The 144179-nt window shown below is 45.2% G+C and overlaps 1 protein-coding gene and 1 long non-coding RNA gene across 3 annotated transcripts; one reads left to right on the top strand and one right to left on the bottom strand.

Moving 5' to 3' along the window:
- The first annotated feature begins 48992 nt into the window (after window positions 1-48992).
- LOC141937756 (metalloprotease TIKI1-like) lies at window positions 48993-139088 on the top strand. 2 transcript variants are annotated; one of them, XM_074855871.1, is made up of 7 exons: window positions 48993-49626; window positions 57907-58467; window positions 109881-110027; window positions 112199-112373; window positions 126108-126198; window positions 134360-134623; window positions 138085-139088. In XM_074855871.1, the coding sequence occupies exons 1-7, from the start codon at window positions 49522-49524 to the stop codon at window positions 138263-138265; spliced, it is 1524 nt and encodes a 507-aa protein (XP_074711972.1). In that variant the 5' UTR covers window positions 48993-49521; the 3' UTR covers window positions 138266-139088. The 2 variants fall into 2 exon arrangements, with proteins under 2 accessions (XP_074711972.1, XP_074711971.1); XM_074855870.1 differs by having other exon boundaries at window positions 134357-134623.
- Window positions 81286-86395, bottom strand: LOC141937884 (uncharacterized). Its single transcript, XR_012627110.1, has 2 exons — window positions 86021-86395; window positions 81286-81997 (listed from the first exon to the last, which is right to left on the bottom strand). It is a non-coding gene; the product is annotated as an uncharacterized LOC141937884 (long non-coding RNA).
- Window positions 139089-144179: the final 5091 nt, after the last annotated feature.

Below are 144179 nucleotides of genomic sequence, written 5' to 3'. Positions count from 1 at the left end.
CTGTTGCCTCACTGCACTTTCATATGACAAGTCTCTGGTTTCTCTAAGATGACTGCTGCATTCCAGCCACAACGGGATTCTGTAACAAACATCTTTCCCCAATCCAAGAAACAGCTGGGCAGTGGCAGGGAAAATCTGAGTTTCAGTTAACTTGAAAGACCTACCTGACATGGATGAGACAGTTCAAATGATCCTGGCAACATAAGTAAATCTACAGCAACAAGATGATGGAGAAGGCTTCTGGTATAAGTAGAAAGACAGGCCCTTACTTTCCAAAGCAATGTTTTTTATGGCTTGCTGAGATGATGATCTTGTTTAGCTGGCTAAGGCTGTAGAAAATGCCCAGATCATACTGCACAGAACATGAGCTCTCAGTCACCAAGCACCATCCAAAACATCATTTCTCCTAGTAGACATCTGTGACTAACCTACAAATGGTTCAGGACCAGAGGGCATGGAAGAAACAGAGGCTCAGGCCAGATGTCAGCTGTTGCAAAGGTGATCGATCAGTAGACTGCAGGGCTAATAACTAAAGGAAAGCCTTACATCTGGTAAGCCATTCACAGCACACAGACTTTGCTGGTCCTGCAGGACCCAAGGACTGTGCTGCTATGCCTTCTGGAGCTCCACACATCAGGATTATTTAGGTACATGGAAACAATGAGTATTCTTTTAACAATACTGTTTTTCACTGGTCTAGCCACCGAGTGGACTTTCTTGTACTGTAAAGTCATTGGATACAATGGGGCTAAGCATAGTATAAATGCCAAGACAGATTACAACAAAACAGTTTGGAAAGGACTGGACCACAGCCAGGCAATGTGTAGCTGTGCTGGGGAGCAGTGGGGCAAGACCCACAGCTCTTGGCTCTTTCTACACCTGTTAGTGCCGCAGGGTAGGGTGCAACCAGCTAAGTGAATCCCTCCCCAGTGGAATCACTGTGCTTTGCCTTTGTAGTGGTCTTCCACACCAGTGTGCTGGTAGTTTTCCACTGGGACAACACTGCACATAACTCAGTTGATCCTTTCCCTGCGATTCAGCACAGAGCCAAGCATTCAGCCTTGCATCTGCAGAAATCGCCTGGCAGTCAATGCTGGAAGCCAGGCAGCAGCGGAATTTTTCATTCCCATAAGTATTCACACTTTCTTCCCCTGTCTTACTGTTGTTGTTTCTAAACATGTCAGACAATAATCAGAAAACAAAAGCATTTATGTTTTCTCTACAGGGAAAGTAGCACATTCACAACATCAAAGGTGGGCTTTAGCGATCATTAGTGCAATACTGCTCTTCAAGATGATCAAAGCAATCAGTGCCCAGACACAATAAAGAAGATGGAGCTCTGATTCATCTCCTCCATAAAAGGCAACAATAAAGAGATCTGGGGAGAGGGTAAGTATATGAGGTCATGTGGCTGAGATATCCTTTTACATCAAAACCAATTCTCATTTCATATCCAATTATACCTCTGAGCTGTCCAGCCCAACATCACTGTCATCTCTGGTTTTCAGTCGACATTGCAAATTGTTGAATAGAAAAGCTACCATAAAGCACGCCTCAGTTGAAATTCCTCCTGAAGTTGGTCACTGCAGATGGGTAGCTATTTGAGAGCTGGGATACTTGCTCTGACTTTATTGATGTTGCCAGCCAGCCTCATTCACATTTGGGTGAGGGACTTTTTAGCTACTGCCTAGTCAATGAAAATAGCCTTTTTGATTACCGTCTGAGCCAGGATAGAGAGCTCTGAGTGTAGGGACAATGGACTTTGCGCTGTTGGGTGTCCATAGCCAGGGAAATGAATGCCATTGAAGTCAAGCGTAGAGACGTCATTCACCAAGCCACAGTAAGGGACTGATCCTTTTGTCTCTCAGACTTGTGCAGCTCAGGCTACAAAAGTGCACCTAGAAAATCCCATAGGAAGCCCTTGCCTTCTGCCTGAGTGGGAGCACCTCTGAAACACCCAGCTTTGTCTTAAAATCCTTGAGACATACAGGCTCTTCTATATGGCAGGGGCATTGTCCAGTGACTGATTACAGCTGTTATATATTTGTGTGCTGTTCTCTGAATTCAGGTTCAAGCTTATTGATTTGTGGAGTATGTGTGGGAGGCTGGGAGAGCTTATGGTTTGGTGTTTGTGTGTGGGAGGGTCTTTTTGGGAGAGGTTGGATTAACAAGACCTCAGATTCGGGAAGTCTGGTCCCAAAGTACGTAGCCTGCAACTGCAACGGAGTCACTGTCTTCTCTTGTGTAAGCTAAATTGCAAGAGCTTCTTAAGCCTTTTTCTGGAAGATGGATTTTCTACACTCCAAATGGCTTCTAAAGAAGATGTTCTAAAAAGTTTCTCAGGGGGAGAACACAAACAGAAGATCAGACCCAGTAAGAAGAAAGACATTCAGTGATACTTACCAGGGCAGTACACTTGTTTGGAAGCAGCAAAGCATCAAGAAATATTGGCATGTTGTGTAGACAGCAAATTAAATATGGCTTTGTCAACTGCTAAGGGAGTAAGAAAGGGAAGAAACTGAGTCATGTGTCTTGAAGAAAAGGAGTCATGGCAAGTCACAGAGGACACAGGACAAACCAGTAACAGAACAGGGATGTTCCTCAGGGGGAGAAAATTATTTTGCTGTGGTGGTTTAGTCCCTGCTGGGATCTGAGACCACGCGGCCACTGCCCCTCCCCCACAAAGGGAGTGGAACACAAAGCCCCGGGGCTGAGATAAGGAGAGGTTTAATACAACAGTGCAACAGCAACACAACAAACAACAACAATAACAGTAACAGTAAAACAATGAACAGAGCAAAGTATATACTGATGCAGTAGTGAGAGGAACAGCTGCACAAACCCACGTGCTCACTGATTCTTCCCGCGATATCAGCACTGTCCGCATGGTATGTGAATAACCCGGCTAGAGCTTCCCCCCACTGCTGGGGAAACTTAACCTTATCATAGCTAAACCAGGACATTTGCTTAAAAAGATGAGATGGGTAATAAAATTTGAGGCAGAGAGGTGCTCATCTGTGTTGGCAGTGAGTGTAAACTGATACGGTTTCACTAACTCCCACAAAGCTTCAGTATACACAAGCAAGCAATGCAGTGCTTCATCTCTATCATGAAATGGCTTCAGTTGGGTAGCATTCCCATTTTGCTTAATAAATCACACCCCCTCTCTTCTGGGTAACAGAAGCATAAGCTGTTCTACCTACTGGAACCTCTTTAACTTCACCTACCTTCTATGTCAGAAGTAAAATGAGTTTTCTTTCCCAAAATCTCCAAAGTCACACAATGAGGGAGCATAGTGGCCTGTGGCTCTTCAGCACTGAGCCAAACACTCATGTAATTCCTGGAGAGAGCAGGGTATGAAGGTACAGGATCCTTGGGGCCTGGCATGCGGACTGGAAGGTGCAAACCAGCAAACAAAGAACACTGGATAGAATTACACTCTGACCTGAAAGGTACTTGGGCACTTTTTGCTACTCTAATTTTCTGCTGTGAGTCCCGTCCCCCCTGCCAGTACTCTAAGTCCTTCCCTTTGGAAACAGAAAAAAGCAAACAGAAAAAAGCCTGTTTGTGATCTCCAGCCTGATGGGCAAAGCATTCTCTCGAGTGGCCCTGACTTGCACAGAGGAGAAGATGACCATGCTGAACAAGGCACTGCCAGGGGTTTTGGCCTCATCTTCAAATAACAGAGGTGACAAGTTTGGAAAATCATCTCTATCCCTCTCAGGGCTATTGGCACCTGTGCACACCAGCACCTGGCCACCCTGTGCAGTGCTGAGTAACTCAGGTTTATGGCTGTAGCCACTGCCAAGGCCAGTGGGATCTGCATCTGTGTACTCTGGCACCAAAGGCTGGAGGTGAGCATGTGGATCCAGCATGTGTAGCTTTCTGGAACCTCAGCTTCAAGGACTTGGGTGCTCCTGTCATCTTCAAATTGGGATTTTAGCTTTCCAAGTTCCTTGCAAATTCTGAAGAACATAGCCCAGGGTCTTCACTGGAGCAAACTGACACAACTCCTCTCACCCAGTGGGATCCTGGCCAAATACTGTCTTTCTCCATTACTCACTGCTCATCCCCCTTCCTGCTCTGCCCATAGCCAGCTCATCTATTCCGTGTGCTGTTAGAGGAGGGTAGTGGAGCGTTCTGATTTATAAGTGTAAAACACAGAAGTGCAGTTTTAAGTTGTTCTAGCTCTGCATAAAAGACAGTGTCTCCTTTTCACACCTTCCTGTGGAAAAGTACCCATCCCTCAGGATTTCTGCCTGCCAGTATTGGGGAAGTGTGCTGCAGGTCAGGTGGTGTGGCCCTCCAGAAAATATTCTGCTTGTATTATTCACTAGGAATTGTCTGCTCCACTCTGCTCTTCTCTGCAGGAGATATGCAGTTAATATTTTCATATGATCACCTCAGATGGCCCTTCTGCATTTGCAGTATGGTGGGATTGTGCCTAGGACTTCTTTTCTGTGCAAAACAGTAATATGTCCCCACCTTGATCAGCACTGTTGCCTTTTCTGCTCAGATCCTGCATCCAGGCAAAGGCTATTGAGGGAATATTGTTGCCTCTTTGCTGTGAGTGGGGAGGAACAGGTGGAACACTGGCACAGAGAGTGGCTCCTCTTCCTTCACAGCCAGGGTAGCAGAGCCCAAGTGCAGTGATTTTTTGTTGGATAACAATGAAGCAATACAACTAGTGAGAAAAGACCAGCTGTAACCCATTTTCCAGGAGATGGCTGTTTACCTGCTACTGTCTGTTTAGGACTATACCTAAAGCTACCTTCAAATTCAGACTTTCTGTGTAGTCTGATCTGTGCCCAGAGGAAATGCAGAAAGTTTCCCTTTCTGCTTTTTTGTGAATTTAACCTCCATATGAGAAAAGATGGAGTAGCTATGGGACAGCTCATCCTTGCGAGCACCCTCATGGGCAGAGCTGACACTGTGACTCAGCTCTAAGTGCAGAGCTATAAGGCAGAAAAAGGCAGGTCCCATGCCTTCTCATGCTTTTCCATGTGCCTTTCTTTTGTCCAGCAGCTAGAGAAACTCCAATGCCCAAGCACCAGAGAAGGTGTTTGTCTGAAACAGTAGCATGTGCTGTTCGATGACCAAAGAAAAGGTTTGCAGACCTGGGGAGCAGAGGCAACAAGAGAGGATCCACTGAGTGCAATAGTGATGGAGGGTCTGTAGAATGACTTTGTAATTAGGAGCTGGGGAGGTAGGAACGTGGCTGGTCCCACCAGAGAGCTCAACTCTCCTCTCCTCAGAAGAGCCCCACAGGACTGTGCCCTGCCCTCAGAAGCGCCCTGCTCACAGTAAAGGTGACTGCGCACACAGGCTCACAGCTGACACAGAAGTGGTTTGCTCCCCATTTCACAGCACTCTTGGCCTGTCCTCTGGCCACCCTGGCTGCAGACTCATGCACTGGCCCTGGCGGTATGTCTGCCTCTCCTCTGGTGAAGATCTGGAGGGATCTGTCTGACCTTTGTATGCTGAGTTGGAGTATGCAATGTGGTCGTGTGTAATCTCTGGGCGAACAGTGGGGAGAACGTCACAGGGAAGTGCACGGGGGATGCAAAGTGTGCTGATGTGCCAGGCAGCCCCATTGCAAGGTAGAGATGTGCACAAGCAGCACTGGTTCTGCTGGAGAAGGAGAATGCTTTCCCCACAGAAGAAACAGGCCCCAGCTGGAAATTCCTGGGACGCAGATGCACTGCAATGGGAGGGTGACACCACCAACTGCAATTGTGCATTATCCTTCAGAGCACTGGTTTATTTGAAACCTGTTTCCAATTGACCTGACATTCATTTCCAAGGCAACAACAGATGGCAGCAGACAGATGGCTCAGTAATTTCAAAGCCTCTCCAGAGAAAGGAAGTGTCACTATAAGCTTGCACTATCTTGACATTAGGAAAGAAAGGGATCTTAGCATCTGCATTAGCTGAAAACAGTGTTAGGAAGACATGGATTTTTGTAGTTATTCTCATGGTCTCCACTGACATAGCTCCATGATTCTCAAACCTTCTCCTTATCTCAAAATGGTACTTTGAGCCAACGTTTAAATTACTTATTTCATGACTGTAGATGTTTTCTCTGCATTTTCTTGGTCAAACCACATTGTTGCTTGATGCTTCAGTGTCTTGTCCGCAAGACATAGACAAAAATCTTCCGCATGGCTGGAACCTTGCCCCATGCAAGAAACAATTGTTGGACGGCTGTATTCCTTTGTTACCAACTGAAGAGTAAGGGAACTTCAACTTAGACTACTTTTTGTTATCTTTGCCTTGCTTTATTATTTTTTTTTATTTATGCTGGTAAGGGTTTGCTTTTCTTTGCTGCAGTTTTACTGCTGCTTGTCCCCTCCGCAGATTGAATTGACTCTTTTGATGGTTTTTTTTCCATTTCCTCCTTCTTCTGGATATTTTCTTGCTGTAGCTTTTTGAAAGAATTAAGTTTGTCTTCCCCTCTGCATCCTCATCGCATGATAGAAGGCCCATCAAATGCCAGAGACAATAAATAAAACATTTCTTTGCTATACTAGAAGTGACCTCTTCTTACTGAAGCCAGGTTGCATTCATTCTCAGCTCTGACCTGTCCTCCAGAGTACATGTAACTTTCTCCTCTTTCTGACAAGGTAATCAAACATGATCAAAAGGAATCAAAGGACTGTCTCTGTCTTGTCATCTGGTGCATACCCATTAAGCAGAGTCCTGAGAGGGGAAGCCTGGGACACAGCATAAATTCCGTTTGGGGTGAAATGGAGGGGTGAAGTCATGGGCATGGATAAGCATCTTATTTCTCTCACCTGGGGTAAATCACAGCTCAACCCAGTGGAGCTATATGCTTATGAAGTTTGTGTAACTGAAAGTACCATCAGACTGGTCTTCCTTTTTCCAGGAAGCCCCGTCCCTCTGTACCATCATGGATGTACTTCAGGTGTTAGAAAGCAGTTGGCTAACCTGAACTTTCCCTTCTCTGTTACTGAGCGCAAGCTTGGCCACTCAGAGCTGCTGGATTTACAGAGAAGATATGACTTCATCTGGTGGTGATGGGGCTGGGCTGACCTCAGGCCCAGAACTTCATTAGGGTTTCAAAAGTAAGAAGGGTAGGGGGTGATAGTGTGTGGGTACTCTGCAATCAGAGGTAAAAGTATAAAGGTATAGACAAATGGAGGTGAGAATATCCTGATTGTCACTGAGCAGAAAATTACATTGGACACAGAAGGAGAGAGCAAACAGTGTGAGGTTTATTGCCCTGTGGGAAGATGCAAATGGGGTGAGGAAAGAATCAGTCCTCAGTATGAAGTCAGTGAACAGTGACATAACCTGAACAAAGCAAGGGATGAGCTGACAAGCAAAAAACGGCAGTGTCCATTGAAATTAGCATGCAGAAAATGACCATGCTGAACTATAGCAGTTTCCACAGGGCTGTTCACTGATTAGAAAACCCTTGAGTGGATATTGCAATGCAGGCTCCTTGACACAAAAGCTCCCTGGACCACCCTGAAAAGGAGCATGACTATTGTCTGTATGTAAAGATGGGTTTGGGACTGCTGTGACACAAAGGGGCAGAGGTGCACCTGGATGAAAATGACAGACGACTGCAGGCCTCCCATAGTGTGGCAGGGGGTTATATCTGCCTTTTGAGATACACAGGTCTGGAAAAAACTCTGGCTCTGCTTGCCATTGCAGAAGGGATATACAAACTTAGAAGGCAGGAGATGCTGGAGGCAATGCCATTTTGTCCCCAGCTTTTACCAAAGTGTTGTTACTGTCATCCTACCTCTCATCTTTACCCATCTGGGCTCAGCAGTAAGAACTATCCTGTTTACAGAAGGTACCCTAAGATCAAGCAGGATCTGGGGGCTAATGAATGTCATTATGTTCTCCTAGCAGAGAGCTGGGCTCAGGACAACTTTTGTTCATCCAAGTGACAGTTTTGATCCTGGACTAGTAGCTGGATGAGGTGGGCAGGCTTCCACTGAGAGCACTGGTGTCTCCTGTACAATAGAGTCTGCCTTGCCAGTTGAAGGAGGGACCTATATAAAGGTGTATGAGTAACCATTGGAGTTGACACAAGCTACTGTAGATGGAAAAGACACCAGTCCCTGGGTGGAGTTAAATCCAAACCCAGAAGGACAGGGACTGAAAAGCACTGTTTATGGACTGGAAGAAGGGCAAGGAGAAAAAGTACAGCAGCCTGACCTTCTGGGAAACCAGCACTGTGTAAATTGCAGTCTCAGCGCCAGGAAACGTTCAGCTGCCTCCATGCAAGCCATGCAATTAGAGAATTAACTGCTTGATCCATCAGAGAGATTCAGAGTAAAACGGAGACATTCTGCAAATATTCAATAAAACCAAACGCAAGCTGTCAATGCAAATACAGCTTCCATCATCAGAAATAAAGCTGAGGAGCCCAGTAACTGCTCCAAAGACACTGGCAAAAATGATGCAGCTGAAGCCAGGTGTCGCAGATGAGAGTATTAACATGGTGATGATTTAACAGGAAATCCAGATTTATTAATAACTAACAACACTTGATCATTACAAAATAATTCAGAAAACATTATAAAAATAGTGACTTATCTACAGATTCTAAGATGACAAGATTCACACTAACTTGCTTTATGGTATCTTAGATCTATACATATGTACATGTGCATACACAAACACAAAACGTACAAACACACACAGAGACAAAAGTATTCAGATCCAGTAGAATGAAGCATGTATCCACACACACCAGTAAGCAGAGAAAGAGCGGGTGAAAGAGAAGCTAGCTCAAAGTAAAATTTCCCTCCTCTCAAATTTAGAGTAAATACTCACGATGCCTTGGCATTCCTCAACCGGTGATAATTGAGACTCAAGTGGGTTGACTTCTCCCTGGCCTTTGGTCAGCTCTGGCAGCAGACGACACCTTAAGGGTTTGGGTACCTGAGAGATGTCCCAGCTCAGGGGAGATGCTGGTCACAGGCCTGCTGCAATCCAGGAGAGCTCAAAGGGTCTCCCTTGTGGTCGCCATTTATAGGGTCCAAGACTTTTGTCAGATACCTTTTACTCACACCCAGCTCAAAGTATTCTGGTGCCTTCCAGCAGCTGCACAAGAACTTGATGAATGTGCAACTCTGTTATTGTTCCCATTTGACCACACCCCAGGCACAGGTGTGCCAGGCCCTTAGGAGATGATGGGCTGTTATAACCCTTTCAGAACAATCGGGAGGGCAGGAGCCAGGCTTGCTAAAGAGGCACCTTAACGTTCTAATTCACTACCATTAGCAGTCCCTATCTCTACAGATTGGTGTATAGCTTGGGGGAGGTGGGTGGAATCACACCTAGCACCAAGCAGCCCAACAAGGAGGGGTGAGAATTGCACCACCACATCAGGTTATGTTTTCTAACAAATGTTATTGGCTTGTTGTCCCCTGGAAATGAAATCTTTTGCCAGAAGTCTACCTCCAGCCAGGAGCCTTCCATCAGTGTACAAGGGAACAGGTGCTGGTCTCAGAAGGCACCTGGCTGTGAGGGTATTTGAATAGTACAGCAGAACAAGTTTGGGACTCACCAGCACTCTAGGGCTTTAAAATGAGATTAGACAGTTCTTTGAAAAAAATCAGCTGTATTCTAGCCTCTAAGGAAAATTGTATTGCTGGATGAAATTTTTCTGGATGTTTAACAGGCAAGCAAATAGAGCAAACACGTAGTCTCTGCTGCCGAGTGTGGTATTGGTAAGTGTTGACCATGTGATTGGAGGCCTGGTGATCACCACAGGTAGGAAAGGGAATTAATTCATGTCATATGCCACTAATGTTCTCCTATTAAAGCTTCCTTAGAGAAGGCTTTAAAATTTCCAGCAAAATTTTTCCAGAGAAAGTCAGACAAGAGCTGGACTTGATAAGATACTCCTCTGTACTCACAGAAGTTATCAATGGTCCTGCACACCATCATATAAGATGTGAGCTCTTCCCACTTGTGAAAAGGCAAGTAACTCTCTTCGTCCCTAGTTGATGAAGGTGACTCGTTGGTAGAATGTTTTGTGCATATGTCCAGAACTTGGCATCAGCCTCACAAGTTTGCCTTTTATTTCTGATAAGCCAGGATCAGATAACTCACTGGAAGAGGAATTATCATGGTAGATGTTGGGGAATTTTTATGGTACCCCTTGAGATGAATTAAACACATGTTTGTGCTTAAATATAAAAGAAAAATTTAATGAATGATGTATTGGGCAAAGTCCTATGGCAACTAGTGGTTCTACATGGAGTCTGCAAATATGCATCACAAGCAGATTCCTTACATTCCTTATATTCCTTATTCCATGCACCAGCACCAATCCTGAGAGAAGTTGCATGGGGAACCTCAGCCCAGCTGTGGGTCTATCCCCCAGCCCAGCTCTGATGCCCAAAGATGGGCTCTGATGCCCTGATGCTCCCATTCCAGGATGGCTACAAGACAATTCTGAGGCTGTTTCTTATCTCATCACGAAGGGAAACTTCGCTGGTTTGCAAGGAGTCCTTCTCTCTCTGGCACTTCTGCTTCCAGCCAGTTTAACCCCTTGATGCCTTCTTGCCCACAGTGCCACCTCATTCTTTGGTCACAAATTACCACTGCTGAGCAGTTAAAATTAGATTTTTCCCTTCATAGATCAAAATGGCTGATGAAGTCAGACTCTTAAAAAATATTCCTGAGCGGCATTTTAAATAGGAGGACAGAGACTCTGAACTGGGTTTTGTGTCAATACAAGAGAAAATATATGCTTGTTTTGACCAGTACTGTTAAGGAGATGGGCTGCAGCCATTCACAATTTCAGGCCTGCTTTGGAAAAGGGAAGCCGAGGCCAGACTATTGCAATTGTTTGGTTGGCACTAGACACAGCATGTGCAAATCAACACAGACACAGACCAGCTGTGACATGTCATGTACCCCTGCCTCTGACCCCTGTGGTGTAAAATTGCATTGACATAAGCCTCAGAGAGGTTGTCTGCATTTCCCAAAGTCACACAGGATGTATGTCTGAGCTGGAAACGATGCCCTAGTCCTACCTTGGAAAACCACATCTCAACAATACTAGCCTTTCTGCTATGCTTAGCCTGGCTTTTCTCTGCTTAAACACTAGCACACGTTCCCATTACCCATGTAATTAATTAACAATAAATAATGTATTCTCTGAGAGAAAAAACATTTTTCTCAGCCTGCTGTGTGTTTAGACAACTGTTAGTCTCCTGAATAAATTGATACAATGGCTATGTTGAATTTTTAAATCCTTATGGAAAAATAAACATTACAGTTTTCTTTTGTGTATGTGTGTCTATTAACTCAACACCTCCCCAAGGAAGCCGGGAGCTGTTAGCCCTCAATAAGCACTGGACTTCCAGGTGGTGAGAGGAAGGGCTGCTGGTGCCTTGCTGGCATCAAGCATTTTTCTACTGCATTGCAGGGGAGAAAATTCTGCTATGGAGCATGCTGTCTTGCAATGCCCAGGGCCGTAATCTCATTTTCCCATGTGCAGGGGCAATGCAGCCCATGGTGCCCCCAGGCAAGGAACTGATCTGCAAAGAGTGGGTTTGAAGAGCACAGGAGAGAGCCCTGCCCGTGCAGCCATCCCTGTGGTACACAGAGACAGCTGCCCTTACATGCCATTATCTTCTTTATGGCTATGCTGTTTTAAAAGCTGGTGCATCTTCATTCTTTCAAAGGTGTGGTATCCCTATGTTGATCCAGGTTTGCTGTGCTCTCATGACAGTCTCCAGTAAAGACCAATTCTAGGACCACTAAGTTCTTGCTCTGCAGGCACAGTTCCCTGTGAGCTGCTGTCGCACAACCTACAAAAAATTCAGTGAAACGGGTGGTGCCATCTACTGGTAATCGAGATTTTCGCTTCTGTTTGATTGACAGACAAGACCATGGAATCTAATTTAATGCCGTCAGACTTCCTTCAGGCTTTATCTGGCATCTTTGCAGTAAGATGTTTATGGACAGGAGGCAAAAACCATTCGCACTTGCACCATTACAAGTCAGGATCTGAATTCAGTCTGTCTGCATAGAAATTTCTGTGGGGCTCTGGTGTGGCATCTCCCCACTGCAAATTACTGATGGAAGAGCACATGAAAGGACCAGGAAGAACTGCTCTTGACTTTTTGGCCTGGGGGGGAGAAAATATTCATCCTGCTCTGGCAGAGTGGAGATTAAACACCCTGCAGCTGTGACAGACAGATGCAGGGTGTTATGGAGAGCTGATAGCAGGGGAAAGCATTGAGCTTGCAACAGAGCTTTTGGAGAGATTCTTTATTGTGTTTTTATCCAAGGTGTTTTCCAAAAAAGCTTGATAGAACATCTTTATGAAACAGTATAATTTTGTCACTAACCTTTGCCTCAGTGCCTAAAGGATCTGAGGATCAGGAAGTGTCCTGGTTTCAATCAGGATGGAGTTTCCTGAATTTCCATTGGAGTATTTCATACCATGTGATGTCAGGCCCAGGTGGGCTGTCTCAGTCTGGGGCTCACTCTCTTGTACGCAGTCTGCTCATCTGGTGGTATTGTTGCAGTGGGGGGGTGGTTGCCATGCTCGGTAAGGCACTGTTGTGTTTTACCCATTTTCTTTTTAGACTCACTATTGTTACTGTTGTTCTCTTGCTATATTTAGTAAATTCTTTCTTTTTACTCAACCCACGAATTCTCTTCTTTTGTCCCTCCCCTATGTTACCAGAAGGGGGAGGGGGAGGTGAATGGCCGGCCACGTGGCGTCTGGCTGTTGGCTGAGTTCAAACCTCCACAGTTTTTGGCGCCCAACATGGAGCACAGAGACTTTTCTTTTTGTTTGAGTTAAATGTGGATTGCTTGGCTCCTTAAGATCTTATCACCTCATTTGCAATACATGTTTCCCATGCTGTTGCTCACCTTCAGTGAGAGTTGGGTTAAGGTTTTGTTTCTGTTGTACTATGTGATGCTAATCTATGATAGCGTGCAGTCATCGGTCCTGGGGCTATTTACAGCTGTGTTTGAGAAATTTTGGGAGTTCAAATATCTTTGGAATGTTGACAAAAACATGTTTGCTGTGATGTTCGGAGTTAGTGTTTTCCTACATGTGGTTCAGGTTTTGTTTATGGTTAAGCTACTATTTAAGAGTAACCAAGTAGCAGAGACTGCAACCACTACAAGCCCGAGGACGGGAGCTGCAGCTGAACAAGAGAGCAACCCATGACAGTGTCAGTTGCTCCCTTACAGAAGAAGAAATACACAAAAAAATCCCCTCGCAGTGTACAGGGTGATGATGAACAGGCCAATCACAAGAACAGGAGGAGGAGGCAGAACCAGTGATAGTCACCCGGTCCTTATCCCTGAGTGAGTTGCGAAACATGCAAAAAGATTTCAGCTGCCATCCAGGTGAGCAACTCGTTACCTGGCTGCTCTGGTGCTGGGATAGTGGGGCCAGTGGCATGGAACTAGAGGGGGGGAAAGCCAGGCAGCTGGGATCCCTGTCTAGGGAAGTGGGTATTGACAAAGCCATTGGAACGGAGACACAAAATCTCAGTCTCTGGAGGTAACTTCTGTCAAGTGTGAGGGAGAGGTATCCCTTCAAGGATGACTTGACATGTCGACCAAGTAAGTGGACCACTATAGAAAGACGCATTCAATACTTGAGGGAGCTAGCTGTGCAGGAGACAGTTTGCTATGACCCAGATAATGCACAGCTACCCACAGATCCAGATGAAGTCTGATGCACCCAGCACATGTGGAGGACTTTTGTACGGAGCACACTCTCATCATATGCTAAGGCATTAGCACTAATGGACTGGACAGACGAAGAGACGCCGACTACGACAATATGAAGAAAGTGTCTCTTCCCCCATCATCGCAGCTGTGAAACAATTATCTCAAGATGACCAGCAACTTAAGGAGAACATGTCCTTCTCTCCACCTGCACGGACCAGAATCTCAGCTATTAGGAGCATTCGTTTCTCTACTCGCAAGAGCCGGTACACACCACGGGGGAAGCTGTGGCATTGCCTGTGTGACCATGGAGAAGACATGAAGAAATGGGATGGAAAACCTACCTGACTCCTAGAAAAGCGGGTATGTGAGCTAGAAGGAAGAACAAGTACAGAACATCGTCCTTTCAGGAGAAATGCTGCTCCGGTTTCCAGTAATCAAGATGAGGCTGAAACCTGTGCACACCACACTAACCCATTTGTCGTTAACGAGTATTATGATCAACATTAGTGGGGCCCTGCCTCCAGCCAGGTGGAGGACAGGGGCAATCGAGTTTACTGGACCATGTGGATTCAATGGCCTGGCACATCTGACCCCCAGTAGTATAAGGCTCTAGTGGACACTGGTGCACAATGCACCCTAATGCCATCAAATTTTAAAGGAGCAGAACCCATTTGTATTTCAGGAGTGACAGGAGGGTCTCAACAGTTGACTGTATTGGAAGCCGAGGTGAGCCTAAGTGGAAAAGAGTGGGAAAAACATCCCATTGTGACTGGCCCAGACGCTCCATGTACTCTTCGTATAGATTATCTCAGAAGAGGGTATTTTAAGGACCCAAAAGGGTATCGGTGGGCTTTTGGTATAGCTGCCTTGGAAACAGACGGAATTAAACAACTGTGTTACCTGGTCTATCAGAGGATCCTTCTTTTGTGGGATCTCTGAGTGTCGAAGAACAATGGGTGCCAATTGCCACTACAACAGTGCAGCGACGGCAATACTGCACCAGTCGAGACACTGTAATCGCTATCCATAAACTGATTCATCAGCTAGAGAGACAAGGAGTCATCAGCAAGATGTGCTCCCCCTTTAACAGCCCCATATAGCCAGTGCAAAAGTCTAATGGAGAGTGGAGATTGACAGTAGACTATCGTGGCCTGAATGAAGTCACACCACCACTGAGTGCTGCTGTGCCAGACATGCTAGAACTTCCGTATGAACTAGAGTCGAAGGCGGCCAAGTGGTACGCCATGATTGATATTGCCAACGCATTTTTCTCCATCCCTCTGGCAGCAGAATGCAGGCCACAGTTTGCTTTTACCTGGAGGGGTGTCCAAGACACCTGGAATTGACTGCCTCAGGGGTGGAAACACAACCCCACCATTTGCCATGGACTGATCCAGACTGCACTGGAACAAGGTGAAGCCCCAGAATACTTACAGTACATTGATGACATCATTATATGGGGTAATACAGCAGAAGAAGTTTTTGAGAAAGGGGAGAAAATAATCCAAATCCTTCTGAGAGCTGGTTTTGCCATAAAGCATGGTAAAGTCAAGGGACCTGCACAAGAGATCCAGTTTTTAGGAGTAAAATGGCAAGATGGACGTTGTCAGATTGCAATGGAAGTGATTAATAAAATAACAGCTATGTTCTTGGTTGTTGTGGGTTTCTGGAGACTGCACATTCCAAATTACAGTCAGATTGTAAGCCCTCTCTCTCTAGCAAGTGACCCAGAAAAAGAATTATTTTATATGGGATCCTGAGCAACGACAAGCTTTTGAACAAATTAAACAGGAAATAGCTCATGCAGTAGCCCTCGGGCCAGTTCATACAGGACAAGATGTTAAAAATGTGCTCTACACTGCAGCTGGGAAGAATGGCCCTACCTGGAGTCTCTGGCAGAGAGCACCAGGGGAGACTCGGGGTTGACCCTGGGGTTTTGGAGTCGGGGATACAGAGGATCCGAGGACCACTATACTCCAACCAAAAAGGAGATACTGGCAGCATATGAAGGGGTCTGAGCTGCTTCAGAGGTGATCAGGACTGAAGCACAGCTCCTCCTGGCTCCCCAACTTCCAGTGCTGGGCTGGATGTTCAAAGGGAGTGTCCCCTCTACACACCATGCAACTGATGCCACGTGGAGTAAATGGGTCGCATTAATCACACAACGGGCTCGAATAGGGAGCCCCAGCCGTCTAGGAATATTGGAAGTGATCACAAATTGGCCAGAAGGCAAAGATTTTGGTATGGCGCCAGAGGAAGAGGTAGCACATGCTGAAGAGGCCCCGCCATATAATAAACCATTGGATAATGAGAAGCGATATGCCCTGTTTACTGACGGGTCCTGTTGCATTGTGGGAAAATATCAAAGGTGGAAAGCAGCTGTATGGAGCCTCATACGACGAGTTACTGAAGCTGCTGAAGGAGAAGGTGAATCGAGTCAGTTCACAGAGGTGAAAGCCGTCCAGTTGGCCTTGGATATTGCTGAGCGAGAAAAGTGGCTGGTCCTCTACCTCTGTACTGACTCATGGATGGTGGCAGATGCACTGTGGGGGTGGTTACAGCAGTGGAAACAGAGCAACTGGCAGTGCAGAGGCAAACCCATCTGGGCTGCTGAATTATGGCAAGGTATTGCTGCTCGAGTAGAGAACCTGGTTGTGAAAGTACACCATGTAGATGCTCAAGTACCCAAGAACCGGGCCACTGAAGAACATCAGAACAACCAACAGGCACATCAGGCTGACAAGATTAAGGTGTCTCAAGTAGATCTGGACTGGCCACATAAGGGTGAACAATTTATGGCTCGCTGGGCCCATGACTCCTCAGGCCATCAGGGAAGAGATGCAACATATAGATGGGCTCATGACTGAGGGGTGGACTTAACCATGGATGTTATTGCACAGGTAATCCATGAATGTGAGACATGTGCTACGATCAATCAAGCCAAACAGTTAAAGCCCATTTGGTATGGAGGATGATGGTCAAAATAAATATGGGGAGGCCTGGCAGATTGATTATATCATGCTTCCACAAACTCAGCATGGCAAACACTATGTGCTTACAATGGCAGAAGCAGCCACTGGTTGGTTGGAAACTTATGCCGTGTCCCATGCCACTGCCCAGAACACCATTTTAGGCCTTGAGGAGAAAGTCTTATGGCGGCATGGCACGCCAGAAAGAATTGAGTCAGATAATGGGACACATTTCCGAAACAACCTCATAGATGCCTGGGCCAAAGAACATGGCATTGAGTGGATATATCACATTCCCTACCATGCACCAGCCTCTGGGAAAATTAAGCGATACAATGGATTGCTAAAAACTACACTGAGAGCAATGGGTGGTGGAACACTGGGACGCGCATTTAGCAAAGGCCACCTGGTTAGTCAATACCAGAGGATCTGCCAAGCAAGCTGGCCCTGCTCAATGAAACCTCCTACTTACTGTGGATGGAGATAAAGCCCCCGTAGTGCGCATTAGGAATATGCTGGGGAAGACCATCTGGGTTACTCCTGCATTGGGTAAAGGTGAACCCATGGGTGGGATTACTTTTGCCCAAGGACCTGGGTGCACTTGGTGGGTGATGCAGAAGGATGGAGAGGTCCGATGTGTCCCTCAGGTAGATTTGATTTTAGGTGAGAATAGCCAATGAACCGAACTGTCAAATAACCCTGTTATTGCATTTAGTGCCTTGCAACATCCCCGTGCCACATCCAAAGCCTCCTGCTCCACCGACTGAGCCAACTCCACCTCACTCCTCAGCCTTATAGACTGTCATAACAGATGGAACCCGAAGTTATGGACTAAATTAACTCAGCAAACATTGTGGAAGGATGGCCCATAGACTAAGGGAATGATATCTGTGAGACCTGGGAAAAAAGAAGTGGTGATTCCTTAAGATGTATTTGGAACCTGAGCATAACGTCAATGGTATGGAATAAGGGGTAGAGACTGTCCTGGTTTCGACCAGGATGAAGTTAATTTCCATTGGAGTATTTCATACCATGTGATGTCATGCCCAAGTAGGCGGGCTCTCTTGCTTTCTCTCACACGCGCCGTCTGCCGTTGGGCCGTGTTGTTGCAGTGGGGGGGCGGTTGCCATGCTTGGTAAGCCACTGCTGCATTTTACCCGTTTTCTTTTTGAACTTACTGTTGTTACTGTTGTTCTCTTGTTATATTTAGTAAATTCTTTCTTTTTATTCAACCCATGAATTCTGTTCTTTTGTCCCTCCCCTATCTTACCAGAGGGGGACGGGGAGGTGCACGGCCGGCCACGTGGTGCCTGGCCGCTGGCTGAGTTCAAACCTCCACAGGGAGCTCTGGAGCCTGGGGAGAAACCTTTTGGAGTCCCCCCATCCAAACACCTGGGACACGGGATGTGCCCATAGTTTTGGTTATGAAAGAGATTGGTTCAGACTGCTCAGCAGCCCCTGTGTCCTTCTGAGCTGCGATTTCTCTTTGCTGTTCAATAAGATAAATGTTTTTTAGTCCATAATACACATAGCCAAACACTGAGTCAGGCTTTGCTGCAGCACACTGCCATTTTGTCTGATCCTTATGTAGACAGAAACTTTAACAAACCATTTGCTGGTTTTGGCCTCAGTCTGTTCCCATTTAATTCAGTCGGAGTTTCATCTCTGATTTCTGTGGGAGAATTATGATGAATGCCTTAGAAAAAATCCCTTCTGAACTGTAACTTTCTCTCTTAGTAACATTTGGAGCCTCCCTCCCTGCCTCCATGTGTTGTTAACAGCTTTTGTCTCACAAGCAAGAAAGCAATTAATTCCTAATATTTTAAATGCTGTCTCCAGAAGTTATTTTAGATGAGCTATTTGCTGTATTAGAGCTGCATCCCTTTGTTTTGCTCTCTATAAAAAGTTGCAAATAAATCAGGTTGGCCTAGACACAGGAATTCATCAGGGACATATAAATGCTTAAATTCCCTGCCATATAGACCTGAAACATTTTTAGAAACACAGATTAATACATGGTTTAGATCTTGACTGGATCTGCAAGGCAGATGCAGCATGGAGGTATGAAGGTGCACTTCAAACCCTAGTCTAGCAAACTTCTGTTTAAGTGAAATGCAGTCCTTTCATGGAGAGACTTTCCAACATGCTCTTCTGTGAGCTGGGATGTGTGGGCTTCTTGCCACATTCAGTGTCCCTTCACCAGAACAGGACCTTGAAGCTGGATTTCCTCATCGGTGGGCTCTTGTTTAAAGATGGACCATTCACCCTTCTGCTCTCTGTTTTGTGGGGATTGTTAGGCTTTTTTTTTTTTTTTTTTTAATCTAGCTGTCTATCCTTGCTGCTCTTACATGTGACAGAAGTAGGTCTCTGATGTCGAAGAGGGTGTTTTGTCTGTGGGTAGCAAAAAGAAAATTAAAAATAACACTAAATTTCTTTGATTCCAAGAGGATTTTTTTATTTCTCTCTGAGACAAGCTGTGCACATTCAAGAGCCCAGATAACTGAGCAACCTCCTGGTCTGCAAATCTTTCAGTCTTGCGACTTTTTTATGTATAGGTGGGAGCAAAGTCCTTTCAAAATTTCTTATCTTGAAATCCCATCCTGAAATACTACTGTTTCTGGAAGAAGCCAAAAGCATCTGTAGGAAAATTGCTTTTGGATCTCTTTTGCAATTGTTTGATGTAATGGCTGTTTAATGGGAAGAAGGCAATATTGTTCTGATTCCCATGCTGCCAGGCTGTTCTGAGAACTTTAGGACTTTTTATACCTAAGACTGGTTTTCCTCAAAAATGCTGAGACTTGTAGCCAATCTCTTAGGAATGCCCAAGTGCATACTCCCAGTGCATAAACCCCCTTGATGTTCTTCCCAATCTTAATCCTCAACTTTGAGAGTGTTTAAGTGCTCCCTTAAAAGGAAGATCTGGGAAAAATTCTTGATTTGGAGAAGAAATGTAACACTCCCAGCCTTAGGAAGCAGAAATATACTGCTCTTCTGAAAATCATGCATAAGAGGGGGAGGGGACAGGGGCAAGAGGAAGTCAAGGGGGTGAGAAGGCTGGAGAGGCCAAGTGGGGATGTGACACTTAAAATTATTTCCTGCTTAACCATGATGTCAGTCTGTGTGCCACAAAGACTCTTTAGATAGAATTTTAAGTTAAAACATATCTGAATAATTTGTGTGCTTTCTTTCAAGAGGATAAGTAGTCTCAGAAAAAAAAAGTATTTTTTCTGCTAGAAATGGAGTTTTTTTGAACTGTGAGGCCTGATGCCATTCTTGTTTACATAGCTTTCACATTCATGAACATAGTTTCACTGGCTCCAACAAAGTTGCTCTTGATTTGCACCAGTGGCCAGCACCCCACCCATACTCCGAATAAGAAGACTTAGAGGGGAGGAGTGGGAAGGAGCCCAGTGCCAAACAAGAATGTCCTCACAGGCATCAGAGCTGCATCTTAAAGCAATGTAAAGCATATGTCATATCCCTTGCCCTATGAGCCAGTGACCTCAGAAACTCTGGTTTATACACTTTCACCCTTCGTTTGCTAAAAGGAAAGGGAAAAGATCGTCATGGTACATTAACATGAAGGCTGTGTCTGCAAGTGGCTCCAGGAAGATCTGTAACTGTGGAGCTTTCTTTACAAATAGCCCTTGAAATAGTGCTTTGGGAGGGGAGAAGTCAAACTCTCCTCTAGTACCAGATGGAATAAGCAGCTGAGATTTTTTTTTCTCCTCTTTTTGTGATTCAAGGAGAGTAGAGCTGGACTTGACGCCTCACAGAGGCAGTGATAATACTTACCTGCTGACTTACCTGTTTGTTCCTATGTATCCCTGAAGGATTTGCTGGGGGCAGAGGGAATATTGCCTCCTTATTCCCCTCTGTGAGGAAAAACTTTTACTAACTGTTGCTGGAGGGGAGTGGATCAGCTCTGAAAAACATGGTATAGGGTATTAGGAGCAATGGAGACCTGTACTGGTTTCAAGTGCTTTTGGGCCAAAGACCTAATTCAGTCCAGTACAGGCTGAATTTTGCATGCGTGCTGAAGCCCTACCAGTGTGTCAGGCAACAGCGCTTTTCAGCAGCAGTCTGGATATAAGCATGTGCTAACAAAGCCCTTGTGCCCTCAAATGAATGACTAACTCTGTGTCTCTCTGGGCCATGCGGACCATATGCCTTTGCTGGCTAGTGCTGCCTGCTCTGGGTATTCATCTCCCTTACCTATCCTGACTTTGCCTGAGATGTGACTTTTGATGTTGTTTTCATGAAGGCTTTTGCTGAAGGTGGCCTCATGGGAGAGTAAGCTCCTCTCTGCCATGCTTGGGGATCACCAGGAGCTGCTCACACATGCACAGGACAGGCTTTTTGCCATAGAAGCCTTCTCAGCTGGTGACACAAGGGGTATCAAGCAGAGACCTGAGTGAGTGCGTGACTCTCTGTTTCAACACCATGCTTTGTCATGGCAAAGGATGGCACATGTTGCACACATCCTCCCACTGCTGACTTTGGGTGACACCTGTGCCCTCTCTGACAGACAGTGCTTCTCTGGGATTAGATCACTGCTGGCACCACTTTGGGGAAAACATCATGAAGAGGAAGTGCAACAACAACATAAATGCTATATTTGAATCACAGAAAAGGACACACAGAACTTGTGTCATCAAAGAAGCAGTAGGCTGACAGTAATATAATACACTCCTTGGAAGTGTTCCCCCTTCAGCTGGTGAGTAACTCTGCATACTGGATATGCTACCACAGAGGGGATGGGAGGCTGGTGACATCTATCTGTTTTCCTTCCCCAAGTACACTTTTCTAGAACCAGAAACACCACTCAGCAAGCCTACTTGAAGCTGTGTCAGACAAGCAATTCCATGCTGTACCTGTAAATCATGCTGTGCATTCTGGTAACTCTGCAGAGTAATAATTTGCATAATTTAAAGAAAAGTGGGGAGATCCCAGCCTAAAGTCTTGCCTGACCCTTCTTCTCCACATGACACCTTTTGGTGGAGCCCCATGCAGTCCTGCCCATTATCCAGCTGGCTATGCTCCGAGAACCCTGGAGCCCCTGAGATGTGATTTCTGGCAGGGCTGGGTGAGCTGGGCACCTTGGAAATTAAAATTCAGGTTAGCAGCATCACAGGACCAATTTGTAAGTATTGTGTTCCAAGTGGCAAATAAGCCTTGTTTCAAATGCAGTGACTTATGGTCTCCTTTGGCTATGAAGATGCCTGGCTATGAAACTCCACCTTCATGTGAAGACTCTCTTCTTCTACTGAGTGCTTGGTCCTCTCTCCCTGTAGCTCCCCTCATGCACCAGTGTCTCCACCAACTCTCCCATCTCCATGCTCTCCAGTGTTGCTGGAATGAAGGGGGAGCTAGACACAGCTGTAAAGACACAGTAACTCTCCCTCATTACTGCAAAATTACTTCAAGCATCTTTCCAATCCTCCTTCTCCAGTAGTGAGGGCAGCACTACCTATCATTGCACACCCATTGTGTTGCCAGTGTGCTAATGGCACTGATGAGGGCCCAGGCCCCTGACACATCCCATGCTTCCTTCCTGCAGCTGCTACTGTCTAAAGCACCTCTAACTTCTGGGAAAGAGTTTCTCTGTGCACAGTCTGTGTCTTAAACAGGGCAAAACAGCTGCTTGCCCTTGTTCCCTTGGTGGTGTTTTCATCTCCTGCTCTGACATCATAGGTATGTATGGAAACCAGGGGGACTAAGAAATGCCCTCCTGTTTTAAATCCCTTCCTATTTCACTCTGGTCCCATGTGCCTTCATTCCCTCATGTATTTTTTGTTATCTTTATCTCTGTGAGTACATTGTCACAGGATGGACCTGAAAAGGGGCCTCTAAATGGAAAACACTAAGCAGTAATTGCATGAGGACCAAGTGGTGGAGACCTGGTTGCTCATCACCATGCATTGAGTATGCTCCATAAGGAAGGAGTTTGAGTGCTTTAGCTTGTCCTCTGGAACATCTCTGTGATGAACAGGTGAAGTCTGATGGTCAATAAGTGTTCAAATGCTACTGAGCAGTCCAGAAAAAAGAGATCAGATGACTTGTTCCTTGCTAAAGGAGATTATCCAACAGTTCCCTGAAATGGTTTAATTTCTACATGGTAGCATGAATGCAGGTTGTGCGGGGCTGAAGATTTGCTTCGCTTCAGCTGATGGTGGCCTTTGGCTATGCTCGGTTGATTCAGGAAGGGCAGGTTTGTCTTTGAGAGGTATCTGTCTGAAATGGATGTACTGCATGTTTGAAGACGAAAAGGCAAGATGGATCACTTCTCTGAATGACACACTGGCTATTTCAATGAAGACCAATGTTGCCTGGTTTTGACCCCTGAAAGCCAAGAAGGACAAGAATTGAATTTACATCTTTCTGAGTCTTCAATGTGAGTGTTGTGGGTGTGGGAAAGGCCAGCAGCTTACCACTCTGAGAGTGCAAATTGTGTATGAGGCATGGTGTTTGAGGCTCCCGAGACAGTTGCCATCCCTGCAGCTAGTGAGTATCACTGTTTCCTGTCATAGGCAAATAGTTTTGATGAGGTTTTCCAGCCTTCAGAAGTTTTTTGGTGCAGGATTTGATAGCTCCCATGGAGGTAAATAGGACTTTGCACACTTAGTCTACATACTGTCTTCCCAAGCCGAGAGTCACATAGTTCTTGGTGACAACCACAGTTTTCATAAGCAGTCACTAATAACAGCTGTGATCATGAAGAAGAATGTGAAAAGTGGATTCATCAAGTACTCAGGAACATACAAAACAAATTCCACCTCTATTTATTTTTCTATCTGACGTTTTCAGGCCTGTCCCATGATTTTTCAGGAACCAGAACTGATGGTGAAGAAATTGTCAATGATAAGCTAAAGAGTTTAGTGCTTTTAGTACTGTGGCCAGGCTGGTGGTGTGTGTCACCCCAGGTGCAATCCTGAGTGTAGTTGTCCCTTGACTGCACAGCCCCCTTGGACATGCTCTCCAATGAGCTGGCTGAATCTCCCCACTGAATGAAGACGTCAGTTTAGCAGCTGTGACTTTGATTCCCTCAGTGCTGGCAATAGTCAAAGGTGCCTTTTGAACAGTTAAAACAAGGTTCCCAATGCTTCAAAAATGACTTCAGGGATCTTCCTTTCAAAGGAGAAACACCTACAATGCAGCCAACTGCAAAACCCCACCATCCCAGCTGAGAGTCCCACTTTGCTTTTCATGGGAGACTGTTGCTACAGCTGACCAAGAGCAAAAGGTAATAAATTTATTTGCAGTAGATGGAGCAATTTCTTTCTTTTTGCAACATCTGTAAATGATCAGTATCAGGATTCTGTCTGCTGGATAGCTGGCAAACCCAAGCTGAAACATCTGTGCATCAGATATGCATTGCTGCTGATCCATCTGCAAAACACATCAGATGTCAGCTGATTGACTTGCACTTGATTTGGCTGGGTAACCAACCAGTAGGAAAAGAGAAACTACATAGCACAGTGAGAGTTGTTCCCCCTAACCCCTCCTTCTTTTCAGCTCTATGTTTTTGTTCCTCTGTTCATGTTTTTGTAGTTTGTTTTCTTACATGGTGCAGTTACAGTGTTGAATATAGATAGGAGACTGAAAGCCCACATTTCAAAAAGGTGGGAACACAGCTGTCCCTGGCAAAATAATTGTATCTGTGATTACCATCACCAAAAGCATAAATGAAACATGTCATGAAATCTTCCAGAAACTGCTTTTGGATCTCAGCAGGAGTACTGGGGAGGGTTTGGGGTGTGTTTCTGTAACAGAGATTTGAACACCTTTGGCTTTTAAATCACATTGAATCAAACACAGTTGTGATACTAGAGTTTGTTGTTTGAAGCTGAAGTCATATTTTCTGTCTTGCTAATCCCTGATTGCATTTATGCTGGTTACTCCCACTCCTCACTGCTTTCTACTGCCCACTTCTCTGGGTCACATGCACGTGCAGTGTTGGAGTCTTCATCAGAAATACTCCTGCTCTTCTGGCTGCTTCTTTAGTGACATCTGGAAATGCAGACATGGATGATGATGATGAAGAAGACTCTCATTATCTTTTTAATGTGATGTGCAAGGTGACACAGCCTGGCTTATGACTTTGTCTATCTGTCATAGCAACCACTGTACCACTCAATACTAAAGTCAGGCTGGACCTGGGGCTTATCTCTGCCCTTAAAGCAATTAGTGAAGGATTCAGCCATTCTCACTTCAGTAGCAGGTCTCCTAACAGTGCTTGAGAGGACAAAATAAAAATATGTCTCACTCACCTCTACATTGCTTCTGCATCACCATGGGAAGTGCACCACATCTGGAGAGCTAGCAATGAAATCCTCTGCTGAGATCACGCCATGCTCTAGTTCCTTGTGCTGCTCTGAGAGCAATGAGAATGGTGTCTTTCTGCACAGACAGTATTTGTAAAACCCCAACACTTCTGAGACAGAGACAGAGGCTTGCTTTAACAGCCTTGTGGGACTCTGCGGCTATTATAGCTGACAGAGGGGATCTGCCACATAGTTTAAAATCAGAGCCATCACCCCTTTAATGATCTTCCCTCTGGAACTCAAGGATAGCTTGTTAGCACAGTAGTTCAAACTTCCCAGTATGACTGTGATGTCCGGGTAAGTGCTTTTCAGACTGCCTTTTAATCCTGGTAGGAGCAGAGCAGTCATTCAGCAGCTGGCTGGCCTAGCAGATGAATCCCCTCTTCTGTAGGCATCCCCTGCATGAGATCACAAATGCCTACATGGAAAAGGAAATCTCCTCATCAAAGGCTGTGGCCCAGGTAAGTGTGCATGACCTGTTTTATTTTTATCATGTCAGATTCAGGAAGAAATCTCCTTTGAAGGAAAGATATTTCTGCATCAAAAAACCTAACAGAAAAACACAAATGGGGAAAAAAATGTGGATCTCATCAATGTGTATAAATACCTGAATGAAAGGTGCAAATAAATTTGAGCTAGTCTCTTTTCAGTGGTGCCGAGTGACAGGACCAGAAGCAGTGGGCACAAACTGAAACACAGGAGACTCGCTCTGAACTTCAGGAAACATTTTTTCACTGTGAAGGCGATTGAGCAGGTTGCCCAGAGATGTGGTAGATGTCCATCCTTGGAGATATTCAAAAGCCATTTGGACATGGTCCTGGCAACTGGCTCTGAGTGGCTCTGCTGGATGAGGGGGATTGGACCAGATGACCTCCAGAGGTCCTTCCAACCTCAGCCAGTCTGTGATTCCATGACTGAGTGAGGGGATCTCTTCAGATCAGTCTGATGTGAGCATGCTCTTTACCCAGGTACTAGGAGCAGAGTCCACCACAGTGGATCATGGCACTGAAATGCCTTAGCCATGATACTGTGTTAGTAGTGGTGTTTACTCTTTTGCAGCTCCTCTCTTAGAGACATGAAAGCACATTAACAACTACCCACATTTTACAACCATGGAAAAATGAAGCACTGGAAAGTTGACACAGGTTCATCTAGACCTAAGACAGCTTCACAGGCCAATACACTAGCCAATACGACTTCATACATGAGGTGGTTTTGCAGTGCTGTCCTTGGGAACAAAGCAGCAATGCGTTACAGCATTTTCTCCCAGGAAAACTCTAAGACATCTTCCTTTTGCTTCTGCTCTTTATGCCTGGGGACAGTTTGACTGGTACCTAATAAAGGTGAGACTGCTGAAATCATGCCCCACTGGGATCTAACAAACCACGTAAAAGTAGAAGAGGAACAGAACTGGAAATGTCCCCAAACAATCAGCAGTAGTAACAACCTGTTACACTATTAAACTTGAAACACAAGCAAAGATTTGGTCAGTTTTGTTTCAGAACTAAGTAACGCTGCGGTGTAAACCACATGAAAAGCCAGCTTAAGTGTTTCCCTTCCACTATGTGGGGGAAATGTGCTCCAGATGCTTGCGGTCTATTGGTAACAAACAGCGGTGTGATGGATGGGATGGATTTTGAAATGATGCCTCTAACTGATCTAAAAAATAAGTAATGATAAAATGTCCAGCAACTGTCTAGGTGGAAATAACAAATGGAACTTTATAATCCAGGCCTCAGAGATGACTGTGCATCATTTGGGGCAAATTTTTGGAGGCCAGAACCAAAACCAGCCCCTAATGTTGAATGATTCATTCCCTCAATGTACTGATAGACATAGCGGCAATCTTCCAGTGCCTGTCTGGTCTAAATCCTACTCACTGTTTTGAGCACTCAGTAGTGGAAATGAAGAAGAGTAACATTACTGCAGATATAGTTTGCTGCCTGTGGAAGTCAACCTTGGCTCTGTAAGAGCTTTTGGGATGTTCTCCAGCAACAATAATCTACTCTTGAGGAAGAACACAGGCACTGAGAAGAACAGTGTAAAGCATCTAAAGACGTGGAGCTTCTGAAGCTGATCCAAAAGTGAATTTGGCCTCAGAGAACATGTTTCATGAGAAACCAATGCCATTTTGGAGGGGTCTTCTCCCTTCTGATGCCATGACAGAGCTTGTTTGGAATTCCAGTGCCAGGGTCAACCTAGCTGGTGCATAACCAATTGCATGGCAAGACCCTATCTGAGTTTCTGTGTTCTCACTGTTGGTATTTACAGACTACTTTTAAGATAACCATGCCCCAGAGTTAGCAGAGGCTTTATGGCTAGAAGACATGGAGCGGTGTGGTGACTTTGGCTGAAGAAAAGCCCTCTTACTGCTGAGCTGACCACTGTAGTATGGATGTCCCATGTCTCCAGTGGTTTCTGTGATGACTGACCTCTGCTGCACTCATCTGAGTTATTCCTGCTTGTGGAGGTGCAGCGATAGTTTTTAGCAAGGTGAGAAACTTTTTGGTACTATAGCTATCACCTACTGATTTTGCTGTTAAAAAATGTCGGTTCCCCTGGGGGAATGCTGGAAAGACACACTTAGTGACATAAGGCACACACTTAGTGACATAAGGCAAAGTTTGTCTTGCCTAGCGTTTGCCAACTGACAGTCAATCTTCTCACGTGAGCTACTGTTAGCCTCTGGGCTTCTTTGTACACAGCACAGAGATAGTGACAGAAGATGATTCCTCTCAGCCAAAGACTTACTCCTGAAAACAGAGGAATTACTTCTCAGTCCTTGTCCTGGGTATTACTAGCCCCAGTGAAAACTGTGTGAGCTCCAACAGGCCTGCCACCTCCTCTTGCTAGCTAGGTTTGCTTGAAGAACTGCTTAGATTAGGGCAGAGAGTTTTCTCATATAGGTGGGAAGGAAGTTTCAGGCTGTCTCGGGGGCAGGGGGGGTGGGGCACGGAAATAATGGTCTGATTTTGCTGTAAGAATATGTTCTCTGAATTGGGACTAGTGATGGTAAAAGGTTCTCTGCTCAGTAGTGAAATCCAGCTTCAGAGAAAGTGAACATGCAATCTGCAAGCAGCTCTGCACAATGCCTCACCTGAATGAAAAAGCATCCAGAATCCACAATGATTTTTTTAAAACAATTGTCACAGAAAGGGAGGTGGTAGGCAGAGACAAGCAGCCTTCTGCCCTCAAGGACTTTGAAAGCAGCAGTTTTCTTCAGTTCCTTTGGAAAAAGACTCAGGAAAACTGGAGACATGCAGGGATCCACCTGCCTTCCACTACTCCAGTGCACAATGTGCTATGAACAGCTGAGAAAGTGCAATTGCCATTAGATTTCCAATAGCATTGGCCCATCTTCTTGCAGTGTGAAGGATGTGCCTTTAGAGGCAGGAACTAAATCACCTGGCAAACAAGGCATAACACAGTCAGATACCGAATGTAGCAGAATTTCTGTATGAAGGAACAGAAGTGTGTTCAAGACAGACTAAATTGATTTACTTTCCTGGATTTACTCTTGTTTTAAGCCAAGCAAAAACAGCTTTCTAAGACTGAATTGTCCTCATGCTTTTGTGTAATCAGTTTAAGAGGACATCTTAATGTAAGCTGAAGTTAGTCTGTTTGTGAGAAAAACATCAATATAGATTTGGATCAGGCAGTAATTCAGCAAAGATGATTTCAAGTGCAATATTTGCAGACAGAAGTGATCTATCACATCTTCTGAAACAGCTAGGGTAAAAGGCAAATGTTTAGGTGTGTAGGCCTTCGAGGCAGTTAGATGAATAAACATAGCCTGTTTACTGGAACATAAGAGGAAACTAGTACAGAGAGTTTCTGCATATTTCTTACTATCAGCTGTAACCAAAACATTTTCTCTTTTGTTGATATTGCAGTGAGTTTACTGTAGAAATAGTAAGCTATCATATAAACAGAGACAGGTCTTGGATCTAATCCTAAAGCTCCAAGGAAACTTTCCTATTCTTTCTGTCAGACTCCCCAGTTTTGAGGGCAGCTTGTCTCTGTTAGGTCCGTAAGAAAGTCTTAGTCCTAAACTCTTGCTTCTGCTTTCACCAAAACCGAATAATGCTTGTGACAGTGGTGGCTGACATAGATGTATCAGCATTCTTAATTGCAACACTTTACCTTGGGGCACTTTTCATCCTCACTCAGCATGGCTCCATGACCCTGGCCACCAAACCAGAGCATGGATCACAGAAACAGGTCCAGAAGTAGCATAGCTGCTTCAGCACAGTGCCACATGGACACACCACACAACCTGGTCTCTGCATATGCTGCAGTATTGAGCTTTGCAGCACTACCAGCCTTTGAACTAACTTTGTTATCTCAACACAACACTACATGTAATGGAATATTCTTACCACAGTGTATCAAGGACCCTAAACCCCTCTATCTTTCAAGCAAACTTGAACACCAGTGTGTCAAGCTGCATCCCTCAACTTTTCTGAAAACACAAACTGTAAAAATATGTTCTGATTTCTTTCACAGGATGTACTCTGTTGGTTAGAGCAAGGTGACCAGTCCCAAAAGGTGGTTAGACTGGACACATCAGGCAGTTTTCAAATAGTCATTGCATCGGCTTTTCACTACCTGCAATAAGACCTGCCTTTAGAAGCCAGAATAGGTAATAGGTATGTGAGGACAGACAGATGGGCTAAGTTATTGTGAAAATATTTCTGGAGACCAGACCCTGCTCTGGGGTGTGTGCAGGCACTGCCTTACTATTAGGAGACAAGGGGCAAACCCACACTGATTCTCCATCCCTACATTGCAAATTTTCTTGAAGGGGATCAGATGGAGCAGACCCATGGAAATTTACTTGAGTCTGGCAAGAAAATGACCTCAGAATAGGTGCTGGGGAGTGAGAAGGGTGCATTAAATCCAGGAAAACTTGACCCCCCAGGCAGGAAGTGACAAGGGGTAACTGTGTCACCAGGAGTTATGGGGAGAATCCCAGGAAGCGGGGTGTAAAGTATCCGATTTCCTCTGCTAGGGTTTGGCCAAGGATTAACACCTCTCTTTGCTTAGGAGACATCCTGTGGTGCTTTTAATACCTGACAGGGCCCATGCTGCTGCTGTCTCATGCAAATGCTCCGAAAGAGCATTTCTAAGCAAGCAGCATGAATCAACACAGGCCCAGGCTCCACAGGAAAAACAAATAGCCAGCCCTCCAGCCTTTACTAAGGGTGTCTCTGTAATTTATGGGGGCCCAGGGGCACCTTCATGAGGAAGTTTGATCTCCTCCCTGTGTTTAGAGTTACAGCCTGCAGGCCATTTTTAGAACCGGTTGGAAGTTTGTCCTGTGCCAGCACCGGAAGAACATGTCCTGGCAAAACAGCCTCATCGCGGTCTCCATTACAGGAATATTAGCTGCTCCTGATGAATGAGTGGTGATGAGTTTCCCTGCAGGATGGTTTTTAGCACAGCCCTGGAATTGTTACCGCTGAGTTAGCCCTTGTGTTTCTAACATCATCAACTTGCAGATGAATTTATCATGGGGGATGTGGGGGCACACAGTCATCTTTTGCTATTCTGACACACCTAGGACTCACCATCAAAACCAGAGTGGTGGCATCTTCTCTACTCCCCTCCCAAGGCACTGGTCTCACTCTCTGTGCCCTACCTGCCACCCCCCATCAGAGCTCTATCCTTTAAGTGATGATGTTTTTTAAAACTATCTTTTATGGAAAGGTTGACTTGATGTAAGCATATGGTAAGGAAAACCCCTCCCATAAATAACTGATGCTCCAGTATCCACTGTGATTTAGTCAGTCTGCTGCTAAATCCTACCAGTGAGTAGTCACTTCAGGGGGCCCCACACAGCCACCCTGGGACTACAAGTGATTTTTCTGTGTGTGCAAGGCACTGAGCCCAAATTCACAAGTCCTGCCAGGCCTGAGTTGGCATTCTGGCAGTGCTGCCAGGCAGGACGAAGGAGCAAAGGTTGCGAGAAAGAAGTCCTTATTAGCAGAGCATCTTGGGGATGTGTTAAGTGCAAACAGGCAGAAAACTTCTTCTGTGCCAGACAGATCCAGGAAACCAATTGTGGGTGATGCAAAAGATAACAAGGCAAATGCAAAGACTGGCAGCACAGCAGATGCAACAAGGCTGCTGAACTGGTGTGCATAGCAGTCATGGGGTAAAACAAAGTCAAAAAACCCCAAAAAAGATGAACAAAGCCATGTTCTGGTGCCACAGGTTTTGTGACATGCAGAAAAACTCTTGCACCCTAGTCCCAAACTGCAGGATGGGTATGTTGGACTATTGTCCCTTTCCTCATCAGGAACTGAAATTCTGCTAGGGTGCATCCGCCTGCATTCTCATTCAGACAAAAGCTGTACACAGGCTGGAGTAGGGAACCATTCAGGCTGGTTCTCTACTCCAGCCTCTATATGGCTTTTAGAGGCCCAACTTTGCAGGACAGGTAATGAAAATGTTCAATATTAATGAGTTATTCACAGTCAAACATTTGGATAAACAATGCAACCTCTTCCTGCCCTTACTTCCCCATCTATCTGATATTCTGACTTGAGAATGACCAGGATATATTCTACATTCAGCTGAAAATATTTTATTAAATTTTTAGATGGTTAGGGAATGTTATTGTCTTTGACGCCATTTCTTTCAAAACTCTTGCTATCTTTAGAACACAGGTTCTATATTGTTGATATTAAAACATTTTCTGTCTGCTTCAGTTGCCTGAATGCCACTCCATCTTGTTGCTGTACCTGTCCAGAGACAGCTATCTCATCTAGATCCTGATCATTCTTGCTTTGCTTTCATATTCCTTGACAATGGAAAGAGCCACAATCAAGAAGAGAGAAAAGGAAAGAAACATTCTCTAACTAGATTTGAAATGCTATCTGTAACTTTTCTTAATGCTCTATACTGAACTGTCTGGCATTTATAAATCAGTCATATAGGACCAGGAAGTTAGAGTCCAGAAAAAAAAATAGTACCTCCCTTATTCCTTCTAGTAGAACTGGGCAAGATTGCTTCCTGTGCTGAACCCAACTGGTTTTATTTGAGCATATGGCCTTCCTGCCTTTGTGCAGAGCTTTGAGAGCTGGCTTACCATGGCACTGAATGCTTGGTACCAGTCTGCATGCTTTGCATGGAGTCTGCTATTGTCCTGTGATGTTGGCAGTTATTGAGCAGGAGCACCCAGGGGCAGACAGTTCATAATGTCTAATGATATTTGGGCACCTAGTGAGGCCTGAAGCCTGTTAAAGTGGTCTGAATCTCATGAACATGAATAAAGGGGTAAGAGACCAGCCTAGGAAAAGTACTGTCCTATCCTTTAGGATGTACCCAGAGAAATTATGATGCCATCTTCTGGTCAGTGTCTCTATGGATCAGAAGAGGAGGATGAGCAAAGAACAAAACATCCCAAGTCCCTTTATCTGCAGAGAAAGAAGACTGAAGTCAATGTTGAGTGCTCTTTAAAATCCACTTCAGTATCTTTTGCAGATCTTGTCTGTGCATGGGTATGAGCTTGGGCTGCAATCCTCTGCAGTCTGAGTCAGGAAAGTAGCTCTGACCCTTTGTGTGCAGTTTCAGGAAAGCAGATGAGGTAAGCCTGTGGGTGGGCTTCTGTCACTGATAAAAGCCAACCCAGTGGCCTGGGGACAATAAGGGAGTAGCAGCCAGCTTGACTACTTCTCAGCTGTGGAGATGAAGAGGCCTGGGATATTCATGGAATTCCTGCTTTGCACCTTACATTTTCCATCTATGGGATAAGTGTTCTGCTTCTGCCTCACATGTTAGAATTTGGCTTTTCCATCCAGAATCTCACCATGAAGTGTGAAAGCTCATGGCTCATCCTAGCAAATGCCTCTGAGGATTAGGAAATGAGGCTTTGGTTAAAAGTAGACATGTCACCTAGGTAGGAGCCCTGTCCAACATTGCAAGGAAGAGAAACAAGGTGGAGTAGCTTTAGTGTATGGGCCTGGGGTCCAGGGAAGAATGGGCCAGATTGCTGGTGGTTTGATACCAGGTCCTTGCTTGCTAATGGCATAGTACAGGTGGCTCAGTACCAGGTTTTTCACCATCACATGATGGGGAGATATCCTTTGGGAAGAACTGTCTCCTGAGGAACTTCCCTCCTAAATGGTTTTACACATATTGAGTATTAACCACAGAACAATGGAGAGTTCAGCTTCCTTTGATTGTTTTGGTTTGGGTTTACTTTCTGCACAACAGAGCATTTGACTAGACCTCAGCCTCAAAGGGGAGATCTGGGTCAGCTGTGGCACTGTCCATCTGCTTCAAGTTAAGCATGCATCCAAGAACTCTCCTGGTCTGAAGCTTGAACATGCTCCTGCTATTTTTATGTCCATGGCAACTCACTTACTTGATAGACACCACAATGATGAAAATATTTGTTTTATGTCATCATAGTGAGCACAGAAGAGGTAATTGGGCCTCTGTAGCACATCTTTAACACAGGATTTAGGGAGTAATCCTGTGATCACTGAAGTACTGGACTTCACTTTCCACTCTCAGTGGAAACAGTACAAATCAGATCCAGACTGTCTAAGAAAGTTACACAGCATTTCCAGCAGAAATGGTCACCCTACCTGATAAGGGTTGGACATTCTTCCAGCTCCTTGAGATTACTGATTCTGCAAAGCTAGGTACAATAGTCATGGCTAAAGGGCAGTTATTAGCCCCCCTCCCCACCCCAAAGTGCTGTTTCAGCAAAGAAATTCAGCATTAAAAATTGTCAAGCTAGAGTTGTGCCATTTCTTGGGACAAGCAGAAAGCACTTGATAAGAATCTTGATATCTTGATAATCTTGATAAGAAACTCCGGTAATTTTCCTTGATATTTTCCTCAAGAAAATTCCCAGTTGACTGAAAGCCAGGCAAGTGCCAACTAAAACAAAATTACCAATGAAAAGAGAGTTAGAATAGAAACTTAATTTCAGCTCTTCTACACTGATGGGCTGACAAGAAAGAAGAATCTCTACAGTGGAGTAAAGCATGATCACTGACAGGCTCATATCCAGCTATGTGGTCTCTTGAGAGAGCATAAGGCTAATCCAAAATTGTATGAAACATTTTCAGTATGCTGTTTCTTTAATTTTCCTGGGACATTTTGCAGTGAGTGAAGCAAACTGTCTATGTAAATCATCGCAGGATCTGAGCTTTAAATGCCTTGAGACAGGGATGGTCATTTGCTGTGCACATCTGTATAGCAAATAACCCAGCAGGATAACCAGTGGATTGCTGCTGTGCAAGGACACATTCAAGTGCTTCTCAGAAGTCAGGTCTGAATGGGTTGGTACATGCACAGCAATTCTGTGGTGCCACAAATGCCTGACCTGAATTCCACCATCCTGAGCAAAAATTATGTCCCACCAAAGTCAGAATCAAAACTATGCGGTTTCCCTTGTGCTGGGGCTTCACTTTCATGATGCACTCTGTGGGTCTGTTTCTGCCTTAGTAACTTCAGGAAGATGTTCACCATGTATTTATCTGTTTTTACAAAAAAAGGCACTGTTAAGACAACATTTGGTAAGAAGTTAGACTGTTGCCTACACTGTCTTAAACCGACAGCTTTGCTAATGATTTTTTAGAACTAGATAGAGAACTTGGACAAAATAGGTGTTTTCTCTTGGAAAATTCATCCCCTCTTGATTGAAATCTTTAATTACAGCTGCTAAAAAATCAGGATAGCTTTTCTCCCCCAAAGACGTCCTGAAAAAAAACATGTCAATTTAATGGATAAGCTGAATTCAATGCATTTCTACCTGTTTGAGATTTTCTTCAGTTGTTCCCCAGTGATGTTGTCCTGATATTTCCTGGAGGACATCAGAAATCTACCTGTGTAAACTGAAGGTTTTATACATTGTGGATCCCCCCTGGGTGGCTCAGACTTTCCATCTGCTTCCCAGATGGATGCCTATGTGCACAGGACCAGAACGAACCTGAGTTTCCAGAACTGATTGCTTCTACATCTTTCCTCCAACCCAGTGAAGGGCTTGAGAAGGAAGTAGGAAGAGAAGAGGGACTATTACATCCCTCCTTCCCAATGCCTAAGCAGCTGTTCTTCAGCCAGTGGGGTTGAGGGCCATGTATAGGTTAGCAATGGGGCTACAGTTCCCAGAGGGAGAGAAGAACTAGCCTTCAGGGACCTCCATTTCCTTTCCAGCCCTGCAGAGCAGGTTTGGCCAACGTGCTTACTGTCCAGCATGTGATTTCATGACACAGCCACGCTCAATGGAGAGGAGCACCAAAGCATCAGGTGAGAGGGTGAGCCATGGCTGATCAGGATGGAACATCCCTTTTGGTGGAGAAAATCAGCTAATTTCACTCAGACTACTTGAGCTTTCACCATGGACCTGTGGTCTGTTTCTGCTTCTCCAGTTGCAGTATGATGACAATGCAAAAACACCTCAAGATACAATATTTTCTATCTGCATAAGACATGGGGTCCCTATTTACTGAATTTAATAAAATAATGTTAATTGTATTTATTCTGAGAACCTTTGACATTTTTTCCTCCTAACATTATGAATTAATAGCTGAAAAATTCACACTATTTTTACTATTTTGTTTATTCTCACCTTTTAAACGGTTTGGGTTTTGATTGCACTTTTATAAAAAATACTTTCAGATTGGAGAAAGTTTGTAAGATCACAGAATCACAGAATCATCTAGGTTGGAAAAGACCTTGAAGATCATCCAGTCCAACCATTAACCTAACACTGACAGTTCCCAACTACACCATATCCCTAAGTGCTATGTCAACCCAACTTTTAAATACCTCCGGGGATGGGGACTCCACCACCTCCCTGGGCAGTCCATTCCAATGTCTAACAACTGTTCTGTAAAGAAATGCTTCTTAATATCTAGTCTAAACCTTCCCTGGTGCAATTTGAGGCCATTACCTCTTGTCCTATGGCTTGTTACTTGGTTAAAGAGACTCATCCCCAGCTCTCTGCAACCTCCTTTCAGGTAGTTGTAGAGGGCGATGAGGTCTCCCCTCAGCCTCCTCTTCTCTACACTAAACAACCCCAGTTCCCTCAGCCGCTCCTCATACGACATCTGCTCCAGACCCTTCACCAGCTTCGTTGCCCTTCTCTGGACACGCTCGAGTAATTCAATGTCCTTTTTGTAGTGAGGGGCCCAAAACTGAACACAGTCATCGAGGTGCGGCCTCACCAGTGCCGAGTACAGGGGTAAGATCACTTCCCTGTCCCTGCTGGCCACGCTATTTCTGATGCAAGCCAGGATGCCATTGGCCTTCTTGGCCACCTGGGCACACTGCTGGCTCATGTTCAGCCGGCTGTCAATCAACACCCCCAGGTCCCTCTCTGACTGGCAGCTCTCCAGCCACTCCTCCCCAAGCCTGTAGTGCTGCTGGGGGTTGTTGTGGCTGAAGTGCAGCACCCGGCATTTGGCCTTATTGAAACTCCTACAGTTGGCCTGAGCCCATCGCTCCAGCCTGTCCAGGTCTCTCTGCAGAGCCTCCCTACCCTCGAGCACATCAACACTCCCACCCAACTTGGTGTCATCTGCAAACCTACTGAGGGTGCACTCGATCCCCTCGTCTAGATCATCACTAAAGATGTTAAACAAGAGTGGCCCCAAAACTGAGCCCTGGGGACACCACTCGTGACCGGCCACCAACTGGATTTAACTCCGTTCACCACAACTCTTTGGGCCCGGCCATCCAGCCAGTTTTTTAGACAGCGAAGCTTGTGCCCATCCAAGCCGCAAGCAGTCAGTTTTGCCAGGAGAATGGTGTTGGAAACGGTGTCAAAGGCCTTACTGAAGTCAAGGTAAACAACATCCACAGCCTTTCCCTCATCCAATAAGCAGGTTACCCTGTTGTAGAAGGAGATCAGGTTTGTCAAGCGGGACCTGCCTCTCATAAACCCATGATGATTAGGCCTGATCATCTGGTTGTTGTGCTAGTTTAGTCCCTGCCGGGGTCTGAGACCACACGGCCGCTGCCCATCCCCCACAAAGGGAATGAAATACAAAGCCCCAGGGCTGAGATAAGGAGAGGTTTAATACAACAGCGACAAAACAAACAACAACAAGAATAACAGTAATAACAATGAACAGAGCAAAATATCTACCAATACAGCAGTGAGAGCAGAGGAATCACTTAACACACGCGATAACCGACTCTCCCGTGCTGCCGCTCTATGGCGCCAGGACATGACATCAGCGTGTTATATGAATAACCCGATTAGAGCTTTCCCCCAACTGCTGGGGAAACTTAACCCTATCCTAGCTGAACCAGGACATAATCCACCCCTTTATTCTATACCATCTGCGTCACGTCCAGCTGCCACTTAGCAATTACCAATAACAAAGAAAAATTAATAAAAACACAGTATAATTCACAGTGTGTTTTCACCCAAAATCAAGTCCCCTTGTGGTACGCATCGGACCTCTCCATCCTTCTGCATCACCCACCAGGTGCACCCAGGTCCTTGAGCAAAAGCAATCCTGTGGATGGGTTTGCCTTTGCCCGGCGCAGGACTAACCCAGACCATTTTTCCCAGCACATCCCTCATGCACACCACAGGGACTTTATCCCCATCTACAACACGTGGAAGTTTTGACTGAGCTGGGCCACCTCGATTGGCAGATCCTCTTGTGTTGACTAACCAAGTGGCCTTTGTCAGATGTGTGTCCCAGTGTTTGAAGGTTCCACCCCCCCATTGCTCTCAATGTAGTTTTTAACAGTCCATTGTAGCGCTCGATCTTCCCAGAGGCTGGTGCATGGTAGGGGATGTGGTAGACCCACTCGATGCCATGTTCTTCTGCCCAGGCATCTATGAGGTTATTTCGGAAGTGAGTCCCATTGTCCAACTCAATCGTCTCTGGGGTGCCATGTCGCCACAGAACTCCGTCTTCAAGGCCCAGGATGGTGTTCCAGGTAGTGGCGAGTGACACTGGATAAGTTTCGAGCCATCCAGTGGTTGCTTCCACTATTGTGAGCACGTGGCGCTTGCCTTGGCGGGTCTGTGGCAGTGTGATGTAGTCGATCTGCCAGGCCTCTCCATATTTATATTTCATCCATCGATCTTCATTCTGCTGGGGCTTCACCCATTTGGCTTGTTTGATTGCAGCACACGTCTCACATCCGTGGATGATCTCTGAGATGGTGTCAATGGTGAGGTCCACCCCTCGATCTTGAGACCACCTGTATGTTGCATCTCTGCCTCGGTGGCCCAAGGTCGTATGGGCCCACCGGGCTATGAACAGTTCACCTTTACGCTGCCAGTCCAAGTCCACCTGAGCCACTTCGATCTTAGCAGCCTGGTCTGCCTGCTGGTTGTGTTGATGTTCATCAGTGGCCCGACTCTTGGGTATATGGGCGTCCACATGGCGCAGCTTCACAACGAGATTCTCCACTTGGGCTGCCATACTTCAGTGGCCCAGACAGGTCTGCCCTTGCATTGCCAGTTCCTCTGTTTCCATTGCTGCAACCACATCCACAGGGCACTTGCCACCACTCACAAGTCAGTGTAGAGATAGAGCCTTGGGCACTTTTCTCGCTCAGCAGTCTCCAAGGCCAATTGGGTGGCTTTCACCTCTGCGAACTGGCTCGATTCACCTTGTCCTTCAACAGTTTCAGTGGTTTGTCGTGTGGGATACCACACATCAGCATTCCATTGTCGATGTTTCCCCACAATGAGACAAGACCCATCAGTGAACAGGGCAAACCACTTCTCCTCCTCTGGCAGCTCGTTATATGGTGGGGCCTCCTCAGCACGTTTCACCTCCTGTTCTGGTGACATCCCAGAATCTTTTCTCTCTGGCCAGTTTATGATCACTTCCACTAATCCTGGGCGGTGGAGGTTCCCTATTCGAGCCCGTTGTGTTATCAACGCAACCCATTTACTCCACGTGGCATCTGTTGCATGATGTGTAGAGGGAGCCTTTCCTTTGAACATCCATCCCAGCACCGGCAGTCGGGGTGCCAGGAGGAGCTGTGTCTCAGTGCCGACCACTTCTGAGGCAGCTCGAATTCCTTCGTACGCTGCCAGTATCTCCTTCTCAGTCAGTGTATAGTTAGTTTCAGAGCCTTTGTATCCCCGGCTCCAAAAGCCTAGAGGTTGGCTTCGGGCTTCTCCAGGTGCTCTGCCAAAGGCTCCAGGAAGGGCCGTTGTCCCCGGCTGCGGTGTAGAGCACGTTCTTAATCTCCTGCCCTGTCTGGACTGGCCCGAGGGCCACTGCCTGGGTAATCTCCTGCTTAATTTGTTCAAAGGCTTGTTGTTGCTCTGGGCCCCATTTAAAATCGTTCTTCTTGCGGGTTACGTGGTAGAGAGGGCTCACAATCAGGCTGTAGTTTGGGATGTGCATCCTCCAGAACCCCACAGCATCCAGGAAAGACTGAGTCTCCTTTTTAGTGGTTGGTGGGGCCATGGCTGTTATCTTGTTTATTACCTCCATTGGGATGTGGTGACGCCCATCTCGCCATTTTATTCCTAGGAACTGAATCTCCCTTCTCGGCCCCTTAACTTTCTGTCGCTTGATAGCAAAACCAGCCTTCAGGAGGATTTCAATTATCTTCTTTCCTTTCTCAAAGACTTCCTCAGCTGTGTCCCCCCATACAATGATATCATCAATGAACTGCAGGTGTTCTGGAGCCCCACCTTTCTCCAGTGCAGTATGGACCAGTCTATGGCAAATGGTGGAGCTGTGTTTCCACCCCTGGGGCAATCGATTCCAGGTGTACTGGATACCCCTCCAAGTGAATGCAAACTGTGGCCTGCACTCTGGTGCTATTGGGATGGAGAAGAACGCATTAGTGATGTCAGTTGTGGCATACCACTTGGCTGCCTTCGACTCCAGCTCATTCTGGAGCTCTAGCATGTCCAGCACTGCAGCACTCATCGCTGGCGTAACTTCATTCAGGCCACGGTAGTCCACGGTTAGTCTCCATTCGCCATTAGACTTTCTCACTGGCCATATAGGGCTGTTGAAAGGTGAGTGAGTCTTGCTGATCACCTTCTGGCTTTCTAGTCGACGGATCAGCTGATGGATGGGGACCAGGGAATCTCGGTTAGTGCAGTACTGCTGCCGGTGCACCGTCTTGGTAGCAATTGGCACTCGCTGCTCTTCAACCTTAAGTGACCCCACCACTGAGGAGTCCTCTGAGAGGCCAGGTGAGGTGGACAATTGTTCAACCTCCACCAGGGCAGCTATACCAAAGGCCCACCAGTACCCTTTCCGGTCTTTAAAGTACTCTCTCCTGAGGTAATCTATACCTAGGATGCACGGGGCCTCCGGGCCAGTCACAATGGGGTGCTTATGCCAGTCCTTCCCAGTTAAGCTTACTTCAGCTTCTAATAGGGTCAGCTGTTGGGATCCCCCTGTCACTCCGGAGATGCAGATGGGTTCAACTCCACTGTGGCTTGATGGCATCAGGGTGCACTGTGCGCCAGTGTCTACCAAAGCCTTATATTCTTGTGGGTCTGATGTGCCAGGCCATCGGATCCACACCATCCAGTAAATCTGATTATCCCTTTCCTCCACCCGGCTGGAGGCAGGGCCTCTGTAATCCTGCTCACCATCACTCACTTGATCTAAGAGTGACTCCTGCAAGAATGACTTCCTGGTCCCTTCAAGAGAGTCAAGCATAGCGTTGGCCATTCTATTCTGTCTGGGGGATTTCCAACTGGACACTGGATCTGTGTCTCTCTTGGAAGACTCCCCTTTCATGGTGGACTTCCCTTTCAGCTGCTGTACTCGTGCAGCTAGGGCGGAAGTGGGCTGTCCATGACACGTCCTCATGTTTTCCCCATGGTCGCGGAGGAAGAATCACAGGGTGCCCCGTGGTGTCTACCTTCTACTACCCTTCTCTTGGGTGGGGAAACGCCTGCTTCTAATAGCTGAGACATCGGCCCGTGCAGGTGGAACGTAGGACATGCCCTCTTCCATTTTCTGGAGCCTCTGAGACAGTTCCTTTACAGCTGAAACCCAGGCATGTTGGGAGGAAGGGAGATTTCCCTCATATTGACGGAGCTGGATAATCACTTCATCCACTGTTTGACTCTGGGTGTCTCGCCACCAGGATGCTACTGCTAATGCTTTGGAATGTGCCTCTGGTCCACTTTGCAGGAACTTCCACCACATCAGTGGTGTGCAAGGGCCTGATCTGGATCCATTGGTGATCGCTCTTCATTCAGATCACCATAAACCATTTCGAACACAGCCAATTCCCTGAGGTTTTGAATGCCTTTCTCCATGTTGGTCCACTTGCCTAACCGACACAGAACATCATCCTTGTAGGGGTAGCTCTCCCTCACACCGAACAGGAGGTGCCTCCAAAGGCTGAGGGTTTGAGCCTGTTTCCCTATTGCCTTGTCAATACCATCCTGCCTGTCTAAAGGTCCCACCTGCTTGGCCTCTCTTCCCTCCAACTGAAAACCAGCAGCTCCACTATCCCAGCGTCAGAGTAACCAGGTGCAAATTTACTCGCCTGGAATGCGGCTGAAATCCTTCCGCATATCTTGCAACTCTCTGAGGGGTAGAGATTGGATGATTACCTCCAGCTCTTCCTCCTGCTCTCACAATGGGCCTGGTTCATCATCACCCTGTACACTGCGAGGGGATTTTCTGGTATATTTGGTTTTCCGTATCGGGGCAACTGATATTGGTACTGCTTGTCCCTCTGGCCCAGCTGCTGTGCTGATGGAGGCGACTGGTACTGGCACTGCCTGTCCCCCTGGCCCAGCTGATGTACCAGTGGGTTCACTTTCAGATCCTGCAGCCCTTTCTCCCCCTTGAGGGCAGTGATCAGTGTTAAGGATGATGCGGTAAGCATGGGCAAGCCCCCATCACATTGCAACGAGTTGTGTCTCCCGGGGTTTTTCAGATTGGCAACACACCTTTTCCAAATACTCCACCAGTTTATCAGGACTCTGCACTTGTTCAGGAGTGAAATCCCAAAGCATTGGGGGTGACCACTGACTCAGGCACTTGCCTATCTATTCCCACACACCTTGCCATTTATAACTCTCTGCCCTCGGGGCAGGTTTCCGGGTGGTGCCATTATTGGAGAAATACCGCATGGCCCAAAACAAGATCTGGCAGACATTCAGAAAGCATTGTGCCACGAACACAGTGGCCAGGATGCTCCAGGGATAGCTGAAACTCTCAAAAACCGAGAGGATCTCTTCCCCTGGCTCACCCATAGAGGGGGTGAGACCCCTAACAAAAGCCCAGGCAGCAAACAGGTACTGGTTCACCCCCACAAGCAGTGATTCAAGCCCATTATAAGCAGTCTGCAGTCAGTACAGCAAAACAAGACCCTTGACACATTTTCCATCAAGAACAAACACCAGCACCAGGAACACACAGTGGATATAAGGATTAATCCAGCCCCACCACGCAAGCAAATTGGCCAGCATTGCAAACATTTCTTATCAAGCAATACAAATAAGAACAGAAAAAAAAAATTACACCTAATACACCTTCTCCTTTTGTCCTTATTTCAGCCCTCTTGTTGCCCCACATTGGGTGCCAAAAGTTGTGGTGGTTTAGTCCCCGCTGGGGTCTGAGACGACGCGGCCTCTGCCCCTCCCCCACAAAGGGAGTGAAATACAAAGCCCCGGGGCTGAGATAAGGAGAGGTTTAATACAACAGTGCAACAGCAACACAACAAACAACAACAATAACAATAAGAATAACAGTAATAACAACGAACAGAGCAAAATATCTACCAATATAGCAGTGAGAGCAGAGGAATCACTTAACACACGTGATAACTGACTGTCCCACGCTGCCACGCTTTGGTGCCAGGACGTGACGTCAGCATGGTATTGAATAACCCGACTAGAGCTTCCCCCCCACTGCTGGGGAAACTTAACCCTATCGTAGCTGAACCAGGACAGTTGTCCATTATATGACTTTTAATGGCACTCGAGATGACCTGCTCCATGACCTTCCCTGGCACTGAGTTCAGACCAAGGTCTATAATTTCCTGGATCCTCCTTTCTGCCTCTCTTGTAGATGGGTGTCACATTTGCCACCCTCCAGTCCAGTGGGACCTCCCCAGTTAGCCATGACTTCAGGTAGATCATGGAAGGCGTCTTGGCGAGCACATCTGCCAACTCTTTCAGCACCCTTGGGTGTAACCCATCTGGTCCCACAGACTTGTGTGCATCCAAGTGGTGTAGCAGGTTTCTGACCACCTCCTCTTCAATTGTGCTGACCTCAATCTACTTCCCCTCCCCATCTCCCAGCTCATGAGGCTGGGTGTCCAGGGAACAGCCAGTTCCACTGCTAAAGACTGAGGTAAAACAGGTGTTGAGCATCTCAGCCTTTTCCTCATCCTTAGTTACCATGTTTCCCTCTGCATCTAGTAGGGGAGGGAGATTTTCCCTAATCCTCCTTTTACTGTTAATGAATTTATAGAAACATTTTTTATTATCCTTAATAGCCGTAGCCAGGTTGAGCTCTAGCTGTGCTTTGGCTCTCCTAATGCTCTCCCTGCATAACTTCACTAGATCTTTATAGTCTTCATGAGAGACCTTCCCCTCTTTCAAAGGCAATAGATTCTCCTTTTGTTCTTGAGATCCAGCCAAAGGTCCCTGTTTAGCCAGGCTGGTCTCCTTCCCCGCCTGCTTATTTTTCGGCACACAGGAACAGCCTGCTCCTGTGCCTTTAAGACTTTTCTCTTGAAGTATGTCCAGCCTTCCTGGACTCCCATATTGTTCAAGGCAGATCTCCCAAGGGATTTTGTCAATCAGTCTTTTGAACAGGTCAAAGTTTGCCCTTCAAAAGTCTAAGGTGGCAGTTTTACTAACCCCTCTCTTTGTTTCTCGAAGGATCAAAAACTCAATCATCTGACGATCACTGCACCCTAGACAGCCTCCAACCTTTACTTCCCACACAAGCTCTTCCCTGTTCACAAGAAGCAGGTCCAGGAGGGCACATTCCCTGGTCGGCTCACTCACCAGCTGTGTGAGGAAGTTATCCTCCACATATTCCAGGAACCTCCTGGATTGTTCCCTCTCTGCTGTGTTGTGATCCCAGCAGATACCCGGGAGGTTAAAGTCCCCCACAAGAACAACGGCAAGTGACCATGAGATTTCTCCCAACTGTTTATATAAGGCTTCATCCACCTCACTGCTTTGGTTGTGAGGTCTATAGCAGACTCCCACAGCAAGATCTGCTTTATTGGCCCTTAACCTAATCCAAACACTCTCAACCACATTATCACTATACTTGATTTCTGAGCTCTCACAGCATTCTCTAACATACAGGGCCACTCCACCACCTCTCCTTCCCTGTCTATCCCTCCTGAAGAGCTTGTAGCCATCGATTGCAGCACTCCAGTCGTGTGAGGCATCCCACCACGTTTCTGTTATAGCTACTATGTCATAGTTCTCTTGCTGCATCATGGCTTCAAGCTCCCCCTGTTTGTTGCTCATACTGTGTGCATTGGTATAGATGCACTTGAGATGAGCTAATGAATCCAACACCTTGTTGTTAGTGTGGGCCCCATTCCCTACCAGACCCTTCTCAGGTGCTTCCACAGTCCCTAAACATGTTTCCCTTCTCCCAAATTAAGTGGCAGAGGGAGAGCCCTCACCAGTCCACCATCCTTCAAGCTTTGGCATGCTTCCCTTGAGCTTATTCCTGACAGGCCCAGTTATCTTCCCAACCCCTCATATCTAGTTTAAAGCCCTGTCAATAAGCCCTGCCAACTTCTGCCCCAGAATCCTTTTCCCCCTCTGGGACAGCTGCATCCCAACTGTCTCATTTGTCACCAGCAGACCAGGTGCCTTAAAAACCTTGCCATGAGCAAAGAACCCAAAATTCCAACGGTGGCACCAGTCTCTGAGCCATGTGTTAATCAGATATGTTTTCCACCCTCTCTCAGTGGTTTTCCCTTCCACTTGTGAGATTGATGAAAACACAGCCTGAGCTCCCGAGCCTTCAATTAGCCACCCCAGTGCCTTGAAGTCCTTTTTGAGTCACTTAAGACTTCTACCACCTCATCATTACCTGCCTGGATAACCAACAAGGGGTAGCAATCAGAGGGCCACACCAGAGCAGTGACCTTCCTTTTAATATCTCTGACCCTAGCACCAGGGAGGCACCAGACCTCTCTAAGGTATGGGTCTGGTCAACATATGGGCCCCTCCGTACCCCTCAGAACAGAGTCACCCACTACAATTACTCTCCTTTTCTTCTTACTTGAAGAAGTCGCAAGTCTTGGGGCTGAGGGACAAGCTGTGGATGACTCACTAGATGGGTCCTCGTTTCCATCTTCATTCGGCTGGCCGTCTAATTCCAAAGCCTCATACCTATTGTATAATGACAGCTGGGAAGCTGAGGGGGGTTGAGAAGGTTTTCGCTTGCCTTTTCGAGGAACGACCTGACTCCATTCCCCCCTGTCCCCCACATCCCCTCCTTCTGCCTGGTGAGAGGAGGGGAGGGAGTCAAGACATCCTTTAACTCTTTCCAGCCTGTCTTCAAATGAAAAAAAAGTGCTGGGGCCTAGTGCAATTCAGAGCTCCTGTTCTGGTCATGTACTTTCTCTTTACCTCCTTTCAATGACTAAGAGATTTATTTTTGTTTAGCTTTCTCTCTCCATTCAAATTGAGATTACTGTTATTAAGACATATTTAGAGAACAGAATTCCACTCTTTATTTTTGGCTTCTGGCTGACTGTGCTTGATAACTACATGTAACCACTTAACTTTGTAATATATTCCCCATATTTCCCTTTCAGTTGACCTAACACTTTCATACAGTAACACACTACAAAGTTCACTAACCTTTTTTATCTAGAGGCTTAATTGGGCCTCTGTGTTCCTGAATCTCTGAAGTCTACATAAATCCTTCTAAGCAAACTTCCTTTCAAATGCAGATAAAGTTCAGTACTTTTTCTCAACTTGATGAAGAAAGCTTCTTTGCCTCCTTTATTATCTGCTTTATGATATCTGTTTTATAATTTTAAATGGTAAGAAATCCTCATACTTAATTTGCATGGTGTTTAAAATCTATGTTGAATTCAAAACCAGCCAAATCATGTTCAACAGTGGATGAATCACAGCTGACCTGCCTCTTAACAGAGCATGAATATAATTCTGTCCTGAATTCTGTGCAAATCTCTTTTGAGGCAGCTTCTTTCACTCAAGTCTCACTGTGTTTGGCTGTATGAGGTGGCTTTCCTTCCCATTGTAGGATAATGTTCGATAGCAAAGGCATATGCAAAAGCTGGAGGTCTGTCAGGAGTGCGTGCACTGTATGCGCACTGCACTACATGTACACATGGATGCATGCCATCTAAATTAATGAGTGCAGGAGTTTTAGACTGTGATCTTCTGCAGATCTGTCAGCAGTTACACCCACTTGAGGAGACTTATGCCTCTGACAGCCTCTCAGCTATTTAAATATAACTGCTCCTATGGCTTGGGAAACTGACTCAAGTTAAACATCAGCTGAGAAAAAAAAAGTAGCTCCTTTTACACACAGCCCAGGTCACTACTTGGCCCCCACCTGTAGGCACACCTAAAAGTGTGGGACTTGAGTGTGAGCAACTGCCTGTGCATGACAACTTTTTAAACTAGCTGCTTAAACTCTGCTGTTGTAAGAGACGTGGCTTTGGAGACTGCCCCTTCAGTTATGTTGAATTAACTTCCAACCAGATAACTCAGGTCACAGACTCTCTGCAGTCTAAGGCCCTGATTCAGAAAAGCATTTAAGTGTGTGCTTCATTTTACCCATTCTGTGCAATATACACAAGCACATGCTTAGCCTTAAGCACATGTTGAAGTCCTATTGAAATAATTTTGCAAGGGACTGGGACTGGGATAAACAAATCCCAGTTACTCTACAGAGAGAACTTTATTAAATAAAAATGTTGGTTTCATCTCTTAGGTTTCTGTTAATAGGTCTAATAGTCTAAGATGTGGCTTTCTACTGAACTGTTGTGGTGAAAGTATAAATTACTTTGAAAGTCTCTATAAAGCATTCCCTTTATCTGTCCTTGTTCCCTATTTTCCATTAGCAATTCACCACAAAGAATGCATTTCGCAGCAATTCAAAAATAAAGCCAAGCAGCATTCATTGCCTGTATGTCTGTAAGCTGCATGTTTCAGAATGTATTTTTTTACTTAAGAACAAAAAGCAACTAAAAATGGTCCCACAGAATGTGCCTAATCAGTCTGGCAGCACACCTCTGTGCCATGAAAGATTTATTCTTATTCTCTATAGCTTGATCTAGGTATTGTATGAATGCTATTTGGCTTCCATGCCCAGAAATACATATCATCAAATGTGGGTCTGGTTTACTGCATTCCAGGGCAGAAAAATGTTGTTGCTATGTTTTACACCTGGTTGCTAAGAGTGATGTTTGTTTGGATAAGCTGCTTAACTGTCTCTGACTGGTGAGCAAACTCACTATTTGAAATGTCAGTGACAAATCAGGGATTTTTTTAAAAAGATGATAAGGAAAGATGTCCCATCCTCACTTCTTGCTCTGGTAGGTATAGGAATATCTGGAGTGCTGGCAGATTACACGTAGTATTTTCCCCTTCTGTAAAAAAGGAATAATAACTAAAATAGCTAGGGAGTATAATTTCTATATATTGGATAAATGCCATATTCCTTGTCAGATAATGCTTTTTGTTCTAAATGGTTGGCATAACCTCACAAAAGAAAATGCATTTCATATATTACCAGTATCATTCTCCTCATTAAAATCCACAGTACTCAGAAACATAGTAGTGTACATACAGAAGGCAAGACAATGAAGGTTTTTGGCTCTGTCTACCTTCTTCTGCAGGCAGTTACTTTGCACCACAAAACTAAGCTCTCCCAGGAAAAATAAAGAATGGCACCTTTGCTTTCTCTGAGTTGGTGGGAAGTTGCCATTGACTTTAAACCAGAATTTAACCTTAGGGACAGAGATTTGGATCTCTGGGATTGAAAAAGATTCAATTAAAAGTAAGGATAGGGTAAAGCTAAAGAAACAATGAGTCTGCAAAGAGCCCAAAACAGTTGGTCTGCAGCTTGTCTGTTGCTTTGTGCATGGTATTTTTCACACACACAGTTTCAGAAGGAATGGTTAACATTACAAAGAAATTATAGTAGTCTTTTAAGACTATCATTGTGCAGCCAGTGGGTAGGTCAGGTCCACTAGCTATTAAAAAAAAAAAAAGACAGAGGCATCCCCATTCATCCCCACAGGACAGTGAGCATAACGGGGACTACTGAAGTAGAAATGGTAAAAACACTATTATTGACTGCTGAGAAAAGATGGAGATACATTCATTGTGGAGAAAGGTCTGCGTTAAGAGCAACACCTTATTCTGCTGGTGAAACAAATTCATAGAGTGGTGTAACTTTTTCTCCTTCATTTGACCTCTGTTGTCTTTTTATTTATGGCCTCAACAGATTTGGCTTCTTCTGTGTTTGGAAGTCCTTAATCAAAACAACTGGGGATGGTGCAGGAGGGAATGTACCATACAATAGCACCATACACCATGGTGGGCAGTGGAGAGTTACTATTCTAACTTTTAAGGTTTTAACTCAAGCTCTAAAAGTGCTAAAAGTTTTGCTATATGTGAATTGAACATGCCATATTAAAACTATCAGGAAGATCCTATTATGAAAATTTTGAGCTATGAAATTTCATTCTTTTAATTTGCACCAGACTGGCTTTGCTCAATATTTTTAAGACTGTGATTACAGCAGTAGGTACTTTTGTGATGTTTGAAATACGTCTTCTCAGCAAATACGGCTGAATTTTACAATTAAAGATGGTGATACATTCTTCAGTGCATGTTTGATCTTAAAATTGTTTGTGCAAAGTACACTGGACACACAGTTTTGGCACAGGCGTCCATAAAGAATAGAACGAGTCAAAATTGTTCCTTAGTCTGAAGTTGACGGACCATGGACTTTCGAAGAATCACAATATTGAATTTTATATTCACTTGATGTTCACTTCAGGAGAGCAGCAGGCTGGGCAGAGACCGGTAGGCAGGGCAGGGGGCAGGCATGAGCAGGGAAGCAGAGGCAGGCGGCGCAGGGCCGGGGCAGCGGCGCTCCCTCCGGGCCCCGCGCGCGGCGAGGGTCGCCGCCACCCCAACTCCCCGGGGCCAGGCCGAGGTCTCATCGCTATGCGCGGCGCCCGCCGGTCCCGCCGCTGTCTGCCTCAGCCAGGCGGCGGCGGGGCCCGGGACCCCCCCGCTGCCGCCCCATCGCCCGCCCCCGGTGCGGTGGGCCCCACGCCCTCCCCTTCCTCCACCCGCGCCCCCCTCCACCGTCCGGCACAGGACCCTTTAAGAGGAGGGGGCAGCGGCTGGAGGGCTTGGCCAAGGGACGGGGCCGCTCCTGCGAGGGCTCTAGGATTGGGTCGACCAGCCGAAAAAAAAAAAAAAAAGAAAAAAAAAAAAAAAGGAAATGAGGGAATTAGAAAAGAAAAATAGAGAGGGAGGTGTGGAAGCAACAGAAGAGAAAGGAAAATAAAAGAAAAGGGAAGCCGTCCCCAAATTGTGCCAAGTCCGGGAGCGAACAGGGATGGTGCTCGCCAGCTGGCTTTTTCTGCTGCAGGGCTCCCTCCTCCTGCTGGCCAGAGCGCGGCAGAGCCGCAGCCTCACCGGTGCCTGCCCGCTCCACGGAAAGGTAAGCGCCGGGCGAGGGTCTGTGCCACCGGCCGCCGGGGACAGTAGCGCGGGGGCTGCCGCGACCCCGCCGGGGCTGCGCGGGGCGGGAGGGAGGGCTCGGCGCAGCTGTTTGTTTCCCTCGGGGGGCGGTGGCGAGAGGGTGCGCGGAGCCGCCGTGGGCGCGGGGTGCGGATCTTGGGCAGCGGTCGCGCGTGACTGCCGGGAGCGGAGCAAGGGAGCGGGGCGGGTGGAGGAGGGCGGTTTCTTGGGGCAATGCGCCAGGTGGACGACCACCGCTGGGTGCCGACGGAGGAGCGTTACGGAGGACGAAGACCCCGGGATGAACCCGGGCAGATCCTTTTCCCCGCGCCGTGCAGGATGAGCTACGCCGCTTGCAACAGGACAGGCTCGCCTGGGGTGACTTGCTGCCAGCATACCTCGCAGGGGGCGGCCTCTTACCTCGCTGCTGAACGCCGAGCGTGGTGGAGCAGGTTCGGAACAGAAAAATGGCCGTGCCCCTGAAGTGCGAGTTAGGGGTGATATTCTGGCCACTGCGAAGCTTGCGAGCAGGGTGTCATTTCCATTAGAAATCAAACTGAGAAAAAGCAGTTCTCACTGAAGTTTCTGAGATAAAAGTACCAAAAATCATGCAGGAAAAGCCTTCCTGAACTTTGTGTTAATGCATCTGTTAGTGTTAACAGACCATCCGTGCTGTCTGTAGGCATCTGCTTGGACCTGGAAGCAGCCTGACCAGAGGTGCTGTGCACCCAAGACACTCCCTGGGACATGTGTCTCACCATTTGTGTTCATCTCCTGCCCCAGGCAGGGTTACCTCCTCCAGCACAGCTGTTAAGGGCCTGAGCTGGAAGACCTTAGAAGTGCGTGCAGACTCGCTGCATTGGGAAGGTGCCAAAGTCACAGTGGGCTTGCTGCAGGGTAGGTGTACCAGGGTAGGTGTGAGAAAGCTTTGCAACTATGAAGAAGGTGTTGTGGATGATTGTTTTATGATCTTGCCAATTTGTCGCAGATCCTGATATATGATCACTTAAAGCGACTTAGAGTTCGATGACAAGGGTCACTCTATTACTTACTACCTGGAGAAAAGATACAAAGGAAAATCGAGCTAAAATCTATTTAGAATGATTTACACAGAGATTGGAGGTGCAAAAAGGTAAGGGAGATCCTCCCATTGAGTGACAAGGTTCAGAGTAAATCCCCTAAACTCCTAATGGAGCCTAGGTGTGGCTGGATCCAGACTTCGTCCCAGACTTGGTCAGTGGTTTCTGGCTAAAGGATTGTATGTGCATACCCAATTCTTAATATCACTTGGCTGAGATTTCAAAGTTTCATCATTCTTATTCCCAATTCAGTTACCTTCTGTCTGGGCATCCGGTGTTAGTTTGCTCCGAAGTTCGAACCATTCAGTCTGAGCATCTGGTGGTAGTTTACTCCAAAGTCTGAGGGTTTTCCAGAACAGGCTGAGGCATCAGATTTTATTAAAATAAATAATTTAATAAACTGGTAAGGCAGCAGGGTCACGTCGAGCTGGGTGCCTCCGGAGAGAGGGGACTCAAACAAAAAATCCCTGGGCAATTATTACCCTTACAGACTATTCACCCACCCATCACACTTTCACACTCCTTCCACGCACCCTTTGGACCAATAGTGATTCTGGCCTGAGCTCTTCTGACATCTTCTGAGATCTTATCAGATTCCTTCCGTGTCTTCGGACAGGCCGTTTGTTATATTGTTGAGTTGCAGTTGCTGTTGATGGTTGTAGCCTTGAAGCCTCCTATCTTATGATTTACACTGGCTGTGGAGACCCCTGTTTTGAGTAAGTAGGTACACATTCAGTAAATCAAAGTGAAAATTTTCAGCTTGCAGCCTGAGGTTTCAGCAAGTCTAGCAACTCATGCTAAGTAAGTAAGGCTAAGCAAACAGCACACTAATATCTCTTAACATTGAGAAGCATCCCTGGTCAAGGGGAGAGTTGCCTGGCGTGCAGTCCAATTGCTGTTCAGGGAGAACTCAAATTGGGCTTATCCACTGATCTGTCACTGGTAAAAGATCTCTCTGCCTTGAGAAGCGACCTTGAAAGGTGTCCCAGCTCAAGGGGAGATCACCACCGTGCAGCCACATTGCCTAGCAGGGAGAGCTCAAAAAAGGCTCACTCAGGCTGTCATATTTATGGGATAAAGTGGCTGGCTGGTAGTCAAATTGCATACAGTGGGAGAGGTATGTGCAAGACTTCGTGTTGCTCTGCTCCTTTGTGGGTTTCCTGTTGGAGTTCTTGGCCTGGCTACGGCTCAGGACTTTATCTTCTGTGGACCCTGTACCAAACTGATGCTGGTTTGGATTAAGCAGGGGGCAGGTTGAGTGCATCTGTCACAGAAGGTCTGCTCTGAGACCTTTCTTCTCTTTCTCAGCTGCACATGCACATGTAGCCCCTGGTCTAGGGGCCTTGCTGCATCCAGCTGAGCATGGCAGCCCCACTGCAGCTGTAGAGGCTGAGATGTCTCCTAGGCTTTAGGGCACTGCTGATTCAACCATATGCTAAGCTACATGTGCGTCACTAGAGGTGTCTGCCTGAGCTTGGATTTGACAGAGCTTAACTCTACTTTGGGGGACAGTACCTTACCAATTTGCTTGTGCCTGGAACCAGTTTGTCAACTGGATTTGTAGGCAGCCAGCTGTGACACTGCCATAAAGCCAGGTAAAGTCTCACCCCGTTCCCCTTGAGGGCATGAAGTGCAAAAGCTGTAGGCTGGCCTTAATCTACTGCAAGGAGCTAGTGAGAGCAAGAAGGAAGGGGACAGCCCCTGAGAGTGTGAGCAGAAGTCGAACTTGTGGAAATTGGGTAATTCACTGATTTGGTGGGACCCAGGGAGTTTTCCTCAGGAGGCATTGACTGGACTTCTGCCAGATATCAGCAAAACTGGAGGTGAAATGTGTTAATGGTATCTCATTATCTGGTGATTACTCTGTCATTAAAATGTGAGACCACTTGTAGTTCTGGTATTGGCAGGCTGTTTCCTAGGGTCCTTAGGACAGTGGTGGTAACCACACTGTCTAGGAATGGTGTCTGCCTTATTTGCAAAGCTGTTGAGTGTATCCTTATGAATATTTACACTGACCGCTTGGGAAAAAATATTCCTCCTTGTCACTGCACCAAGGCTTTTTGTTTATCTGAATTCTTTATGTGATCTCTTTTCTTACCTCTCTAGATGACAGGTATACCTTTCTTCTTTTTGACCAATTTCCTAAAGCTTCTGTTGTGAAAGAAATATATGCATCAGTACCTGAAAGAGAGAAGCTGCTATTTCAAGGAATGAACATACAATACTTTAGAGGGCTCTCTCATCATCACTCCTAATTATAGCTGCAACCAATAATGTGCCCCATCATTCTTTTTTTTAATAGGAAGAACAAAAGACTTTGAAAACAGTTAATCTAAAATAAAGTATGCTGGAATCCTTTGGGTTATATACCATTTACTAAGTAATGTGGTCTGGTGGTGCTTTCTTTTTGCTTAACATTGAACTGTATTGGTAAATTTAAAGCCAGAATCCATGGATTAATAGCAGAATGCTTGTGGTTGTAGCTGGTTAGTATTTTATGTATATATTGTATATATATGTATATATTATGCTAGTTAGTATTTCCTGATAGGGGGCCAATTCATTTAAATGGCTACCTTTCCCCATATATGCACTTCAGCAGAGCAAGTAATCTGCTCTCAACCCTTGGCTTTTTAGTTAAAAATTTTATTTGTTTTTTTTGTTTGGTTGGTTTTTTTTAAATTTCTGACAAATGGAGACTGAATGTATGTTCTTTTAATAGTTGTAGCCAGTGCAGTGTTTATCCCCAGGTGAATTCTGCTTACAATCTTAAGCTGAGTTTGAGATGTCAGTAATTCAGGTGGGCAAAAGCTCAAGGAATGACTACTAAAAATGTGCCTAGCATTTCTGTGTGCATTACCATAGATGCCTGGGGCACTTTACGTGGTGAGTAAAGGCACAGTACCTCAATTAGGTATAAATGAACATGACAAGGTACAACACCAGGATAGATAAGAGGAAGGGAGAAAGCCATATAGGGAGGGTTATAGGGCTGCCTGCCTGGGTGAAATACTGCATGCCACATGCTCTGGATTCCGTAGCAAGCAAAAAATTTTAAGAGAATTTGTGGATTGAGAAACAGTGCAATCCTGAGCTGAGGTTTGGAAGATGTGGCTGTGGGGCCAAGTGGTGAGTATGATGGTTAGGGGTCCTGAAAGACACTGAAGCCACAGGGGGCACCTAGATTGCATAGCAAGTTATACACTTTGTGCTGCAAAATACATAGTCTACATAGATGAGACTGACAAGATGGAAGGAAGTAGAGTGATGTAGAAGGAAGCAGACTGGGGTAGGTTTCCCATGTCTGGAGTTCACATCCGGTTCCTCAGTCTTTGGACAGCAGTTTTCCTTCCCCTCTGAGTCTCCGTTCCCCATATTGTAACTGATTGTTACTGATTTGTTATTAATTTGAGTTGATGATTTCTGGTGATTTTGATATGGAAAGATTAGGACTAATCAGTTAAATGGAATTTCACAGGAATATCAGTTTTTATAGAAGATAGTGGTGTAATGTTTTAAGTAGTCATAGAGATATTGTATTTAGTTTAAAGTAACCATACAACCAGTTACGCTGCTGGACGAGGTACCATTGTTTTTAGACTGTTTGGTAAGAATGATTTGTTGCCCTGTAGACCAGGTGTTTTAAAAGTTGCTTTGTGAAAGGGCCTTGAAGCATGTTTAAATCACAATGTAAGCCAAAGTCCTTGAGTCAAGGGCATTGGAGGGTGTTTCTTTTCGGTCAGTAGTCTGTGGTGGTCACAAAAGCAGCCCCCCGACTCATTTCAGGACTCAAGTGCACATGACCGGAAAGAGGTGGGAATAAGAAAATGAGTTATGGGAATGATCATGTTTATGTATGAGAGCTTGTTTATTATGTATTACTGTATCCTATATAATCAGCATGTTACACGAGTTAGGTGTGCGTTGTTGGTGAGACAACTCCTCTGTGTACCCGGCCGTTAATAAAGGACTGTCTGCTTATCTGCATCACATTGGTGTCGATAGGTTCTTCTATCCCATTTTGGTGACAATATCACTACAACATTCTCTAATTTTTTTGGTTTTTAAACTCCCATGCTCTTCTAGATGTTCAGAGTGCTGCCACTAGACGCATTCTTTGTTCCTCCTGTTATTTGCTGCATTATTTTCTGGATGTTTACCATAATTTTACTCTTGACAGCCAGTAAGTCATTTGGCCCAATTTGAGCTAGTTTCTCAGAAGAAAGACAACGCTTTCTCTGATCCTCTTTGGCACCACTCTTCCAGCAGAATCATTTCTGCCTCACCTGAAATGATGCATGATGTCTGACAAATGTGGTAGTATTTGTGTATTTGAAGACTACAGGTTGCAGCCTATGTTGGACCTATAAATACTGCTGGAAAAGCAAGCTGCTGTGGGTAGTTGAAATTAATAGAATCTGAGGCTTGTTTCTTTTTTTAATCTTAAAAGAAGAAACCAATTGGAAGGATAAAGAAAATGCCTCTCAGTCAGAGTCTGTGTTCTGCTGAAGCAGATAGAAGGAAGGCAGGAGATCATGGGAGTTCCCAGTGCCAGCTGTGGACAGCCAGCTGTGTGAATAGAGCGGAGATGTTGGGATATGGGACTAGCACGCTCCGGTTTCACCTATGATCTGTGATACATCACTTTACTCTCCCTTTCTTCAAGGTTTTTTTGTTCTTGCATAGACCCACCTGAGTGGTGCTTGGGGTGGGTTGCCAAGTTCATGACTGCTCCCATTGGCGTGGAAGTGCCAGCAAGAGCGCTCAGCCACTTTGCTTTATAAGGTCTCAATCTCCAGGACCGGGTGAGAAGTTTTGTTAGGTTTCAGCCTGCTTTATTCTGCCTGCAGGCTCTTTAAAGGAAGTCTTTATTTACTCTATGCCTGATGGCCTGTGTGATTTCCTCAGTGGTACCACTAATAACTGGCAGTATTACTCTGCTTTCAGTATCCGATTGTGAAAGCTGGGGTGATTTACAGAGTGAAAAAAGTGAGAGTGCAGACCCAAACACCTTTCTGGCTAGGCTGTGTGCAGTAGTCTGGAGCAGTGCCGATGATCCATGTTAAAGCCTCGTACCATCTTTCTGGGATTGAGCCTTCTGAGTGGGTTTATTCAGGGGCTGAATTGAAGTTTTAAGCTGGCTGATGACCACTTGTTCCTTATGATTCCTTGCAGCTCTGTGTGTTCTTGTGCACTGCCATGTACATGATCAGACTTGTGTTAAGTAAAGGAGTGTTGACCTCCTGACCTTGTGCCTGTCCTAGGTGCTTCTTCTGTCCTTTTGCTTGCTTGTAGATAGAAGACAGCAGTTCTGGTCCTTCCTCCTTGCTCTCTGATGACTGTTTCTTCTTCACTTCTCACCTCAGTGGTGTGTCCTGTCATTTTTCTCTCCTGTCATTTGTCACGAGGGAACCCTGTCTTATTTTCCTTCTTGTTTTACTTTGTGTATTCATTTTCCTATGTTCTTCCTGGGTCTGTGTCAGATTCGCACTCACCTGTTGCCCTGTATCTTCTTTACCTCTAAGTGCTGCAGCGTGTTTGTTGTCCATTCTTACTGTGGTCTTTAGAAGAGTTTTTATGGTCTGTAATTCAGGAGTGCATTCTGGGACTGTCCTATAGGATCTGGAGTTGTAGCATGGCATTACCAAGGTCTGAGGTATCCTTCAGACTCTTGACATGCTGCAGAATTATCTGAAAAGCTCTTTGGAGTATATGCAGTTTGTTGGTCTGTGCTGGTAAGCTGGACTAGTGGTAGCACTTTGCTGAAGTGTTGCTTGATCTGTGGCCTGGGTTTGATGTAGAGAGCTGCTGGAGAAGGTTGTTCGGGATGAGCCATTGCAGAGCAGTCTTTAAGATTAACCTTTCTGACACTGGGTCTTTAGTGTCAGAAATTTATAGGCCATGTGGTTCCAACAAATTCCTTCAAGTAGCATGTTCTACATTTGGCAGTCAGGCAGGCTTCTTGGATCAGCGTACATGCACACTTTGCCTCAGAGCTGAGGTTAGAGTTATCTGCTGGCTGAAAGCTGACCAGATGTTTGAGTGCATCTGGAAGCCTGTCCTCTTACTTAGACATACAAGGACTACTTCTTCCTGTCTGTGCAGACAGATAGAAACTGTTTGTGTCCATTGCTCTAGTAAGGACCAGTGTAGCAGTGGGGTGCATGCTATTGGTGATGGAGGTCATGCCTGCTGCTGGTGTAAAGTGACTTGGCAGGATCCAAGCAGGATCCATTTTGCCCCATCTGCCCTCCTGTCCTCTGGGATTGCTTAGGGCTTGAGCACAGCCCTGTACTCAGGTATTCCTGAGGATGCTGCGAGGCGCATTTTGCAGCAGAACAAACTTAAAGTCTGATTCTGACTTCCTGATGACTGTGTTTTTTGAGAGATTTAAAAAAACTAATTTAAAAAAAGAAGGTTTTTGCTCCTCTGTGTTTAAAAGAGCATGCCCTGGAACCACAGGCCAAGTTTGGCCTGCAGAATTTCCTCCCTTATTTTCCAAAGTATTGCATGCGCTTCTCTGCTCCTTAAGAAGAGGGAGAACTGGGCTGTGAGGGGTCTTGACTGTGTGTCTGTCTGCTGTCTGCTACATCCATATAGAACTGTATTTCTGCCTGCTCCAGGAAGTCTGCCAGCTGTGTTTTATGTTACTTTTTCGGTGTCTCGCTCAGAGGGGAAAGTTCTCACAAGATGCTGCAGTACCATCTGACTAAGTGTCACAGCAGTTTCTTTGACAAAAGGTGCCTTGCTGTGCTGAAGTGAGAGGCATCAAGGTGAAGGTGATTGAGACCCTGCTGTCTTGCTTTGCTTCAGAAAAGTGATGCCAGCTTTTGACTTGATAAAAGGTGAAAGCTAGATAAAGTGTCTTACATGCACCATGGCCTCCTTGGGCTGTGGTTTTGGCAGAAGACCCAGTGTTGCCTTTCAGGAGGAGAAAGCCAAGACCAATCTTCTTGTGCTTTTAATCAAATCTTTTTTAACTGAATTTTGACCTCAAGACCTGAGAAAAAGGATGGTCAAAGAGGACTCTGTGTGCAAAGCCACTTTAGGAAAAGTCTATGCTGGCAAGCTGCTGAGCCAGGTGACCTGATGGCTTGGCACCATATTTTTCTTAAGCCCTGTACTGCAGTGGCCTGGTGTAAATGTTTGTGCTTACTCAGCTGTGTCTCCCTCTCCCCCAGCAAAGTGAGCTGAACTCTTTCCTGTGGACCATCAAGAGAGATCCCCCGTCTTACTTCTTTGGCACCATCCATGTCCCATACACACGTGTCTGGGATTTCATCCCAGAGAACTCCAAGAAGGCCTTCCAGCAGAGCCACATCGTGTACTTCGAGCTGGACCTCACTGACCCCTACACCATCTCAGCTCTCACCAGCTGCCAGCTCCTGCCACAGGGAGAGAACCTCCAGGACGTGCTGCCCCACGACATCTACCGCCGGCTTAAGCGACACTTGGAGTACGTTAAGCTCATGATGCCGTCCTGGATGACACCAGACCAGCGGGGCAAAGGGCTGTACGCAGACTACCTCTTCAATGCCATTGCTGGCAACTGGGAGCGGAAGAGGCCAGTGTGGGTGATGCTGATGGTGAACTCTCTGACAGAGGTAGACATCAAGTCGCGAGGCGTCCCCGTTCTGGATCTGTACCTGGCCCAGGAAGCAGAGCGGCTGAAGAAGCAAACAGGTGCTGTGGAGAAAGTGGAGGAGCAGTGCCACCCGCTCAATGGTCTGAACTTTTCCCAGGTGAGATGGAGTGGTGTGCAGGGTGCCAGGCTGGCTGCTGGGGTAGATATCACAGCAGCAAGACCATGGGCTGGGGCCTGGGGTAAATGCTGTCTACCCAGAGTCTCGTGTTTGCTCCCTGCAGCCCATGCTTTGTGTGTGCCCTCAGGAAGGTTTGCTAGCTGTAGTTCAGGCCATGACTTAAATTCCTTTAGACCTGGCCTGGGGAGACCCCTGTCCTCTTCCATGGTCAGCCTTGAGCAGGCTCCACCCTAAGAGACACTGGACCTTTGGATGGCTGCTCTCTTACCCTGGCTGGACTGCCCTGCAGAAGCCCAAGGCAGGCTGGGGCTCGATGTCTAAACTTGCTTTTGTAATAGCTAGTTAAGAAGAAAGGTGTGATCACTGGGGGGGAAGCAGGGGCGCTGTGAGTAAAGCTGTGAAGTAAGCACTGGTTGGAAAAGTATCCCAGTGGACCTCTCAGTGCCCTCAGAAATAGGGTCCTATCCTCTGCATTGAGAGAAGTGTTTTTTTGGTTTGGGTTTTTTTTTTTTCCCCCTCTTCCTTTGAGACCTGGTGCGGGTCAGCACAGCACAGCTTCCTGCAGGGAGCTCCACAGGCTAGTGCAGGCTCTTGTGTGAGTGTCTTTGTGTTTGCAAACCAGCCAGAGTTTAGCACAGTTGTTCATGCGCTGTCACACCAGACAAGTAGAACAACCTCTGTGTTGTCCATGTGTTGGGTGGGGCAGTCATGGGCTCTACTCTCTGAACTAAATACACCAGGGAGCAGCATCTGTGGCTGTCTCTGCCTGCCTTGTGGGATCACAAGCAGGCATAAGCTTGCTCTCGGTGTGGGGTACCTTTGCTGAAGGGAGGTGCTAGTTTGAGGTGAGGAAGTGGTGTTTGTTTAGGAATAGGTGAGACCTGCTGATGCAGCATTTGCTGGTAGCCCAAGATGGGAGGACTTGGTCATGAGGATGGGGAGTTTTGACTGATGTCTGACCCTTTCCCCTGCATCCTGAAGCCTGCCCTGTCACTGATGCAGAGTTTACACTGCAGAAGGGGAGGTGCAGCCCAGCAAGGGCAGGGACAGCAGTTCAGGGCAGATGTCAGGAGTGCTGCTACCCCAGCCAATCTCCGTGGAGGACCACAGTGTGGGGAATAGCACATCAGCCCAGGGTGCAGTCCTTAACTGCAGGCAGGGCATCTGTGCGCCTCTCTTCCCTTGTTTGGAGCTGGGCAGCCTCATTTGTATCTCCAGGCTTTTGCTTGACTGTGCTTTGAATCCTTGTGCTATTGCTGTTTGCTTGCAGCCTCCCTAGGAATGGGCTAGGAAGTCCCACCTCCTCCATCTCTTACCTGGTTGAGGCTTTATTAACATTATTGCCCATGTTTTTCTTTTGCTGATTCTGCCCCTCTGGTTTAGCATGATAGAAGGCAGGGGCATGGGGGAGGGCACGTGCTTTCTCCACTGCCCTGTGAGAAAGTGGTAGGGAGACTGAGAAATATATGTTGCAAATCATGTTCCTGTTAAGCTCATGCAACTGTTGACACTTACTTTAGGCCTTCACACAGCTTTCTTCAAAGAGCGGTTGTTGCTGTGCTGTTTTGCAGGTGGAATAAATACCATATAAGCCAGGAAGCTGCATGAGGTGGGGACACAGAGCTGCAACATCCAGAGTTGCCCAGCCTGGTGACATTTATTGTGAGCCCAGCTGAGGGGGTCAGGGTAACCAGAACTGCAGGAGAAATTTAGCTCTAGTCAGGAAAATCGCAGCCCTTGGTTACCCCACAGTGGGTGGAGATGTGCGTGTGCATCATGTGTGCTGTGGCGCTTCCCATGCCTGATCACTTCCAGGCGAAGAGAGCACACTGTCCCTTGTGGGAAGAGGTCTAGAGCAGCTACTGCACCACAAATTGACACCCTCACTTCTGCCCACTACTAGATTTCCAATACAGGCAGCTTGAGGAAAAGGAGAACCAGAGGCAGATGATTTTTATGTTTCTAAGCCAATTTGATGGTTGTTTCAGAATCTGACTTGTGAAATCTCATGGTTGACAATTCTGTAAATCTTTGATTTCAGAGCTTTCTTCTCAGTTTGTTCAGGCATTTGCGTTAGTTATATTTTTAATATAAACCAAACAAAGACTTTAAAATAGTCTCTCTGAAAATTATTTCCTTTGGTATTGTGCTGCTGTCTGGGAACCCCCAGTATCAGACCACTTCTGTGTCTGCCTTTCAAGAGAGCAAACACACAGGGATGATTTAAAAACTTCTGCTGGGAAAAATGGGTCACAAAACCATGAATGTTCTAATCCTGTGCAAGAAATGCTTTTTTTGATGCAGCAGAGTTGCAGAGAGATGATTTATGTGGCACAGAAGCAAGTTTAGTGCTCTCAGTTTATGTTTCTGCATAGGGTTTGCTCTTTCTTTCACTTAGGACATGGTTGTACTACGTGATGAGGGGGACTTCCAGGCTACTTACAAGCAATACATTGTTATTAGTTAGGTCTCTCTTTTGATCCATACTATTGGACAAGGCCTGGTTGGTGTTGAGTATGTTAATGCAGGAGAAGATCTGGAACAGTTTATCACTGATTGTCTCCATGGAGTCGCACAATGCTCAGTAACTGTAAAGTGCAGACAAACCCAAGCTAGGGACTTACTTCTTCTCCTGTGAGGAGAAAATAAAATAAGCAACCCCCACCCACACATACAGCAGCTAACACTGCCTGTCATGGGGCTCTGTATTTGACTGTATTTGCTCCAGTTTCCTCTTCATCTTTTGTTTTATGACTCTCTCATTTTACCTGCCAAATCTCTCTGTTCTTGCTCAACTCAGTCTGGCTGCCCACATCGCCAGGCCATAAAAGTATCATTTCTATATGATACACAATGGTGTGTACATGATCTGTGAAATACTTTAATGCCTCCACAATCACCCTCTCTTGTTCCAAGGTCTGTGCAACATTAGGGAGTATGGAAAGATTAGTCTGTCTCCATACCAGGGCCATGGTGTTTCTTTTCCTGTTTCGTGCTGTTTCTGTCCTAGTTTGTCTTAAAGACTTTTTTCTCACACCCCACCTTCTTTCACAGGTAGTGCCTCTCTTATTGCAGTATATATCCTATAAGGATGCACGTCTCAATCCTAGCAGCATCTGGTCTTCTAGAAGATAAAAGGCTTTGTTGCTATACACAATCTGACTTCCAGCACTGGAGTCAGTCCTTCAAATCGTTCCTTTGAAGTTATGCATGTGCTTACATGTTTGCTGGATTAGAGGCATTAGTGCTCTGGCCTAAAGCCCATGCAGCTTTGCTGTTGACTCTAGCGGTGGTGTCATGAACATCAGTTTGTTATTGGCTCAGAATATGAGCTGGCCTTGGCCTGTACCATACCATGCACTTGTAAACGGACTGTGCTTTGTCACAATTCCATGGTGTCCAGGTTGTGTTTCTCACAGACTGGTTTGAGCTTGAACACAAGAAGTTTGGACTTGTGTCCACCCTCTGCAGGGGACCGAGCCTTAAGTGTATAATCACTGTCCAGCCATCACCACTTCCTAGCCAAGGCCCTGGCCAGTTTGGCTTCTCCAAGCTTGGGACACTTCATGGAAGACTTTACTGTTAGCTGTTCTTGATTTGAGAATTGTTTTACCCACATACCTTTCCTGTGTCCAGACCTTGCCACAGCACTCTGTTCCTATCTGAGCATCTGAATACATGGCTACATCTTCAAAAGTAATCTTTAAAGCTGCTTGGTGGCAGTAGAAAGCAGGGAGCCACTAAGAACTGACTGCTCCTGAAATCCTGGCTCCAGCTCTGGGACTGAGCACTTGGAAATCGTGTCTTTTGCATCTATCAACAACTTCCTCATACAGTTAGTTGCAGATAGAAAATGAAGCAAAGGCTTCTAGAATTGATCGTTTTCTGTTAATTTGGATATGAATTGTTCATGGTTCTCAAAGAGCAACCTCTGCAAACAACAAAGCACTGAGAGATTCTGCTTGACAGGATCCCTTGGGAGATGATCCTGAAGGGTATAGAGGTCCAGGAAGGCTGGGCACTCTTTAAGAAGAAAGTCTTAATGGCACAGGAGCAGGCTGTCCCCAGGTGCTGTAGGAGAAGCCAGCGCCAGAGAAGACCACCCTGGCTGAACAGGGAGCTTTGAATGCAACTCAGGGAGAAAAGGAGAGTTTGCGGCCTTTGGAAGAAGGGGCTAGCCACTCACAGTGATTACAAAGATGCTGTGAGGCTATGCAGGGTGGAAATCAGGAGGTCTAAAGCCCAGCTATAAATTAATCTGGTTTCAGCACTCAAGGATAACAAGAAATGTTTCTATAAGTATGTCAACAGCAAAAGAAAGACCAGGGAGAGCCTCCATACCCTGCTATACGCAGGAGGAAACATGGTAACAAGTGATGAGGAAAAGGCTGAGGTGCTTAATGCCCTCTTTGCCTCAGTCTTTAATAACAAGACTAGTTGTATTGAGGGAATCCAGCCTCCTCAGCCACAAGACAGAGACTGGGAGAACGATCCCCCCGCATTCCAGGAGGAGACAGTCAGTGACCTACTGCATCACATAGACATACACAAGTCTATGGGACCGGATGGGATACACCCGAGGGTGCTGAAGGAGCTTGCTGGGGTGCTCACCAAGACGCTTTCCATCATTTACCAGCAGTCCTGGCTGACCGGGGAGGTCCCAACAGATTGGAAACTGGCCAATGTGATGCCCATCTATAAGAAGGGACAGAAGGATGATCTGGGAAATTACAGGTCTGTCAGATTGACTTCGGTGCCCGGGAAACTGATGGAGCAGCTCATCCTGAGTACCATCACACAACACATGCGGGACAACCAGATGATCAGGCCCAGTCAGCATGGGTTTATGAAAGGCAGGTCCTGCTTGACAAACCTGATCTCCTTCTACAACAGGGCGACCTGCTTATTGGATGAGGGCAAGGCTGTGGATGTTGTTTACCTTGACTTTAGAAAGGCCTTTGACACCGTTTCCCACAACATTCTCCTGGCAAAACTGGCTGCTCAAGGCTTGGATGATCGCACGCTTTTCTGGTTAAAAAACTGGCTGGATGGCCAGGCCCAAAGAGTTGTGGTGAACGGAGTTAAATCCAACTGGCGGCCGGTCACAAGTGGTGTCCCCCAGGGCTCGGTTTTGGGGCCACTCCTGTTTAACATCTTTAGTGATGATCTAGAAGAGGGGATCGAGTCCACCGTCAGTAAGTTTGGAGACGACCAAGTTGGGTGGGAGTGTTGATGTGCTCGAGGGTAGGGAGGCTCTGCAGAGAGATCTGGACAGGCTGGAGCGATGGGCTAAGGCCAACTGTAGGAGTTTCAATAAGGCCAAATGCCAGGTGCTGCACTTCAGCCACAACAACCCCCAGCAGCGCTACAGGCTTGGGGAGGAGTGGCTGGAGAGCTGCCAGTCAGAGAGGGACCTGGGGGTGTTGATTGACAGCCGGCTGAACATGAGCCAGCAGTGTGCCCAGGTGGCCAAGAAGGCCAATGGCATCCTGGCTTGCATCAGAAATAGCATGGCCAGCAGGGACAGGGAAGTGATCTTACCCCTGTACTCGGCACTGGTGAGGCTGCACCTCGATGACTGTGTTCAGTTTTGGGCCCCTCACTACAAGAAGGACATTGAATGACTCGAGCATGTCCAAAGAAGGGCAACGAAGCTGGTGAAGGGTCTGGAGCAGATGTCGTATGAGGAGCGGCTGAGGGAACTGGGGTTGTTTAGTGTAGAGAAGAGGAGGCTGAGGGGAGACCTCATCGCCCTCTACAACTACCTGAAAGGAGGTTGCAGAGAGCTGGGAATGAGTCTCTTTAACGAAGTAACAAGCCATAGGACAAGAGAGAATGGCCTCAAATTGCACCATGGAAGGTTTAGACTGGATATTAGGAAGCATTTCTTTACAGAACGGGTTGTTAGGCGTTGGAATGGGGTGCTGAGGGCAGTGGTGGAGTCCCCATCCCTGGAGGTGATTAAGAGTTGGGTTGACATAGCGCTTAGGGATATGGTGTAGTTGGGAACTGTCAATGTTAGGTTAATGGTTGGACTAGATGATTTCAAGATCTTTTCCAACCTAGATGATTCTGTGATTCCTGCTTTTCACTAAAGTGTTCCCAGTTCTTCCAAGTTCTGGACCATTAATACAACTCTGAGAGGTGTAGAGTCCTGCTTAGCAAATACTACCTTCCTGACGTAACAGCAATATCATTTTTCTTGCTTCATCGGTGTACCCGCTTGGGTGAAAGGGCCACCCTTGAAAGCCCCTGGTAAAACTATTATTTAGGAGCAGTCGACATCTGTGGGGAAATTAGGAAGTCAATACACCACTGCCTTGTTATGTGTGGAGGTGTTATAAAATGATAAAAGAGAAAAAAATTGGCAAAAGACAAAAAAGCAATGTTTCTCTTATGATCTGCAGCTCAGAATCTAAGTTTTGCTTTGTAACCAGGGTCACTATTGCTATAAACAAATTTATGGTTGCCTAGTTCTAGGGTAGAACTATTGTATTGTTAAGATTTATGACTAACAGCATGGTGATCTGAAACCATGCTGTGGAAAGTACCTATTTATGTGTCCTTTAGGTGAACTTAGCTCATTATAATATGAAAACTACACCTCTGTAGCTTAAGTTATCCACCTTCATGAAACCCCTCACTCTTTGAACATGGATATATTAACAGGTAGATACTGTGACTTTAAATGAAAGAGAGGAATAAAAGTAGCCAATAGATGATAGTGTGATGAAATGCTAACCAATTGTATTGTATATGTGCACTTATGTGTTCAGAATCAAATAAATATGGTGTGTGTTTGTAATTCAGTGTGCTGGCTACTTTGGATGCCTAGCACCCTTTCCTGCACAGAACTGTAATAAATACAAATATCTTGACTCTGTGTGTTAATTGGCTCTTTGCACACTGGGTGAAGAACCCTGGTTTTGGGGCAATACGGTGGGGGGTGGTGGTGTTGGTTGATTTGTTGTTTTCCTCTTCTAAGGGAGTTAGAGAAACAACAGTGATGGCTTGAAATTAGGCCCAAAAGATATGATATGAAATTGGAGAGAATTGTGCTAGTGTCCTCATTTCAAATAAAGGGCTTTTTTGATATATTGCATTGATCAATTATAATGTTTGTCTTTAATTGCCCGGGTGATGAAGTCAGATCTGTCAGTGTTTCCATTCATGACACCCCAGTTCAGCTTCACCTTTGACAACAGCAATAACAGAGAACCTCGGAGAAAGAAAGAGCAAGGAAGGGCACATGGTGGGAGCTTTTCAAAGAGTAGTTCAGAACCAAACTTGGAACAAAGTGAAAAGCGGCTGCTTGATGAAAGAGCTGACAGAGAAGCAGAGCACTCACTGCTGAACAAGTTGGACGGGACACTACTTGCGGTAACCTGGTTGCGTCTTCTGCCCCAAGGGTGTAACTTCAGGAACAGCCCTCCCTCTTCAGGTGATGGGAACATCAGGGTTTTCTGCACATGAACTGGAGCTGAAACAACTGAGTTGATCCTATTTGCATCTTTGGCTGCTGGAGTCTGTGACCTAGATTTGGGTTTGTTTTCAGTTTGTGTGTAGACACACCTGCAGCCTCCACATCTATACATCAGGGATGAGGAATGGCCTGGCTGGTGGGAACTAAAATAGCTAAGGCTTCACATTTCTATTGTCATAATTAGAGTTTAATTAAGATCTTATTAACTACCTGGGGAGTTCTTCCCTCAGTGAGAGTAGAAGGGAAATTCAGCTGTTGATCTGCTGTCTGTGTGGAGTGTGGAGACTTTGTTTCAAACAGCCTGGACTCTGCAGTAGGGCTTTGAAATGGTGGATTTTTCTGTGGCACTGGTTTGTACTGGTCATATATGCCATTATAAGCTCCTATACTCTGCACACCTATCAACTAGCTGGATTTTTCCATTAAAAATGTCCTTTGCTTGGCATATTACACATCAGAAACAGAAGACATCAGGTGATAAATGTGTCTTGGTCTCTCCTTGCAGCTTCCATGGGCAGCCCCTTACCTGTGGCTGGCTCCCAGTGTTACAATGTGATCATGTCAATACACTTTCCTCTTTTCCCAGTTCGTGAGGGGTGGGCAATGAGTTGTGTACAATGTTCTGAGAGTGCTCATGACTAGGTTATCCCACTCCATTCTGGCAAGTCAGTACTAGGCTGGTGGACTGGTTGACACACTTTGTGACACTTGAGATCCTCTAGTTTTGGGTGAGAGTACTGTTCCTGCAGAGGAGCATAGCCCTGTCAGCAGGCTGAGAACGGTCCTGGGCATCAGAGGCCCCTCAAGGAAGCGCACAGAAGCTCTGGGTTGGATGCTTTTTGAGGCAACTCAACCAACAGTGAAGAGTGTGGTTCAGGGAGGGGATGTGAGCTCAGCTCATTCAGCTGTTCAGGCAGTTGGGTGCCTTCCTGCTAAGCTTTGGTGTCATGGTTTGAAATTGGCCAGTAGCCAATCACCACATGGCCAGTCTTTTACTTCCCACCCCCCACCCCCCCCACCCCACCCCCTGGTGAATTACCGGAGGGACAAAAAAGAAATTCGTAGGTTGAATAAAAAAGAATTTAGTAATAGTAACAAAACAACAGTAACATTAGTAAGTCCAAACGGGTAAAAATACAGCAGTGGCTCACTGACCAGCAATCGGTATGCAGCCCACCCCCAGCAGCGATCCTGACTGCACCAGAAATCCTGCCATGCCGACCAGGAAACCGAAACCAAAAAAGGGTGTGAGAGAGCACGTGTCTACCTATATACTGAGCATGACGTCACATGATATGGAATACTCCAATGACAAGTCCGGGCCTGGGCCTCTAGCTGTGCTCCTTCTCAGCTCAAGGAAAGTTAACTCTATCCTGGCCGAAACCAGGACATTTGGTCTGCACATTCTCAGATCTTGGTGCAGGTGATCGGTCACAGTGGCCTGATGCTGTGGCTCCATCTGATGCCTGATTCTGAGGGCCTACTATGTCTTGCCCAATACTAAACCCAAAGTGTGAGACTTTTCCCTTAGACAGCAAAGTTGCAACTGCTCTGGACAGTGCCTGCAGAGTTGTAGAAGACAACTTCCTTTCCAGTCTAAGAACTGGACTGCACAGCTGTCACCTTCCTGTCTAGCAGCTGTAGAACAGTTACTTTTCGGCCCAGGCTGGATTGCCAGGTCCATGGGGACCCCACTTGGCTCTTGTGTCTTGGTGACAGGATTTCTGTTCCATGGCAGTGGTTCCAAAGACTAATTTTTAGTTTTCTTCAACAAACCCAGACACATTCAGACTGAGAATATAGCCTAGCTTCAGCTTTCAACTGCTGATTTTGTGAGGGTTTGTATTCCACCAAAGAGCCTCTGCTGTCAACTTTCTCTACCTAGTGTGTGTACTACAACTGTAATCAGTTTGTCCTTTAATTTTTTTTTGTTAAATGAAGCTAAAGGAACCTGTTGAACCTTTCCCAGTGGGGCACGTTTTCTACATGTTAACTATTCCTTCAGCTCTTCCCAGGCTTAACAGCATCTGTCTTATATTGTGGCAGTCATGTGCATGCTTGGTGCAGTGGTATTGTCACTGTCCTCATCTTTCTGAGTTTGTCAGTGGTTCTTTCAGGCACATCAGTTTTCTGAGGGCTTATGCTTGGGGGATTCAAAGTCCTTTTTACTCTCACTGCTTCCAGGAAAGAGAGAGCGCTACCTTGTTGTTGTGATGCAGTCCCTGTCTGCTTTGTGGTCAAGACGAACTGCAAGCCAGCAGACAATACTTGTTTTAACAAGAGATCCAGATTACACAGCACCTGTGCTCTCTTTCCTTAATTATTTTGCTCCTCTGACCTTTGTTTTATCTGCAAAATGCATTAATGATAGAGTTGGGGTTTGTTGGGGTTTTTTTGCTCTCTGGGTTGTTGACATGTATGTTGAATACTGTATGGCAAAGAACTCCCCTGCAGAGATCTTCAGTAACTTACACAGTTGTTTCTCATCTACGTTCACATTTGCAGGTCTACTAACTACCTTTCCCATGTCTTCAGTACGTGATGTGTTGGTTTTGTATTTCTCTAATTTCCTACTGCCATACACTGTATTCAGAAGTCTGTTCACTGATGCTATTGTCTTTACCAAGTAAACTTGAAAGCTCGCAAAAAGTGATGAGGATTTTTGGAAAGGGTATGATTTCCATTATCCTTGTTGACTTGCAATTTTCTATAATCCTATAATTATTTCCTGTAATCTTCATGAAGGTTTTTATTAGCTAGTTAGAAAAGTTGATTGTAAGTAGGATGAGGGGGCTAAAACACAATTTTAAGATGTCTATTGCTTTATCTGGCCTAATGCAGAAAGGGAGCAGCAGGAGCAATTCATTGTTTTTGAGAACAGAGGAAAGATTGAGTCTCTCAATAAATTTATTATCAGGCAGCAGGCTTAGCAGGTAAATAGACATCCACACAAGATATCATTCATTTCCAGCATGCCTGGATGAAGGATGCTTGGACATCAAGACGTGTGAACAGTTTCAAAGGGATTAGACAGATGGATGAAGGATAACTATCCAGGCAATCTCATACATGTCCCAAGTGCCACCTTTGGCTCAAGATATCCCTCAGCCCCTGACAGCTTGACTTGAGGGCAGGTGCCAGGGGAAGAACCGCTCTGTAGGTGCTCTGCTGTCGTTGGATATAGGGTGCTGCATTTCTGCTCCACTGGGCAGGTGTGGGAAGGTCTTTCCTAAAACTTAACTGAGGCTGCATGCTTGGAGACTCAACCTGAGACAAGCAATAGTAAAAGTTGATGCGTAGACACAACGGCTTTCAAGATTTATTGGCTCACTGGGAACAGGACGGAGGTGGGCTTGGAAGTTGATAAGGAACAGGTCAGCCAACCTACACCTGGCAGTGCCCCTGCTGGAGCACTCAGATGTCCACATTTGCCTCCTTTCCATGAGGCTTATCTTTTTTGAGCATGCAGAGGTCAAATGTGAACAAACAAGTGTGGGGAGCAGTTGACTGTGAAGTCTGAAACCAGGGAGAAGTTTAATGAAGGGATCCATCCATGCTACTGAAGAACAGTCCTGTCAATTAAAACCAGTAACAGTAACAATAACAGTGTAACAGTCTTTAGTCTGCAATATAGCGTGATCACAATTCTGTCATATAACTGTAAGGGAAGATTCAGGTAGCGAGTTTTGTGCATTTCTGAGTCTCTTTACTCTGCTCTAACAAGATTAGCAGGATTGCTAGTTTTGGCCAGAACTCAAATTAATCTTTGGCAGAAAAAGATACACTGTTTCAAGACTTGACTTACCTGAAGCATTTGGTAAATGCATTACAAGAACATTCTAATGATTTTTTTTTTTCTTTTTAATGTCAGCTTTTATGTGTTTTTGTGTTGACCTGTTTTGCTTTCTGAGCATGTTCTTTCTGCACAGAGGCTGCATCATCAGTAGACTCAGTGCTAGAGTCTGATTTTCGTCTTATTTACTCAAACCCTTAATTTCTGTGTGGATTACTTATAATTTAACAGTGGGTCTCAATCCCCTCGTGTCCCCCAAACAGTACCATGTGAGAAAAATATTTGTACATCTTTATGGACCATCAGGCTGTCAAAGCTCAAATCAACTGGGTTTACAGCAGTGCATAAAATCTGGCTGATTTTGCTCCAGATAAATTGGAGCTACCAAGTGCTACTTGATCCAAACAGTAAGCATCATCCCATGGATGTTCCTGTCTCCCAAAGGTAAAAGCTGAGGAGCTAGCTGCCTTTGCTGGGTATGTCTGGTGGTCAAGTATCCCCATGTTGGCCACCTGCAGTAGCTGTAGTGAGAGACCCCTCTGACATGCATGGCTCATGGGGAGAGCATTGTGCCTTGTCACTGTCTTGATAACATCACAAGTACAGTTAGCCCTCTCCACCTCTCAGAAGTGGCAGTTGTTGGCTGGGATGTCACACAGGACAAGCCATCCTACCCCCACCAAGGAGATGGGTTTCATGGTGTGCTCCACTTGGCTGAGCAAGGACCCTACTCCAAGCATGGCTCAAGTCTATTTTAACTCATGCTTGACGCAAGGCAGTACAGGACTGCATCACTACAACTCCCTGGCTTTGCTTTTCTGGCACTTGGTAGCGTTTTGAAGAGCTTCTTGCAAGCTCAGAGGAAGTGTTTGGACTTCTTGTGGGAACCAATTATATAAATAACACCAGAATCTCTAAACCAGCAGGAGAGCTGAAGCCCTGCAGTAATGTGCTGCTGGTTGTGTCCCAGCACAGGGTGCTGTCAAGGACCCTCCTGCTGATGCTACAGCCCTGGATTCCTGTGGGTTCACTGTAGGCCAAATTTTCAGTTGCTTCACGTAAAAGCTTTACCTTTGCTGGGGGTCTTGGATTAACTGCTTAAAGATTTTAACTGCTGAAAAAATTTGAACTTTGATCTGGACATTGTCCTAAGCATCTTCCTGCCTCTACCTGCAAACCTCTCATCAGACCATTGAGTTCTGGCTCACCTGAAGAAACAGGTGAAAAGCAGGTTCTGTTATTGCTTTGGGATTCTCTTCTACTTGTTTTGCAGTGGGAAGCTGTCTAAATCACTCAGGTGCTTAAAATCCACTGGTCTCTTCCCACAATTTTACCCCTCTGCTGTGCCCCCAGAAGGACAGGTAAGTTATGTCAGAATCCAATAGTAAAGAAGGCTAAAACAGCTTAGCTTTCCATAATTGCACAGGATCAGCACAAAACTAACTCTCCTAGGTCTTTCACTACACATTTGAGGGCTGTGCAGCTTCGGGAAGGCTTGACACTGTGATTGCTAGCCCTCTTGACCAGGGCTGCCCCAGCAGGGAAGACATGCCCTTAGCCAGCACTAGACAGACAGAGGTTTGCTGTTGATGTTCTGAGGTCAGTTCTGAAGCTCTTACCTTATTCTGACTAAAGCAACCCATTCTGCTGAGAATATTCAGCACTTTGACCACCTGTGTGTATTGATTAACCTCAACTTTGTGATATCCCATGCCTATAATCACAAAAGAACTCTGCCCAACTTCCATGCATGCCTGGGGAAATTCCTGCTCATGGAGTGTCAGGGTATGCCTGAAAGTGCAAACAGACCAAATTCCTCTGTAGCTATTTGAGAGAGGAACTGAAGTCCTGTCACTGTTGGTATGTCTGGTAAAATGGTCTCTGGGGATTTTTAGGGCTGAGATTTCTGTACTCAAGCAGTTGCAGACATCCTGAGGTGAGGGATATCTATGCTTGACGTCATGGTGGGTACCTGGTAGTGGTGTACCTTTTAGTCTTGCATTGGTGACAGATGACTAAGCAGACCCATTCCTCCCAGTCTGGCTGCTTGTTTCCAGCATCTCACCAGTCCGTGCTCTGTGACTGAGTTTCAACAAATTGCTCTGGGCACTGCATTTGCAGTCTCCCAAGTGAATTTCCAGTTTCTCAAATGCCTGTAAAAAGGCTTGACCCTGCAAAATGTAGGCATGTAAGGAGTGGTTGGGAGCTGCTCATGAAGGCATTACTGCTAAAATGATTCATACAGTACGGCCTAAATCTGGACTCCTGGACAGTCTGTGCTGCTCAGCCAGTGTACAGTTACTTGTTAGGCTAGGGTAATGTGATCACAATTCTCATCCCTGTATGAATCCCTGTTTATTAAGATAAATGGGCTATTGTTACAGCTGGAGTCTGGTGGCATGAGTTGTGTGTTTGGAATGTTTAAAAAAGTAGCTACAGTCATGCTTTCTAGGAAAGATGAAATGGAGAAAGAAGAGAGGGTGACACCACATATCTTTTTATTTACTGTGAAACTGTTGGTAAGTCAAAAGAAGAGGACATGGAAAACTCCAGGTTGTAGCTGACAAACAACACCACAAGAGATGGAAGTACTTATTACCAGTATTACACAATGCCTGGGTGAACAGCTCCTTGAAACTCTGCTAGAGGAGAAGAAAGAGGGAAATACTTCCATTTAGGTATTTCAGGTGTGTTTTTGCAGCACTAGAAGAAACCTATTCACCTAAAACACATAGGTGTATAACTCTGTATCTAGAAGGTATGGCATCACAGCTGGCTTGGAGTAATGCAATTTCAGCCCTATCCAGGTTAATAAAAATGAATTACTGAACTGAAAAGGATGTTTGCGTAAGTACAAGTAATTGTGGCTGAACTTAATTTGCTATGTGAAAAGGGAATACATAGTCTCAACTGATAATATGTATGATTGGTGCTTTAAGGGAGCCCAATTTCCCCAAACTGAAAATAATTATAGGCCAAATAAAGTGGGAGGAAGAATTTAAGCATAAAAATGTGAATGATAATTGGGAGTTGTTCAAGAATCCTATGTTAGGTCGCTGAGAAACCACAACTCTGTATTTGGAAAGATGAATTCTTTAGTTAAAAGAAGCTGTTTTGGTTAACAGAGGAGATGAAAGCAGCAATAAAAAACCCAAAATAGAACAAGTGGAAAAATAGAGGAAGCGATGTGGACAAGTAATCTGCAAGGAAACACAGACACAATTGATGAGAGAACTCAAGGGTACCAATGAAGAGCCTTTGGGCAGTGGGTTTGGAAAAATAAGAAGGGATTCTTAAAATGTATCAGGGATTCATGAAATCCTAGCAGTGGTACAGGCTCCATACTGAACAGAGTTGCAAAATTGTTGCTTATGAAAAAGAAAAGGCAGAAATAACCAGTAACTATTTCTTGGTGTTTGGAAAGGAGAAGACTGTATATTCATAGCTTGGTCATAAGGGAGTATTTTCTGCTCCAGTAAGAAATTACTTCCAGTAATTAGGAAAAATGTTAAATGTCAGTGTTTTTAAATGTACAAAACATTAACAATGGTTAACTTACAATCCAGAATATTTAGAGACTAAGCCAAGGAGAAATTTGAATCATTAGTGCAGGCACTTGAAAAACTTCAGGGGAATGGAAAAAACCTACTGTATCAGCATTATTCTGGGACAATGAGTGAGTAGCTTGTTAGACTACACAAACTTCAGTTTGCTTAAAGCATAAAAAGGCTGATAGGCTCTGCAGCTGGTAAAGAGCTGAGAGAAGACAGGATGATGCTAGCCAAGTTCCCTTGAATGGAAAACTGGCCTTGTCAGACAGACATGATCCCACTTCTTGATAAGAGTATGATCTTTGGTGATAAAAGTCATTATGTTGACATAATTGTATATAGATCTAAAGCCTTCTGACTTTGTTCCTGGTGATACTCTGATATAGGAGTACACACTAGACAAAATCAAGTGGCTTATTGTAAGCAGCCCCAGGAAGTGATCATTCTCATAAAATGGTTGCAGATGCAGAGTCATCCTCCACTAGGGAGGAGGGAAGCTAGAAGATGCTTGTAAAGAAGTAACTGAAGGTATCTGTTCCTGGCCCTGCATTACCCAGTGGCTTTCTCAGTGATGTAAATACCAAATATTTGTTTGAACAAACATGGAGATCCTGCAGATGGAGGGGAGATAAACAGTGGGTCAGTTGTGGGAGCACAGCTGAGTCACTTGGAAAGCTGGGCTCGTCTAGTACTATTAACTGCAAGGCTGTACATATAGGACCAAAGCATGAGGTCAAGCTAGCACAGCTGGAGGCCTTATCTGGAATGCATTGGTGGTGCAGAGAGCTTGGAAGATAATTGGCTAACATGACTGCCAAGGCCAGTACTGCAGTTGAGAGAGAGCTTGCAGTCCTTGGTTGAGTGGTAGGAGCAGGAGAGAAATGTGCTGGGCAGTCCACTGCAAGTACACTGCTTGGTTCTGGTGTCAGCACTTCAGAGGGCATTGAAGAATTGGAGCAAAGTTGTACAAGAGCTACAGAATTAATGTGGGACGTGAAGACCATGCCTGTACAACAGGAGAGTAAAGAAACTTGATACACAAAGCTGTAGAGAAACTGACAAGTCATTTCATGAGCATGCTCAGGTATCTGTCAGAGAAAGAGGGACAATACAGCAAAAGCCCCAAATTCAGTGGCCTCGCTGCTGAGGATACACACTATCAGAGTCAATATAATTGGTCTCTAGTGAAGGCAATCAGCCAGTTGAACAAATTTCCTTAGAACCTGGTGGAATTGCCATCATTCAGGCTTTAAATTGCTGCCAAATAGCTCTCTGAAACAGAAAAGATTGCTAGGTAGTGTTCAAGGGCTGCTGATTCATGCATGGAATCAATGTACATTTTGTTCTGTCTTATAAAAAACCAATTTGGGGCATTTAGACATCTACAATTAAAGCTAGACAAGAAGTTACAAGCAGCTTCCAGATGTATTTTTTTTTATCTTTTCCGTAGATCATGTTGAAGCTTCATAAGTTTGTTCTCAGTGCCAGTGTGACTTTCTTTAGAATTTCTTTAATTCTTTCAGATTAGCATTGAAAACAGACTTTTTTTTTTTTTTTTTTTTTTTGACAGTTAGACATAGGACAAGAAATTATTCTAAAACAGAGGTACTGTGACTTTAGCAGGGGGGCAGGCAGGAGGTGGTGGGACAACTGCAGGTGAAAGCTGCGTGGTTTCTGCTGCACATCCTCTTCAAACGGGCTGAGCTTTTAGGAGCCGTGAAACACCAGCACCAAGCGGAGGCTTCTATTGTGTGCTTGAGGTACTGGAGGCCTTTGCTAGCCAGTTCCAAATGTCCTCAGGCATCAGCCAAATGTGTGTGTACATGTGAGAGGGACAAAAAGACTTGTAGGGCTGCATTCAGTACCTGCAGAGGAAGATCCCTTAGGAGCAGGCACCAGCTCTTCTGGGCTCCGACTTAACAAGGAGTGAAGTGGGACCATAAAGCCATAATGCTGCCTGGAAGCCACATTCCTGCTCAGGCTAGTCAGGGGTGAGTAGAGTTCAATGCCTTCTTCATTTCACTAAGCCCTGGTCTTAACCTTTGTGGTTTATGTCTGTTCCAGGAGACTGTAAAGGGCAGGGGCTGCTGTCCCTGCCTGGTGCAGGACAGGGGATGGTCCCCAGGCTGTGGCTGCTGTGGGGATGCATGGTAGATGGGCACTGAGCTCCCTGCCGTGCAAGTTTACAGTGTGGCAGTTGCCATACCCTGTGCTGTCAAGTGAAGGGCTGGGATTTTGGTAAGTGACGGCAGCCCTTGCTGTTGGCTCCATCGGCTTGCCATTGTTTTGTGGCACTGAGCACAAGGAGCACCAGTCAGATGAACAACCATTTAAAAAGCACTTGTGTTGCCAGGTCCCTTTAGTCCGAGGCTATCCTGGAATGCAAGACACTTTTCTGGGTGTTCCTGTGAAGATGGGTTGAGTTGGTCACCAGAGCAGTATTTTGCAGTAGTTACTGGGACAGCAACGGTGGCAGGGAGCCTGTGATGCATACAGGTGGGAAACTGAGGCATCAGTGATGCTGGTAAGTGGAAGTTGCTCCTCTTGTTCATACTGTCTGGGAAAGCTACAACATGTCTTCACAGTAGCATTGTAATGAATACTCTGGGAATAATCTAGTTTCCTTTGCCTAAAATTTGGATGTTATTTTAGGCTAGTCCAGTCTGACATTAAGAGCTAAAATTTCCAGTCTTCACTAAATCCTGGCCAGCTGGCCAAAGCAAGAGTTGGACTTCATTACCACTATTGCAAAACTGTTTCCAAAATGTCATTTTGGTGCCACTGTTAGAGATAACATCATGGATAGGTGGCATTCTGTCATCCACATATTCAGTGAGGATTGGGAACCTGGCTAAATGCATCACCTTGCTCAGGCAATTTTCAGGCTGGTAGAATTTCAAGGCCATTAACAGTGTTTTGCAGACCTGTCTTGAATGTATCCATTTCCTGTCATGCGGGATTAGGGAAGCTGGGTCACCTGCATAGCAGCTCATTTTCTGTGGCTGCTGGAGTGTAATGTTTTTGTAACTTCCAGAAGTCATAGGCTTGCTGGGGAAAGTCCTTGAGAGAAGGCACTGTTTTTCCAGTGCCATCATGTGTGGTTGTGCATATGCAGTAGTAGCTAAGCAGACATCTAAAATTTAGAGGAATTGCATCCAGGAACCTAAGTGAATCAGAGGCTGTGTGACTGTGAGACAGGAGAAACAGAGGTGATTCCAAACACAGTTGTCCTTAAGAGGTGCTCTGGTCCATAATTCCAGATGTCTTTCTGGAAGAAGCCACCATGCAGGCTCTTTGAGCTCAGTGCTGGTGGCCGTGGTTTGGAAGGGGGTGTGCAGGTCTGTATGCTGGCATAAAGCAGGTTCCCAGGCAATATAGTGGAGTGATGTTGGTGACTCGATGGTATCTGCCTAGCCTACACAGTTGTGATCCCATGTGCCGCATGCTTTTCTGTTCTTGCTCTTAAGAGCAAGGTGCTGGAGATCTCTTGAGAGGCTGTTTGTCCATGTCTGTGGAAACTGATCAAGTGGCTGTAGAGCTGCTGCATGGTGATAGATCTCCCTAAACAAGGGGATTTGCCAAGTGGTGGATCTGCCAGAGTGGTGGATCCAGAATATGTCCCCCATGCTGCAATAGGCGTGGCTTAGGAAAGACTGTGAAAAAGGAGACCTGCAGCTCTCGGGGCATCCTTGGAGGGTCCTGTGTAGCCAGACAGAAGGTGAGCTGCTTCAGATCTATTCTAAATTTTGCAGAGAAGCTGCCCTAGTCTGTTGTACCATTTTCCTTTTCCTCTGTGATTATCCTTGGTGAAGCTCAGAGCCTGGCAAAGAGCTCCCTCTGCATGCAGACCAAGTTGGCCAAGGGTGAAGCAGGTAGACCATGGAAATTGGAAAGGTAGTGATAGTCTTGTCTTAACGGATTTTGTGAAAAATCAGCTGCTGTTTCTTGATGCAAAGCTTGTGTAAGTCAAGAAAGGATCTGCAGACATCAATGGTTTTCTGCTTCAGTCCTAAGGTCCTAAAGGAAGAAATGGGAAAAGTCCTAGGAATAAATTCTGATGTTAGATCTCTGTATGGGACCCATTTGCCTCATGGAGATTACCTCTCTCTGGAAAACACTGCAGGAGTACACTGAGATTACAGCTGCTCCTCTGTGCAAGTGGTGGGGTTGACCTTCACTTTTTCTCCCTCCTTGCACACTGCCTTCCAGACATGTGTCCCAGACAGGGAAAGCACTAATTCCCTGTATCAAGCATGTTACACACATTTATGTAGTGTAACATTGCAGGGTATTAGTTCTGTGGTCACATGCTTTAGTCACACAGGCTTACATCAAGAAAACTGCCTACTTGTTCAAATGCTCAGGGGTTGCAAATCAGCCCAGAATCATTGACTTTATTAGAAATATAGAAGTTTTTCATAGTCATCTCTCTCTTTTCAGTCTTTATATGGGTGCGCACGCATGCAGTGCCTGAGTTTTGAAGGGGGACTGAATGACTGTGTTACATGGGCTATAATCATCCCAAATCATCTCAGTTCATTAGGAAACTTGCAAGTGACCCTTCTGGCTTCCTGTTGTTTCAATCAGCCTTTCCCTGCTGTCCCTAAAACTGCACTCCTTCTCCAGTTTATGTGGTCAAGACCCTTAGACACAGTGTTAAGAAAAATGCTCTACGCTCAGTTCTACTTCCCCTTGGCTTGCGTTTTCTTCTCCTTTCTCTCACCCTATCTTAATATAAATGTGGTCTAGGGCAGACTTTGCTGCTAATGCAGAAGCTAAATGAAACGTTACTTTGCACTCACATGGTCGTATGCACAGCAGCAGCCCCCAAGGTGTGTGTACAGCAGAAGAAGGGGAGAGGCAAAGGGATGGGGAATTGAGTTACTCCCAGTCTCTGCCTCAGGCTGTCATTCTGTCCTTTGTGCCACATCCAGCGTTTGGTTTTCTAGAAACTCGCAAGTCAGGTCCGGCTTGCCTGACACCCTGGTACTGTGGCACTGTGTACAATTCTGCTGCTGTAGCTTTTCCCGCTGCCTCTGAACTCCACAGGCATTGGGAAATTCAGTCCTATGCCCCTTCATGGTGAGCAGACCTTTTTTTTTCTCCCCCCACCCCCCCCCCAAATATTGAGCTCATGCCCTTTTTTGGAGTATGCACAAAGGGGCAGAGCTAGAACTGGGTTTTAACTGCATTCTTGACTGACTCCTTTTTCCAGTTTAGAATCAACACATGGCCAGAATTTTGGATTTTTTTTCCTTTTATTTCTTTTTTCTTGTAATACACAGACATGTTTATTCCCAAGACAGTTAGACAGGTCTAATGCAAACATGAGGAGGAGTACGTGAGGACTGACTGTAAGCAAACAATCACTTTGGCCTCCACCAGGATTCATGTTTAAAACCAAAAGCAACCATTAAACAAACTTTGCTGGACCTGGGGATGACAGGCATCAGCTCTGCCAGAAGCATCGGTACTCAGACCAACATGCTTCAGCTCTTGTGCTGAAGCACTGCAGGCCTCCGGGGAGTCAGGTGTGTGTTGGAGGTTTCCTCCTCCAGCATTGGGTGCAAGCATGTGTGATGTCACGGCAGATGTGTGCAGAGCTGGGGGCAGGCAGGTCTCCCTGCTATACTCCTGCCCTCAGCGTGCATGCACCTGATGGTGGTCCTAGCTGCCAGGAGATGACCAAGAGCAGATTCCTGCCAGTCCAACTACCTGTCTCCCATGATCTTGTTACATGCTTCATCGAAAATGCCCTCCGGGCAGGAGTGTGTTCCTGACTGACTTCATATATCTGCATACTCTGCAGATTGCACAGCCAGAGCTGCAGGGAGGCATCAAGAGGATGAGGGTAAGGGCAGGATAAGGCTTAGGTTTCCACTCACTGACCCTCCCCTTGCTCTTTCCTCCAACTGGGTAACAGGACAGAGCATGAGCAGGTGAAACGGGTTCAGCAGGGCATGTGCTTTACATAGACAATGCCATCCCACAGAGGGTTAAAGATTTTCCCAGGCTCTGTAGTGTGGGAGCTGCACAGATAACTTCCACCTAGGAGAGAGAGCAAAAACGTAATTTGTTGCGAGGCTGGCAACAAGGCAGTTGCTCTGGTGCTGCTGTATTTCCTCTGCATTTCCTCCCCAGCTCAGTTTTCTGGTTTCTGTTCCCACCTGCCTTTCTCAAGGATTTCCACAATGAACCAGAGGTGGTCCACATTGCCTTTTTGTCCCCGGGGACAATGCAGTGCTTCTGTTCAGAGCCTGTCTGTAAGCACTTTCCTTCTTGTGTCACCCATGCCAGGCAGAGGTGCAGTACTGCTGAATTAGGAGGAACATCTGCTTCAAAGCTGGGATTCCACACCTGATTGAGAAAGATTTTCTTCAGCCCCAGCTTCTCTGCTTGCAAATGCCTGCCCCTACAGTGCCAGAGCATGAGTGTGTGCTTCAGCACTGCTGGTCTGCTTGAACTCTCGTTTGTTTTCTGTTCCCACTGCTTCTTAATCCACCCTGGCTCCCCTAGAAGCTAGTCAATTTATCATCCAGGTCATGTAATGGAAACCTGGAGACCCACCAATGTATGAGTCTTCACCTTAGGTATTATAAGTATTATGTGGGGCTTTCAAACATCCTGTAGATAACTGACTCTGTTTGTAACTGCATTTGCCCGGGCCAAGATGTTTTCCTCCGTCCACTTCAGTCTCTAGAGGAGGGTAATGACAGATTAGTTAGCTGATAACGAGAACTTTGTCTTGGCCACAGAAGGTTCCAGCAGAGGATTTTATTGATGGGCTTTCAGCAATGAGATTTGATGCTGTTGGGAAAGCATATTTCTGAAAACTGTGCTGCATTTACTTTTAGTGAGGGCAGAAACTGTACTTGCTTCAGACTGATTTGGGTAGAAGCATAGTAGAAGCTATGATTTCTAATACGAGTGGCAGGGGAAATTAAGGTACTATCTTGTTGCTAAGAGCCACAGGAATGAAAATCGGGTAAAGTCTCAAGGTCTCAGATAGTGGTGTCTGAAGCCAATCCATTTCTCAGCCTTAGCTCCTACTAGGATGATGATCTTATTTTCAGTCAATGCCATCTTATTGTTGAGGAGTGGCAGAACTGTGGTAGGAAACAGCTCTTTCCCAGCATGAGACAAACAGCAAAGGGATTGTTGGGTTAGTCTTCAAAACTGCACAGCATGAGCAGCCATGGGAAGATGGGTTATGAAATGGTTGGTGCAGGAGTGGAGAAGCGATGCCCGGAAACAAACTCCACGACTCGGATAGAGTTATAAAGCAGGTATGTTTATTCTGGCCAGGGTGCAAGGGGATTTCTCCACAAAGCTTGCACACCATCTCTGGCAAATAGCCAAATATTTATTACACCAAAGCATACACATTCATTAGGAAAGGCCGGGTTATTTTAATTAGTTTGGGGGAATAGGCGTGGTTATTATAATTATTTCTCGGAACTCATTTGCATAGCCCGAGAATGCGTAGTAGAAATAGGGTGAGGGTCTTTGGTGGTCAAGGGGAGAAGTACGTAGTCCTCTTCACGGTTTCCAGGGCATGTGCTGTGAAGCAAAGTCCAGGTGTCTTCTTCCTAAATCAGCGAGATCATCCTCCCTAGATAGCATCTCTGAGTGGTTTTGTTCAAGTTTAAGTTTGCCTATGTGCCCATTGAGGGCTTTGAGTCTGCTGTCAGTGAGTTATCCTTTTAATTCATACCCCAGGGCTACCTGCTACTTTCTTACCATAGCCAATCCCCAAACTATCTGGTAAGCTACACTGAATCCACAGAACAGTCTGGGCAAGCGGGATTCTTAGGCAATGTTCAGAAATCATCATATGTTGCTGTGGTGGTTTGACCTTGGCTAAATGCCAGGTACCCACCAAGTCGCTCTATCACTTCCCCCCCTTTCCCCTTTTTTTCTCAATAGGGCAAAGAAGGGAAAGAAAATAAGATAGGAAAACAAAACAACCCTTGTGGTAAAACAACAGCAGTTTTAATATAAGCAAAGCGAAGCAAAGGTCCGCGCGCGGAAGCAAAAAAAGAAAACAGATTTATTCTCTACTTCCCATTAACAGGCGATGTCGGGCCTTCTCAGGAAGCAGGGCTCTGATACGCGTAGCGGTTGCCTCGGAGGACCAAGGGTGACCCCACCCCCTTCCTCCTTTCTCCCAGCTTTATACTGAGCAGACGTCATATGGTATGGAATATCCCTTTGGTCAGTTCGGGTCAGCTGTCCTGGTTGTGTCCCCTCCCAAGATCTTGCCCACCCCGTCCCACTGTGGGGGGGGAAATGTCAGAAAGAGCCTTGGTGCTGTGTAAGCACTACTCAGCAGTAGCCACAACACCAGTGTGCTATCAACACCCTGCCAGCTCCCAGCATAAAACACAGCACCGTGAGGGCTGCTACAGGGGAAAACCAATTCTGGCTCAGCCAGACCCGATACAGTCTCCACCCCTTATTCCATACCATTTACGTCATGCCCAGGTCCCACATAACACTCATTTATTCATTCCGTAAGCTTTCTTCACTCCTCTAGATGTTCAGTGACTTGGCTGCCATCTGTCAAGGTGGATGTTCAGGACAGGAGCAGTATGTTTGACTGTTGGACTCCAGCACCGGCTAGGTTTGGGTCATCATCGCATGTATCTGGTTCACTCTTCGTCGTTCCTACTTCCTCCATCACTTCCTGCAACATACAACTCAGCTCACAGATTATTTCCCCCCCAAGGTTAAATCTCCTTGAGGCACACACTGAGTAGCCCCATTCTCCCGCATTACCCACCAAGTACATCCAGGTCCCTGAGCAAAAACAATCCCACGAGTGGGCTTGCCTTTTCCCAAGGGAGGAGCAATCCATACTGCCTTCCCCAGCCATTTCCCTGTGTGTACTACAGGGACCTTATCTCCTCCCACAGTATGAAGGGGTTTTGTTTGGGCAGGACCAGGACGGTTAACAGATCCTCTGGTATTAATTAGCCAAGTGGCTTCTGCTAAATTTATATCCCAGTGTTTCCATCCCCCATTGTCCAATGCTCTCAACATAGTCTTCAACAGTCCATTGTATCTTTCAATCTTTCCAGACGCTTGTGGGTAATAAGGGATGTGATACACCCACTCAATGCCATGTTTCTTTGCCCAGGAGTTTATGAGATTATTTCGAAAATGGGTTCCATTGTCTGATTCGATTCTTTCAGGAGTACCATGTCGCCATAAAATTTGCCTTTCAAGACCTAAGATGGTATTTCGGGCAGTGGCATGATTTACAGGGTACGTCTCAAGCCAACCAGTAGTTGCTTCCACCATAGTGAGTATGTAGCGCTTGCCTTGGCGTGTTCGTGGCAATGGTCCAATATAGTCAATTTGCCAGGCCTCACCATATCGAAAACTCAGCCATCGCCCTCTGTTCCAGGGAGACTTTACTCGTGTGGCTCGCTTGATTGCAGCACATGTTTCGCATTCATGAGTGACCTGTGAGATGGCCTCCATGGTCAGGTCCACCCCTCGATCACGAGCCCATCTGTACGTTGCATCTCTCCCGAGATGCCCGGATGTTTCATGGGCCCATCGAGCTACAAATAGCTCACCCTTGCGCTCCCAGTCCAGGTCCAGCTGAGCTACTTCAATTTTAGCAGCCTTGTCTACTTGCTCATTGTTTTGATGTTCTTCGGTGGCACGGCTTTTGGGCACGTGGGCATCTACATGACGTACCTTTAGAGCCACGTTTTCCACTCGGGCAGCGATGTCCTGCCACAGTGCAGCAGCCCAGATGGGTTTACCTCTGCGCTGCCAATTGGTCTTCTTCCACTCCTGTAGCCACCCCCACAGGGCATTAGCCACCATCCAGGAGTCAGTGTAGAGATACAGTACTGGCCACTTTTCTCGTTCAGCAATCTTTAGGGCTAGTTGGATCGCTTTTACTTCTGCAAACTGACTTGACTCGCCCTCTCCTTCAGTGGCCTCAACGACTTGTCTTGTGGGGCTCCACACAGCAGCTTTCCACTTTCGATGGTTTCCTACCACACGACAGGATCCATCAGTAAACAGAGCATACCGCCTTTCATCTTCTGGTAATTCGTTATATGGTGGTGCTTCTTGGGCACGAGCCACCTCCTCAGGCAGTGCTCCAAAATCTCTACCTTCTGGCCAGTCCATGATCTCTTCCAGGATTCCTGGACGGTTGGGTTTTCCCAGTCGAGCTCGTTGCGTGATTAACGCTACCCATTTACTCCAGGTAGCACTGGTTGCATGGTGTGTAGAAGGGATGTTTCCTTTGAACATCCAATGTAGTACAGGCAATCGCGGTGCCAAGAGGAGCTGTGCTTCTGTACCAACAACTTCGGAAGCGGCTCGAATCCCCTCATATGCTGCCAGAATCTCCTTTTCAGTTGGAGTGTAGTGGGCTTCTGATCCTCGATATCCCCGGCTCCAAAATCCTAATGGTCGACCCCGAGTTTCACCTACTACCTTCTGCCAGAGGCTCCATGTGAGGCCATGCTCCCCAGTTGATGTGTAAAGTACATTTTGCACATCTGGTCCTGTCCGAACAGGCCCAAGAGCTACTGCCCGAGCTATCTCCTGTTTGATGTGCTCAAAGGCTTGTTGTTGCTCAAGACCCCACTCAAAATTGTTCTTCTTTCGGGTTACTTGATAGAGAGGGCTCACCAGCTGACTGTAACCTGGAATGTGCATCCTCCAAAATCCCACAAGTCCTAAGAAAGCTTGTGTTTCCTTCTTGTTGGTCGGTGGAGACATAGCTGCTATCTTGTTGACAACCTCCATAGGCACATGGCGGCGTCCATCTTGCCATTTTATTCCCAAGAACTGAATCTCCTGTGCTGGTCCCTTGACCTTGCTTTTCTTTATGGCAAACCCAGCTCTCAGAAGAATCTCAATTACTTTTTGTCCTTTCTTGAACACTTCTTCTGCCTTGTTGCCCCACACAATGATGTCATCGATGTACTGTAGATGTTCAGGGGCATCACCCTTTTCCAGTGCAGTTTGAATTAGTCCATGACAAATAGTGGGGCTGTGCTTCCACCCCTGGGGTAGTCGATTCCAGGTATATTGGACACCCCTCCACGTGAAAGCAAACTGTGGCCTGCACTCTTCTGCCAAAGGAATTGAAAAGAATGCATTGGCGATGTCGATTGTGGCGTACCACTTGGCTGCCTTTGACTCTAGTTCATACTGGAGCTCTAACATATCTGGTACAGCAGCACTCAGTGGTGGCGTCACTTCGTTCAGGCCACGATAGTCTACTGTCAACCTCCACCCTCCGTCAGACTTTCGCACTGGCCATATTGGGCTATTAAAAGGCGAATGTGTCTTACTGATGACACCTTGGGTCTCCAGTTGACGGATCAGTTCTTGGATGGGAGCTAGAGAGTCTCGGTTCGTGCGATACTGCCGTCGGTGCACGGTCCTCATGGCAATTGGCACCTGTTGTTCTTTAACTCGCAACAGTCCTACAACAAAAGGATCTCCTGAGAGGCCAGGCAGATTAGACAACTGTTTGACCTTCTCTGTGTTCACACTGGCCACACCAAAAGCCCATCGGTATCCTTTTGGGTCTTTGAAATACCCCCTCTTGAGGTAGTCAATGCCCAAGATACAAGGGGCTTCTGGGCCAGTTACAATGGGATGTTTTTCCCACTTATCCCCGGTCAAGCTAACCTCGGCCTCCAGTACTGACAGTTCTTGACATCCGCCTGTCACTCCTGAGATCCAGATAGGTTCTGTTATTCCCTCTTCTGACCCCTTTGCTGAAGGACCTGCTTCTTCCTCTTCTTTCTCCTCCCTTATTAATCGAGGGTATGGACCTGTTGTTCTCCTTGTCCACTGTTTCTTTTTTACTACTGGGGCAATCTCTGCTGTTATTGTTTTTGTTTGAGTTCCCGTTTCCACCACAGTCCTTTGAGAGCACTGAACTGCAGCTCGATAAGCATAGGCCAGGCCCCAGTACAGCGCTAGGAGTTGCTGATTTTCATCGGGATAGACAAGGCACCCTTCTATCAGGTGTTGTGTCAGTTTTGCGGGGTTGCTTGCCTGTTCAGGGGTAAGATCCCAGGCTACAGGAGGTGATAACCGTCCTAGGAATCTGCCCAAATCCTTCCACTCCCCCTGCCACCCAGGGACAGGCCGCCTCAGGGCACATTTTGGTATTCTCTCACCCAAAATTTGCTTTCTCTTACACCAAAAACCTAACGAGCTCCACACAGCCCACAATAGGCGAATAGCATTAATGAACAGTATCAAAGAGCTAACATAAGGATTAATAAGTACTTCGGGAGCTTGCAGAATAAAACCACTCATGATGTTCCCAATTTCTTCCAGCATGTTCCCGAGCTTAGCAAAATAAAGATAAGCAGAGCAATAAACAAACCCGTGACCAGCACAAGAGCTTGTCGCTTACTAACTGCTATAGCTATAGCACAATTAATATAAAACTGCCGTTGTCCCGCCCCACGTTGGGCGCCAAAATAGACTGTGGTGGTTTGACCTTGGCTAAATGCCAGGTACCCACCAAGTCGCTCTATCACTTCCCCCCCTTTCCCCTTTTTTTCTCAATAGGGCAAAGAAGGGAAAGAAAATAAGATAGGAAAACAAAACAACCCTTGTGGTAAAACAACAGCAGTTTTAATATAAGCAAAGCGAAGCAAAGGTCCGCGCGCGGAAGCAAAAAAAGAAAACAGATTTATTCTCTACTTCCCATTAACAGGCGATGTCGGGCCTTCTCAGGAAGCAGGGCTCTGATACGCGTAGCGGTTGCCTCGGAGGACCAAGGGTGACCCCACCCCCTTCCTCCTTTCTCCCAGCTTTATACTGAGCAGACGTCATATGGTATGGAATATCCCTTTGGTCAGTTCGGGTCAGCTGTCCTGGTTGTGTCCCCTCCCAAGATCTTGCCCACCCCGTCCCACTGTGGGGGGGGAAATGTCAGAAAGAGCCTTGGTGCTGTGTAAGCACTACTCAGCAGTAGCCACAACACCAGTGTGCTATCAACACCCTGCCAGCTCCCAGCATAAAACACAGCACCGTGAGGGCTGCTACAGGGGAAAACCAATTCTGGCTCAGCCAGACCCGATACAGTTGCTATAAGTAATTTGCAAGGGAAGTGGTCATTTCTCTGTATCAGAAGGCCGAAGTCAAATTTCTCAAGGACCGAGACTACTAAGCCTCAGAGATATTGCAGAGTCATTAAGTGAGAGAGTATACAGGGAAAATAGCACAAGAGATCAGCTCCTAATTTTGGCATCACCTCTTTCCCCTCTACCTCTCCAGGCTATGCCAATGGCAGTCATTTAGCATGTCCTGTAGATGTCCGGTTGCTCTTAAGTGTTTACACTTTGTGCATGTCTACTCATACTGATTTTATCAGATTCTCAAGCAATGTGTAACCTTGCAGAATTTGGCTCCGAGGTTTTTCAAGGTGGCTGGTCTGGGCTTACACCAGGCTCTGACACTGAAATGTTGTAGAGGTGACTCACTTGTGATGCATCATCTGCCCAATGGGGTGAAAACTAGAGAAAGTAATGCCTAACTGCAGAATTAAAGACACAGGGTACAGCTTATGAGATGATAGGTGCTTGATGTTCTCCATCACTCTTCATATATCCCTTAAGGTTTCAAATATCCAAGTATTTTGAGGGCCCCCATGGAGATCCTCACAACTTGTCCTAGTGACACAGTGAGACATGGCTTTGCTAGCCAATGGCTCCCTATACTAATTTGTAGGTAGGCAGGGCTTTATAGATTCAGTGCAGCAAGAGAGGTGTGTGTTGTGAAGAACCAGTCTGGGAGTGGTGTTGAGAGATGGGGATGGAGCATACTTCAAAAACAGACACAAGGTTGTAGCCCATTATGGTTTGTATTTGAGTGCAAGCTTATAATGCTGTACAGCAAGCTGGCTGGAAAGGTGTGCCAAAGATTGCCTAGTGTTTCATCAATAATTATTAGTGGTGTCGCCTATGACAGCAGAGAGTCCTCTTACTGTGCGGTTGGCAGAAGTCTCTCTCACCTTTTCAAGTCTCCTGTTTTGTGCTGAAACAACTCGTTTGGCTGTCACTGATTTGTAGCCTGCTACTCTGTGGACTCAGCTGAATGTAAGATATAGTCCACTCAGTTCCCTTCTTCTGGGCTAGGACTGTTTGCAACTGCAAATTGTGCAACAATACAAATTTTATTCACCTACATTCTTTCCAGTGAGCAGTGAAACATGAAATTTCTGGTCAGAGAGTGAACATAGCAGTTTCCACTGTCCCAGCTCGGCTGGACTCTTTAATGACAGCTTTACATTCACTGCTTAACTATAAAAATTAGGAGTCATGGTTTCAGCTAGATTTCACCCACAGGGTATTTAGGGAATGCTGAACATCTAGCTTAACTGTTCACATATAATCTAGGCTGGCCTGGGCCCTGCACTGCAGTGTAGCATGTCCTACTTATGCAAAATGCATCTTCCCTTGAAAAGAAGAGCATAGGGCACCTGTGCTGTTGTAGGAGTGGGGTATGTGAAGTGGGGGAGGAGTCTATCAGATGCTCCAAACACATACTCTAGGTGTCAGGACATCCAGTTGCGTGGCCTCTTCTCCCTTACCTTTCTCTGTGTTTGTCTCCTCAGAGTGAGTAGTTCTCACACACACCAGAGAGTTGTCACCAGATAAAAATGAAAGGAGGCTGACCCCAGAGTACGTGTACAAGGACGTCAAGCAGAGCTTGCAAGTGGTGGCTGGAGTTTCTGCTGCAAGAAACTACTGCAAGTTTATGCAAACAGGTCCTGTGGGCTAGAGGGGAAGCAGATGCTGTTGTGCTCCTGTGACCTTCCATATATCTTGTTCAGGATGACAATGTGGTGTGGTGCCCTCCACATCTCACCCATGCCTGTTTTCTAAGCCAGCTCTGTGGCAGCACTATAATTCCTCATTGGCAGTTCTGTAGAGGACGTTGACTAGGTTTGCTCTGAGGATTTGAGGTGGACTGTTTTCTACCAAAAGCTTTGTCAAAAGGTCGGGGAGTCTTCAGTTTGAAAAAAACCCCATCAAATATATTCTTGATAATGGTTTGAAAGAGAGAGTTTCTAGGACTGTTATTTGGGGTTTTTTGGCAAAAGCATTCTTTTCCTTTGAAGGATGCCATGGCATGGTATGTGGTGGAAAAAGAGCCTGGTGTCTCCAGGCTTAAATCTTACAATAGGAAGACCTGGCTTTAATTCCCAGCCCTGTCACAGCCTTCCTGCCTCTTCTGTGTCTTTTGCTCCTTGTATAACATCAGGATTAACAGTACTGTGCAGAGCTGTTATGAAGATGTTGCAGTGTTACAGTACTTCGAAACAGCAGTAGCAAAAGAGTTCACAGGAAGCGGGGGTGGTAGCACACTGCTGCTGCTGTTCGCTTTCCAAAACGGGATAGCCTGTTGACATGCTTTAGTCACACTCTTAAATTCAGTTTTTTAAGGAATCCTGAGAAGCCGATCCTTTGATAGTTTGAGAATCCAATTTCCTGAGTAGTAACGAGCCATTTCAGTAGCTGTTTAGAGAGGTGGAAGTGGGGTTGTGACAGCAAAGCAAGCTGAGGAGAGGTGAGGTAGTCTGAGTACTTTGAATGAAGGTGGATTTAACCAATCAATAAGTCTACATTTTTCACATGCATTGAAGCTATGTTAATAAAATAATTTCAAATCTTTTCTTTCAGGTGCTAAGAATGTCTTTTTGGAATGGCGAAAAGTAGAAAACATGCATCAGAATTATAAGAGATGTGCTTTCGTGAATGGATACAAAATCTGTTTTGTAAACAACAACCAAATCAATTGCCTAGGAGAAAAGGAAATACCAGGATAGCGTTGTTTTTCTTACTCTTTCCACTATGCTGTTAATGTGCCTGTCAACTTCAGGTGATGTTGCTCTTGCTTGTGATGTTTCTATTTTAAAAAATATTTTCCTGTTAAATGATTTAGTGAAGGTGGATTTTATTAATTTCTGCTTGTTAAATTTTGGAAAGATTTTATTAACAGTGACCCAACATTGCAGAGAGCCAGCTGTAGCATGTATTTGTTGTGGTTTGCCTCTTAATATATCGCTGTTCCTCTAGCAGGAATTAGATTGTCACGTTTGAGGGGATTATCTTCTAAAACATAATTACTTGAGAGCACAGAGTGCACCAGAGTGATTCTCTGCATACTTTGGGGAGGGGGGAGGGTAGGTGATATCTCAGCATTTCTCTATTTTCAGGGCTCTGATCAGCGTGAATTGAATTATTTTGGAGACTGGAACTGAGACTGGCTCTGCGGCCTTTCCTGCCAGTCCTCTCCAGCAGGAGCCTTTCTTCCTTCAGCCTGATGGTTGCTGCTGACAGCATCAAGCTTCTGGCCACCAAGCTTGTGTGTGGGAGCTGGCTTTGTGGCAGCATGGCAAAACGTGGGCAAACTGCTGGTTACCATTATTTCTTCTGCTGTTCAACCTGCTGCCCAGGTTCCACAGCACATGAAAGCACTGGCATCCAGGTGCTTGTGTGGTGTACACATTCTCATCCTGCTTTTTAGCTGTCTCCAAGTAAAAACCTCAGGCAGCCCTTTTTCTAGGGATGCAGCTTCAGATGCTGCTGATGCTGCTGCAGTTGTGGCTTTTTGTATGTGTGCCTGTAAGTGTAAGCTTGCTAGTGTGGGTGAAGTCTTTGCAGCTGCTGTTCTGCCTCAGCAGCATTAGGACTGGCTATCAGTGCTGGGTGTGTTGCCTACCATGTCTGAGTCTCAGTGGGAAGGTGAATGCACTATGTCCGTATCTGTTGGAGCTGTCCTGTGCTGGGGAGCAGCTTCAGCTGCTCCGTGACACTGCTCTGAAATGGCATTCAGACTTCCCTTGGTGGTACATGTTCAAGTGGAGTGTATGTGTGCACACCAGCATGCTAAGGTGAAGCAGGTGTACGATGGCAGGTCAGATGTGTGAAGAGGAGCTGAGAAAGACACAGAATTGAGGGGCAGGGTTTGGCAGAGAGGTGATTTGTCAGGAGGAGTTGGAGTACTGGGAAACCGAAAATTTTCTTGTGAGACTTGTTTTTTTTCCTTTTTTTTTTTTTTTTTTTTTTTTTCCCCTCTGCCATAAAGACTTGTGGATGGGACCCATGTGTGGCAGAGACCGATGCAGTCTTTTGGCTGCAGTCACACTTTCAGCAACCTTCTGTCACTTTTTTTCACAGACCTTCTGTCTGTGCTAAGGGAACAAGTCAAGTGGCCTGTGAGCTCTGTGGTTATGCATGAATGGTTTCTGTTCAGTAACTAAATTAATTTTTAAAAAGTTAAGCTATTTTAACAATGACACTTGGTATGTTAAGTAGGTTTACAAATAAACTGTTTTATTTAATTTCTATATATATTAATTAAATAATATAAAAAAATGAAATTGAAAGACCAATTAACTGCCTGCAGTTAGCAGTTACTAAAATTCCTGGCTGAGTTGGTTTGCAGACCACTTCTGTGGGTACTGAACTCATATGATATGGATGATTTTATTGTCATCAGGTGTCATGATCCAGAGAAAATGCTAACTACCACTATATAGAAAATCTCCAAGATGAAATTACTGTGTTATGTAACAAACAGAAACATTTCAGATCTTGTGGGTTTACCACGTTCAACAAATTTACCAGGGAAGATATGCTTTTTCATAGCCTGTCTTCTTGGAAATTAATTTTTGGGAAGATGATCTTATTATTTTGAACTGACATTATTTTGAACTGACTTCCTCTTTGCATACATTTATTTCTCCCATTCTAGATGGCTCTTAATTAATTATTGTGCATGCAATATTATGTTCTTTAGTCAATTTCAGTTTCATATTACAGCAGCATCTGGAACTGTTTAAATAGACACAAATATACAGGAAGGACTAGAGATTGGAGCAACCCGTCAATGAATACTGACTGTTGGCTTCATTTCAGTGCTCAGTTTTCCAGTGCTGGAAAGATCCAATATTCTGGTATCACTGGCAACAAGAAAGTTCTGGGCAAAGTAGCTAGGCCTAGAAGTGGGGGAACGTTGCAGAGATAACTGGGAAAATAAAGCAACAAACGTTTTAAAAAGAGATCCTCAAGTATTATGTCAGTTCAAAATGGAGATGGACTTCAACAATTCAATTGATACTACTATAGTAGGAAATGTCAGTTTAAGGGACCTTGCTTGTTTTTGTCTGTGCTTTCTAACACAGTTTATAAAAACAGAGCTTGCTTCCTTTTTGCCTTTATTTGGCTGGACACAGGCAGTACGTAGTATTTTACTTACTTTACTGTCTGAAATAAGCCATTTTTTAAGCATCCTTTCCTTAAGAATATAGCCTGAGGAGGATGGTAAGCATATGATGGTTTAGGTGTCAAAGGTTGAAGAACTATCACACATGCTCTGTGACACAGAAATGTACAGTAGAAAACATTAGCAGGCCACATCAAAGCATCCCATTTGTACTGGGTCCTAAAGACAGGAGATAGCCAGGACCCTTAACCTCATGGCTATCAGGGAAACCATTCAAGTGGTTCACAGGGAGCTACAAAGTGTGGTGGGAACTCTGTGGCAGGAGGACCAGGTGTGTTCTGCATCCAGACTCTGCTGAGCACACTCAGCCTTTCCTAACAGCAGTGTGTCTCTCTGTCTCCAGTTATTGTCTTCTTACCTGAAGAAGCAGTTACTTGTAGTGCATGAGCATTTGGTTATGACAGCTAAAAAGACTTGCTGAAGCTGTGGAAACCTAATTCATCTTCTTGTTCCAAGGCAGGAGAAGTACACCAAAATGATGCCTGGGAAATGAGACTAAAAGTGTCTTAAATCCAGTGGTGGAGACTGTACAGTGACCCTGGAGAATCCATCCCTGCTTCATTCCATCCCATCTTAGCTTCTCCTTGTACCTAAAACACTTGCTGTTGCAAGCTGAACTGATGTCTTCCTGTCATCCCCAAGCTGTGGACCACAGCTTGATGGCCTTTTCCTTTGTTAACTGCCTTTTGTAGGCAGGGTGAACCGTGGTGATACCTGTCTCCTTCCTTGGGCTTCTCTTTTCTGAATTCATTAAGCCAGTTTCTTCATCCTTTCCTGTAGCATATGTTTCCAAACCTCTAAACAGTCTTCCTTTTCTTCTCTGGACTCTTAATTTGTTTCTGTCTCAGCAGTCCAAAACTGGTTGCAAGAGTCTGGCAGAGGCCTCAACACAGCTGAATCGGACAGGTTAATTACTTCCCAATTACATATTACACTCTTGGAAACTGCCTTTTTGCAAAAGCATCATGTTGTTGACTCATAAATTTTCTGGTGCCTTGCCACCCACAGATCCTGTGTGACAGTATGGCTACCTTCCCAATAGTTCCTCACGTTTGTGTATCAATTTTGCTTTTTTCCTCCCATATTTTCATTTCATCTATCTGAGATTATCCTTTCATTTTACCATAATGCTTGTGAAATACTGCTCTGTTTCCGAAGAAGTTCTGAGGACATTTTTGACCTTGGAATTAAAAACAACCACCACAAAACCAAAAAAAGTATTTGCCATAATAAATCTCCGTGCACTAAGACAGAGAGTTAGGAGTTCACAATCCTTAGCCTGTTACAGAAATGCACATTCAGTTTGCAGTGAGAGCCCCTGTCCTGGGAAGACTTAATGAATTAACTTGCTTAAGTTTTTGATTTCAGTACCCTTTTGGTTTGGAAGCTCAAGAGATGTGGCAGACTTGAGACCCATATTTGTCAGAAATGTTCCAAATGAATTGTAATTACCCATTCATTCCCTTAATGTAGTAAATCCCAGATGCTTTTGCTGGATAAGTAATACTCATTAAATAGTGTTAGAACATATCAAGAATAAAACAAAATGTGGAAGGTTATGACATTTTAGTGCACTCAGCTGTACTAGTTTGTGCAGTCAGCCTGGACACAGAGTGCTTGGATGACGGCATCTGACTTTTTGCAGTGCTGCTCAGGTGACAAGCCATGCGTGACTACAGAGTCCCCAGGCAGCATTACAGCCATGCCTAATAGCACATGGTGGTATGTGTGCTCCAGGTAAAGTCCATGTTTGGTGTGCGTTGCTATATGTAAAGAGGAGCGGCAAATGTTTTGGGAGCTCTGTCTGAAACAGCTGTAGTGGTGTGTCTGACTTCATGATATTTCTCATCTGCACAGGAGGAGGAGGACCTTTGCAGTTAGAAGTGTTAGTGCCAGCAGCCAACCCATAGTCAAAGTTTCTGGTAGTTCCTGGTGAGCTGTTTCAGCAGGCTTAGTGCATCTGTCTGGTCACTCTTTGTGAAAAGGGAACCTGATGGTAGCATTTGGGCTGTTTGTGTTTTTTTCCCCTCCAGAGTGTGTGCTTTCTGCAAAGGCTTGTGTGTTAGCTGTAATGCTTGCCAACACCTTTGAAAGACACCCCCTTCTCCATTATGGGATTTTAAAGGAGAACAGGACTGAAGATGAAGGCCCTCTTGACAAAAGCAGCGGTATTTTCTTGTCTCAGCAGTTAGGAATTTAAGACTAAAAAAATTTTGCAGAAGCAAACTTCCCTTCTACTGCCCCCTTCCGCCCACCTCGAGTAGCCTGTCTAGCTGCCACTCAAAACCATGGAAAAGTTTCAGAGGACTTTCTGGGTTTAACCAACACAGTTATTGCTGCAGCTGATGCTTTGTTGCTTATGTTCCCTTCCAAATGAAGAAAATGGACTGTACAGATTTATTCTCATTTAAATCCAGCACTTGTTATTTGACTTGTTAAACGAAGAATTTGCTTCTAGGGTAGATAAAGCCATGTAGTCTAGTTAGTGTAATAAGAAAATGGAGTTGGCAGAAGCAAGAAGTATTTCAAAATGGATTTTCTGGTGGCCAGATTTTTTGAGAACTCTCCACCATCAGATCATCACTGGTACAAAGTCTCTTGTGATGCAGAAATATTCATTGCACCATTTTGCAGCAGAGGAGCAAGAGCTGTGGAGGTAGGAAAGGAAAATAAAAAGAGAGAAGCTCTTGAAAGAACAGCTTTGGAGTATCTGAGGATGGCAGAAAGGCTGAAGCAAGCAAATATTTTAGTTAAAAAACAGTGCTGTTATGGACCATCAGAAGAAGAATAGAACTGATGTTGGTTTAGCCAGCAAGTTAGTGATGAAGGGATGTTGAGAAAATACCTGGTAAAACTAACCATTTCAAAACAAGCAGGACCAGATGACACACAGCCCAGGCTTCTAGAGGAACTAGCACAGGCTACCATGAACTGCTCACCAGCATTTTTGAACATTCATGGAGAACAAGTGAGATCCAAGGAAACTGGACTAGGAAAGTGTAGTAACAGCCTTTAACAAGATAAAAGCATGTCTTTGGGAACTGTTAAGAAGAAAGTTTGAATTAAAACCATTTTGAAATGTAACAAAAGGTCAAACATGACAGCACTTCTATCAAACAGTATTTTTAAGCTATTTTAAATTGAAACTGAATTAGCCCTTTCTGATGGTGGAGAATTGTTGCAATGATTCCGTCAGCAGAGAAAAATTATGCTAGGCTTAAAGTGTTAATTATTTTTATTTCATGATTGCTTGGGTCTGGTTTTTGATGATGGCTTTTTAATGTGCAATCATTTCATGGACCATCATCTGATGTCCTTGGATGACTGGTCTGTCTGACCACAATTTAAATAAACACTGAGCTGCACCAAATACATCCTTGACATAATGTACTGAGGGCTGGCCCAGTGGCTTTTGAGTATCATGAGGTCATTCAAGATAAAAGATTGTGCTGACAAAACTTTGACAGCCTCTGGAGCAGAATTATGTGATTGCTGAGTAAACTGAAAACATGGGGCTGGATTAACTGGACCGTAAGTAAAATTGTATTTTCCTGCCTGGATGCGAAGTAAAGGTGCTAATAATATTATTTAAGGGCTTCTGCAGAGGGGTCATATAGTCCCACCAGAGGCTGGCTATCTCCAGCAGACAGACTCAGAAAGAAATTATGATTTGGATTGACATTTATTTGATTATCTTTCTTGCAAAAAGATACCTTGTGAGAATTTCAGTGTCCCAGAGCTGGATGCCTTGTCAGTTTCCGTAGCCAAGGATACATAATGAGGGAGTTATTTGCCAGGGTCTACAGCCTTCAAGTTTTGTTTTACTTGGTTTGAAACATTTAAGAATGTATATGCAATTGGACATACTAGCTGTATGACTCAGGTTTGCACCTCTTAACCAGTGGTGCTGCTATTTTTACATTTGTACACACACTTTACTGGTGTGCACATTAGACAGGGAGGACACTTGTCACATAGCAGTGCTGTCTGCTTCATTTAAAGGTCTCCTGGAAGGGAATGTACAAGGGGGTTGCAGTAGAGGCTGGAAAGGGTTCTGGGTTTTGGTACTATGCTTTGATGCTGACCAGAGGACATACCAAGGGAGTGAGTTGTCTCCCTTGGATCTCACTCTCAGCATTTAAGGTTGGGTTTGGAGGCACTTCCTTCCTCAGTGCTTCTTGTCACCTGGCAGAGCATCAATACTGTTGCAACTCAAATTTGATACTGAAACATTGACACCTATTGCCGTTGATTCTGGAAGGTACAGACAGCCTGATTATAAAAAGCAAATATGATGTCAGTTAGTATGTGAGGTTGAGCACTGAGCATGTGACCGTCAGGAATGGACGCTAGCCTTCTCTTCCCCACCTTTGAAGCAGCAAAAAACTGGGAGCATTGAAATGAGTGATCTTGTCAGGTCTCCAGCCCACCAAGGACACTTTCACTGACTCAGGGGCTTATTTGGAAAGGCATGCAATGAAGTTGAATGTCAGCAGGTCACACAAAAAGAAGCAGAAAGGGAAGACTTAAGTCTGGAAGAGGGGGCTTGGAATGGTAAATGAAGGGAATTAATACAGTGCTCAGGTTTGTGCAATAGGAAGAGGGGCTTCAGCCAATGTATCAGAACCAGCTCAGTGTGCTCACATAGTATGAAATCCTATTTCTGAGTGCAAGAAGGACAGTAGAAAAAATGAAGTGAGACCTGAGCAAGAGTGTTGTATTTAATTTGCAGCATTGCTCAGCTGGGATACTGTAGCTGGTTACAACTGAATTTTTTGGACAGTAGTATGCATGCACATGACAAAAGGCTTTTATGTCCTCTATCCTTGGAATTTATAGATCTCCACTGGATCATGGGAGTTTGATGTGCAAAACTTCCAGGGGCTTCTGAATCCTCTTGGGAAACCTAAATTTCTTTTTTGCATTAATTCCAAATTGCTCAGCAGTTTCTGGAGTTTTGACCCCATTTCAGATTTTTTTGATTTATACAAGAGTTTGAAATGCTGTTCAGAGGGATGGTTATTTCAGTTCTTGTTTTATCTGTCATGAACAGATGTTCTATGTAAGGTTCCCTAATTAAATGTTTGTTTGATGTGAATTTACTTTTCAACACCAAGTGTGTTTAACAACATAGTAAACATAACATGTTCTGAACAGGAAATCTCTGTTGTCCTGGCAGGTTTGTGTTTAGTTGAATTTAATCATGAATGGGCAGAGCCTGAAAAACTGGCATCATTGAGAACAACTCATGTCTGGTATTGGTTGGTGAGGGGGTTTGGATGAATGTTCTTAGGACAATGTCTAGGAAGATTCCTACACCAGCAGGGCTCTTGTGGGCTTTTCTTCCAAGCTGAAATATTGCTGTGTCTGGAAAAATTAGGGAAGAGGTAATATTGACATTTCTCTGTCTTCAGTGAGTTCCCTGTCCTGCTCATGTGTAAGGAGGCAAAAAAACCCAAAGATGAGCTTCAGTAAAAAAGCAAACTAATGCCCCTGGGAAAAGAGTAGCTACTAGAAAGGAAGGTAAGGTTTGGAGCTAGGATTGCTTTGAAGGGCAAATGAGCACCAATTTGGAAACAGAATCCTGATAGAGTGTGGTGGAAAAACACACCAACATAGGGACGCATTGTGTATTGTGGCATACTGGTGTGTGTAGTCTTTGAGAAGAGCTGGGTTGAGCTACCATTGAGCTGCAATAGGAGCCAGTCCAGTGAGGTCTGTCACTGTTAATGACTGTGGTAAAAGAGTGTTGCCTCCCTATTTGGGGATCACACATGACAGGGTAGCAAATACCAGATGTCCTGTTCTAAAAGAGACAACTTTTTCTCAAGAAGTGTTTCTAGTTAGAAAGATTAAAGATGGGAGACTGAATCAGAAATACTGACAAGGCAACATTTTTCCCAAGATAATAAATGAGGAATTTATAGGAGTTTATGAACATAAGAGATTGTTTCTTCTGTCTGCTGGATTTTGACACAAGTTTCTCAATGCTAACTTTATTTTCCATGTATATGAGTTTGGGGGTAGCGTTTTAATCCCTTCATGTGTATAAATATTTTTTTAAAAACCTGTAGTAGCTTGATGGGAGGATATGTAGTATATTTGAAGGGATGGATAGCTGCTCTTTGTTATCTATTCTGTGTTACCATCCAGAAAGAGGTGATCTCTGAACTCTTTTATTCTAATCCATTGTCACAGCACTTCATAGACACAAGGCTTGTGGACCTGCATCTCAGATTTTAACTGAAGAGATATGAGCATAAGGAGTTCCAGTAGATGTTGCCTGACATAGAGAATATGCACATTAGTAATGATGTATAAATATGTAATTATGTAAGAGGGAGGCAGCCTTCTGCAGATATTTGGGGTGGATAGTAGTAATGTAGCTTAACCCAAGACTTTGTATATGGTGTGCTCTCATTCAAACTTAGACTTTTTGGAGTGCAAGCCTCATGCCTATGCTGTACAACTTTCTTGAGTGTTTCTGGTCAAAAAAAATGGAATTAAATCACTTGGGAGTCCCTGGGAAAGATCCCATTAGTCTAAAAGTACAGCTTGTCAGAATTTACCCAGCTTCAGGAGGATGAACAGTTCAGACACTTGAATTTTGTTGCCTTGAATGCCTGCTTATTGTTTTGTTTCTGTCACAGTTTTAGCAGATATTCACCAAGCAACTGCTGTTGTACAATATTGTTTGTCTATTATTTACAAAATTGGATTTGGAGAATGATGATTCACATCCCATTATGCCTTTAAATTTGCACAGTTCTGAGTGCACCAGAGATTTTTGCTTTGGTTATGAAAGTAACAGACCTTAAGTCAATATATTTTTGCATTTTTGCATTTTTCCATACATGGAGTTGCTGGCTGAGTTGCTACCAGCTGCGTTGCAGCTTTTCCACATAACTTCTGAAAAAGCATTTCCCTCCCTAGCCCAGGAAAACTACTCGTGTTCCCTTTCAAGGCCAAAGTATAACATGCCTATAAGATAATTCTTGCCATGCTTTGTTCTTGTTTTACCACCACATTTCATGACACCACAGAGCCTTCCTGCTTATCTTAGGCCATTTTAATCTTAACAGCCAGATTTTTGTAATCCTAGTGACTCTGTGAAAATGATGAGCTCTTGGCAGATGCCTCCACTTTTCTCAGGGATCCTTGAGTAAATGTTTATCCATGACATTTACCCTGATAGTGAGTGTGTGTGACCATGTGCTGGAACTGCTGTGGGGAAGGTGACCTGCCCTGGCCTTTAACAAAATGATTTGACTATCTAGACCTCAAAAGTGCTAAAGAAGATTGGGTTAGCTCATTGTTGGGACTGCTATCTACCCTGTTGTAGTGTTTTAAGCCCAGAGGGCAACTGAGGACCACACAGCCACTCAGGCATGGAAAGGAGAAAATAAAACAAAAGGCTCAGGAATAAGGAGATAAGGACAGGAGAGGGATAACTCACCCGTTATGGTCAATAGATGGTTAGGGGAAGAAAAAAGAACATGAATTTAATTTAAATGTCACCACCACCACTTAATTTTCTAATCAAATAGAGCAGGACAGTGAGAAATAAAACCACATTTTAAAAACACCTTCACCCCCACCCCTCCTTTCTTCCTGGCCTCAGCTTTGCTCCTGATTTCTCTACCTCCTCCCCTCCAGCAGCACAGGGTAGCAGGGGATGGGGGTTGCAGTCAGTTCATCACCTGTTGTCTCTGCTGCTCCTTCCTCCTCAGGGGGAGGACTCCTCATACTCATCCCCTGCTCCAGTGTGGGGTCCCTCTCAGGGGAGACAGTCCTCCATGAACTTTCTGCAACATGAGTCCTTCCCACAGCCTGTGGCTCTTTACGAACTGCTCCAACATGGGTCCCTCCCACTGGCTGTAGCTCTTGCTGAACTGCTCCAGTGTGGGTCCCCCCATGTGTTGCAATCTTCCCAACAATGAACTGCTCCAGAGTGGGCTTTCCTCAGTCCCAGCCTTCCTTGGGCACAGCCACCTGCTCTGGTGTGAAGTCCTCCATGGGCTGCAGGTGGGCATCTGCTCCACCATAGACCTCCATGGGCTGCAGGGGGACAGCCTGCCCTCTCATCACCATGGGCTGCAGGGGAGCCTCTGCTCCAGTGCACTTCCCCCCCTGCTCCTTCTCCTTTCTTCTGCTGACCTCGATGTTTGCATAGGTATCTCCCTCACAACTCCTCCTCCTCTTGAGTTCCTCTTATTAAATATGTTATCACAGAGGCACGGCCACCATCAACAGTTGACTCAGCCTTGGCCAGAGGCAGGTCTGGATTGGAGCTAGGGGAACTTCAAGAATCTTCTTACAGGGGCCACCACTGTAGCCCTCTCCTCTGCTACCAAAAACCCCACCACACACAAACCCAACACATTCTACCCCTGCCTCTGTGAATCACATATTTATCATTGAAATCCACATTCATCCCACAGTATTCACAAACTTCACTCACATCAACCAAAAAAAGCTTCCCCACACCAAAATAAAAATAACATTATCACACTACCGAATGCAGGTACATGGTGCCCCGTGTGAGGAACAAACTCACAACCTTCAGATTATGAGATAATATTGCTGAGATGACTAAGAAATCTCTATTCAGTTGATATGAAATGTGTGAGTTCAGAGATACTCCATGACTTTCTTGCCTGACAAAATCTTCAGATAATTTTTCTGTGACGCTTTTTGTTCCAATCCATTCCAAGTGGCAGTGTTGGTAGATGCCTGTTGCAAAGCTACTGTGATCCAATTTGAACTAACATCCTTCTGTCTTCATATTTTGTTGGACTGCACTTACTTTTTGCTGATTTAACAATTTAATGTCTTTTTTATTTTTTTTTAATATAGTCAGTAGGGGAAGGAAAGTAATAAAGGCCTGCTGTACAGTGGATAAGTGTTGCAGTTAGCAGGGGAAATAAGAATCTTTCTTCTGACTTTGGATGCTGTGAAACTGGCACAGAAGTCCACAGGTTAAAATCTTTCATGCTTTGAGAGCAATAGCTTACTTGATCTGTGAGATCTCTTGCAAAACAGTTGAACTGAGACAGTAACTTAAAATTCCTGAGGGGTTCTTGTTGGCATGCAGCAATCTCTTTCAAGAACAAAACTGAAAGAGAAAAACAGAACAAAAAACCCAGATACTTTTTAACAATAAGTAGCCTGTCTTTCAGAAGTGCCAAATGCCCAGCAGTTCCCTGATTGCATTGGCAGCAGGTGGGTTTTCATGGGTCTGAAAATCAGAGTATTTTAGATTTTTCCACAAAGGCAGCTTGGTGTGTTGGCCAAAGTGGTCCCACTGGTCATGTCCTAATGTGGACAGCCAGGGAGGTGAGGGGAGGTGCCATCTGGCAGTGGAGCCAGCTGGCTCATTCCAATAACGTCCTCTGAGGGGCTTCTCACAGCATAGCTGGTGGCTTGTAAATTCCCACTCTACCTTGGGATACACTAATTCTTCTATGTATGTGACTGAGCTCACTGTTACTATGAAGAGCACAGCTTTAGGCCTGTATTTCACTATGTGTAAATTTTGCGAGCTATTCCCCTTGGAAAGCTTTTGCACTGAGAACCAGTCAGCCTCTGATCTGTCTGAAACCATCTAGGGACCATTTCAGCAGTTCTTGTTTGAGGTTTTTCTTGGCAAGTCTACCACTAGTATAAACTCTTCCTTTTACCCCTGTACCTTGAAAAGGTCATCTTACTCTGCTGTGCTCCATTTGGAAGCCAGAAGCTTCTCTTAAATATGCTCCAAGTTGCTTTTGACATTACCACTGGTTCAAAGTTGTTCTGTTTGGAACAGCAGCCAGAGTCCTGGCCTAATTGTTCTTTTGAGTGGAAAAATATTTCATCAGTGCTGAGTGTTTTATATGGAACATGCTTTCCCAGCTGGCAGAACTTCAAGAAAATCCAAAGCATTTCCTTGCATGGTTACCAGAAGGCATACGATAACTGTCTGAGCTTGTTCATCACATTGCAAGGCTAGATTGTTTACTCCACTAACCTTACAGTCTTGCTTCGCTCATGTTTACATGAATTATGCAAGTAATTCATGCAAGAAAGAGGGGGAAGTACTCAAGCCAATGATAAGTTTATTTTCTGAATTCTTCCATTGCACCAAAAAGCTGCACAAGAACTGGTGAGAGTTGTTTCAAAATTCAGTATTCTGCATTTCTAAGACATGCTACTTCTAGCAGTCTTCTAAACTGCTGTCAAGCTTAGTCCTAAGCTATTCATGGCCTGTGAAAGGACAAGCAAAAAAATAGTCAGTGCGGGCAAGAGGGGACCTGTAAGACTTTTTCTTTCATCTAACAGCACTCCGAAGAGCATCTGTGGTTGAGTAAAAGAAAACTGAAGGCCAAATCCCAGGTCATCAGTACCAAGTTTGTTTAGTTTCAGTGACTGCATTTTAGGAAGATAAAAAGTACTGCTAAATGTTGTCCTTGAAGATGTGGAGATAGGTTGGGCTTTGACTGTGTAACTAGTTTACTCCTTACAGTAGCAGGCACAGTGATGGCTTCATGATTTCTACATTTTTTACATCATTTCTACAGTTTAGAAAGCCAAATTGTTTCCTTTCTAAGGGAATTTTCCTGTAAAGTTGTTTAAAAAAGTTTTTTTTTTAAAAGAAGACATTTGCTTTTTTAATCTCAGTGTTTCCATTTTGCTTCCACTACATTTAAGAGTATCCAGTGGAAAAGAAGAAAAGAGGAGATGGACTAAAGCAACTCGTTTTAGTAGAAGGATTTAAAAAAAACAAACCAAACCAAAACAAAACAAAACCAAAAACCAAAACCAAATAAAACATTAATTGCAGGTCCTGAATTTTAAAAGTATAGCCAGTCTCAGCCCAAGGAATCCTAGTTTCAGATTTTTCACTTTGCCATTCTGTTGTTCTTTTGATACAATTTTGGGATGGCTGTGTTAAGTGTCTTGTAAAATAAATAACTACAAAAGAAAGAAACCCTTACTACTAGCATAGTGGTTAGACATTGCTGTAAATTCAAAAGTGGGCATACCCTAAGAGAAATGTGGATTGCTAGTAATTCTTTTTCATTTGGTTAATTGTTCCCAAGTCTGATCTTGACCTGAGTTTAGGAGCTGTGTGGCAATACTAATCCGAAACAAGCTGGATAGCTAACAAGAAATGCTGAGTAGGAGACAGGCAGGACTTCTAATTGTAATGTTTAAAACTCCATCTTTTTGCTTTGAGTTTTGGTTCAGGACAGTTGCAACTTGAAAACTGTATAAAGGGCTAGTCCCTACTGCTGTTTGATGAGGTAAAAATGTATCTGACGGAGGTCTGATTTGTGAAGGTTTTAAAAACCAAACTGCTAATGTTTACAAAATCCTTAACAAAGATGGAATTAAAAAAAAAAAAAAGTTTAATTCAACTCTGGTAGCGTGCAAACACGCATCACCAGTTCATTTCTAGCAGAGAGCAAAGATTTTCTGCACAAGGATGAACTTCACAAAAGCTGCAGCACGAGGAGGAACGCCACTGAGCACTTAGATGGAGAGCTCTCAGGTATGATGTGCAGCAGCAGGTTCATAGCCATCCTATTAGCCCTGTAGAAAGATGGGAGCAAGTCTCAGCAAGGTCATGGAGGTATCAAACTGTGAACTGCAAGCTAACCTGTGAAATGAGAACTATCTATTCCCCTGCTAGTCTTATTCCACATTCGGCATGTAGTGGGGTGTTTATTTCTCCTGCTGTCAGTGGAAACATAAAAGCCTGTAAATCAATGTAAATTACTCAGACAAAAGGCTATGTATTAATATGGTCTGTTACAAGTAAATGAGTTGCATTTCTTCCAGCAGTGCTGTAAGCAGTGTTCCTCTGATTCAGCATTATCTACCATCCTCCTGCATCAAGAGGAGGATGATAAATTCATTCACTGCTTCAAAAATGCCTGATAAATTATTGGTTTTTATAGCTCCTAGTTGGAGAAGGGGTGGCTTGTGTGTTCCTGTATAAATCTCAGATAACAACCAAAAACTTTAGAGTGTCTTTTTGATCAGTTCTGAAAAGACACACTGCAAGAATCTGGCACCAGATGTGCCAGGGTGAGTTTGTTGGCAGCAGACCAAAGATCTAATTCTTCACTGCCATTACCTCTGTCGGCATATGTGTATCTGATTTGAGGCAAACAGAGCCATCTAAATGCCTTGGTTGATTGTGCTAGAGAAGAGGTGCTATCTCTGCTTGTCATGTTGGCTTTTAAGAAAAAAAGCCATAAATAAAACCAAGCCCATGGGAAACTTGTAGCTCATAGGTAACCTAGAATAGTTTCCATTTCCTTTTGTTTCAGTGACTTGTACTGTTTGTCTCTTGTCCTCAGGGTGAGTCTGTCTCCTGACTCCTAGTCACCTTAATCCAATCTTTCTCACAAAAGTGGTCCAAGTTTGGGAAGTTGTTTCCTTTTCCTCTCTTCTTTGCAAAAGCTTGTTGCAGAGGCCGCAGGTAGCATCTCATCTGGTGCAACATCCTTGAAAGGACTTAGGCTCCTCTGAAGGCTGCAGATGATGGGTTAAATCTCCTATTGGTATCCTCAGCCTCTGCCAAAATCAGTCTTCTGCCTGTGTGCACAGGCTGGTGTTTGCAGGGCTCCTCATGACAGGTGGTTTCAGGCTTCCAGGCTCTAAGAATGCCAGTCCCAACTTTCTGCCTCAAAGGCAGCTTGAGGTGTGGGCACCAGACATCTAAGGAGCTACGTCACATTGGAGTGAGAAATCCAGCTTTCTTCTCAGCACTTGGCCTGCTGGACCATTACCATTACAAAAGAGGATTAGTGATTTTCATAGTCACAATGCCTTTGATTTGAGGCTCGCTTTGATTTGAGGCAGTAGTGTTCACTGGCCCAGAGAAGTAGTGGCCTCCTCCAGGTGAAGAACAAGGAGAGAAACATGCTTTTGAGGAGGAAGAGGGAAAGAATTGGCTGAAGAGGCTGAATGGAAGCTGTAATGGATGTAGTTAGTCGCTGGGAAGGGCCCAAAGCAGCCCATGATTCCTTAAGACAATTAAAAGCAAATTGTCCAGCTGAGCGATCCCAGAGCAAGGAAGATGCTCCCCCAGACTATAATTCAAGGGGCTGAATGGCCCTCAAAAACTGAGAGCAGATTGAAAAAAGACAGAAGATGAGGCAAATGATGGAACAGATGTGAGCGCTTTTGTTGGGAAGACTTGGAGGCTAGTGGGATGGCGATAGGCTAATTTGAGGAGCATAATGCCAGGTTCTTTTCATATGCAGAATAACACTTTGATCCAATGTGGATGAAAGTGCTGAAAAGTGGAGAGGATGGCAGGGGGTCTTTTGTCTTTGACAAAAAAGGCATCTGTCAGGCTCTAACCCCCTTTTCCCCACCCCCTTGGCCTGGCAGGCCACTCCAACAATGCTAGCAAAGGGGACAAGTGTCTCCTGACTGCTGAAGAAATCTCCAGGAGGAGAATGAGGCTTGCAGCAATACGTATACTAGAGAGCTTAACTGATTTTCTCCACAGTACAAAAAGAGAAGAGGGTTGGGGGAAGACAGAGAGATCACAGTGGAAATGGGAGGTAGGAGGAAAAAAATCCCTTTCTAATAAACTTCTAACTTTTGTTCTCCGAATACATCTTTTCAGGAGATGCTTTGATGCTAGTATGATTACACATACTGGAGCAGAGTAGAGTAGAGTTGCTGGTGGGGGGGAAGGTATGAAGTAAGAAAGAATAGTTTTGCAAGGAGGATGAATATGGAGTGATTTTTGTGGATTCCAACACAGGAAAGATTCTGGAATTAATAAACCAGTGCAATGCAAGAGATACCTGGAAGACAGATGTGTACTTTCTGTACCACCTGTTGGAGGAGCTCAGCTCAGCTCAGCACAAATTCTTGGTTTTGATTTCTAAGAAAAATTGACAATTTCTCTTCAACCTTTTCTTCTTTTCTGTTGTCTTCTTAGCTCCTTGGACTTGCTAGAAATGAAAGGACTGCAGGATTGAATGGAGCGCTAGGAAGATGAGCATTATTTGTGCCAAGCAAATAAAGCAGTTGCAGATCAGCTGCTGATCTGGTCGTTGCTTCTCGTGCTCTGTTGACTTTCTTCAGCTTTTCACATCTGGTAAACAAGACTTGGGTCTGATCTGTAGAGTTTGATGGCTGTGATCTTCCTTAAGTACCTCTTTGCACCTAGTCTGTTTTCTTTGAGAAATAATGACAGATAAGAGTTATCAACCTCTGAGTGAGACCCACCTTGGCAAATTAAATCCTTTAATAACAATAGGTTTAGGAATCTTCCTTCTCTTGAGATCCTAACAGTGTTTGTCCATTACTATTTACTGAAGATAACCTCACCAGGGCACAGCTTTAAGCAACACCTGGTACTGCAAACAGCTCCTTCCTCTTTACCCCCACACCCCTTCTCTTTCTGCCAGGGAGTTACAATTCCCCCAAGAAGGTATGAGTGATACAGAAATGGAGAGAAGCTATCCCATTCCTTTGAGAGTCTCTACACATACACTGACACCGAATCATAATCCTGTGTAGTTGTTAAGTAGGTGTGCCATGATTCCTCTCCAGCAGATGCCACTGTTCTGTTCAGACCAACTGATGTAGAGAGTATTTTTGGCAAAAGCATCTCCTGCCCTCCAGTGGTGCAAAACCTGATTAAATGAGTTACCATAATTCATATTAGGGAGGGCTGATTGTCAAGGACATTGATGCTCTTTTGATTTCTGCCCATTTGTCATATCTTGACTTTTCTTGCTCTCAGTGCTTGGATTGTGATTGAGAATGGTGCAGAAGGACTTGAGCTGCTACTGCTGTCATCAAAGGAGCTGAGACCACCTCTGTCCTTCACAACACCAACACGAAAGTTCCTTCTCTTGGTGGGCTTCAGGTGGTTCTTGTGTGACTTCTCTCTCAGGTGCTATGCACAGTGATAGGATGCAGGTCTAGATGCAAATGGGGAAAGACGTTGCTCATGGGGAAGTCTGACCTGGCAGAGAACATCCCTCTGTAGTCCTTCATGCCAAAGAAAAACAGCCCATTCAGTGCCACACAAACCCATTGACCAGGCTGTGGGGTCCATGGCAGCCTGCTGGAATCTCTGTCTGCAGGCAGTCATGGTCAGGATGGTGTGTAGGAGTCTCGGGCAGTGAGCCTGGACACTTTGTTATTTGAGGTGCAACATGAATCACCTCATTGTGAAAGGTCTTTTGTGCTTCTCCAGCTGGGCAGACAAGCCCTTCAGCTGCTCCCATCCTGAGATTTCTCAACATGTCCCACCTCCACACCAGGAAGAGGTACTCTTAGCTAAGACCAGAGAGCTGCCAAAGCTGCCTCACCAGGGCAGCTTTGTGTCATGCCAGCGGTAAGGTTAGAGATGTGAAGGTAGGGGGGGTGAGTTGCCTCTTTTCCTGTGTAAACATGTGCGGTATTTCCCCATAACTGCAGGTACTCATTGTGGTTTTAAACTGTGCTCTTGAGACAGATTTGTTTAGCCATTGGCAGTTACTGTTTGCTAGTTTCCTATGGCCAGTGGGTAGGCACGAGGAAGGAAGATGACTCTGTGGCTTGACCTGGCTGCTACGGTCCATGGCAGGTCTTTTTGGAGAAGTGACTGAATCTGTTTCACCTGAAGTACACTGCAAGGGAAGAGGAAAGAGATGTGCATGGAGAACAGGGTAGCGTGCAGAGCAAGTGACAGCAGGAGTGCAGGTTGTGTGAGAGAGGAAGGTTTGCTTTGTTGTCATGTCTCGCCCAGCAGGCTGGTGTTTTCTCCACAGAAGTCAGTTGCCTTCCACTAGTTTGTGTTTGGATAAAAATCAAATGGTTAAGAGTGCAAAGCCTCTTTGATGTGCTTACTCTACACTGAGGCAGAGCTCAGCTGGCAGACCAGCTCAGGAGACAGTCACAGGTTTTACCCCTGTTCTGTGGTCAGGGACTGTCTGGCCATTGTTTCAGAGTCTGGAGACTCTAGAAAGGGCCATACTGCTTTAATGATAAATTGTCCAAGTGAATGCTGGTATGGTAGTCAAATAACTTACAAAATAAGCCATTCCCATGGAAGTGCTTTTGGCTGTACTGGTTGCACATACAAGATTTTCCTGGCATAACGTAGCAGTCCTGGCTATAGAAGTCCTTCATTCTCAGCATTCATTTGGCTTGTTTCTCAGTGAATATGGTCTGGTCATTAACAGCCATTAGGGATTCTCTGTGTGGGAAGTGAAGCCAAACAAATGGAAAATTATGTCTTCAGAATGCAGTAAACCCCAGTCTGCATGCAAACTTCTGTTCAGATTTAAAGTGGTTTCAATTTAGTTTTGTTTAATTTACTTCCAAATTAAACAGAGGTCCTTTGCAAGGAGGCAACTGGTTAGTTTGATGTAACTTTCCTGAGTGTTTAGCTGCAGGTATTCTTTTAATCAGGTGCAGTTTGTACCAACAAAGTGAATTCTTGCCCTTTTTAAAAACATGAGGTGGGAGTGAATGTTGCTATTCATTAACACCCTTCCAGAACTAATGCTAAGTTATGTGCTTTCATATTCGGTTAAAAACAGAGTGGTTTGGATACAGACAGGCAGCTCTAATTGTAGTGCGGACAGTGTGATTTCAAGTTTGGTGGGACCTGCACCTTTCTGTAGGAGACGGATTGTTGTGCTGGGGAGGGAAAATTGCACCTGTTCATTCCCAGATCTGCTCTGTTCTGTAGATTCGTTTCACATAATCTCAGTGCATTAGGAATATGCTTACTCATGTGTGCGTTTCATAGTGTTGGTGAATACCTCCAGTTCCAGACTGCTTTTGATGGTGTTCGAGGCAAATATCCAGGAGGAGTTAATTACACAGAGCCCTCATCAGTCTGCAGAGTCACCAGAGCTTGGAAAATAACCCTTCCAAGAGTAAATTTTGAAATGTGTTTCAAGACCTCAGCAATATCTCTCACTTTACTTCCTTTAGACATAAAAAAAAGATAAGCCAGCAGATAGTAGGAAGGCTTGTTACAGTTGTCTAGTCTTGCTGTGCAAACCAGCAGTAGCTTGAGTAAGTGCTGTGTTCAGGAGAGATGGCAGTATTTTTCTTGCCACATGCTGATGGAGTGCTGCTGTCTGCGCAGGCGAGTAGCCAGCTCCACACTCCACCAGCGTGCCCACTGGCTTCCCATGCTCAGCTTGGGGAGTTTCTCCCCCAAGTCCTCCTTCCTTGGCTCCCTGCCTCTCAGGGGCTCAGTGGCTGCCTGCTGCAGTGGTTGGACCAGTGAGGGAGAGGTACAGAGGTGCTACATCATCTATTTGGCTTCAGAGGCCCCTGCCAATTGTTGCTCCAAACTACTCTCTTATGCCTTTTAAGTGGTGACCATCCTCATGGGTTGTGCGTTGCCATAGGCAGGCAGCAGCTGGAGTGGCAGCTCTCTCTGGGTCAGGTGCTGAGGCCGCAGCCCTGGGAGAGCCATACTGTGCTGGAGGTGGGGAAGCAGCCACAGCTGGAGGAGACCTCTGCTGATCTTCTCCCTTTCCAGTCAAGGGAGAAGCTCCCTGGAGATAAAGCTGTGGCAGACACATTGGTTCAGCTCGAGGTGAAGGGAATGGGAGTGTTTGCATTCCCAGGTGAACACCAAGGAGGAGGAGGGAGCACGGGCAGTGGCAGCCCCCATGCCTGCAGAGGCAGTCAGCCAGGGTAGAGTGCAGGGCCACTGCTCTCAGACTTTGCCTGCGGAGGGGGTGGCTTCTTGAGTCCCCTGACAGCTACCATCCTTCCCTGGCCTGCTCCAGAGAACCATTCCTGCCTGAAGTAAACGGGGTGTGTGGGAGAAGGAGACATGAAGCAGGAAACAACAGCATCAATGTTCCTTGTGGATGAGGAAGAAAGGGCAAACAAGGAGAAGCCATGCTTCATTTAAGTAGGTAGCTGAGGAGTTGTGGGGAGAGGAGCCTGTCAGGCCCTAGGGCTCTGTGGTGGTCAGGCAGACTGTTGTTAGGGGAAAAAGATTGCCCCTATTTCAGTCTGCCCCTTTGTATCTTCTGTATTAATCACATTGTGGGCAAAACCTCCTGGAGTTATGTGTGGTGAGTCAGTTCCCTATGAGCAGGCCCATGGGACCTGATGTGTGTGTATCTGCAGACCTGGAGGAGGCGCGGGTTGGCGATGCATGTACTGGCACGCTCAGAGCAGGAGCACCTTCAGAGGGCCCTTGGCAGGCAGCTGTATGTCAGTGACCTTCTCAAGGGGCGAGACGAGAACTCACCAGGAACTCTGTCTTTTCCTCCCTTTCCCCCTCCCTCAGGTGGTCTTTGCTTTGAATCAGACTCTCTTGCAGCAGGAGAGCCTCCGAGCAGGCAGTTTCCAGATTCCCTATACGACAGAAGACCTTATCAAGCATTACAACTGTGGGGACCTCAGCTCCATCATCTTCAACCATGACACTTCTCAAGTGAGTCTTGCCACCGCAGCCCTTGTACTATGCACATGTCCCTGTAGCACTAACCCCAGTCTCACTCATGCTCATCTCTCCTCGGGCAGGCCCTTTGCAGGTGAGGGCCAAGGGCACCTTGGTGGCTCCCTGGCGTGTCCTCTTTCCTGTGCCTCCTGTCCCAGGAGTCTGAACCACCTCAGCCCCGTCTTGCTGCACGCAAGCAGTGCAGGTGCACCTGGCTTTCCCTTTTTGACGAATGTCATGTTTGCTTTAGCATTTAATCCTTTGTTTTCTTAAAGATGCTGTTACACTAGCTTGGGTATGAGTGAACTTAGTGCCAATAGAGAGCAGCAGCAGGCTCTTTTGTGCAAATAGTGACAGAAATGCACATGTGACTTGGACACTTATTGTAAGGCTGGGCAAGTTGCAAGCTTTTTAATGTCCCCCATCAGTATGATTGTGAACTGTGGGCAAGGCCCAAAGAAGAGAAATGGAGTGAAACAAAGAAAAGATAAATTTAGACTGAATGTTAAGGAAAAGAAAATCTTCTGAGGCCTCACAGACTTGGTTTATGTAGATGGTTTCCTAAGCGGCACAGTGGAATGCAATGCTCTGATCTTTAAACCACAACAAAATGCCCATCAGGGACCAATTTGGCCTGTTTGGGCTGTTAGATTAGCCAACTTCGGACTGAGACATCAGGCCTCATGATTCTTGTCCATGAGGTACTGCCTGGCAGTCATGCACATCTATGAAAACATGGGCTCTAGTCTCACCTCACAGTGCTGAACAAGTGGGTGCTGGTACCAGGGCTTTCTTTCCCTGATGAATAACCATTTTCCTATGGCCTTTTGATATATACAGTGCAGTGCTGCGGAGCTGGAAATACTGTATACTAACCCTTGCTTCTCTGGCACTAAGCTTTGCGTGTGTGTTGTTACCTTCTTGTCCTACACACCCTTCAGCCTGCAGGTGCAGACAACCTGGTCATTAACACTGCTTAACTCTTACACAGTGCACTTCATTCATAGATTTCAAAGGAGGCCAGCACTGTAAGAGCATACAGATACTGCATCACTATTCTGCTAAGGTGTTACAGACTGCAGACAGCTGGCATTGCCTTGAGGTCCTTGAAGAGAACAGCTCTTGCTGAGACATGCATGTCTCCAAGGGAGCAACTGCCCTTTATTTACATGAGGGGCTCCACTGCAGGGCACTCTCCCTTACAGCAGAGCTGAGTAGTAATAGTCTGGAACACTATCAGTTTATGTTTTTAAGCAGAACTTCTCTGTAAATTGTATTTGACCCCATGCTTGCCCAGTAGATGACCCACTGTGGGCTAAGAACCCTTTGGAAACAGTCGGTAATAATCTCTGAGTGGCTCCAGAGCCTCTTCACCTGCTACAGCCTTGCAAGAGAAATCACCTGACTTAGTGGCTCTGCTCCCCAGAACCACCACTTGCAGGCCCCTTCTTTAGCACTCCCTGTTGCTGCAGTCCCCGAAGCTACTTGTCAAGAAGCCAGAATAGTTGCAACTCCAGACCCGCGTTTCTCTCTGCTAGCAAGAGGTCATGGTGGTGTGCAGCCACAGCTGTCCTGGGGGCCCCAGGGGAGGAAGCCATTATTTTAAAAGATACCTTGAGGACAGGGGAACTGGAGGTGGTAATACCTTCTTTCCTGGCAAAATCTGGCCCTCTTTCTTTTGGAAAGTTTGGGGACATTTTTGTTAACTAGTTCAAATCGCACAGTTGACAGCCTGAGGGCTCTGATACCAGTCAAACTCTCTTAGAAGAGTGTAATTCACATTACAGTTATGTCATACCTATGGCAATTTAAGGAAGAGGTATGTAGCTAAAGATAGCCAGGAGCAAATATTTACATTTTTCAGATGAGCAATCAGTATTTGGGATCTACAGTGTGGCAAACTGAGAGTATTTGTTGACTTTGCATCAAAAAAAGATGAGCTAGCTGGCTTATGAAATGATATGTTGAGAGAAATGAAGCACTATGCATATAGAAGTTTGCTGAGTCATTTTTTAGCTTTCTTTGTGTTTTGTTCTACTGGATGTGCCTTGAGAGACAAGGCAATTGCCACATTCAATGATGGAGCAAAATGCCCGTGCATGATGGATGCTTGTGAAATAAATGCCCCTTTCCTGAAGACTTTTTTTTTTTTTTCCCTACCTTAGGTCCCAAATTTTGTTAATGCTACGCTTCCAGCCCATGAACGCATTACTGCCCAAGAGATAGACAGCTACTTCCGTCAGGAGCTCATCTACAAGCGAAATGAGCGAATGGGCAGAAGGGTGAAGAACCTGCTGGAAGAGTACCCAGACAAGACTTTCTTCTTTGCATTTGGAGCTGGTATGTGATTGAGGTGCCCTTCAACCTGAACATATTCTTCCCACATCTGTTAGAAGCTTTTTACAAATGCTTGCCGCAGTTAAAAGAAGGGTCAGTACTTTTACCATGGTGGACACAGAACACAGCTTTGCCCTGATAGTTGTACCCTAGTAGGTAAACTTTTTCAGTGTAGGAGTCTGTGTTTCTTCAGTATGCAAAGAGCTCATGGTGTATGCACTGATTGCAGTATTTATTAGTTACAGACTCATTTGTTATATGCATAGCCAAAGATACTGAACCAACATTTTGTACAAACACAAAATGAACAGCTCTTAGACATACATGTTTATGGCCAACCAAGGCAGAAGGGTAGGAGAAATAGGGAGCTGAGATGAAAGGTAGCAAGTCGGAGGTTGCACCAGTGCTTGAATAACCTTTCAAGAACACATCCAGAAGAATAATATGCCAAATCGTGTGAATCTAAGGGGCTCAATAAATGCAAGGGAAGAGGCAAGGCACACTTTCATCATTCTATTCCTCCTGCAGCTCCTTACCTCTTTTACTGCACTTCTATGACTATAAGGAAATTGTGTCTGCCACTATTTTGGAGCAGAGCATTGGGCCCAGCTGGGGAAAACCTACTCCATTTACTGCCTCTTAGCGGCCAGCAGGAACCTATATGCACATCCAGCAGCACATCCAACCCAGTGAGGTTAACACCCACACTTCAGACTAGGGCTGCGTGGAGGGTGTAAACAGGATTGGTTTGCCATGACTCCTGTCCTTCCTCTAGCTCCAAGGAAGGGAACAAGTGAGTCGTGGTTGAAAAGTCAGGTTCTAATTACCAGAGAAGTATCACATTCCCTCCACCATGAACCATATCGGCCTTGAGAAATGGAGAGAACTGAAACTGGTGTCAGAATCTATGTGATGTTTTCTGGTCTCATTGGCTACTGCTTTAGTGAGGATGGAAGATCTGGACAAGACAAGGAAAATATTTATTTAAACACTCTAAAAGCATTGGTATTTGAAGTCTGTGAGGATCTCCTCACTTGCAGCAGGGAGTTGTGGTTACAAACTTAACAGGGGTCCTGTGTGTGAGGGCAGGGAGATAACAAAAGGTGGCTGCTAATGTTAATGCTAATGCTAATTCAGGCATACATGAAGATTGTAACATGCTATCCTCCTACAGTATCACTGCTCTGTGAAACTCCCTGTCGTGAAGGACAGTGAAGCAGATGCAGGTTATGTAGATTTGGTCATGTCTGTCTGTAAGATAAGACCAGGCCTTTGTTGTACTCTGCTGCTGGTGTTCTGATTGCACTTGTCCCCACTGGACTGATGTTCCTGACCAGCGCATATGTCAGCCCTGAGTGCCAATTTTGTCAGTTGCAGGTAGCTAGTCTTCTATCAGGAGACTAGTCGCAGATATTGGGCCTCCAGTAACTGGGTCACAACCGAACGACGAGCAGCCCATGCAAATGGACAGATGTGGGTGCAAGTGTCACTCTGAGTCTGCCCTGTTCCAGGAGCAGGATTCTTTGAGAGAAGAGAGCCTCTTCCCCTTCTTGCACACACACCCTGCATCCTAGCAGCTGCGCTGGACAAATCACATGTCTTTAAGATGCTTTTGTGTCATTTGTCTCCCCTCCCATCAACTTCCTTCTCTTCCCACTTTTCTGCCCCAGACCGTCTTCATTGTCATTGGTGTGCACAGCTCTGCCCCACAACCCAGAAGCACTGCAGGATCAGGGCAGATCCCTGTCCTTTCCAGTCTCTCTTGTTTTCAACCTTCATGACAGTCCTAAAACTCTTCCCAGGGTTTTTGGATTCTTGCTTTCCTCCTTCCTCTCATTTTCCTTTTCCCAGTTGCTCCCTTCTTTCTCCCAATTGCCTCTTCCAATAGAGCAGAGTTAGGATTCACCCAGCACCACTATACTGCAGCACTGCCTGGAGTGTTGGGCTTGTGTGAACACCCTTGATCTGTGTGTTATATGCACACGGCTTGATATCCAAGCACCAGGCGTGCTCTTCTCATTCTTTTCCATCATACTTTTGAATCCAGATAGGTTCCCTGTCTTCTCTGGCGACTCTAGATCAACTTCAAAATTGTCTCTAATTACACTCTGGCTTTGATACCAGTCCAGCATCTGTTCTCATCTGCTCTTCCAAAAGAGCTCTATTCAAAGGACAGTGCCAGCCTCGCACTTCTATCAGCACAATTCCTCATTATCCCCTTGTTTGACTGCATGGGGATTTCCTTTTTTAAAATTTGTTTCATATTAATTGTCTAAATGAGAAGTAACATCACAGGATATCATACAGAAAACAGATCGATTTCTACACAGTTCTGAGGTTTTCTGAGTGCACATTACAAATATGAGTGCAGGCTTTTATCATTTCGCAGCAAGCTAATTTAACCTTTTGTGTATCCAGATTACTGTATGTGATAGATGATTATGTGGAAGATTTATTTTTATGCCAGCAAGCAGTGAAGATGAACAAATGTCCTGTATTCAGTTTTGAGCATTGATTGAGTATTGTACTGCTGTTAATTACTGAAAAATGTTTCCAGGAAAGTGCTTGCACAAGGCAGGTTAGAATGAGCTGTAGAAGAAGAGAAAAAGAAAGGCTATAGGAATGGGACTAAATAATCACTTGTGGTTTTCCCTCTTCTGGCCATCAGTGACAAAAGTATCTCCCGGCTGTGGCTGATAAACTGCAGCATAAGGTTGTGTTAAAATGGTAGTAGGATATTGGAGGTTCTGCAGGTTAGAAGGGGGAGAAGACTTTTAGTTGTTCCATTCCAGATTTTTTCACCCTGTATTTTTAAATTTTAAAAGCACTAGGTTTTTTGTAAAGAAAGTTCCATTTTTCCCATTAACCTAACACCACTGAAAAAACACTTTTATCACCAGTTATAGCCAAACAAAGTCATGGTTTGTGGGTGACTGCAGTATTACAAATACTCCCTCTTGCTATTTAAACTATTCTTTGTATTTTTATTTTAAGTGGGAGAAAATCAGAAAAGGTTGTTGATTTGTTTTTTATTCCAAGTAGATTGATGTGGTTTAGAGATGTGTAATTCTGCAAAAAAAAGCTCCTATCCAGGTCTTAATACAGCTGCAGGACTATAGAAGTTGATTTCTTACATGGAACTACAGGTGTTGATTTGGTCTGTAATATATTTGATCATTAGATCCAGCGTATGTTACGCTTTTACTGCATTTTAACAGATCAGACAAACTCCCCCTATATTCTGTTGAACATAGTTTCACAGTCAGAGCTCATTTCTGGATCTATTTTTGTTTGGAAGTAATTTAAGCTTGCACAAAAGTGGAGAGCCAAAAAATAACAGATTTTTCTGAAATTATCCAAAAAGCTTTGCTTCTGACCGAAGTGCAAATATGGAAAGTTTCAAGCCAAAATAACTCTATTTGAGGGAGAGGAAGGTACAGAAAAGGAAGAGATGGTAATGCCAGCAGCATTCCAGTAGATTCAGTAAGGATTTTGTCCTAATAGTGGACAGGTCTTTTTGTATGGTGGCACTAGAGTTACAAGCCAGACATGCTTCCTGTAGCCAGTGAAAGAACTTGTGAAATAAAGCCAGCTATAATCTTTCACAAGCAGTCTTCTTTCTATATGCATTTTTAATTTCTGTGAACGGTAAGTGGAGAGTTCAGGATCTGAATTGTAAGCCAAAGTAAGTGATGGTGCATGTGATTCCATAGACAGCCAGCTAGATAACACTATAGGTTTCTGGTTTATCTAAGAGGTATACATTGACATAAAGAGGGCTGCATTGTCCTACTGTGCTGTGGAGAGTTTTACCACTTGTACAGGTCTTACAAAGGTGCTGCCTGCTCACTAAACCTTCACAGAATCATGGGAAAGTTGAGGCTGACAGGCACCTCTGGAGACCTGCTCAGAGCAGGATCATATAGAACAGTTTTCCTAGGACTGAGTCTGGTCAGGTTCTGAGCATCTGCAAGGATGGAGACTTCATCCCTCTCTGGGCAACCTATTCTAGTGTTTAACCACTCTCACAGTAAAGAAGCTTTTTCTTATGTTTAAGTGGGATTTCCTGTATATCAATTTGTGATCATTGCTTCTTGTCCTTTCATATGTCACCACTGATAAAAATTCTGCTCCGTCTACTTTACAGCCTCTTAGCAGGTATTTATACATCGATTATACTCCCCTGAGCTTTCTCTTCTCCAGGCTGAACACTCCTAGCCCTCTCAGCCTCTCCTCTTACAACAGATGTTTTAATTGTTCATGACCTTTGTGGCCCTTTGCTGGACTCCCTCCAGTATGTCCACACCTCTTTTGATCTGGGGAGCCCAGAGCTAGACACTGGACCCCGATGTATGTCACCAGGGCTGAAGAGTAGGGAAGGATCACCTCCCTCAGTCTGCTGGCAGTGTTGTTCCTAATGCAGCCGAAGAGATCATTGCCCTTCTTTGCCACAAGGGCGCGTTGTTGGCTCAAGGTCAACTGGATGATCACCAGGATACCACATCCTGTTCTGCCATGCTGCTTTTCAGCCAGTAGGTGCCCAGTCTGTCCTAGTGCCTGGAGCTGTTCCAGCCCAGGTGCAGGACTTGGTTTGCTGAACTTTATAAGCCAAGATTGCCTCATCATAAATCCATACTGACCACTCCAAATAATCTGCTTATCCCTAACACATTTAGAAATGGTTTGCAGGATAATTTGCTCCATTGCCTTCCCCAGGAATAGAGATGTGGCTGACCAGTTTGTAGTTCCCCAGATCCTTCTTATGCCCTTTCTTGAAGATAGGAGTGATACTTGTTTTCTTCCAGTCCTCAGGGACTGTCCCCAGTTGCCATGACCTTTTAAAGATAAACGAGAGTGGCCTTGCAGCGACATTGGCAAACTCCCACAGTTCCTCTCGGTGTATCCTCTTGGAACTTGTACATGTCTGGTCTGTTTGAATGTTCCTTAACCTGAGCCTTCTCCACCTAGGGTGAACCTTCTTTGCCCTGGACTTTCCCTCCAGTCACAGGAACATGAGATTCCTGAAGGCTGGTTATACCGGTAAAGAAAGTGACAATGGCACTAAGTACCTTGTCCTTTCCCATATTCTTTGTCATCAGGTCTCCTGCCCTCTTCAGCACTGGGATGACATCTATCTAGTCTATGTTTTACTGCTGAGGTATCAGTAGAAGCATTCCGTGTTTTCCTTGATGTTTCTCACCAGATTCAACTCTAGGTGGGCTTTGCTGCATGGTCACTTTTATTCCAGGATGAGCATGGCTTGTTTGCTTTAGCTTACACTACAGTTTCTGTTGAAGGGGCTAAAGAATAAGAGAGGGAAAAAAGAGTGGTTGAGGGGGTTTTTTTATGCAGGAGGAAGCATACTTAGTGGCATGAGATCCTGACTTTATTATGACAGGCAAGGCCTCAGGTGAAGACAGAGTTTTTAAGAGCCATGTTTAGATTCCTTCCAGGCTCTCCTGCCTCTTTGAACAGCTGAGAAACTCCAGAAGTTCCAGCTCATGAATAAGAAGTACAGGGGGATCTAAGGTGCCTTATATCCCCGTGGATGAAATGATTGACTTCACTGAGAGATGCTGACTGATGTGACAACTTCAGAAGTTGGCCCTCTTAATCTTGTGAGCACTGGCAAATCCCTTTTTCTGTCAGAGCTCTTTTTTCTTTGCTGCTCCTGAAAAAAAGCATCATTCTGAGGCTTTAAAATATAGTGGATGTTGGCAAGCCACCATTAGCACCAAGAAAAGAAGGATGATGGTGAAAACTTCTTCAGCTACCATTTCTTCTAATTACTAAAGGAAATAATGAATGTGTTTATGTAGCATTACTCAGACTGTATGGATTCAGACCTCCAGGGACTTGCTGTTTTTTTCCCAGTCTTTACTCACCCATACCCCCAAGACCCCTCAGAAAGAAGAATTGTTATGAGCAGACTGATGAATCAATATCCAAATTAGCAATCCAGCTAAGAGCTCCAGATCTTAGTTGTCTTCCTCCCAGCAGCTGAGTCAACTGATATCGCTAAACTAAAATTAACTCTTGGATGGTTGATGCGTGATCCAAAAACATGCAGAAGAAGGATTTGGACATTGTAGAAGTGTAATTGACCCTGTCTAAGCTAAAGATGGGTGTGTAGCCTATCATTTTAGCCACCTGGACAAGGAAAAGAGAGAACACACTACAACCTATGGTTACCCCAGAGTCTGCCACAGTCCACCAAATGGTTTCCTCCAACTTCTCTAGATTTTGAGGCAGGGATGTGGGGCACTGATCAGTTGTGTCAGGTGCCAAGTGCATTGGATTCACAGGCATGTCTGATGCCTTTTCCCTTGCCCCTTATGTCATAAAAAGAAAAAAAAAAGAACAGATTTCCAGGGGAAACTGGAATTGTGCTGAGTCTCTGTCATGAATGCTGTGTTAGGTGGTGTTGTTTCCATGCAGAGCTGTTCACTGTTGCTTCTTGAAATCTGCTGTTCCATCTGGCATTTTTGGATGGGAAATTATGCAAGAGGAACAAGTTTTATTGTCTCTGGAAAAGAAAAGATTGGAGAAAGGACCTGTCACCAGTGTTTGTAAAAATAATCAACAGTGCTAATCCCAGGATGTCTCTGTCCATTTTGTGTAGGTGTTTATACCTGTAAAACAAAATCAAACAAAAACCTGCCATGGGAATATGAAAGTTACGCAGGTAAATGGGATAACAATTTGCCCTTGAAATTCAGCAGGAATTCAGAACCTAGCTTGGAAACTCTGAACCTGCCATCAGCACAGCTGGGACTGGAGGTGTGGGTGTTACAGGGAATGTAAATTTATCTATGTCTTATATAAAGGATTTGAAATGTGTAATGAGGAAGCTTATGAAAAATCCACAAGCAGCTGAATCTGGGCAGATCCTGGAAGAGGACAAAAAGGCAGGGGGGAGGGGCAGGAAGATAACATAATGATAAAACAGATTAAATGAGTCATGTGGGGCCACCTCAGTTCTCCCTGGGCACAGAGGACTTTCTTCTTCTGTCTTTGGAATGCAGCATCATTTTAGCCTTTTCGGGTGGGAGGAAGGACTGAGTTCCTGAAGGTGTGCCTGTACCTCTGTAATCTGAGAGTGCCAGATACAACCCAGCAGCTTTGAGACTGTTTTCCTTAATAGCCTCTCTGAGTCTGCAGAATGCTAATGACACAGTTTATCAGAACAAGAACCCCCAAAGGGGATAGATAATGTTGTGTGGAGGCAGGACCAACATCCAGAGCCCTAGGGTTCACATGAAGGGCACTCCTTCTGACATCTCTGGCACATGAAATGAGGAAAGCTTTGCATTTCTGCTTTAGAGGCAGAAAACTTTGTACCAGTGTATTAGTGCAACTGTCAAAATCAGCCAGGTCAGACAACTGTGTGCCATTTCTGTTCAGGTACTGACAGTCTGGTGACCATCAGCTTCTCATCAGCGCTGGGGTTTACCCATTGTTACCTTTATTGGGCAGCTACAGTAAGAAAACTTTCATCTTATAATGTATGTTTTAAGCTAGTGAGATTTCAAGTCCTTGATGCCTTTTTTTTTCTGGAAAGGAAGCCAGTGGTGTGGAATGGGAGCAGGTCCAGCAGCAGAGGTGGCTGTGAATACTGCAGCTCAGACATAAGACTGGTATTTCCTTCCCTTAGCAGTAAAATAATACTGGCTGCTAGCATAGGCACCTATGTGAGGGACTCCTTGCCTAATGAGCCTAGGGCTTCAACAATGGAAAACTCTCAGTAAATGGCAGTGAAGATGAAGCCCCAGTGGCTGAGACTGCCTGAACAGAAGCTGTTTCTTTTAACTCTGTTTTTACAAAATAAGTGATATGATGTTGTAAACCTTTTCCTTTTGTTAAATTTGCTATAAATTTGGCCTTATAATCAGTGGAAAACCTTTTTCTAGCTTCAATTTGTGTAGTTATCAGGAGGTTTGACTTTGCCCAAAGGTAAAAATGGGAACCCCGGGACCAAAAATACTGAGGTCATACATTTAAGAGACCAAGTTTTTGGCAGAACCTGGTAAATAAATGTCTTGTTATCTTTTGCAAAAAAAATGCCTTCATTTTGGCTCATGCAAATTGTAACTTCATATGGTTCTTTTCTGTGGTATTAGGCAATTTTTCCCATGTTGTGCAAGGCCTTCATCATCAACTATTTTGAGAAGGATTTAATGTTTACATGATTCTGTTACAAACAAAAGTGGAAAATGAATCCTAGTAATTCCATATAGGTGAGTTAATTAGCAAAGCACACCATTTCTAAAGAAATGGAAGGTCATTTTTTGTTTCCTCCTGAGTGAATGCAGGTTTGAGGCACTTTGAGTGTCTCCATGTCTAGTGAAAATATTTTCTTGGGCACAGAGAATGCCACTGTTCCACAGTCTTGCCCACCAGATTTTCCCCATTGGTTTGAGAGTGGTGAAGTATGATCCACTAAGATTTTATATGAAAAAAGAGATTTGAAGGTAATAATGTTTTTTGAAGACAAACATTTATCCTGGCCTCAGTGGAGTAAAACCTCAAGTTCAATGTTTATGGAGTAATATTTCATTAATATTTCATCTTACAGGTAATCACAGGAAGAAGTACATTTGGAAGTGTGCAGTCTCAAAAAGATTGGAGGGCATGGGAAAGCTGCTTGCAGGGAATTTGACCTACATGCATGCAGAAGTACTGTAATGCAACATTGTTATACCCCTGCACATAACGTGAATTCGGGGGATCTTTAGGCTGTTTTACAATACTCCTAGGGCTGCTCCCATCCCCTTCAATTTTTGTAATTTCCTTCTTCTGGCAGCATTAAATCTGTGAGACTATCATGCTCTTGGTCCTTTGGTTTGTGTTCTGATACCTGAGCTTTTCCCGACTTGGAAATACTGTTAGAAGCAAGAAGATTTTATTAGATTTAGTGTTACATGTTTTCTGTTTGAGAAGCTGTTTTAATTTAGGTGTCAAATAGGGAATCACAACTACTTTATCAATGACACCTGTTTTCCATCTTTGGATTATTTAGTGTAATTGCACAGGACCTCCTCCCTCTGATTCTGGGAGAAGTGAAGTGCAAGCTCACTGCACCTGGGTGCACAGTGCTCATGCTTGAAAGCAGCGTATTCCTCTTGAACAGTGTATACAGAAAACATGCATCTAAAGGACACTAATCTGTAATTCAGGTGATCACATCACCTGCTTTCCTTGTTTTGCTTTGGATCATATTAAATATTTTGTCTGGCTTTTTTTCCTCTATAATTTTACTGAGTTAAAATGACTCCATGTTCTGCATCCCAAAATGTACTGAAAAGTATAACCATGTGTACACATGAGGCAAACTCATGAAATTTGCCCTTGGATTTCTGAGCACCAAGTACAGATTTCTTCAGGGGTGATCAGCTGGGAATGTTTGCCACTGCTGGTGTTCTCAGACCAGTTAAAAAGTCCCCTGCAGTTTTGCACAGGATCTTTTGCAAACGAAGTTTGGTAGCAAGTTTGTTACACAAAGCTGAAGGTCTCTCAGTGCTTGCTATGGTATGACTGCCTCCAATATGGCTTGCCAAGCTCTGCAAGTAAGACATGGTTACAGTTATCTTTCTCTGCTCACTTAGTACTATATTGGGGCAGGGCAAGGTCATTTTGTGATATATGTGAAAAATGGACTTTGCCTGTTACTCACAGACCATGGGCTGTCCCTTGTCCTTGTGCCAAAAGGTTAACTAAGTAGAGATTTGGGGATAGGGAGAAGCATCCTTTTCTTTCCAGAGGTTGCTTCTGTTTCACTCATTTCAGCTCCTTTCAGGGAATAACAGACTATGGAGTGGGATGAAGAAAATTCCTCTGTAAGGGTTCTTGCCTGTGGGGACACACTGTGGGTCAGGGTACCACACGAGTTCTTTCTGTGTCTCCATTCTTAGTCATTGTGTCCTAAGAACTGTGCTTTCTGGGAACTCAATTTAGCTTCATCAGGTACCTGATGTCAGTGAGGATCACTTTGTCCACTTCATGGAGTGATGAACTCTCAGGTGATCTGGAACTGTAAGAGGAGTAGGATATCTGTTTTGCAGTTTGGCTTCCATCCAGTGAAATGATTTAAGACAGTACTCTGCATTCTGTAGGTCATTGACTGGATCTGCCACACACTGAACTTTCAGCTCTTCTGAAAGATACCTGTGGGACTGACTTGCGCCATGCATGTCCCTGCTCTCCAGGCCATAAGGAATTCTCCTTTGCTTGTGTTTGCATCCTTTGAGGGAGCACTGGCAGTTTTGAACCCTTCTTCATGGGTTTATTGGCTCACAAACTGCTATTGGAGGATACTTGGATTATTGAAAGGGTAGGAGAAGAACCCTGCCATGGGAGGCACATAGAGGGGTATGAGCTGTCCTTTGTGCCTCACTGTTAAGTGATAATTTTTGCTGAAGTTTTTATTTTTTGTTCATGGGTAGTATAGTCAGCAGCCTCATGTCATGCCTTTTTTATAGGCCAGTAACTCTAATCCAGTCACCTACAGGTGTCCTGTTCACCCTTCTGGGACATGTTATATGATTTTATCTATATAATTCTTGGAAACAGTCTAGGAAGAATGATAGCAGGTGATCATTGCCATGGGCATTTCCAGAATGTTTTTAAATAATTGTAAGACCTGTACCTCTAAAACATTCTTGAAAATATTTGTTTCAGTGACCCATAGAGTCCAAACCAAAAGTCCATCTGAGCACTCCCAGCCCAGTTAGGAATAAACATCCTGCTTTATCATGTCCCCAGTGGCTTGAATCATTTGGGCTATTTTGTGGTTGAACTGTTATGATCGTGTACTGTAGCTGTTCCCATCACTTCTTGGAGGTCAGCAGTCCAGATCTGGTTTCCTAACGAACAGTTTTGTTTCTTTACATGTACATCCAGTGATTCATTATCTTGGGATATTTGTAGATGGTAAGGTCCTGGTATGTTTCTGGGGGAGATGGAAAGTGCCATTTTTCTACTAAGGAAAACACAGCAGACATAAAAAATTATATGGGCTTGGGGGTTTCCTTTTACATGACCCTAAGAGAGGGTCAAGGAAATTTGTGTATCAGCTTGGAATCATGGATTTTGTTGAAATTCAGAGAGAAACATCTTTCTTCAGTCTTACAATCTTGCTTTATATGAAAAATAAAAATTCAGGACAAGAAACAGAACTTCTCTTGTGCAGTATATCCTTGTTCATTTTGCTAGATGCAGAAAATTTTCAGCCTTGCAATGGCTTAAATTTGAGTTCAGGAGCTTTTGCTGAAACCCACAGTCCTAGCACAATTACCTAGATGAAAACACCTCTGTGTGCACTGGCAGTAAAAGCTGCAAACAGGAGACATGGATTTCATGGCAATAGTAGTAGCCTGCGTTCTACAAGATTGGGTATTGCTGCTGAGGAAGGTCAAGAGTACTCAACGCACGTCCAAGTCTGTGGACTAGTCTGCAAGTGCACGAGTCAAACAGCATTGTTGTTTGAGCATACAGCCTGTTGCAGTCCCTGCACACCATCTCCTTTCAGTGCAGATTAAAGGCTGGGGTCTTATTTACTCTCCAGTAGAGTGCTTGGCTGGTGCACACAACAGCTTCTTAGTTTCTCTTTGAGCTTGAACACAGAAGAATAGAGATTCATGGGTCCCTACCCCCTGCCAGAGTAAACTGACCTCTCAGAGGCATCTGTTCACCTAGTGGTGTGAGGATAATGCAGGACTGTGTACAGAAAGAAAAGAACAGGCTTTCTGATGGGACAGGGCCCGGGGCTTTTCTTTTGGAGGGCATTCAAGTGTATTAGACTAAAATAGAAAACAGGTGAAAGCGGCCTGCTCCCTGTCATGTGACTTTGGGCTAAGCCGCCCTTGCAGTATAGCTGCTTGATCATAAACCTTGGAGAGTGAATCTTTCTCATGTTTCTTACAGTGGCTTTTGGTGATCAGGTCTCTCGCATACCACCAAGCTCTTTCTGTGACAGTTCTCAGAAAAGAGGCAAAAGGGCTACAGGACTCTGGGTCCTGGTGAGGTCCTGTACCTCAAACCTTCACCCTTCTGTCTGTTTTTTCATTTTGCACCTAGCTCAGGTTGAGCCTGTAGGTCGTCTGGGCCCCAGGCTATCTCTGTCTCATGAAGCATGTGTGGCCTGCCTTTTGGATAGCAAAACACTGACATCTTTATATACCTAGCATGAGCAGCTTCTGATTGATCACGTCTTGTGAACAATCTATTATCACATGCCTGTTTGTATTGGTATGCATCTGTTTCACACATATCTATTCATTTGGTCTGTTCTCTCTTCCACAATATTAGCACACCGTTTTTCTTTCACATGCAGACATAATTCACTGCATTGGCCACGGGGAGAAAAGGCTCCCTGTGAAGGCCTGTACATGAGACTGTGATATAAAAAATATTCTTATCTCTTCATCAAATTAAAAAGAAGATTAAGGCCTAGCTTCAGGAAATCACTCAAGCAGGTTGACTGATTGAAATGGGATTCATCCATGTGCTACAGTAGTTTCCTACATATGTCTAAATCTCAGCTCTGAGCAAGGGTAACTGAAGATTGATGGGGAATAGTGTGTTTGGTGGTGTGATGTGAGCAGCTATTCAGTAGCTCACTCTTGAAATGTGTGAGACTCTAAGCTCTTAACTGGCACAAAGAAAATTATTTTAACAGTGTAGATTGCCCTATAGATTGCTTATCTTTATGTCTTCTCTCTTTCCTCCTGAAGGATGTGGATTAGGAAAATATGAGGTCAGAGCCTTGGCACTGCTTTTCAGAAAACAGTTTTTCTGAAGTTATTTATCAGTTTTAGCACTGCTGACATCTACAGAGGCAAGTCATTTGCTCTAATAAGTCATTTGCTCAAGCCTAATTTTAATTCACGTAGGCTGTTAAATAAACAAATGTTTTCAAGAAAGCTAGATCTATGAGTGACTGTGCAAGGCCTCTGTTCATCTGCTTCTCAGCAGCCTTGTCTGATGAGGTGTTAGAGTGATGGTGGAAGTCAGTCAGCGTGCAGAGCCTACAGTCCTTCAGGAATAACTCCTGCACCCTTTAAGTAGTCATTTATTCACTGTGATGCCAAATTGTGGGCTGACCAGCCACCACATCTGTTTGAAAATGGAGTGGAGACATAAATCACAGAATTAGGGCAGAGCTCTCTAAGTCCTTTTGAAACTTTTCAACACCACTGAAGTGGAGTCTCTGTCCCTAGTGACTTATACTGAAGGAATGAAAGAGATTGATCTGAGTCATTGGCTTTCAGAGCTACTTTCCATTCTCTGCAGTTGCATGATTCTTAATCATTTAAAATCAGTACTTTCATGATGCCAGAAGATGTTAAAATGATGTACACACTGCAGTCAGATTCTGACCTAGTTTGTACCACCAGGACTTGTAGACTCGGTGGTGCTCCTGAACATACTCCCAACTTCATCTCTTATTGCCCCAAGAAATCCACAGTGGCCTGATAATGCAACAAGCTGCAGAACCAGAGTAATTTCAGTCACATCTGCATTTTAGAAAGGTAGAATGTGGTAATTGAAGTGACCTTGGGAAAGTGGAGCAATCATTTGTTGGAGATCCTATGTTTCTGGTGCATGCTGGTAGGGTGTCATAAAGCACTGACTGCCCTGAATATGGCATGCTTCCTGTGATGAGGAAGGACTTTGTTGTTCTTCTCTCTCTTTCCCTGTGCTCATTGAGTTCTGATGTAATTTTTCTCTTAACTGCAGGTCACTTCATGGGCAACAACACAGTGATTGATGTTTTGAGGAGAGAAGGGTACGAGGTAGAACATACTCCAGCTGGACAAGCCATCAACAAGTAATGCATGCTTTTATCTAGCTGAGCAGCCATTAGGAGGGTTGGTCATAAACAATCATGAAGAGGCAGTGGCAGCTAGAACTATACCTAACAATGAGCCAGTTTGGAAACAGGATTTTATTTGGTTTAGGTTTGTTTTTTCGGTGTTTTGTTTGGGGGATTTTTTTGTTGTTTAGTTTTTGTTCTGTTTAATAAAATAAAAATATATCCGCCCCTGTAAGTTTTAACTCTTAAACTAACAGCCATAGAGTACGCATGCTTGGTTCATCAGATCTGCATGCTGTCTCATACCACACAGGTTTTCAGGCTCCTTCCTCCCTTTTAGATGTTTGACTGCCCTGCCTTTTAACACTCTCCTTCTCTTACACTGCTATTTTTGATTCCTTCTGAGTACTCTCTCTCAGCCAGGAATCTGACTGCCCAGAATCCACCCAGCCTCTTTGCAAGCTGTCCCCATGACTGATTGCTCTCATGTCCCCTGCTCTCTTCAGCATTATTAAGACAAGGTATTTGCTGTTCTGGTTCATCTTGCAGCTGTCCTTCGGGACATACCCTTATTGCCTCTTTCTATCTCCACTGGATGCCTTTGTCCATCTCTGTGGTTTCAATAACTACAGAATGCCAAATAATCTCCTCCTCTACACTCTGCTGTGAATTATATGTGCTCTTGACACTTCCTGGACTTCTTGCCACCAGCTTAGGGTATACAATCCTCGTCTCCCCCTTCTTCAGACTCTTGCCAAACATGTGCTCTTGTGTCTTCTCGGATATCCCGACTCTTCCTTATATTCACTGCTAAAAGACCACAGTGGAAAAAAGGTTTGATCCTAATTATCACAGAATCACAGAATCATCTAGGTTGGAAAGGACCTTGAAGATCATCTAGTCCAACCATTAACTTAACACTGACAGTTCCCAACTACACCATATCCCTAAGTGCTATGTCAACCCAACTCTTAAACACCTCCAGGGATGGGGACTCCACCACTGCCCTCGGCAGCCCATTCCAACGCCTAACAACCCGTTCTGTAAAGAAATGCTTCCTAATATCCAGTCTAAACCTTCCCTGGTGCAATTTGAGGCCATTCCCTCTTGTCCTGTGGCTTGTTACTTCGTTAAAGAGACTCATCCCCAGCTCTCTGCAACCTCCTTTCAGGTAGTTGTACAGGGCAATGAGGTCTCCCCTCAGCCTCCTCTTCTCTACACTAAACAACCCCAGTTCCCTCAGCCGCTCCTCATACGACATGTGCTCCAGACCCTTCACCAGCTTCGTTGCCCTTCTTTGGACACGCTCGAGTCATTCAATGTCCTTCTTGTAGTGAGGGGCCCAAAACTGAACACAGTCATCGAGGTGCAGCCTCACCAGTGCTGAGTACAGGGGTAAGATCACTTCCCTGTCCCTGCTGGCCACACTATTTCTGATGCAAGCCAGGATGCCATTGGCCTTCTTGGCCACCTGGGCACACTGCTGGCTCATGTTCAGCCGGCTGTCAATCAACACCCCCAGGTCCCTCTCTGACTGGCAGCTCTCCAGCCACTCCTCCCCAAGCCTGTAGTGCTGCTGGGGGTTGTTGTGGCCAAAGTGCAGCACCCGGCATTTGGCCTTATTGAAACTCCTCCAGTTGGCCTTAGCCCATCGCTCCAGCCTGTCCAGATCTCTCTGCAGAGCCTCCCTACCCTCGAGCACATCAACACTCCCACCCAACTTGGTCGTCTCCAAACTTACTGACGGTGGACTCGATCCCCTCTTCTAGATCATCACTAAAGATGTTAAACAGGAGTGGCCCCAAAACCGAGTCCTGGGGGACACCACTCGTGACCGGCCGCCAGCTGGATTTAACTCCGTTCACCACAACTCTTTGGGCCCGGCCATCCAGCCAGTTTTTTACCCAGGAAAGCGTGCAATCATCATTATGGTAGTTTCTCTTTTATCCTCTGTGCCAGGCACGCTGTCCCTCATTGCTTACATCTCTGTTCTTCCTCCCCTACATTTCTGATATGGGGCTTTCAGGCAGGACGATCAGCTTTTGCAGGGGGCACAGTGCAGAGTGTTAGTCTGTGCCAGGGGCTTCACAGATGTGGTGCAAAATAATAACAGATGTTTTTCTCATACTCTAGTTGCTTCACCTTTCTCTTTGTACTAGTTTTGATGCCTTTTTCAGACCATGAAATTAAAATTGTAGGTCATGCTTTTGCTATGATCCTTTACATGAACATACATCATTAACTCTACATGCACTGAAACAGAGCCAAGACTTATCCCCATGGGTACATGAATGCAACCCCTAATCCTGTTGCCACCAATGGGCAGGTGGTCTGACATGGAGAAGCCCCCTGTGCTTAAGCACAAGACTTAATGATCCTGTAACACTTAAGTCATGATAGACAATCCAGTGTATCAGTGTTTACAGTAAGAATCAAAAACCTGCCTGCACTGATATTTTGGGGGGAGTGATGTTTCCCCCCCCAGAACATTCTTAGTTTAGGTATTCCTAAAAACGGCTATAGCAGCTTCTTAATGTTTAAAGAAAGAGAGCTTAATATGTACTTGAGAATAAACAAAATCTGATACTGCTATGTAAAGATGTAGCTGTATGGAAATCAAGGGCAGACAAATGTGCAAAGAAGGGATAGATCTTCACCCATCAGGAAGGTAGGTATCAGTGATACTCAGGGTAGCTGCATACAGTCCAGTCAGTACCCATGGACTATTTCACAGGACAAAATTGAGAGAGAATAAAAACGGCAAGTGGTTGAACCAAGAGTGTTCAAATGGCTGTTCTACTGTCAGGTACAGTAGGGGATATTAGCTGAGTGGTCCTAAAACAAGAGGATGAGGAAGTCTGCAATTGTCTCCCTTCCCTGCAACATAACACTGTGCAGCAGCAGCACAGTCTGCTGCTTCCTGTGCTCTGGCTAACAGAAAGTCCCTTATGAGGTATCTTGTAGGTATCTGTGTGTAGGAACACAGAAAAATGTGGGATCATTATGCATGTTTTCTTGTAACCGGCAAACTGCTGGGTGCCGTCACACAATTTCATCTGCAGAAAGGGCTGCCTGAGGTGTCCTGCCCATCTGCAGGGGGATGAATTCCTGTAGTGGAGTGTGGAGGCAGGAGGGCTCCTTATTAGTGGTGTTGCCAAAGCAAGGAAGTCAAAAGAGGTGCTCCAACCATTCAGCAGCACAAAGGACATTTTATAAATAGTGCCACAAGTTCAATCAAGCTCCTACTGTCTTATTTTGGACTTAACCATTTCTGATTTTAGAATGCATATATATATATATTATAAAATATTCATCACATAATCACAGCTGTAATTAAGGTGCTTCCTGACTCTTCCTTTAGCTCCTGTGCTGGGAGGGAACTGGCCTTGAGGAAGAAGGATGACTTTTTGCATCTGTTTGCTTTTTCCTGAGGTTGCTCAGCCAGTCCCTGGAAGAATTACCTGTAGATAGTGTTGCAAAGGAGGTTATGTATATGAGTGTCTGTTGTTAGTAGTGTCCTGAGGCTGCAGGTATCAGAATTAAATGGCTGGCCACGCACGATGGAGGTTGTCCTGGCTGTGCCTGTAGCAGTGCTGAGCTCCAGCATGGTATTGTCATGGGTTTGGTAGGGGAGGCTGCAGGGAGCAATGCACTCTAATCTACCAGGGAGGACTGGTGCTCACTCTGTGACTTTCACAGTTAAGGAACAGACACAGTGAAGAATAATTGGGGCAAAGGGAACCATAAGCAGAGGACCTTCCCAGAGATCAAATCTGGTCACTGGAGACAACTGGGGGGGGGTGTCACTCTGTAAAGTGGAGTTAAAGCGTGGGTGATGCGAAGATGTTGTGGAGGAGAGCTGAAGGATTGTGACACTTCAGAGGTGATAAAGTGAGAGTTTGACAATTGCAAGGATTTTGAAAGAGATCAATAGCCCAAGATCCGTCCCGCACCAGTCTCTGTCACATAAAGTTCACCACATGATCAGTCTCATTTTCCTTGCAGGAAATAAGATCACATTCTCTTCATTTTCCATCTACTTCCTCCCTTGTGTTCCAGTCAACAACTTCATTTCTTCTTCTCCAGGATAGACCCCCTTTATTATCCATCAGAGAGATGTGCCCACAGTGATGGGCTAGCTTGAAAACTGCACCCACACTGAAAGACATCTTCTTCTGGACCCCCTCCTTTTGATGCCATTGCAAGGCACAAAGGAAACACACTATAGTTCTGGGAAGATTTCACTGATTGAAGCCAGGTTTCTGCACAGTGGTCTGTGGTCTTCTGTTACCTTTCTGAATTTCAGCCCAAGCCAGTCTCCAGTTTTGTTTTGTTACAGAAGACTACTTCATCTCTTCTCTAGGAAGTAGCCATAAAGATTAGTCAGATATTTGTGTTGTGCTCTGTGTATCCAGCGTGGATTGATTTTGTGAGTTTGTCCAAGATGCTCATGAACAAGTAAAGAGAGGGTATTGCTTTGTTCCAAACAATGAGAAGTGTGGGCCAGCAAAGGGTGGATAGGAGACAGCAGACTGCCTGTCTTGGACACAGATGAGATGTTGCTTGCTCTAAGTATAATGAAACAGAGCTTGAGTAATCAGGGTGGAGCTGATTGTTTGTTTCTTCCGTATATCACCTTTGCATGAAGCTGGGTAAGCATAGCCCTTAGAGCTTTTTCTGGAGTATTGACTGAGTGGTCCTTTGGACTTCCAAGATTTGCCTTGTGAGAGAGTTTGTGCATGCACACAGTCTCACTGCAGTATCTCACTTGCTGGAGCCACTCTGAAATTCCAGATAATGCTGCCAGCCTAATACAGGATCCATGCAGCCAGAAAGCTGAAGGCCTGACTCCTGCTCTCTCATTACTTGCTATAAATGTGTGCAAAGCTCACTTCCGTGTTGTGAGAGAGGTGCAATTGCTCAGCCTCCTTCCCTCTATGTGGACTTCCATACTTGTCTGATACAACCCTTTAAAACCACCATTTCATGCTCCTTGGTGTGCTTCACTGAGTGGCAGGACAGAATTATCTCCTGTTGCAGATCAGCATGGAGACAGTAAATGCTTACACTAGAAGTCAATGCTACAATAGTGAGTTGAGCTCTGGTCTCTTATGTGTCAGACATGTCACAGAATCACAGAATAATTCAGGTTGGAAAAGACACTTGGGAACATCGAGTCCAACCATCAGCCATACTCTACAAAGTTCTCCCCTACACCATATCCCCCAACATCTCACCCAAACAACCCTTAAACACATCCAGGGATGGTGACTCCACCACCTCCCTGGGCAGCCTATTCCACTGTCTGACCACTCTTTCTGTGAAAAATCTTTTCCTAATGTCCAGTCTAAACCTCCCCTGTTGGAGTTTAAAGTCATTCCCTCTTGTTCTATCCCTAATTACCTGTGAGAAGAGACCAGCACCAACCTCTCTAAATGTCCTTTCAGGTAGCTGTAGAGAGTGATGAGGTCTCCCCTTAGCCTTCTCCTCCTCAAACTAGAGTCCCAGCTCCTTCAATCACTCATAGGATTTGTTCTCCAGGCCCTTCACCAGTGTCATTGCCTTCCTCTGCACTCGCTCCAGCACCTTGACATCTCTCTCGTATTGAGGTGCCCAAAATTGGACTCAATACTCCAGGTGTGGCCTCACCAGTGCAGAGTACAGGGGGACTATCACCTCCCTACTTCTGCTGGTCACACTATTTCTAATACAAGCCAGGATGCCGTTGGCTTTCTTGGCCACCTGGGCACACTGCTGGCTCATGTTCAGCTGCTTGTCAATTAGAACCCCCAGATCCTTTTCTTCCAGACAGCTCTCCAGCCACACCTCCCCAAGCCTGTAGCGATGCATGGGGTTGTTGTGGCCCAAGTGCAGGACCTGGCACTTGGCCTTGTTGAAGCTCATCCCATTAACGTTGGCCCACCGATCCAATTATCCAAGTCTCTCTGTAGAGCCTCCCTATCCTCATGCAGATCGACACTCCCACTTAACTTGGTGTCATCTGCGAATTTACTGATGATACACTCTATGTCCTTATCAAGATCATCAATAAAGATGTTGAACAGAAATGGTCCCAACACCGAGCCCTGAGGAACACCACTTGTGACTGGCCACCAGCTGAATTTAGCTCCATTGACCAACACTCTCTGGGACCGTCCATCCAGCCAGTGCTTGACCCAGCAGACCGTACGCTCATCCAGGCCATGAGCAGCCAGTTTTTCTATGAGAATTCTATGGGGAACTGTGTCGAATGCTTTTCGAAAATCCAGGTAGACAATATCCACAGCTTTCCCCTCGTCCAATAATCGGATCATCTTGTCATAGAAGGAGATCAGGTTTGTCAGGCAGGACCTGCCTTTCATAAACCCATGCTGACTAGGCCTGATCCCCCGGTCGTCCATTATATGACTTGTAATGGCACTCAAGGTGACCTGCTCCATGACCTTCCCTGGTACTGAGGTCATACTGACAGGTCTATAGTTTCCTGGATCCTCCTTTCTGCCTCTCTTGTAGATGGGTGTCACATTTGCCACCCTCCAGTCCAATGGGACCTCCCCAGTTAGCCATGACTTCAGGTAAACCATGGAAAGCAGCTTGGCGAGCACATCTGCCAACTCTTTCAGCACCCTTGGGTGTAACTCATTGTCCTGGTTTAGCTACCACAGACTTGTGTGCATCCAAGTGGTGTAGCAGGTCTCTGACCGCTTCCTTTTTAATTGTGATGATCTCATTCTGCTTCCCCTCCCCATCTCCCAGCTCATGAGGCTGGGTGTCCAGGGAACAGCCAGTTCCACTGCTAAAGGCTGAGGCAAAACAGGTGTTGAGCACCTCAGCCTTTTCCTCATCCTTAGTTACCATGTTTCCCTCTGCATCTAGTAGGGGAGGGAGATTTTCCCTAATCCTCCTTTTGCTGTTAATGAATTTATAGAAACATTTTGTATTATCTTTAACAGCTGTAGCCAGGTTGAGCTCTAGCTGTACTTTGGCTCTCTTAATGTTCTCCCTGCATAACTTCACTACATCTTTATAGTCTTCATGAGGGACCTGCCCCCTCTTCCAAAGGTCATAGATTCTCCTTTTGTTCTTGAGATCCAGCCAAAGGTCCCTGTTTAGCCAGGCTGGTCTCCTTCCCCACCTGCTTGTTTTTTGGCACACGGGAACAGCCTGCTCCTGTGCCTTTAAGACTTTTCTCTTGAAGTATGTCCAGCCTTCCTGGACTCCCATATTGTTCAAGGCAGATCTCCCAAGGGATTTTGTCAATCAGTCTTTTGAACAGGTCAAAGTTTGCCCTCCGGAAGTCTAAGGTGGCAGTTTTACTAACCCCTCTCTTTGTTTCTCGAAGGATCGAAAACTCAATCATCTCACTATCACTGCACCCAAGATGGCCTCCAACCTTTTCTTCCCTCACTAGCTCTCCCCTGTTCACAAGCAGGTCCCCTGACCTGATATTTTATAAAGGCTATGTTTTCACTGCTCTGTACCATCAGGCTTCATGGAGGAGCAAATGTTATGAGTGAACTTGGCACTGCCATAGCTAGTCTGCTTCCAGTTGCCACAGACTAGATGGCCCAAAGGATTGCTTAATGATGCATTGAGCCATTGCCTTCAAAGACGATAATTTGCAAGATACTTCTCCAGCCATGACCATAGTCTGTGGCCCAGCTCATGGACTGACCTTCTCCACCAGTGAGAGTTGTTGATCTAGGACTGGCTCCTTCAGCTAGAGTGTCTTAGTTTTCACGTCCCTTCCTCCTGCCCCCAAGTTAGTTGGCTCTGGGCAGTAATTGCTGAAAGGAATGATCTGGTCTGTGTTCTGCAGTACATCAGACTAGAGGAGTGTGGTTTGACCTCCTCTGACTTTGAGGGTGATTCCTTTTTTGCCTCTTTCTAGGTATGCAAGGTTATTCCCAAGAGTTATTCCACCATGAGTCACACTGCATTCTTTCCTCAGTTCCAGATTACCTCTTTTCCAAAGCTTTTTTCCATTAAAGAGAACTATTTTGATCAGAATATTGACTTATGGAAGAGGGGGCAGGAACACAAGCAAAGAAATAAGCATCCAGCCAATATGTTAGGGAGAAACACCTGTTTTATACGTGCCTTGATGGTGTCTCTACCAGGATTTTGCCTCAAAGCCCTTTCAAATATTGTTTGTGTTCCCTCCTCCTTCCAGAAGAAAACCCCCGAAAACCTTGTTAGCCTTTTCATCATCATCACTGGCACAGAGCCCCTATGTTGCATCCCAGGAGCTCCCACTGCCGTTGCACCACCGAAAGGAGGAAGAGGAGGAGGAGGAAGAGCTCTTGCCTCACCTGCTGCTCCCTGACAGCATCGACATGCTGGAGAAGGTAGACAGGAAGTACAAAAAGAAGAAGAAGAAGCAGCAGAAGAAGCAAAGACTTCGACAGTTTAACGACCTCTGGGTTCGCCTTGAGCAAAGGTACCTAACAGCTGGGGAGGAAGGAGGGTTTGTCATGCAAACTGGACTTTAACTTAGACTGATCAATCCAGTGCACCAGACTTCTACAGGGGCTAGTAGATGCTGAGGGAAGGATCTGACCTTCTCCCTCACCGTGATTCTCATGAAACATTTACTTAAGGCTGTTTGTGCTTTTAGTGCAAAATAGCTTCTTCTGCATGGTTTAGGTTTGTGGAAAATTAGGCATAAAACAAGTGGAAGTCTTGTATAGACCATTTTGCATTTGGGCTTGAGGGACTGTGAACATATGGTAGTCCTCTTTATCACAGAAGGCTGGGTCCGGTGGTAGATGGTATAGTCTCTGTATTCTTCTAATCTTAAAAAGCATGTGAGCCCCATGGCATTACTGGAAATCTGGAAAGGGGGATGACAACCTAATGGATGATGGAGTTAATATAAGAAATAGAGTGTGTTGTGAGGCAAAGATTCACACATAACCCATGGTTTTCATCCAGAAGAGCTTACTCACCTACAAGAACTACAGCAGCCTGCAAAGAAAGAGCCAGCTTCTCCCTCATGAGCTGTACTTAGGCCTGTAGCTGGATGTGTACCTTAATGTTTCCCTCCTGTCAGATAACACACAGACCTGAGTCTGCTCTCTTTTTGTACTTTGTGTCTCTGTTTGTATCTCTGCCATACTCAGGTTGAAAGCATTGTATTTACTGTAACTAACCAGACAGGTCAGGATGATGGAGAAAAGCCTGCAGTTCTTGAAATGAAGCCTCCACATTTTACTTTTGGGTTTTTTTCTGAAAAATTATCTCTTCCTGCTTCCCAAGGTACTGGGTATATCAGGGTTCTCCTATGCCTTCCTTATCAAATCCCTGTGTCCCAGCTCTACCACTGCTTTGAGTAATACATTGCTCAGGCTGTCTGCACACAAGTGCAGCAGCTGTTGTTCTGTGCCAAGCATTCAGCCATTGTTACACTTTTTAGACCAGACTCCTTTTCCTCTTTTCTAGAGTTGTTCTGTGCCCTCTTTCTGCTCTTCCTTCCAACCTAAATGTTAGCAGTTTGGAGAGAAAGGGAGACAAATGCATGTGGAGGTTTGCATGCCCACTGACAGAGCTACAGACAGTCCAAGATTCACCAGTACAACAAATCTTTATCCTGATCACATTTGATTTTGTCTTTTAGTGTATCATTTACTTTCTATTAATGTAGTTGATACCAGCTGTTTGTGAATGGGGTTTTGGAGCTTCTGTTGACAGTCTGTTCAGTTGAAATACTAAGGAATGATTTGGTGTCTTTATGATCTCAAGCTCCTGCCCTGCCTGCACACTGACACATTCAGTTTTTCACATGCAGCTATTCCCATGAAGTTCAGGGAAGTCAGTGGGTGCCCTGGTGTGAGATACGCATGCACTTGCAGCATCCAGCGCCTTCAGAAGAAGAGGGGAGGTGGAAGGATGTGCTGCTGTGACTAAATTGGAGGTACTTTAGGACTACATACTGGATTGCAAGTACTGCAAGGCAATAGTGAGGTAAAACCAAACCTAACGATGACAGATTAGGAAACTACTGCATAAATGTGGGAGCAGGAAATCCCAGAAACTTTGCCAGGTGCTAGGTGACAAATTCTTTTTAGGGGTGAGTCCTTAATAGCAGAGAGCTTGAACATCTGGAGATGGACCTGTTGCATAACAGTACTAGGAAAGACAAGTGATGCTTATTGCTGCCTGGGAGATTGCTGCGCCCTTGCTGCAGAGGAAGAGTCGCGAGTGTCATAGAGGCAGCTGTCATTCACACACATTTCCCATCCGTGCTCTGGGTTTACCCTTTGTAAAGAAGGAGGAATCACCATCTCTCTGCCCCAACACCCGTATGTGTAAGCAGTCTGTGCCACTGTGCATTGCCCAGGCAGGCATGGGTTGAGCTGACAGCCTCACCCCGTGGTCCAGCTGCGATGTGTCCCCATGGAAATTCAGTTCCTCTGGGCTCAAGCTCACTAGTGTGCAGGGCAGTCTCAGCCCTTGCTATAAGCATCCCCCAGGGTGCCCAGGCACGGGTAAAGCTGTCAGGTTTCTTATGTGTGGGCCATTCACAGCTCTTCTTCTGTGAGCCTGGAAATGTGAAAGGCACAGCTCAAGTGTTTTAATACAGTTTTGTAGTGGGCTTGGCAGAATTGCTTTGGTTTGTGCTCCTGCATGCATCAGCTGTCAGCTGTATTTCTTTGAAGTGCTGCCAGCTGGCTTCTCTCCATTTACTGTTCAAACCTTCTGTGGGGACCTTTGGGTATGGAACGGTGTTTTTAAAAAGGATGCTAATTGCCTTTGGTTTCCCAAAGCGTTTTTGCTTAATGCAGATGGCCAAAATAAGACAAGAATGGTGCACAGCAGCTGGGGGTTGGGTGCAGGAGAAATGACTCTGCTTTTGTACTTGGCGGGTAGACTTGCTTTTAATTTTGTCTGAATTTGTCTTCTGGTTCCACACAGCACCATGAGGCCCTGGGTGTATGTCAGTCTTACAGCTGTGGGGGCAAACATGGCTTTCAATCCACTGCCAAAGAGAACACCACCTGTGTAATATCTGACCCTTCTGACTCTTGACCTGCCATGATGTGGGAGCTACCCCAGTGCAGGACAACTGGTGTTAGCAGCCTGGAGCACACAAATTTCTCTTCTCCATCATGTGTTGCTATAATGGGGGTTCAGCACCCTGTAGGCTCTGACTCACTTTTTGTTCATCACCACCTCAGAGTTCTCACTACCACTGGGAGATACTCTTGGATGTGGAGATCTTTTCCCAGTGACTCTAGGATGTGTTTCTGGAAGTGGCTGCTCTTCTCCTTAAAGCATGTCATGTAAACCCTTTTTAATTCCTGACCTGTGGAAGGGAACATGCAGTACAGGAACAAGTTTGGTCCACACTAAGATGCATGTACAGAAGCATGGCTGGGGAAGATGGATTCAGCTGAAAACAGGTGCCTCGCTCCTGCTGTGCTCAGCAAGTGGTGCTGCAGTGACACTCCTATGCAACAAAGCTTGTTTTGTTCTTCTTACATATTTTTCGTTTAGCTGAAAGGTGCTAGGAATATGGTCATCTTACCCACCTGACTGACTGTGTGGGAGCAACGGGCAGGCTGGCTGGGTAGATCCAAGTACAGGGCAGGTGTTTTGGTGCTGTCTCCACCCTTCTCAATCTCTTTCCTGTTTCCCCTCGAGACTGCTTCACTGTTCAGCTGGGCAGTGCCTTCAGCCCTCTGGGCTGGCATAGGGCCTGTCCACACCTGTGAGGATGGGATGAGGCAGCATTCTGCCATTAGGAGACACATGCCTGTGTTGAGCGTGGAACCTGTACAAGAAAGCATTCCCAGGAACTCAGAAACTGACAGTGGGGCACAGAGGCTGATCACCTCCTGCTCTGTGGGCATCAGGCAGTTCTGGTTGGGTCTGGACTGACATTTTTCTCTTGCCTTGCAGTGCTACTGATCCTCCTCCCCGGATCCGCATCATTAATGGCTACATCACAGTTGAACCCCAGCCCCAAGGCCATGGACGGTCTAGTCATGCTCACACAGACACTGGCAGCACTCACCAGCTTTCCCATTCTCTCTTCCTCCCACTACTGACTCTGACTTTGCATACGATAAGGCTGCACTGAAACACAGGGGAAGCCAAGCTGTAGGGCTCTCACCTTGAAAATCCAAAAAGAAACTTATATGAAAAAACAAAAATAGAAGACTCTGAGTGGGACAGCTGTTCTTCGGGGTGTTCTTAAACTGCCTTCTTTTCCTGAGTCTGGATCATTAACACTATTAACTGGTTTGACCTGCCCAATACAGGAGAAGGTATTTTCATGAAAGTGTTATTTATCCTTCTCTTGCAGAAGAATGATTTCATGTTATCCCATAATGCTTTGGGGAGATTATAATGTCGCTATAACACAGCTGTTGTTTAGCTGTATGAGCCCAACTAAATTACATTTTTTTTCACCTTCAGTGCCTTGTAAGAAGATTTACAAACCACTAACTTATTAGAACAGAATATTTTGGTCATATGAACACAGCTGGGAAAGAGAGGTTGGTATTTTATGTCTCTACTGGTAATGCTTTTAATTCTTGCATGTTAGGGCACCAGATTACATAAAAAGGTAAAGGTTCATGATAACACCATGTACAACAGAATAAAATAGTAAAGACCTGTGAACAGAATGTTTCTGCTGTCTCTTTGGTCCTGTTGTAGGATGAGTACACCTGAACCTCTAATGGCCAGACAAGTCTCATAAGCACAAACTAATGTACATTTAATTAAAAAAAAAAAAAAAAAAAAGCATGGGTAGCTTCATAATTGTACTGTTGGACACTTCCAAAATAAGTTTTCAGGAACTGATTTGAGAAGCTCAGAGGCAGTTTTTCCCTCTTTCTAAATCACACATATATTGTTATTTTATAGGTGGATTCGCTTTTGGGGAGAAAGGGCTTTCTTCTCCTTTTCTGCACAGTTAAGACTTCACTCCAGGAAATCCTTGCAAGCTTTCTACCAGTTTCAGTGGAAATTCTCAGACTTTCCAAATTGTTTTAAGTCCTTCACTGTCTACTTAAAATAGACATTACTGTCTACTTAAAATTGGATGTATGAAGTTTGGAAGTGGAGATGAATGGTTTTCTGTGTTTGTACAGGACATTCTCTTCTGATCACACTGACTCATTTTGTGAGCAATGTATCCCTGCCTCCTCTTCGGAGGGTTTCATTGCCTAGAAAGGTCTCATAAGATTCATGCATGGGAGGGCTTGGAGCCAATATGATGAGCTGGTACACTAGAAACACAGCAGTCACCTGCCCCAGTGAGACAACAAACCCTCAGGTTTCCCTTCCTATGCAGGTACCTGTGCTTTGCTACTTTTTTCATTGCCTATAGAAAGTACCTCTTTTTCTCATCCTCCTACTGCACACTGGAGGAAGAGGAGGAGCAAATGGTTCCCACTTTCCTAACAGACTTTTCATCTCTTGATCTCAAGCTTCAGTCCCCCTTCAGAAGGACCAAACCTGAACAAAGTCTCAGTTTGCTGAGGAAAACAGAGAAAGGAAAAGCTAAATATTGCAATTTGCAGCAGCACTGTGGGGAACAAAATACACAAAATACATCTGGGCCAGGGTAGAAGACAGCACCATCTCATTGCATATTCCTTCTCATAGGAAATGCTACAAGACCTCAGGGTCCTGAATACACAGCTTTACACAGCAGCCAATCTGGTGATGTGCTCTCCCATCTCTCTCTCTGGTTGGTCTTTCACTGGTGTAAACTGTCATAGAGGGGGTGGGTCTGGAGCTGTTTTCCTTGACCTGAATATGACCTGAGGGGAGCAGATCAAATGGGGAATAGCTTAGTTACAAAGATGCACTGCAGGCCTGACAAAATGAGCACATGCTTGTGTGTTTACCAGTGCATCTGAGGGGGCCACCAAAAACTTTACATCAGAGAGTGTTCTGCCACTTGCTAGCCTATGCATTGGTATTGTTTCTCCTACCCCTGTCCTCTGTCCTTCAGAAGTTCACGATGAGGTGTGACACAGGTCCAAAGGGCTCTAAAGCACTGGGAGAAGGGGCTGAGGCAGATAGTCCGTTTCGTTCCTCCATTACAAGACAAAGGCTGCTGTGTAAACTAGCCCTGGGCTGACTTTTCAGTTTGTTCCCTCCTCCATGGTTGCTCAGGAGCTTTGCCTCTGTGAGGGGGAGTCAAGTGGAACAGCCACCAATGTTTTTCTCAGGCTGTATGAGGAAATAATAGTTAAAAACACTCAGGAATAAGAGAGACCTGAAGTGGCACTACAGATAATTCAGTTCTAGAGGTGTAATTCATTCTGTTCCCAAGTGCCTGACTGTGTCAGCGAAATAGAAATGTCCTTAAACTGTGATGGCTTGTGTGCCTACAGAGGCTGAATCCTGTGAGTCTTTCTGCAAAGTAATCAAATTCCTTCAAGATATTTTTCAGGGTTTCATGGGCTTGAGTTGAAACCTGTGAACTATACTAGTGGTTCCTACCTGTCACTTTTTCTTCCAGACCAGTCCCATTGTCATGGGACACCAAAATCTTGAAACTGTGACTGATATGGAAAGCAGAGCCTGACTGCAATTGCACATGCTACTCAGCTGCTTACAGTGACCACTGGGAAGTGCTAGGTTTCACAGAATCATCTAGGTTGGAAAAGACCTTGAAGATCATCCAGTCCAACCATTAACCTAACATTGACAGATGCCAACTACACCATATCCCTCAGCGCTATGTCAACCCGACTCTTAATCACCTCCAGGGATGGGGACTCCACCACCTCCCTGGGCAGCCCATTCCAACGCCTAACAACATGTTCTGTAAAGAAATGCTTCCTAACATCCAGTCTAAACCTTCCCTGGTGCAATTTGAGGCCATTACCTCTTCTCCTGTAACTTGTTACTTGGTTAAAGAGACTCATCCCCAGCTCTCTGCAACCTCCTTTCAGGTAGTTGTAGAGGGCGATGAGGTCTCCCCTCAGCCTCCTCTTCTCCACACTAAACAACCCCAGTTCCCTCACCCGCTCCTCGTAAGACATGTGCTCCTGAACCTTCACCAGCTTTGTTGCCCTTCTTTGGACATGCTCGAGTCATTCAATGTCCTTTTTGTAGTGAGGGGCCCAAAACTGAACACAGGAATCGAGGTGCAGCCTCACCAGTACCAAGTACAGGAGCAAGATCACTTCCCTGTCCCTGCTGGCCACGCTATTTCTGATACAAGCCAGGATGCCGTTGGCTTTCTTGGCCACCTGGGCACACTGCTGGCTCATGTTCAGCCAGCTGTCAATCAACACCCCCAGGTCCCTCTCTGATTGGCAGCTCTCCAGCCACTCTTCCCCAAGCCTGTAGCCCTTCTGGGGGTTGTTGTGGCTGAAGTGCGGAACTCGGCATTTGGCCTTATTGAAACTCATGCAGTTGGCCTTAGCCCATCACTCCAGCCTGTCCAGATCTCTCTGCAGAGCCTCCCTACCCTCGAGCAGATCAATACTCCCACCCAACTTGGTGTCATCTGCAAACTTACTGAGGGTGCACTCGATCCCCTCGTCTAGGTCATCAATAAAGATGTTAAACAGGAGTGGCCCTAACACCAAACCTTGGGGGACACCACTCATGACCACCGCCAACCTGATCTAATTCCATTCACCACAACTTTTTGGGCCTGGCCATCGAGCCAGTTTTTTACCCATCGAAGTATGTGCCCATCCAAGCCGCGAGCAGCCACTTTTGCCAGGAGAATGCTGTGGGAAACGGTGTCAAAGGCCTTACTAAAGTCAAGGTAAAAAACATCCACAGCCTTTCCCTCATCCAATAAGCAGGTCGCCCTGTTGTAGGAGATCAGGTTTGTCAGGCAGGACCTGTCTTTCATAAACCCATGCTGACTAGGCCTGATCCCCCGGTCGTCCATTATATGACTTGTAATGGCACTCAAGGTGACCTGCTCCATGACCTTCCCTGGTACTGAGGTCATACTGACAGGTCTATAGTTTCCTGGATCCTCCTTTCTGCCTCTCTTGTAGATGGGTGTCACATTTGCCACCCTCCAGTCCAATGGGACCTCCCCAGTTAGCCATGACTTCAGGTAAACCATGGAAAGCAGCTTGGCGAGCACATCTGCCAACTCTTTCAGCACCCTTGGGTGTAACCCATCCAGTCCCACAGACTTGTGTGCATCCAAGTGGTGTAGCAGGTCTCTGACCGCTTCCTCTTTAATTGTGATGATCTCATTCTGCTTTCCCTTCCCATCTCCCAGGTCATGAGGCTGGGTGTCCAGGGAACAGCCAGTTCCACTGCTAAAGACTGAGGCAAAGTAGGCATTGAGCATCTCAGCCTTTTCTTCATCCTTAGTTACCATGTTTCCCTCTGCATCTAATAAAGGAGGGAGATTTTCCCTAATCCTCCTCTTGTTGTTAATGAATTTATAGAAACATTTTGTATTATCTTTAACAGCTGCAGCCAAGTTGAGCTCTAGCTGTACTTTGGCTCTCCTAATATTCTCCCTGCATATCTTCACTACATCTTTACAGTCTTCATGATAGACCTGCCCCCTCTTCCAAAGGTCATAGATTCTCCTTTTGTTCTTGAGATCCAGCCAAAGGTCCCTGTTTAGCCAGGCTGGTCTCCTTCCCCGCCTGCTTATTTTTCGGCACACAGGAACAGCCTGCTCCTGTGCCTTTAAGACTTTTCTCTTGAAGTATGTCCAGCCTTCCTGGACTCCCATATTGTTCAAGGCAGATCTCCCAAGGGATTTTGTCAATCAGTCTTTTGAACAGGTCAAAGTTTGCCCTTCAAAAGTCTAAGGTGGCAGTTTTACTAACCCCTCTCTTTGTTTCTCCAAGTTTGTTTCTCCCTAGTTCAGAACAAAAAAAAGTTTGCCAGAATCGGAGCAGCTATCCTAATGGCCAGGGTCTGCTCAGGTACCACTCTTCTCTGGGCCACAGAGCATCAGGAAAGCAAGCATTCCCATCATATGCCTGGAAGACTTCACTATCCCTCTATCTGTCCCTCTCAAGCAGCTGAGGTAGCTTTTGTTGCCTTGCAATTGAGATTCAGCCAGGCTTGTGATGAATAGTAGACATTATTCAGAAAAGACTGTGAAGGTGCAGGTACTTCCTTCTTTGGTGCAGGGGCTGAAATCTCCTGTTGTCTCCTAAGCTAGGTGCCTCCATGTCCTCCAAGTGCTGTAACAAAGTGTTCCTTGTTTTATCTGAATATCTTGGTCTCCCTTTTCCATTCTTTTTCCTTTGTACTTACTAATTAGCCTGTGCACTTTGCTGTTCCCCTCCTTGTTTAAATTATTTTCATAAATCGTCTCACCAGTGTTCTGTGAACAGATCTATTTTGAGGTGATTTGGACCCTTGCCATGGGTTCCTTGTGGTCAAGATTTCTCTTTCTCTGTTGGGAGGCTAATATCTATGAAGTTACTAGCACAAATTAAAACCTCCTCACTTCAAAATGTACCGGTTTGATAATTCCACACATGCCCTGGATTAAATTGTAATGTTGGAGAATATAAGTTATAACCATCACTGACATTCAGCAGTGTATTGTGAATTCTTGTGAATATCTGTTGCTTGACTAAGCTTGGCTAATGGACTACTGTGTTGTGACATAGGTGCTTTTTAACTGTTATAAAACTTCACATTTATGTATATAACTACAAAAAAAAAAAAAAAAAAAAAAAAAAAAGGCAGACTGACATCCTCCTTGGGAAAAGGGCTTGCTTATAAATTCTCATTTTCTGAGATAGTCAGCACTTGCTCTTTTATTTCTACTTGCTGATGAAATGCATCAGGCATTAGACACCATTTATTTTGAACTTCATTGACCTCTCAACAACTATCTCCTGCAATTTCACAGCTTCTCCTTTCTGCTGCTGGTTGCTTTTAACACATTGAAGCTTTATTTTCTGATATGATATTTGGTTAGCAACTGGGATTTTTTGCGAAGCATTGCAGGAGGCATGACTTAACTTAGTGCGTTTTCATACACAGTAATGTGCTTTTATCTGACACAGCTTTTCTGTGAA

Source organism: Strix uralensis, chromosome Z (assembly GCF_047716275.1).
Source record: "Strix uralensis isolate ZFMK-TIS-50842 chromosome Z, bStrUra1, whole genome shotgun sequence".
Lineage (NCBI taxonomy): Eukaryota > Metazoa > Chordata > Aves > Strigiformes > Strigidae > Strix > Strix uralensis.
This window is presented reverse-complemented; position numbering and strand designations above follow the sequence as displayed.

Excerpts from the sequence above, each read along its gene's own strand:
- LOC141937756 (XM_074855870.1), top strand. The coding sequence starts at position 49,522 with ATGGTGCTCGCCAGCTGGCTTTTTCTGCTGCAGGGCTCCCTCCTCCTG. Across the intron at positions 110,028-112,198 it reads TCAACCATGACACTTCTCAA|GTCCCAAATTTTGTTAATGC; the intron begins GTGAGTCTTGCC and ends TCCCTACCTTAG. Across the intron at positions 126,199-134,356 it reads GCTGGACAAGCCATCAACAA|AAGAAAACCCCCGAAAACCT; the intron begins GTAATGCATGCT and ends TCCTCCTTCCAG.